The 144,179-nt window shown below is 38.5% G+C and overlaps 1 protein-coding gene across 1 annotated transcript; it reads right to left on the bottom strand.

The window, feature by feature from the left end:
- Positions 1-63,668: 63,668 nt before the first annotated feature.
- On the bottom strand, positions 63,669-140,615 carry SEMA3D (semaphorin 3D). The gene is made up of 17 exons (XM_039570416.1): positions 140,612-140,615; positions 140,077-140,258; positions 127,713-127,775; positions 125,951-126,070; positions 121,490-121,583; positions 118,119-118,247; positions 112,147-112,289; positions 99,919-100,033; positions 99,410-99,479; positions 97,938-98,082; positions 87,200-87,422; positions 84,049-84,137; positions 82,197-82,238; positions 80,809-80,966; positions 78,732-78,796; positions 76,390-76,529; positions 63,669-66,697 (listed from the first exon to the last, which is right to left on the bottom strand). Exons 1-17 carry the CDS (start codon positions 140,613-140,615, stop codon positions 66,284-66,286), a joined length of 2,196 nt encoding a protein of 731 aa, XP_039426350.1. The 3' UTR covers positions 63,669-66,283.
- Positions 140,616-144,179: the final 3,564 nt, after the last annotated feature.

Below are 144,179 nucleotides of genomic sequence, written 5' to 3'. Positions count from 1 at the left end.
ATCTTGTGGTGCTATATTTTAGGACATGACCAGATTAATATGACACAGTAAGATTTAATTGTCTGTTTCCTATAAATGGCAGCAGTTGAAGAAACAAAAGTGAGTTTACAACTTTCTCTGATTTTCTGTATGCTTGGGACTGATCAAGTTAGGATTATCAGAAAAATATGGCCAAATGAGAACAAGTGTAATTCCCTTAACTTTAGGACCATGAATTTAGGTCATTAATGAATTTGAAACACATTTGAAACAGAAAAATTCTTGTGTTTATTGTGGAATTATTTTTGTTCCTATTTGCATAGCACGAATAAGCTCTGTTTATAAACTGAAGAAGCCATGAAAAAAAGCTTCCATATTTCTCAAGCAAACAGTAAATTAATTTATTTCAAAAATTTAAGTTTTCTCTATCATTGGAAGGCATAGTTAACCAAAATTCTGGAGTTCTTTCTTTAAGTCCAGGAATTATAGCCTGATCTTTTTCCTTATGCAAAATATTAACCTTTGCCAAGTAGATAAGATGGTAATTAAAACCAGGTCTAAATCCTTTATCAATCAAGATTTCAAAGATGTTGCAGCAGACCAATGCTATTTCAAGCCAAGATGAAAGTGTCACATTATCACGATCAAAATTTATGCCATATATGGCTCTACAGCCATAGTTATACTGAGGGAAGATTTAAAAATTGTGGCTTTGTTTGAAAAAGGAGAACTATCTCCCTGCTTGCAATTAGTAGGTGAAAAGCCAGGAGAAGAATTTCACTGCTACATGCTTTGAAAAGGTACCTTACATCTGTAGCTGATAGGCTGGAAGTGAATCAAAGAGCCTCCAGAGAGAACAGTGGTTGTGCTTGAAAAATGATTATGATACCTCCAGGGAATGAATCTCTTCCAAACACTCTTTCAAACTGGGGTGGCCAATAGGCAACAGAACGCAGAAATACAGAGGTATATATGTTTGGGGGTTTTTGTTTGTTTTTTTACTGTGGCCTGTATGACCTTCTAATTTAAACTGCATATCAGGAGAAGAAAAAGAGTGCACTTCCCCTTCAGAAATCAACATTAAAAAACTTAATGTAGCTCATCAGGTTATTTTATGTCCTTTAAGGTTAGTAAATATCTCCTTTATTAATTCTTATAAATTATGCATTTAAATACTCAGGCTATAGTCAAAGTCAATCTGGCCATGATGTGGTCATTTAGCTATTGGCTCCTCTGATTACTTGATTTAAACTGGGTTTCTTACTTCTCTTCAGCTTCTGTGGTCATTTATTGCAGACTTTAAACACAGTTTAAATAAAACATGTCTGTAAAAACAGATTTCAAAACCGTAGGGCAGATTTGTTAATCTGTCATTATAGTTCTCCATTCAAATGCAAAAGTAAGTCATTTATTTGCTTTCAAAATTTGTGGTTTATTTCAAATTATGAGATAACAATGACATTGACTAGGTTTTCTGAAAAATCCTGGAGCAATGTCTAAACTGCTGTCCTAAATTACCGACTTCTGATGATACCATGAACAAAGCATTGTATGTGTTGTCTCATCTCTCTCTGATAATTTCTGTGCTAATTATCTTATTACTATTTGAATGTTTATTGTTTTAAAACAGAAATAAATATTTCTTGAAGTTTTAAAATTTCTTTTATAAATTTTTAATTCCAGAAGGAATTTATAACAGGATTGTTTCTTCATATTCAACCCTAAGCCCCAGTGTTTTGTAGGGAGAGGGAACATTTTTAACATTTACATTCCTAGAAGAACTTTCTTCTTCACCTAAATGTGATAACAATTTGCATGCCTATCAAAGCTGCTATATACAGGTTGACATTATTCAGTACTCAGATAAGGTAAACCATTTATCACATTGTTGAGCTCTTCAGTCAGTCTACAGCTGAGCAAATTTCTTTGGCTTGCATTTCCCAGGACAATTATTCTAGATATATTGCCTTCATGGGAGATGTTAACCAAAAGCACTGCTTTCTTTCAGCCTTGCCCTGAAAGTCCCTCTTGGCATATAAGAAATATGAAACACATTGTTTAGATTTCACCAAACCTAAATCACCACAAGAAGGATAGAAGGGGCAACTCAAACATTGACTAGAAATTTAAGTTAAGAAAAGGCAAACCACCCAGGAGGGAAGCTTTCCTTAGATATTTTAAAATAATAAATAAAGAACTACTCTCTTATCAAATGCAATCCTTTCACCTTGCCAACCTAACAAAGCATAAGAGTTGACACTTCAAATCTCAAAAAAATTTGAGAGTTGTTTAATTCAAGCTTTCTAATCCTTTCTATAGCTGCTGTCTACCTGTGAACTGGTTATTGAAAGGAGATCTAGAGGGACCACCCATCCAGAGTCTATATCACCAAGAAGGGAAGTGCCAAGTTGAATTCTTAGGGGAGCTTTTTACCCCCAGAGCATATCCAATGCTTCCATCAACCTGCAGGATTGAGTGACAAGAGATTTAATGTTTTGTAATGAGAGGCTAATTTTTCAGGAATTATACTTGGGGGGCAAAGGGGTCTCTATAGCAGAGCTGTGTCAATGAAAATGCCACAATGGTGATATCACATCCAGGTTGCTAAGATTACCACCTACTGATGTCCCAAAGGTGGAGACTAAGGAACGGAGTTCATAGATTTAGCCATGAGTTCATGTTACAGAATGCAACCATATGTTGGCACTTAGGTTGAGGAAGCAAAACTCCCAGCCATGGAAGGAACTGATGAGACAAAGTGGGGAAGACAGAGATGTACAGATATAAGAATATCATTCTTAAATTTACCTAAAGGTCAGGGGGTAAGATTCATTGGATTTTTCAGAGTAAAATAACTTTTCACTTAAATATGTTGAAACACCCACATGCTAGATATTCTACAGATTTTAATTTGTAATTTATTATTCAGTAGTATAGTTTAATGTGGGTAAGCAAGGGCTAGAAAATAAAGTGTAATTGCCTGTAATTGTTTTTAGCATGAGATTTTTTTGCCTAGATTAAACATGTAGAAAATTATTTATGATTAAAAATGTGTTGATGGTAAGTTAAATCCATGAGTACTCTGGTTGCCTCAGGGTGGGAAGAATGACTCTATTCTCACACACAAAAGTACTTGACCCAGGGAACACATTCAAAAATTGGGGTCAAATGTGCACCAGCTGAGTTAATTTATAAAAGCCTCATTTATCAGAAGGAAAAAAAAAAGAATCAAGAAAACGATGGGAGAAAACCCCCAAATTGGTGAGATCCTAGACTTTTATGATAGCTTCAGGAGTAAACAACAGCTGCTAAAGCAAAGCATTTCACTTTGTCTAACACAACTTCGAATGTGCTTTAAATCTCCTCAAGTTCAGTTGGATACTCCAGTGTAAAATTCATTACTGAAAACAATGTCAAGCTTTTGTTTCAGTCAATTCTCCCTTAAATGTTCCATGAACCGTTCTCTTATTTGGTGTTTAAGTTTAGAAGAGAGATCTATAAAAGGTTGGTAAAGGTTAATTAATAGACTGATGTTGGCAACAGGGCAAATAAATGGAGCAAAGAGAAAGAATGAGCTTAGAGATTATTTTTGAAAGGCTTTGAAATTTTAAAGAAAGAAAAATCAGAGCAGCAGGAACAGTTACAGAATACTGAAAGGAAAGACACACTGGATAATCACAGTGACTCTTTTTCTGTCCTGTAGGGTTAGTGAGTCCTTATTTAAAATGGAAATATAATCATTACTACCTTATTTTTACTCTATGGAAAAAACACATCAACTACGACTCGTGTTTGTCTGTTTATATGTGTGCTTAAAGGCATGAGAGGACACTTCATGCAGGGAACTAAAATTCCCTTTGTAAACTTGATAACATTTTTTGTGACTTTTATTTGCCCTTCTGGGGCTATGAATGAAGAAATCACTGGCTGAAAACTGAAAAAATAGAGCTGAAATTCATGAGATCTGAGTTCATAACCTTCCCTAATGGTTTAAGGGAGTAATACTTTTCTAAAAGTACATGAATGCTGAGAATTCAACATCTTCTGGTGACCATTACATCCTTTGCTTGTGGAATTTATATCAGATATTTAGCTAAATTCTTTGTGACTCTACCTTGTAGCATTTCCCATCTATACAATGAAGCCTACCCAGATGGCAATGCCCCCATATTACTGCCAGATAGCATGCTACATACAGTGAGAGAAATTTTAGTTAAAACAGCTTTATTGTTCCTAAATAGTGTGATGAAATCACACAAGAATCACTACGTGTGACTTTTTTCTTGTGAAAAGAGAATGTGACAGAATCTGATTATTTTTCTCCTACATTTTCTTACCTGGTCATAATCCAGTTGAAGAAGCATGAAATCAGTGCATCCAGCATTTTAAACACCTTTAAATCTAGCAAATCAAGGTAAAAAAATCTCATTTGATAATATAGGGTTCAACACAGGTAAATTAATGCAGTAGGTTCATGATTTACTTCATGTATATATATTTACATATACGTTTATATATATACTCACACACTACAACAGTTACCAACATGTTACAGCTAGATAACAGCTATACTGAAAATAACTGTATATATTTCAATCCTGCATCTAAATTTACTATGAACATAGGCTAGTACTTTCAACTTGTATATAGTTCTCATTTCTTGACCCTAATAAAATTTCATTTTTTGTCTCTTTTCTTGGGTGAAAATAGCAATAAAACTGAAATATAATGATATGCATTTGAGATTAGATGTGGGTAGTGTTGTTTTCACACTGAAATAAGACAAAAAAAATATACTCACGAGGACTTGATTTTATGAAGATAACTGTGCTATAACTCATGTCTTCTACAAATTTTACACTTTTCTCCTCTTTCTCAAGATATTTGTGATTTACAATGCACTGTAACTCCCTTTAGGTTAGTATACTTCCTAATCCACCAAGCTTGAGAGGCCAAATTTAATCCATTACTTCCAGACCCGGTGTATTCAGCATTTAAGTGGGACAAAAGAATGAGACAAAAGGAAATATCATCAGTGATATCATACAAGCAACTGACCTATAGCCTGGTCAGGGCGTGAGTGATACTGCCCTTCATCAAGCTGTTGAATAATATCAGGGTCAGTGCCCTGATTTAGAAAAAAATAAACATCAACAGTAAATATGTGTAATTTTGGGACAATGAAGGGTAGCACAGGTATTACAACTGAAACAGAATATGAAAATAAAGAAAACTAATCACCATATTCATGCTGCATTCTGGATTCCAGAGAGAGAAATAATTACTCTGTGCATCTGATTGTGATACCTTCTCATCAGAGATCTGTTGAAAGAATAGATCTTTATAGAGGAAAGCCATTAAATCCCCAGAACAATGCAAACGTCTTCGACACCACTACCTGTTTTACTATGAACCACGGCATTAAGGACTCAGTACATATACTAATCTTCTAATTTGACTCTGAAATTATTTCCTTTTTTACTAAATGTCCTAAAACTGTGTTAGAAGATTATTAATAATCTTGAATGTGTCCATGTTGTGTTTGCTGACCCTATGAGACTTTAGCCCTTTCTCTCCTCTGTTTGGAAATGCTTTTCAGAGTTCATGAGAATCTTGGTTCCTCAGAGCACCCTCCAAGGACAGCCAAAGTCATTGAGCTAAAATGGGCAAAGGGGAATATGTGCAGCATCTCTTCAGTAATTACCAAGATATCTTTCAGCCACAAATATAGTGTGAAATCAAATTTACTGTCTTATTAAGTACTATTTATATTTATTGTATATTTAGATTTAATATATGTTGATGTGAGAGGCTTTATTTGTATCTGTTCTGATTTTAAATAATTGGCAATGGCAGTTTGCAGAAACACATAAAAAGCAGTAACAATAAAATGATGAACAATAATTCAGCTTTGTAAAGTTAAAATTAAGAAACATCACTTTGGAATTAGAAATAAAATTTTAACTGTTTTAGAATAGCTCATAAGAAGCACCAGGTTTACTATTTTTTTCCTTTCTGTAGAAAAGCATGCTTACATCTAGATCTACAAGCCTTTTTCTATATTAATTTAGTGCTACCATCTGAAGGAAATGCAAAACTGAAGATAAAAAATTGTGAACCTTACTGGCTGTGTAAAATAAGCTCTTTTTTTAAAAAAAAAGTATTTCACATTCTTGTTTTACCTGAATTAATTTATTAAGATATTAACTATTGTAGACAAGTACTGGTATAGCAAAATGTACAGGAGTTTTTTATTTAACCTCAATAACCTTTACTGCTGATGTTCTCCTTTTTACAGTCATATCTAAGAAAAATTCTCCTTACATCTTTCCTTGCAATAAGAGTGAAGAGAAGCAGAATATTACAAACAATTATAGGAACCCATTTTGAAGTCATAAGGTAGCTTTTTGAAGTCTGGTAAGATATAGAGTAAAGCCCAGTCTTGTTGAGAACTTTTGTATTTGGCTTCAGAAGGAAAGAATTTAATACCAGATCTTTTGCAGATGTTTATGTGTGTCACAAATAGAAGAGAGAATAAAAACATGGCATAACCCTTTAATAAAAATATTCATCTTTTGTGAAGGAATTGCAAAGTTTTATTTGTTAAGTTCCTTTTAAGTGTTCATATCTGGGCTTTGGAGGAGTGTCTAGGACAGTAAAATTTTGATCTGTAAATGCTGATGTAAAATTCATGGCCCTGTTTTTTGGGATTTTTTTCCAAAAAACACAAAATACATAAAATGGTGTAAAATCTAAACACCCTCTTGTTTTGCAATGGGATATAGTTTCAAAAAAACCCAAATCTGATTCCTAAACTGTAAAAAATAATTTGAGAATCACAGATCTGAGTCAAAACCAGAAGAAACCCTTCCAATTTGACCAAGCCTAGATTTGAGGTTTTACATTCAAATATGAAAATTGAAAAATTGAGGTGGTAGTCCAAGATTTTGAAGGAGAAACAAAGAAAAAGTTTAAAAATCCTGCAAAAAGCTTAAAATTTTCTAAGATCTGTAGCAAAGCAATTGATTCTTAACATTACAAAACTCCTATATGTAGCTAAGATATAGTGCAAATAAGGAATTTAACATTAGGAAAACTCCAGATAATTTAGCAACTATGCAAGTTTGCAAACTTTTATAATACATGGATCTGTGAGGGTTTTTTTAAGGCAAGTGTAAGCTCTTTTCTTTCAGGAGTTTCATGCACACTGAACACTGCACAGCTTTGTTTTTCCTAATTACATTTTTTAGACCCCCAAAGTGTAGTCCACTTAATCTCTCTAAATCTAAAACTACACTGATAAATTAAAAGGTACCAAGAAACACTTCCAAGCACTGAGAAGCTCCATCATTCATACTGCTAATTTTTCAAAACTTGATATGGAAAAATTAGAACTGTCCCAAATATCTCCTGGGCACAGCTCAGAAGACAACAAAATAATGCAATACTTCTAGTTGGTATTTTACAATCAAGTACCTTAAGATAATGAGATTGTTTTCTTAGGATTGATGGAAATATTTCAATGCAGTTTGGACTTAGGACTAGAGAATCATCTCTCCACATATGCTGATATAGAGATAGACTCAGAGTCTTAAGATCAATAGTTTCAACTGCAACAGGGATATAGTAAAAACCAACTGATGCAAAAGTAAAACTAGCAGTCTGTTCTACATTGATGGAACAATGTCAAAAAAACTTTTAAAAATGAACATACAGGATAGTACAGAATGAGATAATGAAATTACTTACAAAATGGAATCATAATGTACAAATGCCAGCTTTTCTAGTTCTAAGTAAATTATCAGGAATGTATTTTGGGGAAACAGACTTTACATGGAATAAATTATGGACAGGCTTAATATGAAACAAAATATTTTCCCTGTGCTCCAAATTTTATTATGAATCTATTCATAGTCATTGTTTTTATAGTCACTCTCAAGAGTTTGAGTGGATCTGGGTATTTTTCAAGGGCTTGTGTACAGTAAGAATTTTTGAACAGACAGAAATTCCATGTGTATGTTTTTAAAAAGCAAAGAACTCAAACCTGGCATTTAGTATCCAACAGAAACTAAAAAATATGCTGCATAGAAAGAAATCCTGTCACAGAAAGATGACTATCAATTAAAAGCATTGAAAATGTTCAAATCAATTAAGGGTTCCAATTAGTGTCTAAAGGGTCACTGTACGCCCATCAAAGAAACAAAGAATTATCATGGAAAATATGTAAACTATTAAATGACCTTTCCCTTTGTAGTCTCCCAGCTTGTGGCCATCATCAGTTTAGAGAATTTTTCATAGGGCTAAGGTTTGGTTATAACTATGTTAGCTGAGAGTGCTTCTGACAGGATGGTGAACTGCAGTCAACTGCCAGATGTAGCATCTCCTGGTTTTGTACAGGCTGTTGATGCCTTCTCTGACAGAAATCCCTGACCACCAGCTAGAGCTCACAGCTTTTAGAAAGTTGTAGATGGTTCCAGACATTACTTGTATTTTTATTATTCTTATTTATTTTTATTATTTTAAGGGGTTTTTTTTTAAAAAAAGTCTGTGTAAGTGAATATGTTTATGTGTGCCTGCCTGTAAAAAATAAAAGATTTGAAAAACTAACTTGCTATTCAGTCACCTGCATTTTCTTGTTATAAGAAATTGGGCTCAATTTCCCATTTTTTCTTTCTGCATTCTAGACTACCAACATGAACTTAAAGGAGCTTCCTGTAATCCTTCTGTACAAAGTCCCCATCTTAGGAGGAATATTCTCATACTAGAACATTTAATATAATGTATGACATTACCAGCTGGTGATCTTTAATATTTGCTGCTGAAGGCATTATGCCTAATGCAAATGAGAATAAGATCTTGACTTTCATTCTGAATTGAAATAATATAATGAAATTTCTGATCACTTTTAATTTTAATTAAACAAGTATAAGCAAAGGTGTCTTCCTGGCATCTATCTATACTTTAAAATTTACCATGACAGCTTACTGTGCTTGTATGTGGTTGGACTGAAGGATCCTTTCCAACCCAAATGAATCTCTGATTCTCTGCCTGACTCCTTGATTCGGAATTCAAATGATTTGCACATTGAATGAAAAAATGTTATGACATCTCATTATGACATCAGGCCAAACCCTGATTCTGGTTCTTTGTGAAATCTGTTCTCTCAGATGCAATGATCTGGAAAAGGAAAAAGTAGCAAGGTATAGCTTCTGATTATCACAAGAATGTGATTTTATTCTTTAACACTGAGAAGTTTGGATGATGCTACCTCAATTCATCATCATTAATTGAATATAGGCAATTCACAATGTGTTACATAAATAAAATCCATTAATGACTTTGACATAGATTCTTAAAAGCACTTAGGCAAGTTAAATCTTCTGGATTGTAGGGGGAACTGCTATTCCTTTTTATAGTGTTGCGTAAATAACTGTAGAGTTTGAATACCTACCCCAATTTAATTTGCTTTTTTTTCAAACCACATCTTCCATTAAGTCAACTAGAGATGTGCATGTGTAACTACATCAGTGGCTTGCATCTACACTATCAGATTAAGTTTGTACTGTGATGAATTATGGATTATTCCATCCTTAGATAAACGGATGCATGGAAATAGAATGTGTGAATCAAAACTGGTGTAATCTCTGACTAAAGCAGAATTACACAGTATAATTCATGTATCCCACATATGCTTTGTGGGAGGTTTGAGTGACAAACAAGAGTTAAGAATTGTATTACCAGAAATTAAACCGAGGCCTTTCTTTCTTGTGAAATGATCCTATGGTACTTCCTCAACAGGAATGAAACAAATTGATGTTCAAATGTGGCAAAGCGGTTGTACATGAATGCACGCTGTGCTAGAAGAGTGCACATTTGCCAGCTAATCAGAATGGAGATTTTGATCTTGATATGCTCTTTCTAATGCAGAAAATAATGAATCTGTCATATGAACTTGAGTAGAGAGGTTAAATCTCAAGCTTATTCCATATGTTTGTTGCATATTCCAGAGGGAGTTGAGATAAGCAGCTTTTCAGCATATTACAGCCAGATTCCATTTCACCTAAGCCAGGTTTCTTTTGTGCTAAAATGAGAAAATCCACATCTATTTGCCCCGGTTGTCTCTAATTTTATCTGAATCTATTTTACTCTCATCATCCCTCTTCAATCAGTGCTCCCAAAGGCCAGAGCATATCAACACCATAAGAGCAGTGTCTTGCAAGGTCTACAATTATCCAATAACTTGGTAGAGCAGGCTAATCACATTAAATTGCAGCTATATCCTTTCAACTGGATTCCCCAGCTCCAAATAATCAACATCACAGAGGGTAAGGTTCTCAGTCTTAATTCTCTCTGGGCAGTCAGAGTGAGTCCTGTATCATTCTCACAGCACAATATTTAGCATAACTCCGTGTTTGAAAACCATTGTATTTTAAAATCAATTACTTTGATTCTTGGGCTCCTTACAAAACCAATACACTACTATCAGCCTTAAATTTAAAGTTAATTACAATTATGACTTGCCTAGGCTATAAAATGGCCATTAGAAAAAGGCTGCCTTATCCAGAGACAAGCTTGCCAGCAAACCCTTGAGGAATGAAAAGGAGAAAAAGGATTCATACAGCACCTGAGAAACTATCTTCCAGCTATTATACATATATCTTTAATTGATATTTTAATCTCTAAAACATTTTTTAGTGTCTGCTGTTGTTAATCTTTCAAAACATTCAATTATTATATAAAAGGAAGTAGTTACAGACACAGAAAAAAATTGCAATTATTGCAAGTGACATTTTTAATACAAAATAGAATCACACTGAAAATTTCCTCAAAATACTTGAACAACTTTGAGATCCAACATATTTTCCAGAAAATATGAAATGGTTAAGTGGTAAATTATGTTCCTTTATATTGCTTTAGTAGTCCCAAGCCTTATGCTTCATAAAATCATTCAGAACAACCTCTAATTGTATGGGATTAGTATTAAAAAAGTTCTGGATAAATTATGAGTATATATAAAAAATCATACAAATGAGTAGGGATCTATGAGCAAACTGTTAAACAGAAAGTTTCATTTAGGCAGACTCCAATGTACTAGAAATTTTGCAGCACACTTGTGATTTTTAAATTAAAATTTTAAGAAATAAATACATGCTAGAACTAAGGTGATTGTGGTAGTGATAATCAATTAAAAACCTGAACCACTGCCACACATGCAAAAATATTTTAGAATTTATCATAGAGAACACCCAGTGGTGTAGAAGTTACGGGCATTAATTTAGGGATACTCAGAATCACTAACTGAATGTCAGTCAGCAGTAAAAGGTTTAATGTTGTCATTTAAGTGATCATCAGACTACTGAAAAAAGTGAACATAACTTATGCTTCCAAAGATATAAGATGCCTTGAGGAAATATTATGTTTAAATCAGTTCAGAAAAAGTTACCACTTTCGTCCCCAAACCAACCTAAACTACTAAAAAGCACTACAATGGAACTGAAAGATTTGTTTAACTGCTCAGATATTCGACCTTACAGATGTATTTCCTAAACTGCTCAAAAAACTGTGCACAAAGTAAATCCATTCTGCATCAACAGCACCAAGCAGGAAGCACAGGACAGTAGCAGCATCATTTCTCTCACACACAGACATGCAGAAAAAGGCAATGAGGGTTTTGTTTCTCTTTAGCAAGATGAGGTCTTATCACTGCTGTAAGAAATGGGCATGGTCAGCTTCCTTTGGGCTTTATTGACCTCCAGCAGATGAACGTACATTTCTTTTACAATATGGGTGTTCTGCAGGTTTATGGGGGTTTTTTTCTGAATGTTCTAGCTGGATACCTCCAGTTAGTGATTAATCACTACTTAAAGAAAAAGAAAAAAAGTGCAGAGGGGAAAGGGAGATGAGCCTAAAACAGGAGTTGGAAGAAAACAAAGAAAAGAGGACACGTTCCTGCATCATCTTTAGCTTCTTCAGGGGAGACCTACCTTGATTTGGTGTTTTCTTGATTGCATCTTTTAAATCCAGAATACATAAGAAATCACTAAAACATAGACCAGAACAATATAGAGTGTATATATATAGCAAATAAAGGTCTCAGTGGGATGAGAAACGAAGCAGTAGTACAAACCAGTTGACACAATTTTTTAGAAAGACCTTAGTTTGTATGAGGGTAGGAAGCTCTAAAACAGTTTCATTTAAAACAGAGGTGATTCACTATGATAAAAGATAGGTTCACATCACTCAAGCACACATACATCTTCTAGAAAAGTAATGTATAGATGGCAGTTGTTGCAGCTGAATGGTATTGTGTCATTAAATAATAGACAATTGAATTAAAATATTTGTTATTCCCTTTTAGTAACTACATTGCTACCTGGAAAACCTCTCTAAGTGATTCTCTCATTAATCTTACTGTGAAAAGGGAGATAAGGAAAAAAAACAACCCATACACCTGCATTCTGGGATTGAGTTGTCTGAAAAAATAAAGGGAAGAGCAAACAGCAACTACAAAGAAGGAGAATTTCTCTTCAATTATGTAATAAATTCAAAGAAAATGACAAGAGGATGAGAGGCTGCACAACTGAGGAGGAAGAGATAAAACAAGAAAAGCAAGAAATAAAGACATTAGGTGATATCTAGGTACAGGTATGTTAACACCTTGGGAGGAGGAAGGAAACATTAAGAATCATTCCACCCACTAGCAAGTATTTCTCAAACTGCAGGTTTGGTGTTAAAGGAATTTAGAACATCCACTAGCCCTTCACAGGAATAGATAATGAATTACAACTGCCAGGAAAGCAGTGAAAGGAAACCAATATTTTTAGAGCTAATTTAAGGATTTATGCTCTAGTTCAGATCATAGAGCAACTTGTATTGCAATGAAATTATGGACATAGATTTTGGTTCTTCTTATTTAGGCTGATTAATATTGTCTCATTGAAATCTGTAGTGCTATTAGGAATTGTCATTTATGCTTTTAGAATCAAACCCAATAAAAACTAAATAAACCAGTTATTTTTACTCAAGAGGTGACCACAGATACTCTTCTTATTATACAACTTCTTTTAACATAGCAATGTTGGAAAAGCATACATAAATTTCACTTTTAAAGCAATTTTTAAGTTTTTTTTCTGTAAAACAAAAAATATGTCTCTAATGGCTCACTGTAATGAAAAATAGGCACATAAATAAATATTTGGCCAAATACTTCTGTCTGTCACACTGACCCCACACAGCTGATTCTAGTGGGGGTTTCTGCTGCAAGAGACAGAATTTTATGCATTACATTAACAAATGATAGAAATTTTCTTCCCTCCTCCCTCTCACTCTGCTTTTGTATTACTAGGTTTTCACTTGTGCCTTTTTCATTATTTTTTTCATCTTTGAAAACGCTGATAGAGTTTGCTGAGAAACAAAGTTCTGCAACCCCACTTCACTGTTCACAAAGAGTAGTTTTCTAACATCTCAGCGAATAAAGATTCAGTTTTTGGCTCAAGCTACAGAGGGTTTTTTTTTTCTAGTTCCTAATGTGCTGAGTTTGCTGCCTCGACTGGTGGCTGTCAAGCACATTGGGATTCAGCATTGTAAATCAGGCCCACAGAGAAAAGCAAGGGCTACTAGCTGGTGGATTGTATGAACAGAACTGTAGCTGCCCTAAACTCTTCAAAAGATATTTTAAATACAACCCCAGTTATGTGTTATCCCCACACAGAAGAGTGAATTTCACCCTCAGGGAGTGTATACTAGCTCATATAGTAGTCTTATTGTGGAAAGTTAACTTCAGACTCAATTTACAGTATTCCCCTTCTCTTTTCTTGTCTCCCCTTCCTATCCTCAGGCCAACAAAAGGAAATCTGGTTTATATTTCTCAGCACAAGATTTGTTTTCACCTCTGACACAGACTGAACAATCCCTCCATGCAAAGGCCTGTTACCAGCAGTGCCACACTTCTTGCCTCACGGACTAATCCCTCATGGTCTGCAGTGCCTTCTGCCCAGCTCACAACCAAATCAGACACACCTCTCCTGATAAAGGTTTATCAGTGGATTTTATTCGGGGAAATGAGAAAATGCACAAGATCATAATTCTTGACTTAAATGGAAGTTTATCTTCCCAGAATTATAAGGCACACTTTGCTGAAGCGGATGATTTCTGTTATACATCTCTGTATAACCAAATGTCAGAAATCAAAGATAGAGTATCTTTCTGTAAATGCTATGATTCAGAATCAACTTTGCTTCAGCAGTAAAACTTTTAAAATGTAACAGCTGAGTTAAATATAAGCAAATGGAAATTAGAAGTGAATTAAGCTTCCAGGACTAATCAGTGACAGTATGTTAAAGGAAACTAAAAAGTGGTGACAAACCCTATGAAAACTTCATTTTCAAAGGTGTCTGAGCCTGCAGAGGTGTGTTAACTGAAAATCATGTGTTTGGATCCTAATGGAATTTACCTTAAAGTCCATAATGAAAGTGGTGCTCCACAGGCCTTTGTTATGTGTTTGAATACCATAAAAAGCAAACACATTCATAAACCTCCATGTGATCCTGCAGAATCACAAACCTGTGTGTTAAAAAAACATTCATGTAACTAACAATTCAAGATAGACCCTATTTTTTGGTTCATTATAAAACCGTGCTTACTGTTGCTTTAACACAGAACCAGCTTCCAGATAACCTCAGTCCAGCCATTCAACATTTTATTCATTTTATGTTGCCTTTTCAGGAATTGGGAGGCTCAAGTCCCATAAATGTCTGTGCTCATGCATAGCATTCTGCAAATGGGTTTGCAAATGGCCTCTCTGAAACCATTCCTATATTTAAAACTGTGCATGGTAATGCAGTTGGATTAAATATCATTGTTCTAAACACTATACAGGCAGCTCCTCCTCAAGGGCATATAAGCCAAATAGACTAAACAGACAGTCTTGGAGGGGAATCAGAGGCATAACAACCTGTATTTAGCTTAAAACATTGCTACACTTCCATGTAGAAAAGCTTGACTTGTTTTCGTAAGAATTTTTAAGCATTGGTCTAAAGCAGTCTGACTACTGTCAGAAAACTGTTTGAAAGCGGAATCAAGAGATTTTTCAAGTTGCTAAAGCAGCTCCCTGGCACAGCTGGGAGTAAGGCTGAATTTTCTGGACCTCTATTTATTAGTATGCTCCCAACTTTGACAAATTAATGTTCCGGTGATAAGCACTGAAATATTAGGCAAATGCATTCTTGTAGGAGAAAAGCCTTTTCATAATCTTGGACCTTCAGATATTAATCTTGCCACAGTGTCTCCAAGTCCACAGCATCTTTCAATTACCATTTTTGTCTCTCATTTTATGCTGACTATGCATAAAAGTGAGTCATCTTTTCCTACATGTGCTGGGTTACCTCTGGTTAACAAACTCCCACCCTGTTGCTTACTCACTTTCTCCCTCAGCAGGAGCAGGGAGAAAATGGGAAGAACATGGAAGTCCATAAATTAAGATAAAGATAGGAAGGTCACTTACCATTTACTAGCAAGGAAAAACAGATTGATTTGGGGAAAATTAACTTTATTGACAATTAAAAGTGATAGGTAATAAAAAGACAAGCATTAAACCAGCATCTTTCCTTCCCCTTTTCCTAGTCTCAATTTCACTCCTTCATTCTTGTCTCCTCTCAGCTCCTCTGAACAAAACAGGGTAATAAGAAACAGGGGGTTATGGTCAGTACATAAAGCTTTCTCTCACCTGTTCTTCTGCTTATCCATGGGCTCCAGTCCTTCAGGAAACATCCAACTGCTGCTGTGTGAGGTCCTTCATGGACTATGATGGGCACTGATGCCATGGAGCACCACTTCCTCTGGCCATGGTGTTCCCTCTGCTGTTTCTCACTCTTTTGGCTTCTCCTGTCTGTGTGGCTTTTTTTTTTCTTTTTCTTTTTTAATGTTCTTAAATATGTTTTCCCTGATTGGCCAAGGGGCTCAGCTGTGCTCTGCTGGGTCCATTGGAGCTGACTGGGATCAGCTGAGTCTGGTGCAGGGCAACCCCAGCTTCTTCTCAAAGAGATTGCAGGCCTGCAACCCTGTTGAAGTTAACTTTGGGATGTGTTAGATGTACTGCAAATTAACTGAGCAGTACAAATAAATATGTTCTTCTAGCTTTGTTTACCCCTTTGTACACTGCACAGTCAACAAGTTATGCTGAAATTGATCAGATAGGTTGCTAGGTCGTTTGAAAACCACCTTTTCATTCTACTTTTCTTTTATAAAAGCATTCAGAAGATCCCTTTCACCCTCCCAACCCCCCCCCAAAAAAAAAACCCAAGCTGAAAAAAAATTACCTCAACCAACCAAATAAAAAAGTCATGAACAAAAATCAGTTTCAAATGAGTGCAAATTAAAGGATTTTCACCTGTCTAAACAGACATCTACATACCAATAGCTGAAAACCTGGTAATGTTTTCAACAACTAAAACTTGCTGTTGTACATCAGATGAAGACTGACTAGATGTAATGAATAAATTATTCAGAAAGCTAAGATGGAAATGACAAAGAAGATCATTCAAAGGCTGAATATGATGTAAATTTCTTTCAACTATGTTTAAAAGTTTTAACAATGCAGTGTTAAAATGAGAACAATCTGATCTTACATGTGTTGAACTTTTTGAGATAATGAATTCAATAAACACAAATTGCAATACTGAACTGTTGACAAATGATCAGGTCATAAATTTGATGCAACTGAAAAGACACCATGACAAAGCTGAAAATAGATGAAAAGCTTCATTTAATTGCATACATCAGCTCACAAATACTCTAATTCATATCTCACTTCAGTAAACCCTGACTTGATTTCATATTTCATGTGAGAAATAAGTTGATTTTTCAGAAAAATTCCAGCATTTTCAAAAGACTTCACCAAACCCAGATATCAAATATTTGTTTGAAGGACACTGTATCTTGATTCAGTGACTATGAGTGTCTTCCAGTATAGGTATTAGGAAAGGAGATGATATGCTTTCTTCAAAACCTAGCTTTTTTTTTTTTTTTTTTTTTTTTTTTTTTTTTTTTTTAATTTTATTTAATGGTGGTATTTATGTTATCTTAGATAAAGCAGGGGAATAGATATTTGCCTTTTATAAGTAGGCTTGAATAGATCTCAAAAGCCTTCCAAGGACTGAATTTGCTAGGCTAGGTTCTAAATTGAATTATGTCAGTTTTATATTTAAATCTATCAAAAATAAAGAAGCACTGAAATGAAATGAACTGTACTGCAAATGCTATTTTAGACAGAAGCCTGTCTGAATAATACTGTTTTGTCAGGCAAGCAGAATTATACCTATAAGACAAATATATTATTTATTACGTGTTTTCCAAAAACATTAATTAAAATACAAGTTTATTTCTTGTGTATCATTAAAAAAAACTCAAAAAAAGAGAACTTTCACAATTGTCAATTGAATCCAGCAACTAGACCCAGAAATACAATAATCTCCCCAAATGCTTTATAACTAATTATTGCAGCTATTTTACATCACACTGTTATCAAGGATTGAGGGGAGTTGCAGGGAGGAAAAGAGCAGAGATAAATGTTTGAGTAGAAGCAAGTGTCCAGGACTGCTTTTTCCCATGTCAGTGACCTCTTAGCTGTTCTTCTGACATCACAAATCTCATAGTCCTTACTGCAGAGTACTCCACCCAGAATGGGACCCTGCAGAATGTCCCTACTCAGAACAACCCTTAAATGTCAGCACATTTTACACAGATTTGGTCAGGAGGGCATCAGTCCCTTGTCTCAGTGCTGGATAAGGACACTGAACACCAAGCTATTATGGAGTAAAGTGGTGACTTGATAACATGTTTTAAAATAAACATCCTGGCCTTCACTTTCAAAACTTAATTGCAATTCTCTTTCCTCGGGAGAAATTTCCCTACTCCTATTTCCCATATCCTATTAGGCTGCATGACCAAGGGGGAAGGAACCAAGAATCAAGGCACATAATTTTGATGCTATGAGCACATTTGATGTTTATCTTTTCATGAATGATCTTAAAAGGCAACTCTGCAAGGATGGCATAGCAAAGTGGAAGGAACACCTCTATGAATTTGAGATTGTGCTGCTGCAACTCACTGTGAAGGTAGTTCGGTCCAAATCCACAAGGGTGTTGGTTTGATTCCCATTAAAAAGCAACTGTTTTAAATGATGATAAAATGGTTGAATCCTTCTGTGGATTTGGGACCCCACTTCTTCTAAGGGTTTCAGCCTACTAAGCATTGATTTATGACAGCTGAAATTTTGTTGGATTTTAGACCTCATATCTTACTTATAGGATTAAATTTTGTCAATATATATTAATCCAAGTGGTAAATATCACTTCTATTTGGGGACCACAGAAACATGCTAAATGCTGTCATCACACTAAGAGTATTTTCAGTAGGCTTCTAACTTCTTTTACATAGCAAAAGATGCCTTTCTCAATAACTGGTACTATTTTTAGAGATTAGACCACCTGTATGTCTATGTAGGCTCAAACTTTTTATGCTTTCATTCTTCAGTATTAAAGGAGACATCTTCCAGCATGTCTTCTGCATCAGGAAGAAGATTGGGATAATTCTCCAGCAGAGGGAAAGAACTGGCAAATAACCACAGCCATGTCAGCAGATTCAAGTCCTAACTTTCCAGGCTGCTACAACAACTAAAAACAACATATCCATTTCACCCATGCTCTATCCTGAAGGTTCAGGAGGTGAGAGGCAAATCTTGCTATGTATAAACAGCCATCCACAGTATATTTGACAAAGAAATTTTATTGTCTTAACATGGCTTGGCTTCTACCACCCACAGTGTAGAAATACAACAGTGAAGCTTGTTAACCAGCTTCCATCCTGTTCTAATGATAGTTTAACAACCAGAAGAACTACAATGTTTAAATATAGAATTATTTCTGTTTACACGTTTAAATATCCCTGGTGTTATGGGGACTTTGGCAGTTTACATAATATCCTTGGAACAATAGATATGTGCAGTCTGCACTGGGTGAAATGATACAGCCATCCTTTAAAGGATTAAAAATTGTAGCATTTTTGTTGATTTTTTAAATGACAGTTAATTCTGTCTTTGATACGCAACGCCTGTGCTGGCAGCCTCTTGATGCTGACAGCATCTAGACTCAGTTCAGGAGCTCCAGCTTAAATTTGATGCTCCATCCAGACTTAGAGGCACCAGGCACTATGGTGATTCTGCTGGTAAATAAAACTGGGTACAATGCCTGCTGAGCAGTGGGTATTTAAATAAGAAACGCTAAGGTGAGTCATGCATTTGCAATGCTCCCTTTGCCTCTTGTGGATTTAAATTCTAAATATAAAGGCTCTTATATGATACCAGAACTCAGAAAGGGGATTCCCTCCTGGCATTTAGGTACGTCCTGTCCAAAATGAGTTACTTCCTTTAAATGTGACTGGCTAGTAACACTCATATTTGGCTAGTACTTAGCAGTTTTCCCTGAATATTGTCAATGGTTTGTTTTTTCCTTTGCATGGCACATGAAATATACTCACTGTTAGACAGAGATTTAAATTTACTCATTTTCTCCAAAATTCAAAGAAGAATTTGGGATTTAGTTTGACTTCTTTGAGCAAAAAACAGTCAACCCAAAATTAAATTTTTCAAGGAAAATTGTGCTCAGCTTTTTTAACTTCGTAGAATTATATTGTATTCTATTTATTTATAGCACTGACTGGATGAATGACACTTCTTCAATCTTATTGTCCTCAGCTCACAGAAGGGTTTTTTTTTCTGTTTTGATTATATGTTTTTTTGTTTTGTTCTTCCCAGCTTTTATATTAATGCTGATCCTTCACAGATGCATTCAAAAGTACAACCAGATTATCCTATTGCTAAACTCTGACAGGAGAATAAAAGCTTTTATTGTTTTCTCACTTTTGAGAAAACCTTTATTGGATGAGTCAATTTCATTATTTCCTTGAAAAAGTATGAACTGTGATGCTTGAAATTTGGTCCAAGGTCATGTGAAGCACAGCCAAGCCTCACAGCCTAAAGGGTCAGAAGGTCAGTCTGAGTCTCCATCCTGCTCAACAGAGACCTGAAGACTCCTGGCTATCATTGAACTAAAACTTTGACATCTTTTTGACTCAAACCCCTGTAACTACAGTTGAAGTACACTGAAGTAAAGCCCTTTGAGAATTGGTTTTGCTCTCCTTAGTCACCTTTTCTAAACCCTTCTGAGGTCTCCTTGGAACACCAGGGGCACAGGTTGAATGCCACTATACTAAAACGAATCTTCGAGGTGAAAGGAAACCAGAACATGGACCAGTCTTGATTTAAAGAATATGCTCTCATTTTTCAGTTATGCAAAAAATCCCTGATATACAGATGATACTGCCTGCCTTCACATTTCATAAAAACTTCTTCAGAGAGATTAAAAAGAAAAAAATATCTTTTCTAAAATTATATGTATTTTCTTCGGATTGCTAAAGAAAAGTCAATGTGTTTCCACAATTTCCAAATCAAAGGCGACAAAATTTTCTTTATAAATTAATCAGTTGGAGATCTGTTCAGAAACTGTGCTGTTACTACATAGCATGGACAAAACGCATTTGGCCTATGTGTGCTCTTGGTTTATATCAGCACATATATTCTCCAGCACTAAACACAGCTGTGAAGTAGTGAGTGAAGGAAGAAGGCTGTGTGGTAGTGAGAGCGTTTCTCCATTTCCTAACCCAAAGCACATGTTTGCATTCAGCACTGCTAACAAGCAACCACAGCTCCATTAGCCACTTCTTTTTCCCCATGCTTGTTAGGATTCTTAGGGATGTCTGAGAGATGCAGCCTAATAAAACAAGCAACAAAGAAAAAAGAAAGAAAACAATGAAAAAGTTTTCAAAAATTCAATAGAAGAAAATGCAATACTAGATTTCCATCTCATGCCCTAGTAAAGCTTATTGCCACAGGTCAAAGGCGGAGACATTTAAAATTGTGATTCTGAAGGGTGGTGACAATCTTGTATCTCTGTGTTTATCACTCATACATCTGGTTTATATCTGGGCATGGTTATAATTTGTTAGCATCTTGAAGTATTTTTCTTTTCTTTATTATACTTGAGTACACTGTGTCTAGATGGATGTCCTGGCAGTTAATTGACATAACAGAAAGGATTGCAAATATTAACATAAGACAAAGCAATATATAAACTAATCCTAGGAATGTAAGGAAGTTGTCAAAGATTGCTAAAATACAGGGTGAATATGATGATAAATAGACCATATGACACATATAATTTTGAGAATAACTTGATACAGAAATTATATAATTAATCAGTTGCAACTAAACTGCAAAAGTGGAGGTATATCTACAGCTTCTTTCTTGTAAAAATACTTACACTTTAGAGGCATCTACATGGCTGCTGTTACGCTCAAAGATGGCAAAGAATGCATTACTGTTAAGGAAGGCTCAATTAGAATATAAAGACATGTAAAGCTAAATTTAGTACCTGGATCTATGAACATAACACAAACTCAACAAAAACTGTGTTGTGTTACATAGTATATGCAATGTGACCTAGTAATTAAGACACTGAAATTATGAAATTGGCAAAACCAGTCCACCTTTGAATTTGCGGCTATTAAGTCTCAGATCTAAACTTTCTGCTAAAGACTTATAAAGAATATCTCTTATTGTGCCCACTACACCTCTGAGCACCAGCATTAGAACCAATTATACCTCCCAGCTCTTTGAATTTTTGCGTTTGTCCAGTCTAAAAGCTCAGGAAAAACGATATACATTTTTTTCCCTCATATGCAGTCACTGTTCCTGTTTTTAAGACCGTGCAGTAACAGTACTGTTTATGATGCTTTTCTATACACCTTGAATCCAGTGGCAGGGAATTTAGTATTGATAAACCAGATAACATTCTGACACATTTCTGAAGTGGTTCTAGATTGTTTTAAACGTAGGGAAAATATGTTCTAAAAATTGAACAGCAAATATAAAAGCGAGTAAACCAAAATTCTGTTAACTAGAAAAAAACCTTGTGCAACTAAATACACTTTGTTATAGGTAGTTCATCTTTATTTATTCCATACAAATTGATCTATAGAATGCAATAACCCAAACGATGTAATAAAAGTTTGTCCTGTTTTGGGGAAGAATTCAGTGATTATAATGAACTAATTTTTGTTTAAATATGTTTTCCCACAACATCAGGCAAGTTAAAAAAAGGTCATGCAGCTTGTCAAAAAAAGACATGTAATGGCTGTTGCTTTAAAATCTAAAGTACTGTATCCATACAAAGATTTAAAGTAAAAGCTGGAAATCCTGAGCTTTCTAGTAAGTAAGAAAATATAACCAAAACCACTGGCTCCTCATTAATCTGCCCTCAATGCCATTTTCTCTCACAGTTAGAAACTTCAATATATTTTTAAATAATGCCCCCACAAGAATTTATTGCTGTTTTGTCTATTCTCATTTCTAGACTGGTATATAACATATACAGTCTTAAAACACAGTAAATTTTGAAAAGAATATAGAACTCTTGCCTCTTATCAGAGAACTGTCTGCATGTTAGGTTTTTTTCCTTTCACTCACTGATACTGTATTGCCAGAAATGATGTCATGCTATTCATATCATATCTCACAATAACACTTTTCTAGAGTAAACCTTAATCTCCTAAATCCAGTGTACAGTGGCTGTCCAAACAGAATAGATCTCCCTCTTTTTTTTTTTTAATAAAAACCAGGTGATACAGTAAGTGCTTCTGATAAATGAGAACCCAGCAGTACTGTGGATCTAATCCTCCCATAGAGAGAAATATTTGACCAAGCACAATGTGTTTCTTATGAGGAAGGTATCTTTCACAAAGGAAACAAAGCATGGAATTTCTGTAACATTCCTTGCATAAATATTCTTATAAATATAATGCATATGGAAATAATAATAAAAACCCCAACTACTTTCATCACTCTTTTTGGCCCAGGAAACAATAAATAGGTAGGCATCCTGGCCAATTTTTTCAAAGCTTGATGTCTGAAGGTAGCCCTATAAATTGTACCTATGTGAAAGCAATTTTCAGAGGTACTGAGAATTCACAGTTCTCACTGATTCCCACATGGATATAGGTACTTATTTCTGGACACACAACTTTGAAAATTTTTGGCATGTAATTCAGCTATATAAACTCAGGATTTCACCCAATAAAAACATGAATGAGATTTATCATTGATTCTCCTGATATTTACTGTCTCTATCTAGCTACTAGTATGGTCCCATCAGCGTAGGTTTTGAGCACCACCCAAGATTTAAAAATTAAAACCCATAAATCTCTCTTTCTTATTTCCTGTCTTTCCAATCTAGAGAACATGATTTGATTCATTTATTTGGCTTTTTTTTTTTTTTTTTAAGTCTGCTTGAATAAAAACTCAGGGAAGAAAAGAAAATATGCTTTTTGTGAAGAATTCTTTGGAGATACCCAGACTAGGTTTTAAAAAATCTGGAGGCTGTTATGCACTCCTGAGAAGCAAAGCTCATACCTCTGAGTTGCATCCTGCTGTGGTCATGCTGTCTCATGCATGAATTGGTTCCTTTACAGCTACCTTGGGCTAATCCTCCTCTCCAGTGTGGCCTGTAGAGTAGACAAGCCATAAATTAAATAGGGGAATTTCACTGTGTTGTTCCAAAAAGTGATGAGGCCTGCAGCCGTGCTCTCTCAGGGGGTCAGCTGCACACACACATCTTCTCTCCCAGGCTGCTCATGCCTGGACCAGATCCACTCAGCAGAGAGTCACATCCACCAGCTCCTGGCTGGCCAGCTTCACTTCCTAGTCCACACCTTTATAGTCATGTTTCAGTGATATTTCTTGTGCTGGGGATTAGGAAATATTCCAGAGGGCTGAAGGACATAAACCCCAAAGGAGTGTTCTGTGGCTAGGCAGAATGCTCTGAGATGAAGCAGCATCTCTTGCTACAGCCTGTCCCTTCCATCATCAGGGAGTTTTCCCAAATCCCTTTGGACATTTCATAGTCTCTTCTTGCCTTTTTTACTCCAGAGATTATAGTCTCTACTTTAGAAAATGAGTACAGACATTCACAGGTATATTATAGACAATTAATTTTCTGTGAAAATGATAATAATTAGAAAAAATCAACTATTGGTTTGTATGTGTACATGAAAACCTCATGAGAGAGGTCCTAAATATACCCCTGGGATCGGCATGGTCAGAAGAAGAAAATCCTGGTGGTTTGTTCAGGACAGCAGGTTGCTAAGCAGAGCCTACTGTTGTGCTTCAAACAAATACTTTCTTGGTTTATGAAACTTCATTCCTGAAAATGGAGAAACACGTTCGTCAAGCCTAAGAGGGGATAACTTCTGCACCAGCAGTGGAAGGTGTATGTTCTGGTGAGGAGACTGTACTGGCCAAAATTGCCTTTTTCAGCTCTGATAGGAAGGACTCACGCTTTGTTACCGACTTCATTGTGAGTCAGTTCTCCAGACAAGACTGGAACGTTCATGGAAAACTACTTCTCCCAAGTGCTGCTCGCTCCTTCCTTCCTTCCTTCCTTCCTTCCTTCCTTCCTTCCTTCCTTCCTTCCTTCCTTCCTTCCTTCCTTCCCCATGACCTTTTAAATATCAGTTTATCTGAATCTGAGAAAGGTGGAGATGCAGTTTCTGCCTGATGCAGACCTGACCTAATGGTGAATTGCCAGGGACATGGCAATTCCACATTTCTGCACAAGGTTTGTAGAGATGTTGAACAGTGCAGAAAATGTTAATGATATCTCCATGAGAGAGAAAATTTTCAGGAGAGATTGACAGTGAAGGAATGTTGGTGATGGAACACCTCAGATACTACATGACAGAAAACAAACCTGTTCAAGATTTTGCAATTTTTGCTCATCTCTGATTGTCAGGCAGAAATCACTAGCCTACTAAAAGGAAAAAGAAATTATTATGTTTCTCCATAATTCCAATGTGAATGCATTGGAATCTTGCTATCCTCTAACAAACCTACTCTTTTTAGATATTGATACAAAATAATAAATAAAAGGATGCACAGTTCAGAATTTGCTAGCACATAGCTATCTATTTAGCCATGGTTTGAAGAGGGTTTTTTGAGTAGCTCAACAGACATCTTTTTTCCATTTTTCAATAGTGATAATATGAAGACAATCTACTATATTTAACTTGTCCCTGAATTGATTTTACACCAATTTTTAGTAAAATGTAGAATTTTATCAGCAATATTTAAGTAAGAAAGGTACCGAAAGGCACTTTGCAAAACAATGAGAATAGCTAATCTGTGTCTTACCAGCAAAGCCAAAACAAAATATAGGTTAAAAAAAAAGGACAGGATATTTTATTTAAGTGTTGAAAAATTTAATAGAGACTGCACCACTGCAGCCATTAAGCATGTCCATGACACTTTAATAATTTTCTACCCTGTGAGGACAGGAGAGCTTGGCTAGATCTCAGGGACAGCCAGGACTCCCACACCTGGCTGCTAAGTGCAATACTGAGGTGTTTATGCAGCTACAGCTACGGGCAAGTCAGGGCTCTTAGGAGAAAAAAAACCCTAAGAACAATAACATTATTTTCCAAAGTTTCCCTATATTGTATGTGAAGCTTGAGGAAGAATCAAGAATTTTTATCTCAGTTCATACCTCTTCTTGCTAGGCATATAATTTCTTTTTTCTTTAACATCCATAAATGTTTCTGAAATGTACTCTGTACAGGACAATCAACGTCCTTTCAATGGAGTTACTTAACCTGCTACATAAGGTAAGTACCTCATGGATATTGTATAGTAAAATGCTTTGTATTTCATATTTTTGCCATATTTTAAGCTGTTTAGGTATTGCCTGGTATAAGAACTTGGACTTATTCCATATAGATTTCCACAAACTATTTCTCTCTTTTCCTATATTTATTTTTTTAGCCAGCCTAGAAATTTATAATATTTTCCTATCCATGGGATGTAGGCCAGTACTGGACGATATTTCATCACAATAGCAGATCATGAAAAATAATGGTTGTGTCAATGTTTGGAAATGGCACATTTGAAAGTGAAGTCATTATTTATAGGATCAAAAGGTGCCCATATACAATGATCTCACAGCTGGAATGCAAATTAAATAGGTATGGGGTGATTTTCTCTGATGTGATGCCCTGAAGCTCAGAGAGGATAAAGCAAGCCTCTTTCCTCCACACTGAAATGCTTTTAAGTAAAATTGTAGTCAAGATGCCAACTTAAAATTTTTCTCAATTTTAGTTAGACACGTCCTTGAGCCATGCATTATTCTAGAGTATGCTTTTGAAGATCTTAATGGTCTAATTGGCAGAGGCTCCACAATACATCATACCTGTATCTTCAAACACCTATCTCATTTCAACAAGCTTGGGGAGACAATTAGAATAAATATTTTACTAAAAATGTTCTAAGCTAAATAGCTGGCTCTCCACTATTCTTTCTGTTTATGGCTTCCTAATGAACATTAAGACCGTGCTGAAGGTATTCTAACGGATCACAAGGAAGTTCTGTACATAATTTACATTAGCATACTTAAGTTGTTCACAGCAAAGCAAAGATTTCAGAAAATAAAAGTATTTTTTTGGTTTCTTAATACAAATTTGTTGTATTTAGGAAAACGATCTTGCCACTTCTCATGATTTTACTTCATTTCTTGTTATAATTGTTGGTCACTCAAATCAGCAGCTCCTAAAACAGAGCTAAGCAAGAAACTCACCTTTCACTGAGAAGGAAATAGAGAACAAGGAGGAAGAGATAATTTTCCCTCCTTCTTGATCAGAAACAAACATCAAAGACTCAACAATCAGGCAACACGGTTTTCTATACCTTGAAAAATGACTGTAAAAGTCAGTATATTATTGCTAAAAAGATTTCAAAATGCTGAACACCTAAGAACATTTCATGCTTGCACAGGGTGGTAAAGATTGTAGAGTACTAGAGGTCTGCACTACTACAAATAGCAGCTTCATATCTTTAGGGAGTCTGAGTATGTGCCAAGCAGAGGAGACCACACAAAGTCTGTAATTACTGTCTTGTCTCTGGCAACTCTGATTTTTTTTAATTGGCCACCATCATACTTTGCTGTGGAAATATCCAGCATATAGGTAATTTGTGGAACTGACTGGAAAAGAAAGAAGATGCCATGAAAGCAGAAAAATAATAAATCAGCCGCCATTTTAATTTGAGAAACTTCTAATTGTAACAGTGACTCCCTGTAATTAGCAGCTTTTTCCTTAGATGCTTGAATGGCCTACAGGCAAGGAGACTGATTCCCTGTTCACTAAATCATCACACAGTGTATACAGTGTAAGGCTTAAGAAAACCCAGTGCGTTCCCTAAGCATAGAATTCCCTGATTCCCTCTTAAAATAGATGTCTAAAATGAAGCAGATGAATTTGTCCCAAAAAGAGCATATTTCTCTCCTCTCACACGACCTTGACCCCAAGAGGAGTGTCTGAGGAGGAGATGTGGGTGTCTGTAGTAGGTGAGACTGATCTTACTCTGGGTAGCAAAGTCCACTTATGAGAGAGACAGGCCTATGCAGGATACTGTGCCCTGTTTTTTTGGTGATAATGCTGCTTCTGGTATTTGAGTTAACACCAATAAAGCTGAGCTGGTCTACACTGGCTGTTTACATCAGGGATTGTCTTTATCTTTTCTGTGAGTAAAAAAAAGGGGATCAGTCTCTTCTCCCAGGTAAAACCTGATAGGACAGGAGGAAATTGCTTCAGGTTGCACTAGGGGACGTTTAGACCGAATATTAGGAATAATTTCTTCACAAAAAGGGTGGTCAGTCATTGGAACAAACTGCACAGGGAAGTGGTGGAATCACCATCTGTAGAAGCATTTACAAAACTTGTAGATGTGATACCTGGAGATATGATCCAGTGGTGGACTTGGCAGTACTGGCTTGATGGTTCTAATGACCTTAAACGTGCTTTACAACCTTAATGATTTTATGATTCTGTGAAGGTGGAGAAACAGCCTCCACCTGTCAGGAGAACATGTATTTTCCCAGCAGGATATGGCATCATTCTAAAGGAGCCAGAGATTGAGTGGTTTCTCATGCAACTCTACACCTTGGAAACTCAGGATATTTTTAACGAGATACCAGCATTTTCAAATAGCTGTTTCATATCAAACACCTATCGTTTCCAAGTTGGCCTTAGTTCTTTCAAAGCAGATTGTGAAATAGAAATAGAGAATAAGTTTCATGCCAGCTAAAATGGCTGTTGACATAGAATAACTCAGGAATGTTCTTTTGGCCTCTGTTTTATGGTGCAAATCTGTGATTCATTTTGACAATCTAAGTAATCCTTTTATGATCTTAATTTTTTTTCCTTTATGAGACTGATCATCTTCTCACTTGTTTTGATCAAAAGCCTAAAAGGTATGTTCTTTATTTGCTTTAGGCAATTTGGCCATCTTCTCTAGTGGCATGGGAAAAAAGAAGGAAAATCCTAACAGTGCAGGGAACTGACAGATGGTTACAGTTTCCTGACAAATTATTTATTTGAATTCTTAAACACTCAGCTCTTACTTATAACTTTTTCACTTCAGTTTTAAGAGTCCAGTTATCAACAAGAATGATCACATATTGACCATACCAGGACTCAAAAGCAAATGTATTCATTTGTTCACTATACGGAAATGAGTTAGTGACAAGTGAACTGATTCAGACAAAACACCCAAATTGAGGCTCCAGTCCAACATTTGCACTCTAACAAAAAGCTTGTCTACATCCTTTCTTTCTGCCCATTTCTAAACCTTGGTTGTAGGCCTTTATTTGATATCACATTCCCTCATGTGGATTTTTCCTTTCAGAAAACTGATTTTTAAAAGTCTGTGAAAATATAAAGGTATATATATATATATATATATATATATATTTACACATACCAAGAAAGACCAATTTTTTATCAAATGTGGTACTTGCAATAGGAAAATATTTCAACATGAAATGATTTTTCATTTAATGCGAAATTTTGCCACTGGATTTGAGGAAAAATTGGTGATCACTGGCTGAAAAGTTTGCAAACATTATTTTTAATAAAAAGGATTGTCTTTTCACACGAAAAATAAATTTTGACTGTTAAGACCAGTTTGAAAATTTCTGTTCCCTCCCTGCTCTCTGGTAAGTGACATCTTTGCACTCAGCAAGTCCAGCAATGCTAACTGGTCCCCTCCTTGTCCTGGTACTCACAACGAGTCAGTGCCTCAACCTATACTAAGATATTTCAGTTGAAAGTGGTAAAAGCTTTAAAGTAGCTACAAGGCAGGTTTTCTTTGTTATTTATTCTTCAGTTTAACGTGACCAAATCTCTCAGTTTCTTGGTGTGAAGATTTTTTTTAGATGTAAAATTTTATCTTTGCATTTATCTGTACTGGTATCCTAATTTTAAGTGAAATATAGTTTACCAGGCAATGTCCGCTATAGAACTGACACACAGATTTGTTGCATTTTCCTTGCCTTATTTCTCTTCCAGTACAGTAAAGTTTTGCTGCTTTTTGCAGACATATGGTTCAGTGCTTATTCTGTAAGTATATCCAAGACCCAATTGGACCTTCAGCTTGTATTTTGTCTCATTAGACAGTGGTTGCAATTACACCAAATTCTCATGCCACACAAATGGAGTATTTACTGTCTCCCAGTGGAAACATTTGGGGGTCCAAGTTGGAAGCAATCTCTCCTAAATGTAATGTTAGATGAGTGAATGTGAGTGTGTGTGTCTGTGTGTGTGCGTGTTGTCCTAGGTTGCTGGCTACCACAGGATGTGAGCTGTAGTCCCTTTGTTCCCCAAAGCCTCTGTGAAATCTGCAGTACCATGAAACACATGAAAGAGATTTCAGATTGAGGGACAAAAAAGGTGTTTCTCCCTCAACTCTGTGCACAGCATACTCACTCTGAGTGGGCCAGTATCTTGAAAACTAGGTCCTTCACATGAAAATTTGTCTCACATAGTGATGGCCATAGCAGTGAAAATTAAAGGCTTGTCAAAGACATCCAAATCCTCTCAGCCTGGTAACAAAAGTATCCTTTATTGATTCTGTGAGTAACCAGCATTTCAGTGACACAGGACCCTAGCTGCAGAATCAATATTTAGAACATGATGAATGTGCACCAAACTAAGAAAACACACCAATCAGCCCCACATCTGAAGGTCTTCTCTAATGGAAAAAATAACCAAGTGATGTAAACAGAAAGGGCAAACCAAGTGACAACCCACAAGACCACCCATCTGGGACAGGCAGTGTATTTCAGGGTTATCTGGCTGCTTCCTTTGTGCTGGTTCACACAGTGACTGTTGCTCTAAGTTTTGTTGACAGCAACCACAGTGCTTTCTTTCCCAAGTAAACATTCCCAAGTTTGAAGACATAGTTCTCAGTGAGTTTGCTAGAAAAACCCATATCCTCCTAGATGGCTTAACTGTTGCATTTCTACAACACAACTTTTGTTTGGAGTTTCCATCAGTAGAATATGTCTGATACATCCTGAAGCTGCACAATCACAGCTATTTGCATTATATTTCTACAGTATACTTTTATGAAATGACTTTTAAAACAGTTTTACATCTTTTTGATGAGATTTACAAAAGACGTCTAATGTCAATTCAAAAAAAGAAAACTAAGCAAAAGTTAAATGCAGCCAGTGTAGAAGAGGAACATCCTTGTAAGCAAAAATAAACACATTAAAATATTTAATTGAACATAAAAAACATTGCTAATCCTCTTTATGGTATATAGGGCCTTGAAATAGAATGATCAGAGGACTTGGATCATTTCTTTTTATTGTAAGCCATCAAAAATTCAACCATATGAATCAGACTCTTCTTCACAAGAAGTAATACTATGCTCCAGCAATAGCCCTTATGATTTCAGTGGCCTACTTTTTGAAGAAAAAAGTACTCAGCATGCATCACAAGCCCTAAATAATGCAAAGAGCTCAAGAGCTCTTGCATCTCCTGCTTTTAGGATTTTTTTCTGTTCCCTAATTTCAAGTGATGGCTGCTAGTTGCTGGTGAACACCTGAGCTATCCATAGCAGATACATCTGTTACCAGCCAAATGCCTCATTCCTTCCTTGAAACTGTTGAATTATTACCTTTACTTCGACCATCTGGTGTCCAAGCAACGTGCTAGAAGATAGTGATTGAAAGCTCCAACAACCTATTTAATTATTAAAAAGCACAATAATAAGGGTCTTGGGGCAGATAACTGCCTCTTTTTATCCAGTTTGGGAAACTCCTGGTTTAACAGGCTCCCAAACTGCACTGTTACTGACTATAGAGGGATGACCAATAAATAGTTTTACTGATCACTGGTTGAGAGCTAAGCTATATGATTATTCCTGCATCTCCAGAGGCAAGCACACAAGGGAGGGATCAGCAATACACTAGGAGCCAAAGTAACGCCCTTCTCCTTTTGAGAATGATATCCATCTCCGACAGCAAATATAAAAGCAGTTGAAACAAGATTTCATGGGCCTCAATTCCCACAGCTTTTTCCGGGCATCAGATTTGATCACCATTGTAAAACATTCTATGTGAGTAACTTGGACATTGTAAAAAGAAAAAAAAAAAAAGAAAGAAAAAAATCCCAAACCCTTTAGTTCTGTTTAATTTAGAAAGTGGAATTAATCAGTTTTGTGGAAGACATTTTGATGTGAACCAGATAGCTTTTAAATCAGTTTTCTACTAAGTAAAGAAAGGATCCTACTCCTCTTTGCTGAGTTATTGCACAGTTCTTTTACCCTGATCTATTTATTGTGACTCCATTTCTTTTCAAGAAAGAGAATAGTGGCTACTATTTAAACCTGGTCCAAAATCATTATAGGGTTACAGAAAGAAGGGAGCTGCCTTAGTATAAACAACTCTCTAGAAATATGACATGAAAGAAATAAAATACCATGTAAAATAATTTTTCACATTCAATATTTCTGTTTGGTTTTTTTACCTTAACAAAAATGATGCTCACCCACAGCAATATTGGAAAACTTAGAGAATCTTCATGAATCTTTGAATTGTTCTTTCCTTTCAGAATACATAACACCAAAGTTTAACCCCACAGACTCCATATGTGTATTCATTCCTGGGCCAAAGACACAGATCATTTTTTATTGTTACCAACATTTATACATAATGGATGGCTACCAGAGAGTCTAGACTCATGTCACTGACAGATGCCAGCATAAAAATTCAACTAGGTTAACCTCACCACATTAAAAAACAATTTTTCAGCTTACAAAACATCACAACCCATAGGCACTTCAGAATATATTCCTGCACTGTATAAAGCAGAGTGGAGATGTATCAAGGCTCACACATAACTCTGGGAATGTTCTCCAATTCTAAATTGCAGACATTTAGTATGTCTGGGAAAAGGGGAATGTTCTGCAAAAGAAGGGTGCAGGGGATTAGAGGCTTTCACATGACAGGCATAGAAAATTACAGAAATATTTACTTAATTTATTGCTGAATAAAGAACTTCTGGGTACTCCAGGCAAATAGGCTCAGCTTGAACAGCTCAGCCAGGCTTAATACTTCACTGAGTCATATATAGGGGTTTCTATCATGGTGATACTGACCATCATCCTCCAATAACTACATACGTTTTACATCAAGGTCAACATTTCAGCTTGGATAAGATTTGGACTTACTGCAACAGTAAAAAAGAGGTTAAAGATAAAAGCTTTTCAGTCCTTAAATTAGTGCTATTTCCACTTCACATCCACTCAAGCACCAGAGACTTCTCTAAAGCTGCCAGTGTTATTCTGCTCTACTGACCCATAAGTAGCAGAAATTTGGTCCCACTCCAGTGTGTGATTTAGGGGTTACCCTCTCACAGAGATAGCATGTGGTCTTTTTTTTGCCATACAACTCCCTTAACAACCCACACTTCTCCTTCTGCCAGGCTTTCTCTTGTGGATTGTGAGGTCTTCAAAACACACAACATCCAAAAGCTTGGAGGTCAGAGCTGACAAACTGTAGTCACCCAGAAATTATATTTTTTCTGGAACTCCAGAAGTAGAGGAGTTTGCCTTTTAAATTCCTTGAGTTCTTTTGATTTTTGTAGGGAGACAAGTCATTTCTCTATATTTGGAAAACTATAAACATATATTTTTCCTTTCCTCTTCGTGAAAGCCAAGTCTTATTATCTCACAAGATCTTTTGGGAAATGTTTCAAGGTAAAGGAAACATTTTGCTTCTTTGATGATTTCATAAAGTACTCATTATATTATTCCACCAGACAAATTGTCTGCTAAAATGCATAATTAATATTTAGACTGCCTCTGGATACCTTGCAGGACTTTGGATGTACTGCACATATTCTTGGTAAGATATCATCCTTCAAGTGCAGAGAACAGACACTACCATAGCCATAGAAAGAACTACTGGATAAGGTAATCCTATTGCTCAGCAGATTCTGATTTTACACACTGAATGCATACCTAAACCTACCTAAGGAGGCATTTTCATATGCCCTGGGGTTTTTTTGTCCAGAAACTTCAGAGAAAGGCTGACAGAAAGCTTCCTTGAGAAGTCATCAGTCATCAGTCAATAGTACTCAGTTCAGCCTGTCTGCAAAAACTTTACTTTTATTACAAAGAAAACAATCTCTGACACAAAAGGCTGGGTCCATATGCCATTGGCCAACCAAATTTTTGGCATGCACCAAGGGCTTTGCTAGCCCATATACCTGCCTAGGCACAAAGTCAGGGAGAAAAATTGGTGTTCTCCAACTGGTATGGAGCTGGAATGCATCTGAACACACAGCTAGGTGTAGCAACTGGGAACTGCTGCAGCATCTGATGATGTTAGGCAGAACACAACCATGTCTGCTCTGCATGTTTATTGCTTAAGGAAATATAAGAATGGTTTTAAGGCTGTTATTGTTTTGAGATTATCAAGACCAAAACTCTTCTGTGAATTTATCACACTCCAGTGTAATGGTGAAACATTTTTTCTCCAGTTGTGTGCACCTAGTGGTGCAGTAGCTGGCAATAAAGGAAACAATAAGCTATCTACATCCATACATCTCCAAATAGCTGAAGCCCCCATATGAGAACCACACAACCAGCATCTGCAAAAGTGATCATACTTAGATATGTTATAAAACATAATGCAGGCGATATGGTCAAGGGGTTATTTAAGCCTTTCTTGTTATTCAGAGTGCTATTATTGTCTTTAGTAAGCAGTTCATAATAAGAAAGCCTGCTTTTCTGAAAGCCATCAAAAACTGACTTTTGTACCTGTTGCATGTCTACTAGAACATAAAAGAAACCCAAACAAAACAAAACAAAACAACCAAACAAACAAAATCTTCCTCCAAATAAAAGTTAAATTATTCAGGTTAAATCCTGCCACAAATGAAGTCAGTAGCAAAAAAATTCTTGCTGACTTCTGGGTTTGTAGATCATACACAACCTCAATTTTCGAACATTTCTCAGTCTTCAATGTATTTAGCCTTACAGCCTCCTGGTGAGGCAGAGAATTGTAATTTTACAGATGGGAAAAGTCATGAAGGATTCAGTTAACTGATTCCACCTACTGAAAATTAGGTATTTAGTCTAAATTGATCACTTATGCTGCTCTAGTCAACATAAATAGATTTCTCCTTCTAGTGGTAATCTTAAAAAATATAACAATAATAACAACAATAAGAATAATAATAATGAAAACAACCAAAAAGACATGAACAGAAAGAGGCCTAGTTTAAACAGGAAGAATTTCCTTGAGGAAGTGACTCTGACATACAGAGCACAGCTATCCTGGGGTGAGGTCACTCTCCCCTGGAGCTGCCTGTCTGTCTCCACTGATAATGGAAAGACCAGTTTTCAGAAAATAAAGTTAAAATTGAGAAATTAAGTTAAAATCTGAACCTTCAAAGGAACTTAGGGATTTCTACATGTGCTGATTCAACGCTTAACTTCAGATCACTGCATTTATTGGTACAAAACTTCTGAGCGTGTGCTCATGATGCAGTCTGTGGCAAGACTTTGGTTAGATATTTGAGTTCTGTGCTCCTCAAGGTAAGTGCAAAAGCCAGCTGAGATCACCAAGTATAACAAACAGCAAGGGATATTTAGAAAGACCACCAGAGCCTACAAAGGAGGCTCATATTCTGTGTTCATGATGAAGGTCATTATAATGTTCAGCTAGAGTTCAGAGCTTGGGTTTGTCTCCTGGGGCTGGACACCTAAGTTTTCTATTTCTTAAAGCATAATGTAATCTCTTCTATACATAATCTTCCAGTCCAGACAATTCAAGGGGGGAACCAGAAAACCTGTGTTCAAAGCTCATCTTTTCTTAAAAATTATTAATATCAAATCCACACCTCTCACTCCTCCAGGTAAGAACTGTGAAACTGTGTTTCAGGTGAAAATATTGACTTTGTTCCACTCCTTAAAAAAAAGATTCATGAACCAGTGAACAAGAGTGATTGGACAGACATTGGGCAAAGTGGAGACCTGTACTTTGGTCCCTGCTCTCTGACTTATAGGTAGTCCTGCTCCAATCAAGTTTTCTGTCTCAGATACTAGTTTGCAATTCTCTCTAATATTGCTCCACATCTAAGGTATTGTTAAACTTTCTGGGGTTGATTACAGGTCTCTGAGATACAAAATATAGAACTATGTGCCTTAGAAAACACCCTGAAATATTAAAAATGTCATTAAAGTGTTTTGTCTGGGAAATAATTTGCTGAACCTCTCTCCTCTGCCCATAAACCTTTCCAACAGTGCAAATGCTTGTAATTTTAATGCTCCAATATAGAAAAGAACAACTTTTTCTTCCTGAATTACATGTGCTTGCTAACTGGTGGCTGCAGGCAGATGTGCTCACCCCATCAACAAACCAGTGAAAACTAGCCTGGAGGTTTATTTTCCAAGGTGATTGATAACCACAAACACCTGTATTTAAGCCAATAGTCATCTTAAGAATTATGTGAAGTAATGAAGAGGCAACAAATCATACCCTTTCTGCTGAACTCCTTGACAATTTAATTCTCTGTGATATTTTAATCACAAGACTGGGTGAACCTGGCCAGACAAAGAAGAGGGTCATCTTATGTCAGTTTTATTCATCTATGACACCAAAATTATGGGTTTCTTTTTACCTGTACAGGTATGGTAGCTTCCTAGTATTTAATTTGACTTGAAAAACAAGAAAGGAAAATCTAAAAAATCACATATGACAGGCTATGTAGACGAGTACACAACCATCCATGGCTGTGAATTCAGAGGCATTTGTCAATGGGGAAAAGGTGCAGTTCGACTATTCATAAAAATCCTAGGATTAGTGCCCTATCACTCATGGCACATCTTTTAATAAGGAATAAATTAGATTTCTATCTTCTCTTTTTTTGCTTTATCATGCATAAATGTTACATATACAAAAGATCATGTAAGGCTTACGTTTTAAATAGAAATGAAACTGTGCAGTAAGGTGACTTTCTTGTATTTCTGTTATTTAACAGCAGGAGGAACATAGCACATAAACAATCTCACTAGCATAGACATATCAAATTTTTGCTTACAGGACAGTTATGGAATGGTGAAGGTTCTTTCATTGCAATTTGATATTGAAAGAGCATTAGGAATGCGAGGCCTATCCAACTTAATAACTGGAAAACCTATGTGTTACTATGATCCATAATTATCAGTGCAATCAGAGCTTTAAATTAAGATATTCTAATTATAAGGCAAGTACATAAATAACATAATACAAAGACCAGACACTAGGATGCAATACAAATGCTAAGGTTATTTGTCACTTCGAAAATTTCCCTAGGATTGCAGTAAAGTTACCAGAACATTAAATATAAGGTATGACGAGAAAACCATGTGCTTGGGCTGGACATAGTGGACTTTGCAGGGCAATTAGTAAGTAAAATGATGTAGCTTATGCTGCATCAAAATCAGAACCACATGATCATAACTCCTCTTTCTGGTTATAGGTCCAGGAGCCAGTAGACATCCATTCTTGCTGGACTGCTCTGAGATGAGGATGCTGCCTTCATTAATTGCTGCAAATGGGATAGATTTTTTTTTTTTTTTTTTAACCTAAGTAATTTGCTGGTTTGGATCTCTTAATATGAAGAACTGAGCAGGGATTTTACCATTGCCACACAGACTTTTAAATAGACACTGAAGTAAGAACCAAAAAAATCCACTGTCTGTCACTACTGATTTGGTTTAGAGTTGAATTAATTATCCTTTGTATAATTCATAAAGTACATTAGAATATTAAGTTAATGTAATGCTCTGCTTTCCTGATTAGAATATTTTGTCAATCTTTCCTTCATCTAGGTTTACAGAATCAGGTATTCCAATCAGTGACATTTAAACACAACTAATTTCAACTTCGAGGTGCAATCAGTAGTTTTTCACAAGCAATCACACTAGTAGATTAAAGAGGTTGACTCTCTTTGGGAATTCATTTCCTTCTCCAGCATTTTCTGGGAAACAATCTGGTTTGAGAGTAAAGCAGTATTTTGAATAAAACCCAGTAGTCTTGGCCTCTGGTATTTAACTGGAGTGTTATAAAAACAGGTGCTAATGCCAAGCACATTATGTACTCACTCCCCTGCAGTTGTTAAGGTGATAGATAGTGTGGCAGAAATCACCTCTTGGCAGATGAAATTTCCTGAAATGTCCTTGTATTCTACACCAGCTGTGTAAAAGTGGGGTCAACAGCCATGCCCTCTGGGCTGAGATGAGCAATTCAGTTAAGAATTTCTCAGCTACAGAGCTTGAAGGCCAAAGTAAGAATGTGAGAGAGAGGGTGGAATCCTGGCCCTGGAGGAGTCTGGGGGAGGGCTGCTAACAGCTTTAGGAAAGACCAGGATTTCATTCAGCATGTTTTAGAAATAGAAGTCAGGTAAGGGGTTCCCAAAAAAGACAGAAACTAAATGAACCATTCTGTTGGTTACAGAGCAATAGTGTTTCCACCAAAAACTGCTCAAAGCATTCCTGCTGGAAAACCTTTGTCTTTCTTCACAAGTTTGTAACTTCTAAATCAGGAAACAACATCAACTAAACCGTGATTCTATTAAAAATCATCCTGGTTACATCCACAGGAAATAATGACTTCAAAATTTCTGCATGATACAGTTTGGCATTGGGCATTCTGGGCAGAATCGGGACAGGTAAGGAAGGATCAGTGCTGCAAGCAGGAAACACACAGCAGCTTATGAGCAGAGTTGCTGCAACACTTGCATGGAGCAAACAAGCTCTCAGATTGCAAGGTCAGTGCCAGGCTGCCTCTCATTCCAGATGAAGGGTGATACAAGGTCACTTTTCTGTCTTCAGGCTGTTGCTCCTGGGGCAGGCTGCAGACACTCAGACACTGACTTCTCAGGGATATGCAGAGTTGGGGAGATCAGAATCCAACTTTCTCCTGCTTCAAACATTAACACAGACTTTTCTTACCACTTACACCATAATAAACCACAGCTGGAGCAGGGGCCTTGCATTTTTGCACAAGACAAACCCCACTGGTGGATCTTGTTCAGGTTTTCTGTCCCCATTCTCTGGCCTTTCATCAATACTTGTGTCTATATGGACAGAAGTGTGCCTCATGTTCACAGCATTAATTAAAATTATTCTGTATAAGAGAACCATGATGCTGTTTCAGGGGACACTTAAACTAATGAAGAAAAAAAATAAATGAAAGGATAGCAGATAGGTTCTTTCCAAGGTATGGCTGCCAAGAAGCTATTTCCTATAACTTTTCTTCTAGCAGGAATATCCATTCAACATCTCAGCAATAGCTGGAGTTTTTGAAGTATCTGAGAAAGGAGAGGGGGGACAGAGGCATTCAAATCTAGAACACATTCCTTTACAGAACTGGTTGGTGGCTAGAGTATTCAGGATATCAAAGCTATCTCGCCTGAGCTTTAAATAAGACAACTCATTTGAACTTTCACAGTTTATTTTTACTGAGCCAAAAGCTACAGTACTGCTCCATGAAACAGGGAATTGGGCTTAGTATTCACAACCCTCACCCTGTGGCTTGCACATTTGTATCATGAGAGGCTCTTCCATTACATGATCTCATAACAAATTCACACCCCTATTCCCTTTAGATAATTTGCAAGTGTTTGAACCCAGGAGTTGCTCACTCTTCCGGCCAAGCCCTGTGCCACAAGTGTGCACCACATGAGCAGCTGAGGCTATTCCTGCTCCCCTGGCTGTTCCAGGATGCTGGGATCCCCACTGCCAGGCAGCACATGTCCTGTTCTGCACTCGGATGCCTTGGTGCTCAGATGCTTGGGCAGGTGCTCTGGTTATGGCCTGTGAAACAGTTGTGCGTCCCTGACTAACAGATCATAAAATCTGAGGTTAATAAAGGGATAAGAGGTGTTGCACTGGCAATATCAGTGGGGAGGGGGCTCTTATAGGAGTCCAAGGTGTGACCATTGTTTAAAGGATATTAAGTGATTTGTGGGGCTTATTAAAAAGTAAGAACTGTGTCTCAGTCTTTCTCTGCAGTTCTCTCTCACTTTTTCTATTGTCTTTCCCCACATTTCCCATGTATTGACAAAAGAATTTTAATACAATTGTGGCAGTTATAATATTTTTTCATAGTTTTTTAAAGAATAAAGCAGGCTTAGTTTGCATATTTACTTGTAAGTAATCTAGTAGGAAGCCTGAATGACCACTGTAATGCTGTGGTGCTTTCTCTCTTTTTCTTTCTCTTCTTTCCTTCTTATTTATTTCAGAAATGAAAATACTAAGCAGCATTTAATGAACCCTCATTCATATTAGATAGACAGACAGACAGACAGATAGATAGATAGATAGATAGAAAGATGCAGTCAAACTCTTTGATAAAGAAATAATTCAGGAAATCAAGCAAGCAAGAAAATACCACTTCATCACACAAAAAGTGAGTCTCAGAAATCCCTTCCTGAAGTTCCTGGAGTTCACTTAAGGTCTATTTATGCCTAATAAAGAGTTAATATCAATAACAGAAGCACTAGGAATTAATCATAATAGCAAATTAGATAGGAAGAAAAATGTGATTGTAATGTTGGACCAGTGGCAGTAAACTGTGCAGATTTAATGAAGTAGATTAAGGGTCAGATTTTGAAGTGGCGTAAACTCTCCTTATTTCATGGATTTTCTCTCCAACACTTTATTAGCTCTGTGTAGTGGTTTGAACCTGAGTTGATGGACAGACATTTTTTTTCTTTTGTCTTTGGTTCACAGTTGGATTTATGGTAAACTTAACCTCAGTTTTTCTCCTCCTCTGTTCCATGACTATTTCTAGCTGCTGAAATACTATTAGTTCAGTTAGAACCTGTATATACCTAAAGCCTTGCTGTGTCCAGAGAAGTTTGGGAAAGCAAATGATTACAGAAGTTTTTTATAATTTTTATAGGAGTCAATAACTCATGTTAAGCATCAAGTATCTTCTCCAGAAATGATTGAGCTTTCTTCCTTTTTTTTTTTTTTTAAAGTACTCTATGCTAGAGTACAGATATATCATATAAAGATATATTACAGGCAAAATATTAATAAAACTATTTCAGTTGCAGGTTTGAGCATTCAGCTTCAGACTTGGCAGGCTGGTAAGAATTTAAAGGACAATTTTAGACACTGAGACAGGAAAGAGATTAGATCTGATCTCCTTTTAGCTTTATAATTTAAAGCTCCCACCCTGCGAGTTTAGAGTCACAGGGAAGCAATAGACTCTTAATTGAACTCATTTAAAATACATATTTAAATATCTTACTCTGAGACTCAAACCAGGGAACTTTCTTTAAGATGAATCAGCAATAAACTATTCTTAGCTGGAAATCAGTCTTTGAAGATCTTATGGTGCCATTAATCCACATCTTCTTATTCACTAGAATAAAGGACATAATTCAGTAACATTCCAGCTGACTCAGCAGTCCCCAGGAATGTGTCAGCTATTTGATTTTCAACCTTCTCAAATGAAAAAAAAAAAAAAAAATAGGAAGACTTTTGCTAAACATTTGATTTCAAGGCCGGCCACAAAACCTAGGCTCTCTGCCTTCTCTCCTGGATTGTATTTAATTTAACAGAGCTGACATGTTTGCAGTATCAAGTGTACCCTGCACAAAACATATGTAATTACAGAAAGGGCCTGAAACCTGGAGCAAAGATGCCACCAGCTGACAGTCATTCCAGCTTCTTGGCTTTGACACAAGTTTTTACATTGTTCAGGTACTAAATATCAACCCAGAAAACCTGATGCTTCCCCTTTGGACTGTGCAGTAAATGAGTTCCGTCCTCCAACACATGTGCTCATGCAGTGTTTTGATATTAAAGTGTGTGAGTAATGGAGTATAAGAATATCTTAGACATAAATCAAAGTATGTGCCCTCTCTATCAGGTACAATTTTGCCCAGACTTGAATGACCAGGAATGCCTGCTGGCAAGCAGTCTGCATTTTCGAGATAAGACCAACTGCACATGGCACAAGGGGGTGCCATGGAGAGTATCATTTAACCCCACAGGGGAATACTCGAGTATGTAACACATCATCTGTAACTTATTCCCCTTCAAGAAATTGCACTGCAATTTTAGAAGGCTTGTTCTATATTACTTCTAGAATGTAAAGAAAAAGTTTGGGTCAGGGAAATATGGAGACACTCAGACCATGTTTTTCAGTTTTGGCACTTTGCTATTTGGACAGGACACAAGAGATTATGGCCAAACTTGTTTTGCTTTCAGCAGAAGTTGTGTCAGCCCTGTGCTGATTGCTCCTGAATGCCCTGCCTCCTTTAACACCCATCTTCATGGTACTTTGTGGTGGAAGGCAAAGTCCTCCCATTTGCATAATTCTTTTCTTCATTGCAGTGGGACCACATATACTTTTTACATGTTGATTAAAACCTAACTGTAGGGCTTGAGAACAAATCTCATCTTTTCATACTTTCCTAATTTCTAGTGATGTCATGGAGGTTGTAATGGTATGAGGCAAATGTATTACACCATACAGAATAGAAGTCTTAAAAATAACTAAATTTTCATATGCCACTTGAAGAAAAAATAATGAAAAAAAACCCCTTCTGCAACCAACTGAAAGGCTTAATGTTTTGGCATAGTTTCTTTTTCAGTGGAATCTGGACAAACATTTCAACAACTCAGATAAATGAAGAATACTTTTAGTTTCAAAACACACTGGATATCAGCAACATTGGTGCTTTATGAAATAATTAAGCAAGGATAGTCAAGTCCTGCCTATATTATTAGAACTGACTATTCAGATTTATGATTGATTAGTCAAGTTTCAGGTGATTTATATTTTAACAAGAGCATTCATGACAATAGCAATATAAATTTACAGCTTTTCAGCAGAGTTTCACAATCCAACACTACAGTGATCAGCTACAGAAGAGGTAGGCATTATTATTTTCTTGAAGGAGCAGTTTTCCAGCAAAAACATTGACTAGATGAGTTTGAAAATTTCATAGGAACATGACATTTTTATCAACAATTTTTTTTTTTTTTTTTAGGATCACATCAGAAAGCTTGCTTTATCTGGCTAAATAACCTTTAAAATACAATCTACCTTTTAAAACATTTTAATAAGGTCAGGACAGAAATATTTCAGCAGTTTGTTTGACATAAAGTTTCAAACTGTTTGATATATTGATGTAACAATTCAGAAGGAAAACAAATGTCAAAATGACAGAATTTCCTGTGGGTTGGGACACTGTTTTAGAGCCCACTCTTAGGACAAGTATTGCAGTATCTTGTAACAATGAAGACTGAAGTGCAGTTTGGGAACACATCCTTCTGGATAAACTAATGAGCAGTCTTTTCAAAACTGATGTGAGGACCTGGGAATGACTTACTGATGCAATTGAATGGAACTAGATCACAATCATCCTCCCACTCCTTTGAAACTATTAGCCATAAAGAACAAAGGAAGGAAGACCTCAGAGCAGGTTGCACCCTCAGCTACAAGAGATTGCTGAATTTTTGACCCTAGAATTATGAGGAGAAAAAAAAATAACATTTTATGTCCTGATTACACCCAATAAGTAGAACATCTTCATTGACATTTAACCTTTATTCTTCTTTCAAGTAGTGGAAACATGCGTAATTTCACAGAATCACAACATTAGTTAAAAGAACATGATTCAGAGCTTTAGCTTGAAATAATTAAAAGTTAATCCTGGAATTACTCAGATAAAAACATATTTTAGAGTAGTTGCAGGTTTGGGGTTTTTCCAAATATAAATGAAAAGACCAGTAAAAATTTATATTATAACTTTTTTTTTCTCCATGATCTTATTTCTGCTTTGGGGCTGGATTTTTTGATAGTATGTTTTGTTTTGTTTTTATTGCTTGCCTGCTTCTATTTTGATTTTATTTACTTTTTTGGGTTTTGTCTTTTTTTTTTTTTTTTTTAATGCTATAGGAAGTTTGCTTGAAATTACAGACTTGCTGTGTCTGGCAGTCATATGTAGCAGCATTTAGAAATATACTCTTTCTGGATCTTGAAAATGAAAGTATTGAATAGTTACAACCTGAGCTCAATCCATAAGCCTCAGGGTATAAACTGATCACCAGATGGGGTAAGGAAGAAATATCTCCTGTTGTATGATATCACATGCACTAAGTGGGTTTAACACCTTCTTCTGAAGTATTCTGAATTGAGACAAGATGCTGGATAAGATGGATTTTTGATCTATTCTGTTAAAACAGTTCCTCTGCTATTATAGTCCTCACCCCAGTGACTCATTTCATGCAATGGAATCCAGCAGCTCCAGCTTGGGTGTCTTACATGGACAACACAGCAAACCATGGAAGGGGATCGGGAAACTTCCTTGTTTACTTCAAATGGGAACCTGTCACCTTATCTGATAATTTTAGAAACCATTAGGAACTCTATTAGCAGAACTTTTAGACCCTGCAGCTAGTGTCAACAGAAGCAGCAGGTGTTCAAGTCCTTCTGGAGATTCATCCCTTGGTTTGCATTATGTGCTAAATATGCTGTAAGGTGTTTGTGTGGGGTGAAAAGATGAAGAAAAATACGGGAAAAAAAATTAAAGAAAAGGTAGAAATGGAAAACTTACAAATACTCAAGGATGGGCTCCACATGGATATCACTTGGGCATCTAAGAAATCAGAAAGCAGATTTTCTCAAGGATCTATAAGTTTATATCCCTAACTGCAGTTCTTACAAAGTTTGATGACAAGGTTGATGGTATGGCCAATGCTACCAGTAGCAGTCTCACTCTCTATTTATCTTTCCAATTGCTGTGTCTATATTCTCATTTTCTCCCTTCTTAATCTCCTGGATTTCAATGCACCCCATGTTAAGCTATCCTGAGGATGTATTTTGCTCCTATTGCATGTACAGTGTATTTGTTTTATTGCCTCTTATGGCATTAGAGTTTAAAAGAGTGAGCAACAAACTTGAGGCATTCTCCAGGACTTGACAAAACATTCAACCTCTGAAACATCCAGCTAATTACACAGTTTGAATATACACATACACATTAATTCGTGTTGTAAGGCTGGGAAAGGAAATCAAGTAAACTCTGAAGATACAATCAACAGCTTGAGCAAAGCTTTCTTACTCTGGCCTCAGAAGTTTATCCTGTCCTGCAGAAGCAGTCTGAGGTTACTCCAATCCCAGCCCTCTCTCCTAAGCACTCTGTGGAATGAGGGATAACTGCACAAGTAATGCATATGCAAAGTTTCATTGCTGAAAAACAGTGTTTCAGTACCAGACTTGATGCCTAATACTCCAACCATTTTTAAGCTGAGCTAGATCTGCTTTCTTATTACCCCTGACCCTCAAGCAATGGCATATCTCTAGGACTGCTTTATTTTTATTCCAAAGCCACAACGAGGACTGGTATCAGACACAGGTGAATTATACTGCATGATCTGTTCATTTCCTCCCTTCTGTTCCATTTCTCCCAGTAGTCCTGACAGAGAAGTATGTTAGGATCTGTTGAGGAATGTTTAATAGCAGTTTTTTGAATTAAGCAGATGTAGCAAGCTCACATCTCAACTATCAATAGAATGCAGATACTTAGAGGACTTACAAGGGGTGACTATTTGTTCATATTATCAAGTTAACAACTCAGATTCTGAGGTTCTGTGGAAACCAGCATCCTAAGCACAGATCTGTACATCCAGGAACTTCATCCAAGATTCCATTCAACTTGGCACTGATGTGTTGACTGATAAGAAGCAGGACTGCACAAATAGGCACCCTATTGTTTTGGGAGATTATCAATCCAGTCAACAGATTTGCTGGTGTTCTGCAGCAGAACATCCTTGACAACTGGAGGCACAAGGAGTTACATTTGATGTTCTGTGCTGGAACAAAAACTAAAACACTGTTTCTGCTCTGACAAGCTGGAACTTGAGCAATTTTGAATTTCCTGTTCAACAGCACATCCAGCTTTCAGAGAAATAGGACACTGTCTTGTATTTCATTGTAAAAAGGAAAATCCTGTAAAGGCAAGACTTATTAGCTGAGCAGAAGAAAAGTAGGAAACAGGAGAACCCTACTTACCTACTTTCTATGGACTTGTTCAAGTAAAAAATGATTGTGGGAAAGACTTTCCATATAAGATGGTTCTCCCTGTTTTTACATGGAGACCTTGCATTCCCATCCACATCACGCTTTTCTCTGAATCCCTAAACACAACAAATAATCATGCTTTAGTAAGCAGCTGCTTGGCTTATTTGAAGAATCCTTCTGTGACAGCATTAAATCCTGACCTTTGACCTTTCCTGTCTGATGCCAAAATGATTATTTCTGCTGGTTCTCAGTTTGACATCAGGGAGCAATTGGTTAAGCCTCTGATCCTTCATCTTGCTATCTGCTGTTCTTCTAGATGTCAACCATGTTTCTGTACTCAGATTTATAAAGACAGATTTAATATTCCAATAGCTATAGAAAAAGGTGCATCAGTTTCAACTGATATTGGCTCACCCACAATGTAGAAGAGCCAGTAATGCTTTTTTCTTGGGTTTTTTCCCCCAGTTTGCCCACAAAAACTGAAAAATACTGAGAAGACAACTCAGTTTATAGAAGCCAAACACCCATAGACAAATTTGAAGACTCTAGTGTTCAGTTTACCTACAAAGAACAAACTCTGTTAATGAGGATTCTGCTATTGCTTGTCACACCTAGATTCTGATAGAAAAAAACCCCTGAAGATATTTTTCTAATTAAAGGATATTATAGATTTGTGCTGTCCTAAGTAATGAAAAAATAACTAGCATTGAAAATTAAGCATTTAAAAATTGAAAGCATTGGCTTCAAAGAAAAACTTTTATTTTTCAAGTCAATAAGATGTTTGATTTCAGATATTATGTCAACAAAAGTGAGTTTAATGTGTATGTCTTACCTTAGGTTAATGTGCATGTCTTACCTTAGCTAAGTATATACCTTAGAAATTATACATTCTTTATGAACTAATTGCTTTTATTTTGAAGTCACCATATTTTTTCAATCTTCTGTACCAAAAATGCTGAGAAACTTTCTTCCAAAACAAAGTTCAAAAGTAACAACACAAACAACTAGTAATTTTGGTTGCTAATAAAAACACAACTCAGTGGGGACACGTGGTTCCTATGTAGGCAGAATTCTGTGCTAGCACACTTCTGATGAAAGACAAGAACCAGATCAAACATTCTGGCTCCCATAGCGGAGTAAATGGAGCTGCCATGATCATGCTGCCAGAGCTGGTAACCTTGTGCCATCCTGGTGTCCCAGCAGGGCCAGTGTGGATCGCCTCAGGCTCTGGCTTCACCATTACATGCTCCAGTGATGGGTGACCCATGCTCCAGTGATCACACATACCAGGGAGATTTCCATGAAAAGCTGCTGTTAGGAATGCTTGGGCACTTGTGGGAACTGGAAGCTAATAGGCTGAAGAGCTCAAACACACATCAAAGTCAAGAAGCTAATGCCTGGAATTAGCGATAACAATGGCAGTGTCCTAGGTGATTTCCACTTGTGGTGATTTCCATTTGTTGTACCGTTTTCCAAGGCAGATCCATTGTGACAATTTCCTAATGCATTCATTCAGAGAAGCATAGGTTGTCGGTAATGTGACATTTTAATTTAAACTGTTCAATCAAATCACATTATATGTCATTTGTTATGTGGTCAGAGCGTTGAGGTTGTTTCTGTCATTGCTGATTTCCCCCAAGTGCAGGTCACAGCATTAAGTGACATCAGTGCAGGAGCTCTATTTTACATTAGCACTTTTTCTTCTTTAAAAAAGTGGATTTATTCCTTAATTTTTATACTAGTGTTTTCTTTAGTATTGTAGTTGCTTTCACACCTGCATTGCTCTATCCTTCCTTTCAGGTAGGCAGATCTTTTATTCAGAATTTGCATCTGATTACTGGGGTTAATCCCATTGTCCACAAGAGTTAAGAGTCCTACCAAATCAGCATATTTTTAAGTCTCATTCATGCCCACACTAGCAGAAATAAGTAGAATTGGTTTCAGTATTCCACTGAACCTCTCCTCTGCAGGGCTGCTCCAGCACCACATTGCCACTGTCAGCAGCCAGAACACCTTTTCTGTGCCACCTGACTGGTTGGAGGACCAGAACCTTCTCTTACAAGTAGATATTGATGCTTGTTTCACTCTCTTTCTCTAGTCCATCTTTTATTACCTTATCTTCTGCAACTCCCTGGTGCCACTGACTCTCCATCCTGGATTGTATGTTGTTCTGCATCCTTTGGTTTAGATTTTGCAGGTTTCTCCCTGCCCTTCTCCCTGTTTTCTGGCAGGAAACGGTGAATTTTATTTCCAATGCATCGATTCAGCACTTTTTGAATTCTACTTGCACAGTAGCTTCTGGTCTAAGTCTGTTCCCACTGAGGTCAGCTGGCAGCTTGCCACAGACTTCAGTGGGAAGAGTCTCAAACTGTTAAGTGTAAATTCAGTCCCAAATCTGCAATTTGAAGGATGACATTATGTCTCAGCCTCTCTCAGTTTGATCTGTTGATATTTTAGCCAGTTTAACATTTTAGATCATGTTCTTGGCATGTTGCTCTGAAGCTGAACACCCCCCCCCATCTTTTGTTACCTTCATGATTACACTCTCCATGGGTTCTTACAGTGCTCTCATCACTGTTGTATCTGAGGCCCTTCCAATTACTCACTGAGTAACTAACATCGCTCACATGCAATTCATTTCTGGTCTCCCAGGAGGAGCTCAGTGGAGAGTTTTGCCATGGCTTCCTCTTCCCCACATCAAACACAAGCTATCCCCCGGCCTACTCATCAACTAAAAATTAGGGTTGGTAAGAACACTCTGTCTAAAAAAATCTCCCTCCAACCATAACAAATGTTTCCAAGGTCAAGACACTGCACTGTTCCCTATGTAAGGGTATGTTTTTGCTCCAGGATGTATCCTGATACAGATGTCTGGGCTACCTAACTCTGCAGGAGGCCATCTACATTCCAGATGTGGATTCTTGTTCAGATCATAGTGGCATTACTTGCCATAGTCTTGACTATTTCTCAGATGTAGCCTGAGGGATGCAGCATAAAACACTTAGACAGATGCGCTGAAAGGATGGGTTGCCTCACAATTTCAAGGATGTCGTTGTCTTTGTCCTCAGGCAACGTCCTTGTCCTCCCAAGTCCACCCACAGAAGTTTCTATTCCCTCACTGTCTTCACATGCCCCTCACTTCTGTCTATTGACACAGCACAGAGCTGGCACTGCAAAATAAAAGAATGACTGGCTCATGCAATGTCTCAGGTTCCATATTGTCCAAAGGCTGGGAAGCAAAAGAAAAAAGAGAGCACTGTCATGGGTAGAACAGCAAGTGATATAAAAATTAGAGTGCTAGTTAAATTAAAGAAAAAATGTAGTAAACTGCACTAGCGTGTTCTTATCTATTAGGAAAATATTAATTCACTGTAAAAATACCTTAGAGTCACTGAATACCCCAAAATACAATTGATCTCAGTGGAGGTAGGAAATATTCAGGATTGAGTCTATATGGGAGATTGGAATTGCCTCTCATGATACTGCTCACAACAGTTTATTCTGCATTAGAAAGGCAAACAACACTTCACAGAAGCTGCAAAACTCCAAGTTGTATGAAAATAACACTTTGGAATTAAATCTTTATGACCTTGTCTCAAAGGATGATTTCAAATGTAAGTCTGAACTGAATGTGCACATAGGGCATAGGATATGAAATATTCAGATTTCCAAATCATCTTTTTGGCTCTGCACACATGCAAAATCCGTCTGTTGCAGATGGATTAAACTGACATCTCATCTCTCCTCAGTGTCATTGTGCATTAACACATAAGACCAATATGCAGAAAGAAAGAGGGGTTAAACAGGCCTCTGCTTTCTTTTTCCATCCAAAATCATCTTTTGTGAAACTAAAACTTAAATAGTATGATACTGAATAGCAAGGCTTTTCTGCCTTAACAAAACATATTTTAACAACAAAAAACTAATCCAAAGTGTTGCCTATCTCTTTGTGAGCAATTGTCATGAGAACCTAAGGGATGTTTTGGTTTGGTTTTTCAAACACCATGAAAACAGTGAAACATATGAAAGTAAAAACCATCATTTTTTAAACAGTTCATCATTCCACAAATGAATCATGATTGTGATAAATAAAATACTTCTGGATGATACAGTCTGCCCAAGGGAACAGCAGATGGTGCAGAATGTCACTTGTCCTGCTGGCCCTCAGAGGTGCCATATCCATCTAAAAGCAGATTGGTAACAGAGCACATGTAAAATATTCTGATCCCAGACAGTCACCACATTGACTTACCAGTGGTATGATTCTTTAAAACAGAAGGCCAAACCACAAACCAAACAAAAATCACTTGAAGATGAAGTAGTGTGTTTTGGCGCCCTTCTTTTTCTTTAAAGTACAAGCTGAAATTATCACTACTTCACTAAACAGCATGGCTTTAAGAAAACATTTGATTTTGTGAACACCACAAGAAAATCTTGACAACAAGACTGTCAAGTAAAGTGGAATAGCTATACTGGAAGTAAAATAGTCAGGTTTTGTTAGTACAGAGCATACTGGATACTCTGAAGGAAAACATTATTTTCATTAGAACTTTTTATTTAAAATCTGGACAAGTCTAGGAGTGATATTTGTATAAAACTTTCATATGTTTCTTTTCATTAAAACAGTTGTAACCTTTCTCTGTCCCCAGTGTTTATGCTTTTAATGGGCCCCCTGAATAAAGCACTCAGATATTATAAATAATCACTTCTGCAATTAGCTTTCCAACTTTCAAAGAAGTTATTGGATGAATCAGGAATGGAATGGGACCAGCTAAGTTATTATGGAATCATTAATAGGCAAATAAATTCTGAAACAGCATGGGAATGAAAACTTCTTCTCTTTCAGAAATAGTCTTTAGTTTTACTTTTTGCTAGAGTAAATTGCTTTAATGATTCATTCCACAATAGTCAAATGTCTGCAGGAAAATATTGCCTTTGAGGGTTATCTAAATAGTTACTCAGCTTAGTATAAGTTCACAGTGGAAGATGGAATCTACATTAATAACATGAATTATGAAAAAAAACCCTGCACGTGATCTATAAAAAAATCTGTGAGTGAGATTAACTATCCTCAAATAAGAAGCTTTCCCTTGCTATAAAATTCAGCCTGAAAAGCCATACATATATCAGTAATGGAAAGATTTTGCTATTTATTATGGCACATAAATATAATGAATGTTAAATTTGACTCCTTTTGAAAATCAGAATTTTCCATTTGTTCCTCTGAAATACTACCTTTCTGAGTACCTTACTGAGTTCTAGTACTTTCTTTCCCCCTCAGTTACTCCCCACTCAAGAAGCTTACTAGAGAGCAGAAATCCAGGGTAAAATCCAGCACAAGAAAAAAAATCTTTAAGCAAAATATGTTTTTGTCTTTCTTCTGCTTCCATGTTTTTACTTGATCTCTTTCTTAATTTTTAATTTTTTCATTGTCATTTTAGCCACAGTGCTGGATTTTGGTAAAGAAGGCAGAAAAAAGGAGGATATTTAAATAAATTTAAAAGTGTCCCTATAAGATTTATTTTTAAAATTATTTCTATAACTAACTCAAGGGATATTTTTATTCTCATAGGAATTGCCATACTAAATTGATTAGCCACTCATCGTGATGTTGTTCTTTGTCTCCAAAAGCTGAGGGGTTTAGTAAAAGGAACTGAGTAGAAATGCACTTTACAATCCCATACTATCTTATAGAAAACAAACAAAAAGGCTTCTTCAGCCTTTTTGATAAATGTCAGCCCCCATTTATCCTGCAAGGATAGTAGGAATTAGTAAAATTGTTCTATACTGGATAAAGACATGTCTAATTACTAAATTATTCACTGTTACTGGTGGGCATTTGGAAAGAGTGCACACTAAAGCCTGGTCTTTTTCTATTTGTAATATATACTGATATATCACCATGCCAGACTCACAGCTACATAAGCTGAGAAAATTGCACTGTTGACAGTCACATCTTTTACCAAGTAAGAGCAGAAATTCTATGCCACAAATCCAGATTCAAGGGTTATACACCCAAACCTTTCTGTACCATATGTTCAGCCTGAGATTTTGATCTAACACAGTGACAGTTGGATACAATCTTTATTGGTCTTACCTTTGCAGAGGTTAAATGCACAAATGAAACCAGCCTGTGTGGATTTAACCAGATTTTTAAAATGATATGAACAGGGTGGCAAAATGTACACACACAAAATACAAGCGTCTTTCCTTTGGTGACCCAGGTTTGATTTGATTCAGCACAGAAGCATAGAAAATGTTAAAGGTCTGGGTTATGTTTTTGAAAGAAGACTCCATAGAAAATATGCACACAAATTACTATAATGAAGGACAGTTGGTAAAAACGATAAGAATGATAAGGGAAAAAAGTGAGCATATTTCAGTCTGAAATAGTCTTTCGCTATAACAAACCATCTGTTTCCATGAAGAGTTGGAATGGTGCTTAGCCATATTTTCCTAGCTGGAAAAAAGAAAAAGGAAAGTATTTCTGTCAATTCCCCATGATCATGCTAGCAATCATTTAATGCCACGGTTCTGAAAATCTTTTCTTTGAAGTCAGGCTCCCTTGAAGCACTGAATTCACAGTTTGTGGCAATGTCTTAATGTAAATCAACAAATCATTCCACTGGATTCTTATTCTTGCACTCCAAAGCAAACAGAAATATACTGTGATCAATACTAAATCACTGCTTCTAGAAAAAAAATAAACAAACACATGAAAAAACTCCTTCAGAGCAAGCTACATTTTGATCAGCAAATGAGAGTTTAGGTTTTTTGTCATTTTCTGCCCCAGCTCATCCCAGGAAAAACAGGAGCTGTTTGATTTTTAGACTTCTTGATATTTAAAACAATGGAATAATGAGACATGCCACATTTAAAAATTCTTCTATAGGAGGAGTCACAAATTTAAATTGTTAGCAAATATTTTTAAATAATTGGCAGGATTTTTTTTTTTTTTAATTTTCTGTCTACATGGTTCAATTTGAAGCTTTTAAATTAAAACTGGACATATTTACAGTTTGTGAAGTAACAATGCTAACTCTAGGTTTAAGTTTAGCAGTTGTTTGCCCAAGCCTTTTCAAATGCTGGTATAGGAAAGAAGCTCATTTGAATTACTTTCTGATGCAGAAGCTTCTTAGTGAGGAATAATGTCAGATTGTGACTTATAATCCATTTCTTCAATGCCGCTTACATCATCTCCTAACTAATCATGGAAAGGTCAAAAGATTTCAAGAAGACAACTGACTTAATAGAGTCCTATTAACACAGGTCAGACAGCAAAATGGGATTCTAAAGTTATGCAGTCCAAGTGTGTCTTTGGTCAAGTCACATGGAATCAATGTGCAGCTCTGGGGCTTTCTTTTCCATTTTCAAGCAAAATGAATTTACGACCATGCCCTTGTGCTGCATTATGTGTTAAATGAATGCACCAAGCAGCAATCTCTCAGTAGCAAAAATAATTCTGTACTTTGCTGACACATACTGCCTTAAGGTGGAAGAAGAATGTCCTCTTATCTGATAGGGGTTCCAGGTCTATTATATCTGCTAGCATTCTTAAATCACTTCAAACAATTAATTTGGAAGGAATTTTGAACAATAAAAGGACATTTCTTCAGTTAATTATCCTCAACACGTGATTTAGGCAATTTTGGTATGGAGTTGGAGAGATCACTGGTTGTGTGCAGTTAACAGGGAACCACAGGCAGCAGCACTTGCCCATTCTCAGCAGATTTCTGTGTCACTCGTGCATAAATAATGTTCACTGGTACCTCAGGGGTGGTTTCACCCACCAGGAGAACCAGGAGAATGTTTTTGAATGAAAAAACTTTGAATAACCATTTTGGGTAAGCAGAACAGATAAATCCATGTTGATAGCAGTTATCAGAAGCAAAGCTGATGACAGGCATATCCAAAAGATTCTTCAGAGCTCCAAAACACCATTTTAAATTCTGGGAGTTCAGGATATTTATAAAGTTGGACAAGTGGTTGCGAAGAGGGACAGCGAGTTAATGGCTGTTCAATTCGAGATCCATTTATAGGACAAAGTTTCAGATAACCTATGAACCACACCAGGGACTGGGAAAATTTCCTTCTTGCAGTTTGAATTCTGGCTGTGTACTATATCACCAATACCAATCAGAGTGCAAAAGACCAGATTTTTGGTGCTGACTCCATATTCTCAAGTCAAATTCTAAATAAAGTTTTCTTATTTAGAAAATGTTATATATAGGCATCTTGGAATTTGAGAACAGATCAACATGGCAACAGAGAAATAACTTATGCTTTTTTGTGACATTGAGATTCATTTAGTCTGTGACCAATTTCCATGTAGTTGTTTAGTGATGGATTTGGTGCTTAGTGTGCCAGATTTCAAAGCTATGATTCTTCAAACTCTGTGATACACTCATTTTAAGGTTTAACCAAGCAGTCTTTACAGCACAGCAGTAAGCTAAAACATGAGCCAGATTCACATGTACCAACACAGCACCAGAATGCAGCACCAATGCAAACAGATTATTAAAAAAAAAAAAAAAAAAAAAAAAAGAAAGGAGGATGTGAATTTTAGGCATGCCTTGGAAATTTCAAGTGGATCAAACTGAATTTACTGAAGCTGGAATTCAGTCAATATGCTGGAGGCATATCAGCCTGGCCTATATTAAGATAACTATGAATGATTGAAGAAACTGACCAGGGGTTGGGATTGTACTCCATCACATTTCTGATATTTTCAGATACATCATTTATGATAAGCAAGTGGGAATGACGGCTGTTATCCTGTGATCAGTGAGCAGATGGATCCCATATTTCAGTAGGAAGTAAAGCTACAAATGACACATCCAGATAATGATGGCTTTTGCCAATAGCCTTTGATAGAATATCTTTTGTAATAAAATAAGATCCTTGTGTATGGTCTATAAAACAGCATTTCAGAAAAGGCTTTGAAAGATTTTTATTTTTTCCTTTTAAATAATGTGCTTCTGCTACACTATCTACAAAGACACAGGCCAAATACTCAACATCTGTATATCTTATTTCTTATTTTGAACAGACATTTGGCACATTCACAGATGTATTTTCCCCAAAATAATACAAACCAGAAAACACATTATCATTTCCATTAGTTCTTTATCAAGAGAAAGGAAAAAAATTCTATAATTTTCATTTCAGTGTAAAATATTTTATTCATTCTGCCATCCTTGAAACACTGATGTTTATGACACTCATTACAACACAGTCCTAGTCACTCAGATAGTTTAGGACTTACTTTGTCCTAATATATTTAGGATCTGTCATTAAAAGTGCTTTACACATTATCTCTCACTGTTCCCCAAAAGCTATGATCAAGGGTCCGCATTTTGGATTTCTCTCTCCTGCAAGTATCACATATCAAATCACTGTCCAAGAAGAACAATAAATCTTAAATCTTCTCAACTTTACTAACATGTATTGCTGTTACTATGCTCCTGTAATTGTAATTATTTATATGTGTGCCTCAGCCAAAGTTCAGATTTGTGATTAAATGTATTATGCAAATGAAAAGATTCATCTTTGAAAAACCGTGGTGTAACAGAGACACATGCTTCTGCCTTCCACACATACTTTCCTGGTCTTTGAGTTCCTGTCGCTTCATTTAACCAACTGATTGCACATTGCATAAAACAAGCTTCTCGTATGATGTCTGAAATTTTGGCAGTTTCTTCGTATTGTTTTCCTCTTTCAAATAACTTCGATCCATGAATGTAATCCTACATTCTGTTATGAATAAAAAAGGTCTCCTTCCAGTCTAAACAAAAGCAGAACATATATCACAAACAACAAAAGGTAGAAAATAAAACCCAGAAGTTTTAGTGTTGTGTGTGGAGAAAAAGGATAAGAGCACTCATGATGAAAAAATTCTTTTAATAGGAACAGAATGGAGTTGCATCAGTGTGTAAAATAGCATGTGCTTCCTACCACTCATATACCAGAGCATTTTCACTTGTCAAAGAGGACCTTCATAGGCTGTTTTAGTGACATGGAAAAGGACCAAGGAGGGAAGATGAAGTATGCAACAAGTGAATTATGAACTCTTGAGATAAAGGCACCTCTACAAAACGGAGTTTAGACAGTATTAAGTGAAAACATTGTTACCCTCTTCAACATGTTTTAAGTCCTACAATCAGGAATGCACTTTGAAATATACCCCATGTGAGAATATGACATCTCCTCAGAAACAAGAAAGAGAAAAATATAACAAGAAGTAAAAATACTTACCAGGTGGAAGGAAAAGACACAAAGGAAACAATATGCAGACTGAGAAGGGTTGATTGTTGCCTGTTCATGTTCTCCTACTATTTCTTTTTACAAAAAAAATAATCTGAAGTGAAAGGTGCAATATGCCTCAGCTGAAACCAGCACAGCTTGTTTCATGCAACATACTTTACTAAAAGTACATTCCATGAGAATATGATTATGATTTACTGACCTGGCAGCAAATATCTGACTTGTATCAGATTAAGAAACAGGGAATTTCTAGTCTTCTCTTCATTAAAGGAGAATTATCAGTGTTTCCCACAACTTTCTTATTGTTAATCTTGAAAACTGCTCTTCAAAAATCTGTCCACCACTGTGCTTTGGGAAATGCAGCAGTTTACCTTAGATGCTGATATCTGAGGCCTTTACCTTAAAGGGCAGCAACAATTTCATTTTGCTACCCATCTTCCCTGTATGGCAGCATCACCCAAAAAATATTATTACTTTGATTTAATAACAAAATGTTGTGTTTCCTTAAATAATAAACCTTAATGATAATGACTCTCATGTGAGTGTTTTTAAAATACTCCTATGTGCCCAAGCTGTCAACTTCCAAGGCTAAAACAACAGTTTCAGTGCTGCACAAGCCAGCACCTGTGCTCAACTTGAAATCCCTGACATTGATCCATCCACAGAGACAAGCAAGTCTAGTACATGTTAGCAGATACAGTCCAAACACTGTTTATGGTTGTTTTCTTTATGAAGGAAAAAACAAAAGCCAAGTTTTCTTGGGAGAAAGTTAAGAACCCCACCTAACTGTGAGAGAAGCAGAGAAGAAGCAGCTTGCTCCTTCCTTTGTGTGGAAATGCACCTAACACTGGAAGATGTAATTGCAATGAAATGTATTTGCAACACTGGAAGATGTTAAGAATGATAGCCATTAACACTTTTATTGCAAGGCAAAGAATCAGACTTTGGCCAAAGAGTCAAGATTTGTCATTTCCTGTCCTAACAACACTTCAGCTTAATCTAGCAACTCTTAAAACTGCTTGCTAACTTTTTCCGTTTATATATTCAGTTACAAATTGTTATAAAGAATTTAAAGCAGAACTAGGGAGGGAGATAATGTGTATTAGCAATTCATAAATTGTCCTGTCTAAGCTGGTGTGCATTTTTGTTCAGTGTTTGATGAGCATTCCTGCAGAAACGTGCCTGGGAACTGCAGATTCTCTCATTCTGCAACACTATCCCTTGTTGCTCTGCACAGTAACTATGTGGACGCAGTGGTGCAAAATATATGAACCCTTAAGTACCCCCTGAACCATGTTTTACATTGCAGAAATATAAATGATTATGAACAGCCTGTTAGCTTGTTTTCACAGTACATATGGACTCTGTGTGTGAGCACGTCCCAGAACACTTCCCGCCATTTGAATTGTGAAGGGCCGGATTTTACCTCACAGCTCTTAAGCACAGACTTCCTCAGCTAACAGCCCTCCTGGATTCTGAGGGCCTGGAAAGAGGCATCACACATGGAAAAAAGTGGAGCAGGGAGAGCTCAGGAAGCCAATCAGTGCTGGAAATGTTTCTGAGCAGCTACAGAAGAGCCTCTGTGCATCTTCCTGAGACTCATCACTAATTGTCTTGAAGTCTGACCCTGCTAAACTCTTACAGAGAAAATGACAGATTTCAGCTTAATTAGCTTTTGTTTCCTTGAGTGCACACAAACCAGTGCTGCATTTAAGCTCTTACCGAGCCTGTGGTGTCAGAAGGAAGCTGAAGGATTTCTCTCGTTCTTTCTCTCCCTCTGACACCCGCCTCTGCTAATGAACGTGGCTAATCAGCCGGGCTGTGCCGAGCACCTCTTCTCCTGCAGGAGCTGGAAGTGCTTTACCAGCTGGATGTGGAGCCAGATCTGGGACACGCTGGCAGAATTCCCACTTACTTCAATGGGACTAAGATTGATCCTACATGAGACATTATCAACTGCAGCCACCTGCGGGGAGGGAGTGGGGGAGCACAGGGGAGGGAGAGGGGGAACACAGCAGCTGTTTAGCAGCGCATGGTAACACAGAAACAAGAGTTCAGGCTCGGAAATGAAGAATGCCGTATCCAATTGCAACTGCAGGTGGAATTTAGGTGAGCAGAATGCTACTGCCGCAGTTGGGATTTGGCATCGGCTTTCAGGCCAGCAGTACCCTGAGACCTTTCCCAGAAAAGGGTCAGGAGCACAGTGGTCTAATGGACACAGCATGGGACTGGGAAACAGGCATCCTTGAGAGCAGCGATGCGGCCGTCCTTGGAAATAACATGCTGACCGTCTGTTAACAAATTAGCCTCCTTAACCTTCCATAAATCCCCTGAAACACAGGGTGCTGTGCTGAAGGCTAGAACAGGAGGTGGACCAGTCAGCCTATTTATTTTCCTGACTAGAGATATTTTTTTCTCAAAAACTACTTTCTCCCTGTAACTGTGGACAGATGCAGCAATGCCTGACTAAAAAATGAACAGAACTTCCTTCTCGCCAGTTATCCTGAAAACACTTTGAGGGCTGGGAGACAATCACACTCTAGAGCCAAAGGTGGTCCTGAGACAGCCCAAGATGGATGGGTGATCAATTTGCCTTGAGGGTAACTTTAAAGCACAATGTCAGTGTAGTCTTTAAGGACAATGGTTGTCGCTAATCACCTAAGCATTAAAAAGCTATTATTGAATTGAAATGAATAAGCATAGAGCTACCTATTGTGTATTGCTCTGCATCAACCACTGTGCAACCCATTGCTTCTCTAAGTTGTCTGTAAAGTCACTCTGCTGGCCTTAAGCACATTCACAGTGGAGTGGTGAATCTCAGACAGTCCTCACTCAGGAAAGACTTCTAAGACAGTTCAGATAACTGAACCTTAACCCTTGCCATTTCCATAGCATGCTGCAGACTTTGCTTCTCTGAAATCTTGTGTTTTACGTTGTAGTTTTGCATGGGCTTAAAAAAGAGGCAAAACCTCAGATTTTTCTGTTTCTTCTAGTACTAATGAAATATACATTCGTTTCAGTTACCTTTGCATATAAAATCAAAATACGTGATAGTCCAGCAGGTCTCGCAAAAATGTAGATTATTTAAGCTATACTTCTGCTATAATATCAACTCAATGAGCTGCAACATGTACAAATAGATACTTCAGTCTTATTACTCTATAAATAGTTTTATTACAGAGTGAAAATCATCCTAACTCTCAAAATCAACCTGAGAACCACTTATGCCTTACAAATAAAAAAAGAAGCTATATGGCACACAATTCCTGTGCTGGGCAGAGTCATAAATTTCACTTTAAGAGGAAACGCAATCTTTGTTGGCCAAAAGTGAGATATTAATCATAATCCTTCCATCCAGTCCATTTAATGTGACTTTTCATTTTGGAATTTGTAATTTGGAGATTATATTGTAAACTTGTAAACTCTCTCTTGTAAAATCTCCATTCTTCCCAGCCAATAGACATTCTGAGACAGTCACGGGGAAGATGGGATGGAGATGCATCATCACCAAAACTGAAAAAGAATGTAAATATTTGGAAACAGTATTTTTTCATTTTTTCATTTTATTTTCATAGACTCATATGCTTTTCATCCACTTTTTACAGCCAAGACATGTTCACAGGCAGTCTTAATATGTGATTATTACAATTAATTTCTACAAAAAGCATCCTGGGAGAAAGTTACATGAAATCTCTGAAGGAGGATATGAAAAACCTCTGATGATGATTTCTCTTTGATCTTCTGGGGACTTTTTTAGTTTGTTTGGTTTGGGTTTTTTGGTTTTTTTTTGCAAAGAGAGGTTTGAAAATGCAGATTTTAAAAATATTTTAAGAAAAAAAATTAATCAATTAAAACATACTTTCTATAAATCTAACTGCAGTTTCCACTTGGGCCAGGGAAGTGCACTAAGGTCTCTGAACTCTCAGCATAGTCATTTAAGCCTTAAGATTTCGTGTCTTGCAAATGGACTGTGCCATCTCCGTACCAAAATACCTGCCAAGCCTTCTGTTGCTCTTTTTGCTTTGTCGCATATTGCACCACTGGAAAGCATCTGGCTTTGGGCATGGTTCCTTTTAGTAGGAGAAACAGCATGAAAGAAAAAAGAGTGGAACACAAAAAGCAAACCAAACACTCGCATACACACAAAATAAAACAAACAAAAACCAACCAACCAACCAAAAAACCCCAAAAGCCTGAAAAACCCAGACCACCAAAAGAGGTCCTCCCAAAAAAATCAAACTGAAAAAAACACTCCACCACCCCAAAAAATTCCCAAAATCCAGCCAAAGCACTTCTATACCACAGGGAGAAGGAAGAAGAATATGAAATACCACCAAAACGGAGATGTGTCCGGGCTCCTTACAGATATCACATCCATTGCTGTTTGGACAGATTATTTTCTTGGCTTGTAGTACCTGAACCATTGCATTGATATTGGACCAGCAGTCCATATTAAAATTAAATCACCTGGAAATGTTCTTCTTTTTGGTTTTTTTTAAGTCATGTGGGAAATGTTATGCTTTTAAGCACAAAATACTTTGATTTTAAATTATACACAGCAACCACATCAGCAAAAAGAGAAAGGAGACCTCTCAGCAACAGCCCCAAAAATTTTCTTTGTGAATGAAAACTCCACCTGGTCTCCAATTTACCTCACAGTGTCCGGTTTGCATCTGAAACTGAATGCTAAAGTTCACACTATGGATCTGAAGGAAGACTGTGCAGGGATGTTTATATGTCACAGAACACCTGATTCCAAAGTCCTCCTCCATATAAAAGTGGGGTTATCTGCTAGAGCAGAGTCTGAAAGGCAGGGGACAATGGACTTACTGGGAGAAGAAAAGATCAAGCAGATAAAAAACAAGTCTTGCCACAGCTGTCACACCAGATGTTTCAGACACACATTGGCAAGACAGAACCTCAAGATAACAATTTGTTTTGTATCCTTACCTGTACAAAAAGGGAAAATAAATCCTGGTGTTTCTAACACATTTTTGGATAACCACTATTTTGATATATGGAAGTCAAATCTTATAAATCTGTTTTGTAGAATTAATAATTAAACTCTTTTCACATGACTTCATTTTTTCTACTGTAATGAACTTACTTTACAAACCTCGAAATCTGGATTACAACTGCAAAGAATGTCACACTTCAGCTAATGACAGCAGCCTAGTTCAGGGTAACATTAGCAACACTATGGTAAAATATTACATGGGAGACCATTTAAAGTTTATAAAATGGAACAGAATATATTAGAGAGACATGTGGGCTTAATTTTCCATTCATGCAGATGTAATTCCTTAGACCTCCACATCTCATCTATAACTGTGTGCAAAAAGAACCAGGGCAATATACTCCACAGAGCAGCACATAGATTTGGGATTTGACTACCAGCCTATAGATTATAGTGTACTTAGACTTCAGATCAGTTCCAAAAAGATTTTAATCTCTGCTGTCAGCGGAGGCTGAGATGAACCTTGACTCTTGAAACTGCATTTGCCTTTTGCAAATTAACCTCTGTTACAAAATAAACAGAAGACATTTGTATATGCCGTCCTGTACAGATACACTTGTATGAAAAAATGTCAGCAAACTCGATTTCCATTAGCTGTTATTAAATATTGAGACGTTATTATGGGACACAGGCTCATTACATGATCAGTGAGTAATGATAACAAATAATTATTCATTATCTGAAATGTTAAATGAAGATCAATATCCATAATGGTTTGAATAAGAGGTTCATAGCATTCGAACTGTAGGGATCTTCTGATCTCAAAAGCACATAAACCAGGGGATATCTGTTGCATTTAGCCTAATTACTTCATTATGAATGATATAAGAACTGGGTTCAAAATCTACATATGAGCTGGAAAGTACTCAGGCTCTTAGACACCTCAAGCAATATAAGCTTAACTGCTTAGAGGGAAAAGTATTTGCTTATGGCATGAGCACACATTCACACCTGTTGTTGGAATGGTTTCCAGTAACAGAACAAGTTTGTCAGAGTAAGTGTTAATACTTTATTCCTTTTTCTGCTAATCCCATTTTCTGTTTTATTTTAACTGACTGCAAGATGGCTGCAAAGTTTAGAGCCCTGTTGGGCTTTAAAGCTTATATCAGTTTTCAGCATTTTTATAACTACAGCTCACATTGTGTTGGTTATTCTAAGAATCTGCTTGAAACCACTTTGGTTCAGTCCAGCACTGACCTGTTGCTGAAGTACGGTCAATAGAAGGTTTTGTTGAAGAAAAAGACAATGTATTAATAACTGTAATCCCTGTTGAATGCATATTCAAATAAATATCTTGTATCATATAGAAACAGAGATTAGAATCATAGAACCATAAAATTGGAAGAGGCCTTTTAGACCATTTAGTCTGTCAGCCCAGCATTGCCCCTGTAACCCTTGAACCACTAAACCACATCACCCAGCACCAGATCCAGCTGCCTCTTAAACACCTCCAAGGAGGGTGACTCCACCACCTCTCTGGGCAGCCCATTCCATTGCCTGACCACCCAGGCAGAAAAAGATTTTTTTCTAATATCTAATTTGAATCTCCCCTGTTTCAGCTTGAAGCCATTTCCTCTGGTCCTCTCACTGCAGGCACAGCAGAAAAGGCTGGCCCACACCTCACTACACCCTCCTTTCAGAAGTTGTGGAGAATGATGAGGTCCCAACTGAGTCTCCTCAAGACTAAGCACTCCCAGCTCCCTCAGTCATTCCCCAGAAGATGTTTTCTGGTCATTTCACAAGCCTTGCCCTTTTCTGGACACACTCCAGTATCTCCTTGTCCTTTTCAAGTTGGAAGGGCTCAGAGGTGGACACAGCACTCGAGGTGTGGCCTCACCAGTGCTGAGCAGAGAGGAAGAATCTCTTCCCTGGTCCTGATGGCCACGCTAGTCCTGATACAGCCCAGGTGCCACTGACCTTCTTGGCCAGCTGGGGATATGCTGGCTCATGATCAGCCACAGAGGACCAGCACCACCAGTTCCTCTTCCACTGGGCCACTTTCCAACTCCTGTCCCAGCCTGTAGCAGTGCAGGGGTTTCTTTGTGGCCAAAATGCAGGACCTAATCTTGGCCTTGTTGAACCTCATGATATTTGGATCAATGCACTAGGGGATCTGTTTAAAAGCTACAGTTATTAATGTGGAGGCAACTTTTTTCCATTCTGTACCAAAAACTCATTCAACTTAAATTTTTATGGAGCTCTTGAAAAAGGCAGGGCTCAGTTTCACTTTAACTACGGGCCTGTTGTGGCTCATAGTATAGCTTACAGCAGCGCAGGTGATCCCCAAATCATTGAACTGAAATTTAAGCAGACTTCAAGTTGAGCCTCTAAATTATACAAAAGATGAAATCTTTTTGAAAAGAGGGGGATACTCCTCTGTTACAGTTTCTGGTCGAGCTCATCTTCTGAACCTCCCTCTGGGACTGCAGGTTGTGGGAAAGACCCACTGCTCCTCCTGTTCCTGTTCTTGTGTTTGCATTGTTGAGTCCTGCCTAACAAAACCCTGTCTTACCTACAGTAGTGATTTGCAATCTATCCCCCTCATTCCTTGGTCTCCAAGGTCCCCTGGCTTCCTTGCATGTGTATTACCTGCACTGTATGAGACGTGCTACCCCTGCCAGCTACAGCATTCATCTCACCCAGTATACCAAAATAGAGACTTTTATCTATGCAGGATTATTAAATATGTTCCCTGGGGTGGCATGAACCCAATGTAACACACTGGTTTGGAGGATATTGAATTTATTTCCCATGATGGAAGAGGCCTTATATCTCACTTGGGGTTTTATGCTACCACTATACCCCAGACTTATGAGGTCATCTCTTTAAAAAGAATCTCATTGCAAGAACATTTGAAATAAAAGAAATTGAAGTAGTTTTTAAGAGCAGTAACATTTTAATTCAACCATTTAAATCTAATGTTCCCAGTACGGAGACCCTTATCCCAGATATCTGCTGAAGTCAGTTGGGGGGTTCATTTGTAGAATGCAAACTCCAATCACACCTAAGCATAAATCAGATGATTTAGCTTTCATGGAGGAGAAAAAGTACAAAAGATGGCCCTGGTTTGCTTTTTTATGAAGTAGGCATCATGTGATGAGAGTAGTCTGACATTCAATAATTGAAGTACCATGTCACCACTGATGAGAAGAGTGGATCCTTTACCAGTGCATGTGAATGCAGCCCACCTGCCATTCCATAGCCTTGGTGTGGTTCCACTCATTTCCTTAATGTCCAAGCTAGAGAAATGGGACTTTGTGGACTGATAAAAATCTAGTAAGGAATTACTAGGCAGGTTCTATATAGTGACAGCATAATCTTCCAGCCAACAATATTAAGTATCCCTGCACTTTACATGTAGTAGTTTAATACATCCCCATACCTTCTCTAAGTAGTCTTAATTGGCCTTAAAATCAAGGTATCCAAATTGATGAGTCTCTTGTGAAATGCCTGGTCTACATTCTTTTGCAGCAAAAATGCCAAGAAGTTCCCTGCATGTTCTCAAAGTACTGTATGACTGGTTAGTATCTTCAGCATCAGTCCTTCTGCTGATTAAAGGTCCTGTGCTGAGAAATTCCCTTTTCTCCACAGATGTATTTTATAATATTTAGCACTCAGTGCTTTACACTATCAAAGCATTGTATGCATGCTATCTAATATCTCCTAATTAACTCATATATCTCCTATTAAAAAAGCATCTAAAATTAATGACATATGGTATCGCTGGCTTTTGTACAACACATGCAAACGCAGCTTTCGGGTTTTACAAGAAACGTGGGTAAGCTGAGATTCCTTTCTGAAATCTGACAAACACTTTACCATATCCAACTTTCAACAGAGAGGAAATGAACAAAGATGCAAATTGGACCTGCACAATTTTAGATCTGTGACTGAATGCGCACACAAACACCAGCACGGGCAAGTGCTTCAGAGCCAACAGTTTTGGTCCCTTAATGAGGTGTACATCAATTGCACGGGTTTCCCACAGACTTTGCTCTCAAGATCTGTAGAATGCATGAGAAACAAGCAAAGTCTGTCATTTTGGTATCCATCAAAGCTCTCTTCCATGTGAGGAAGTGGCTAATTTGTCATTTCACACTCAAAAAGGCGTGAAAGGCAAAAGGGAGGGAGGTTAGATGGAAGAGAGGAGAGGGGGGCTGTGACTCATGAGAGGAGACAGTAGGCCTGATTTTGAGCTTGTGTTTGTTGCTGCATATCAGGAATAAAATCAGATGAATAATATCAATGTAAAATAGACAAGGATGAGGCCAGTATTTGTTTCTGTGGAAAAATTTACATTATTAAACTCAAAATATAAACCAAGGAAAAAGGAATACTTTACAAATGAAATTATGGTATACAGCAAATTTCTAACTTTCAAGTTTTATTTACATGTGGACATCTCTTATTTAATTATAATAAAAGTATTAATTCCAACAACGCAAATTTTCAACTTAAAAATACAGAAGACCTTTGAGAAAAAAATCCCAAAGGATACACACATCTGAGGAATGTCAGCTCTGTGTCAAGAGCACTGGTCTCAGCCACTAAATATTTTCCCTCATCGTCTTTCATTTAGCCTTGTTGTTGTCTTTTAATTTTCTTTTCCTCTGCATAAAACAAACCCAGCAAAGGGCCAGAGAAACAGACAGCGTCAAACCTTTAGAGACATAGGAGAGGTGCAGGCAGGAATCCCATTATTTGTTAATAGGATTTGTGCACATACCTCCCATGGACCACTTAGGAAATTTACTCCCAAACATCTAGGTGGCAATTTCAATTAGAGTCAACATTTCATTTCAGCACATGGACTGCAAACTGGTGGCTACTCAAACACTAACGAGTTTGAGTAATGCTCAGTAATTCCCCTCTCTTAAACTATGATTATGCTTTCTCTTTTTTTATGGGGAGAATGAATGCTGTCCCTAAGCCAAAACTTAATTTGATTTTTTGCTGTGCCTCTCTGTGCTAGCAAACCTCACCCATGTGCCTGTATACAGGCCCAGTGGGTAAATTAGTGGGTATTTTTGCAGATCTGTCACACATTTCTACCATGCTTCTTACTCAGAAAGATGCCAAAGAACTGGAAGTACATCTGCCTTCCCCTGAAACGTAGCCACCTCTGGGGTGGAATGTGGCAGCAAATGTTAACACAGGAACACAGACACTAAATCCTATGTGAAAATTATGCAGGAAGTAAAGAACACAGCTCACGAAGTCTAAGGCTACCCAGAAATTAGCTAACAGTGTACATCTTTTCTTTTTTAATGAATGCATTTGAAATTACTGCCTGGTGTGTGGCACTCCAATAAGAAACATCTCATTTGGCATTGAATCCCACTGTACAGTCTCACACAGATTAATAGTGATGGTAAGTTTTCTGATTTCAATAAGAAGCAGTACTAATTCATAGGCAAGATGCACAAAACCAGAACACAGTATTTTTTTTTTCACGGAAAATGTCCTTTCTTTAAATAGCATTTACAAACTACGTCGATGGTGGCCTGGCTGGCTCGTGGTGCCTTCGGTTTCGCTTTTTTTTCATCTCCTGCACATGCTTCCATTTGGCACCACCTTTGTTCCGCTGCCGCCGCTTCTCCCGGTGCCACATCTGTTCACAGTACTCATCCAGGCTAAAGCTGGGGCTGCTGACCAGCTGGATGTAGTCCTTGTACCTCAGCCGGGACTCCGTCAGCAAATCCCTCACCCGGCCCTCCTCGTCCTCAGTTTTCTGAGTGCTTTCCATCTGTCCATTCTCGATGACATTTAAATTCAGCTTCACGATGGTGTGGACAAAGGTGTGCTCCTGGGCTTTGCAGAAATAGGCTCCTGCGTCCCTTCTCTGCAAGCTGCGGATCAGCAGCCCATGCTCCGTTTTAATGATCCTTTCATCAGCCTTCAGCTGTGGGGTCGGACAAAAAAAGAACACAGGAGGTGAGTCTCATGGTCAAAATGAGATGTGTGTCAGTGCTATGCTGGTGGAGACAAGGCCTGGCTGGCACACGGCGTGTCCCATCCCTAAGGTGCAGCTGGGACAGATACCAGCAGCTCCTTTGGGGTCTGAGTCCTGTTCCTGACTGCAACATCTGGATCATGGACACTCAGCATGCAGTAGCAAAAGACACATGCTGTACAGCTGACAGGACAGACAGCAACACTCATCACACCACAGTGCAGTGAGGGAAGATGCATTCTCCAAGGAAGGGGAGCTATTTACTGCCACAAATCCCATTCATTTTTTTAACTGCTCTTTTTGAGGTATCTGTAATACACCCAAAATACCAGAGTGCTTGTATATCTGCAGTGCTGAGGCCCTGTTACAATGGATATGAAAACTACTATTGATTTTTAAAGAGAAATGCTGTGGTTTTGATCTTCTTCAACCAAGTTTTACAAAAGGAAGTTGATCCTGACTTTGACTCACTGAGATGTGATTAAAAGCAGGCAGAGTAAGGCTGGATGGATAAAACAAAGTATGGTTCTTTTATTGCTAAGATCTGTGAAGAATAACTAAGAGAAAAATAAGAACAAAAAAACCCCAAAACCCTGAACAAAACAGCAAGATTGCAAGTGGGAGCTGAAGTCTGCAAGTGTGGAGCTGTAATTTCATTTACAAATAGAAATATTTTAAAAAATATGGGTCTTACATGTTAAAAGAAGGTGTACCTTAAGACTAGTAACACTGTCAGGTAAGTAACTATCTGGTAATCTGAAAATTATTTCCAAAATAACCTAAGTCAAAAAATAGCATCCCCCTTCAAAAGAAACAGAAAACCAAAAACAAACCAAAAAACAGGATGGGGCACTGGGCACCCAAGTATTTCTACAGCTGGGAAACACAGAAGGTAAGTGATTTGCCAAAGACCATATAAAGATGAGTAGCAGAGGTGGAAGTAGAAAGCAGAGCCCTAACTCCCGATGTCCAACACCAGCACTTCCTTCAAAAATGACACCAGCGTGTCCCAAGCTGTTCCCTCCCGGGCATGCTGTGTTCTGCTGCCACGCAGAGGCTGCAGCACAGCTGGCACTTCAGACCTGGATTGCTGCTGGAGGCTGCCTCGGCCCTGCTGGTGGCATCAATACCATGGGGGAAAACTTCAGCTCAAGGCCGGGTAGGGGGTTTGAGAAGGGGGGTCTGTGGGCAGAAAGAACCAACACAGAATCTGGAAAATTTCCCAGAGTGCACATCTGACCCTCCAGCAAACTTCAGAAGATGAAGATCAGGGAGGCATAAAGATGACTAAATTAGATTTATTCACAGTGGGTAAGCTACACACTGTTTCTTTATGTAAAAAATCTGCACACGATTCCCTCTGCTACTTCATGGGAAAAAATTTATACATACATATGATTCTCCATCTGTTATGATTCTAACTCACTAGTACTTTATCATAATAAAGTCTCTTGGAGCAAAGAGATGGATGAGATGACCTTCCAGGGCTTTTAGCTTTACTCTTTTCTAAGTTTCTATGACAATGACCCTGAAATCATTAAAAAAGCTTGAGAGACCATATTGAGATCACCAGAAAAAACAATACACATAAATATAATACAACCACAGAGAGACTTTTGTTTCCTACTGTTTCAGCTGTAACAGTCTTCAGTAACATATGGATTAGACAGGTATGTAGGCAAGTCAATATGGATGGATGGATATAGGCCTGTGTACTTCCAATGGTATGAGAGCAGCAGAGACAAGAAATCAGCTGCTACAAAAGCAGGTCAGATTATAGCTCTGGTTGCCTTTTTCTCTGGTCAAGTATTTTTTGGCTCCTGCCCCCAGTTGTTGGTGTTGGAAACTTTAGCTTCATTGTTTGTAAACTGTATATAAGCATGTCTACTCAGTACCCAGAGGGTGAAATGATACAAATTTCAGGAAGTTCCTGGAAAATCGATTGTCCTGACAACAGGTGCTACAAGAGCACAAGCTACTGCTGATTTACCACACTGAGCTTAAATCAGAGAAATTATGGTCAAGCCACGAGCACATGCACAGAAGATAACAGGGAAACAAAGCAGAAAAGGCCACTCTTCTTTCACAGAACCCACACCACAGGGCACTAGTCCTCAGTTGGATCAGCTAGTGACACTTCACTCCAAGTAAAAGTTCCTTTTTTTATAGTAAAAACAGGAGCATAGAATTTATAAAAGAGTCCACAAATAAGGAGCTGTAGGAAGAAAAATGTCTAGGGCAGGTGTTTTCCTTGTGGTGCTGTGCTCCACAGAGAGAAGCTGGAGCAGGGCCCAGGTGGAAGTGTTTGGAGGCCCGGCTGCTGCAACATGACAAGGAAATCCCTTTCTTCTGCCCGGACTTCGTGTCAGCATGAAGGTCCAAGTTTGGGAAATTGAGGGAAAAGCATGGGAAGAAGCAGCTAACTTCCAGACATTTGGGTTTCATAAGGCACTGTGCAAAGACCAAGTTCCCACATTGTCTGAGTGAAAACAGCACTGATGTCTTTGAGCTTGGGGCTTGATGCAATCGCAGCAGTAGCATCTGCCTGCCGGTGGCTCTGCCAGTATTGTAGTCTAGAGCGTCTTGACAGCTGTGCACCTCCCACACTTGGAAGGGCTCCAGTTGGCTGTTCTGGCTGGCTGGGTGCCAGTCCAAAGTGCCCTCACTAGGGCTTCGCCTCTTTTCAGTGAAAGAAAGGCAGAATAATGGCAGATCTAGACTTGAAAAGATCTCTGGACCCCCAAGTCCAGCACCCTGCTACTCATAACTATTTGCCATTTGTGTAATAGCCATAAATGCGTTAACTGATGGAGCTGTCCCCCCCCCTGCCTTGGGATACTGCAGAGGAAGGTAGAAGTCTAAACTGGTTGTGTCCCTTAATCCCAGCCCATCATGAGTCCTATTTTTAATGAAGCAATGTTCCTACACAATGTCCTGTGTTAACCTTGGACATTGATTTAGGCTGACTGTCACCTCCTCCTCTGTGCCTTCATTGTTCATTTCTTTCTACTCCTCTGGCAGGATAAAATTATGGCTCCGATTTCACACATATTCAGCAACACTTCATTACTGCTTCCCCCCCTCACTTCTCTTTTTGGTATCCTGTTTATGTTGTTTTACCCATAGGTTCAGAACTCCTCCTGTCTTTCTCCTCTACTTTCCTCCCCACAGAGCTCTGGAGTTTCATAAACACCTGGCATTTCATTACTTGGCAGTAGATCTTTAACCTTTCACTTGAATGTTTAATGTGGTCTTTGGTTCCTGACCTATAGATGTAAAATGTATTTTATTAAATTCTGAGGAAAGTAAAAAGACTACTTAGATAAAAGAAATTTTGTTTTGGTCAACTGTGGATTCACTGTTTCAACCCCCCACCATGTCAAAATCAGTAACTCTTCTAAAATATTTCTGAATAGGATTTAACAATTCAGAAGTACACAGGCTTAAATTCGTAAAAAGCTTGTTGACATGTGCTTAAATTTGAGCATACAATAAAACTTAAACATGAGAGACATAGTTTTGTTCCACAGGAAACAACTTATAAACCACAATAAATGAAGCAATTGATTACCAATAGCTTTCTTTTCTTAGTGAAGTGGGAGTGGGTTTTTGACAATATTGCATCAACAAATTGTACTTTAATCCTTCATGATAAGCACATAAGTTTTCCAAAAATTACATTACCTGAATTATGACACATGCCATAGATACTGGCAATACTTGACAAAGGGAAAAGATCCCCATGCAAATCTAACCCTTGATTTTCACAACCGGAATTTAATAATGGAGAAAAAAATAAGTATTGCCAATAATGATGGCAAACCTTTAAACAATCAGTAAGTTGGAAAACAACCAAAGATTTGAAAGTGCTGTGGCACCAGGTTAGGTCAATGCTTTTTGTCCTTTGCTAATGATGTGTTTAGATAGCTCCCTCTTTACAAATAATTCACATGTCAACTCTTTCACAGTTAAAACACTGCACCTGTCTGGGAGAAGAAAGTGGCTTCAAAGCCTGCCTTCCCTCATTAATCAACATGTGAAAAAATGTTAAAGGTAAAGCTGGACTAATCATGGGTTAGCTGCAACCCCTGAACAAACTGAGAGAGGGAGAAAAGAAAATGAGGAACATTTGCTGCGAATTCACATTCATCTTTGTTTTTCTATTGTTCTCTTTTTCATCCTCATCATTTGACTGGAAATAAAGATCACTCTAGGGTTTTTCTGACATTATTGTTACACATGACTTTGTTTCTCTTGTATGGGAAAATAATCATTTAGCTCCAACACAGCTGTAGAGTTAATTTTTTTTTTAACATCTTTTTTTGTTTACCAACAGCCTCAGGAAAAATGAAGAATGTGTTGCCGGTACAATGTCATTATGGAAACTCATGATTCCTATTCGTTTCAAGGTGAAGTTTACTTCTTATTCTGAGACTAAACTTTAAACTCCTCCATTCCTATCACCCCTCCAATATATCCAAATCAAACCAGAAATGTCATTCAGTTTAGAGTTACTTCTCTTCTTTCCCCATAAAACTGTCAAAAATATTAGTGTTACTTAAGAAACTCAAGGTATTAAAGAAAAAAAAAAGGCAATGAGCAATATAATAAAATAAAAGAGTGAAAGAACTATAAGTAGTCCTTAGGCTGCAGAATTAATCTCTTTTTTTTCTTTTTCCCAACTCTCTTGACCTCTTTCTCATTGACCTAAAGATTCAAACACTGAATTACACAGCCCTGACAGAAGAGGGAAATTCAGTCCTTGCTGTGTGTCCTCTGCCTTACTCAGCCATCACCCAACTCTTATATTTCAGGGCTGGCACTGAATCTGTGGCCTTTCTTCGTAAGATTCTGCTTGACCAGATGTTTGTAACAAAGAAAGTTGCCATCACGATGCAAAAACCTCCAGATGCAAAAATATATGGATACTTATGTCTTGGATAAATTGAAAAAATGCCTAAAATGTGGAATGAAACAACATCTCTTTGCTCTGATGGGGGAGCTAGGTCACAATGTAGTGCCTTGCAAAATGTCCTGCCCAAAAGTAGATCCAGCTCTTGTATCTACCAAAATATCAGATTAAGTTTGGTCCATCAGGAGAACAGTCTGGGCTGTGGGGCAGGAATATGGAAAGGGTGAGAACTGCTGAAGGAGAAACTGGACTGTCCCCATGCATTTTGGTGTATTTATTTTCACCACCAGGTACAAGCAGAGCAGAAAGAAGAAAGTTAAAAGTGATCTGCACCTATTCTATCACTTTAGACCACATGGTTTGTTCTGTCCCCTGCAGCTGAGGGGGCAGCTTGGCAGATCTGGAGCCACAGGAGATTCAGGGTGAAGTGCAGTCTAGAGCAGAGGGGCTGATGCTTTTCAGAGCAACAAGGCACCAAAACTAATGCCTTTGTCGGGAGCCACACATTTGCTTTTTGCAGTCCTGACACTTATTACATACATAAAATAAGCCAGGACATTTTTGAGAAATAACTAGTATCTGTTTTAAGCCTCAGAGAGCTTCAGCAGTTTAAGACACTATGAACAGATGACATCCCCAGAGTTTTCTATGAACTCCAGGCACTGAAGCACTCTCCGTCATCCCAGTGACTAACGCTGCACGCACAGGAACAAACATGATCAATTGCGTGAGCAACACTAACCGCAAAAGCACTAGATATTTGACTCCTGACCTTAAAACAGTCCTAAACTACAGGGAAATGTACTCCCACTGGCAGCAAAATGACCTGGTGACAGCTCCTGTACCACAGGAGATCCTGTCCCTCCCCACAGGTTGCTCTGCCTGGAAGTCACATTCTGAACCATGACCTTAAAGGTGAAATGTCGGGGACATCCTGCTGGGCCAAATGCTTCCCATCTAGTCTGGATTTTGCCCTTTCCCTTCCCTCAGGAAGCTGCAGTGCATGTCTGGGACAGTGCAAAGCCATCTATTTGTTAAGCCAAGTTTAAAGACTTGCTGAGACATTACAGTTCCAGCCCTGGAACTAAAAGTCCGTAACCTAAGTTCCAGGTGCATGGAGTCATTTGCAAAGCATGGTATCGTCATCACAATAAGTTAAACTGCTAAGACATGCACTAAAAGAATGTACAGTGTTATTTGAGAAATCTGCTGCAGGAAGGGAGAGAGAGAGAGAGAGCAGAAAATATAATTGTAATGGGAGAAGTTATGGTAAGACACTGGTTAAGCAAAGATCAAGCTATATATTAAACATGACCTCACTGTTTCTATCACACATGGTATTTTTGTCAAATTGAAGTACTTTGAAATGAAAGTCAATTACTCTGATCTTTGGATTTTCTATGAAGGTCTCCAATTAGCTTTTTATACTGATGAGCTCATTTTCACTGGTAAGTCAAGTTAGAAAACCAGAAAACCTCAATTTCTGGATCTGCAAATTATCAAGGGATTAATATTTTAACCAGTTAACCCTTATTGCTCAAATAGGAGGAGTGATTATTCAGCATCTCTATAGACCTGGTCATTCATTTAGGGATTCATACCTGAAATTAGGAATTTAACTTCAGGTACTTGAAAACATGTAATTTCTAGATTAATATAGTTATCTTAAAAAGTAAACAAAAAAGCTTCTTTTAAAAAATTTTCTTCTAAAAATGATATCGACCAATATGATATATGCAAACTGAGTCTGTTCAGGAGTTCAAATCCTTAGGATCATGAAACTAACCTGGGTCAAAATACTAGAAATTGTTATTATTAGAATTTTCTGGGAAGATTCAAACAAAACTAATAGCTATACACTGTCTTCAAGCAACCCAATCCTCTAATCATCAATGTCTGCTTATGCATTTCCATAGGCTATTATCTTCAGATGGAAAAAAAAAAAAAACAAAAAGCCCCCCAAAAACCCCACAACTAACAAAACCACCCTGGGAGCTGAGGAGCATGTGCTTCAACTTCTGTTTTGCCAAAACTAGATCACAGAGGCACTGCTGTGGCTTTAGGCACAACATGTGGTACAAAGCTATTTGCCTACTTTTAACATTCATGTAGTAGAAAATCTGCGCAGATTTCTCCTTCAAATTTTCTACTAAATTTGCTCAGAGGTTAATCTGGCCTTTTAGAGAAGATTTACTTTTCTCATGCAAGCAGATGTCAGACTGTTTACACAGAGCAAGCCCAGTAAACATTGCTGTTAATGTGCAAAGATGAATTTTGTGTGCTTGCTGGGGCTTCTAATGACACCACACATGTGCACACATTCCCTAACTCCCTCCCAATGTGCACATCCTTGGCATGCAGGGCAGTCTTGCTGTACTGGACATCACCAGGCCTGGGTAACTGGTATTTGGCTCAGAACAAGAAGGAAGGGCCAAGTCACTGCCACAACAAACCTTTTGGAACTACAAAGTGTGTCAAAAAAGAGTATAGCCTTAATTTAGGCTATGCTATATATATCAGCATGCCGTAACTTTGCTCAAAGTTGGTTTGACCTGCAGTTTGTTCTACGATCAAACAGGAAAGACAGCTTGAGCTTGGTTCCATGACCTTCAGAGGCCTATCTGAACCTGTGATTTATGAGAAAATCAACTGATAATATCATTTTCCCTAAATTGACACAGATAAGACTCAAAAGCAGACCTTCAAAAGAGGCTTTTAAGTCTTGAAAGTATGATTTCTTATGATATAGGAATATTACATTCTTCACAGGGAACCAGCTCCTTTGTGCAAAGTTTGTAGTTCATGGTATAGTTGCAACACATTGTTTTTAAAAAGGTTGAGTCTTCTCAAAATTTGACATAACTTCCCATTTATAAAAAAATAAAGAAAAAAACCCCACACACAAGAAAAGGAAATCAACAAGAACAATCACCCCTCCACCCCAGTCAAAAACCTGTTAACTATCTGCTTAAATTTACTTTAAAATTAGTCTTAAACACATGGTTAAAATTAAGAAAGTACTTTACTTGTTTCCCTGATCAAATATGTGAGTGCATTTACAAACTGCTGCCTTAGGGAAGGTGATCACAGAGTGTCATGTACAGGACAGTAAAGGTAACTCCATTTCAGTAAAATGAATGACTGCAGGCCATGAAATGCCAATACACTTTTAGCTGGGTGTGCACTTCAACCTCCTGTGGCTGAGAGGGTGCTTGGCCACCTGATCAGAAGGCAAATTATTTTTTTTCCACATATGGGCTATAATGGACATTAGAGGTAGTATTTCAAACCAGTAGTCTCTTTCTTTTGGTGTTCAAGCACCTGTCTAAAAATTAATCAAGCTTTTTTTTTCCCCAGCAGAGGAAAAAAAGTTTTGTCAATCCAAAACATATGCAAGAGAAGGGGAGTAAATTAAAAGTACTGCAGTGTTACAGTCAATTTACAACCTTGTGGAAAAGATTTTGTCTTACCTGGTAGAAAATCAGAAGTGTCTGGTATCCCCTAACTCTGGCTTTCTGGGCCAAGACATAACTGGGGTTGCAACTTTGGGGTGACTGCCATGAGTCACATCTTACCCAGAAGTGATTCTCTCATGGACACCTGCCCTGGTCTGCATCTCCCCAGCCTTTGGAAAAGACCAGCACATTTTCTGCACTCAGGAAGTCTCATAGGATGAATTATCACTGACAGTGGAAGACCAGTTGTATGTTTGATAGCTCCTGTCATTTAAACTAATTTTTGTCCTGGAAGAACATACAACAAATAAGCATATCTAGCACCTGGGACCAGCTCCCTTGAAAGGGCAGCTCATTTCCCTTCTCCTTCCCCGTTGCCATGGTTGCCATCACAGCAGGACTTGGCATCAGACACAAAATCACTCATGTAAGAGAAAGGCTATGAAAACTCCCGAGGTTTGAAACTCACTCACAGACCCAGTCCAAACCAGTCCCAGGAGATTGACCTTCCAGGCATATTGGAGAGGCCCTTTGTCACTAGCACAGAAAGAAATCATCAGGAAATTGTGCAGGAGGTTTGCAGCGACCTGGAGGCTTCCCCAGGGCCTCTCCATCAGTGAGGACCCCAAAGCTGCACTCCAAAGGAATTAAGAGCCACCACAAGTCTCACTGCTTTCTACACCAGATGCAAGGAGCAATCCTTAACCTGACATCTCTGCATCAGAGCAGTGTCCCATTTAAGAAAAAATCTCAGACTCCACTAACAAGAAAAAAAGCAAATAAAAAGCCTTTTAACCACGCAGACCATTCCTTCTCTGGGGAGAGACGGAGAGAAGCAGCAAACCATACATGCAATTCTTAGCTACACTGCTTAACATAGTAAGGGAAAGCAATCAAGACACTAAATAGAGCTGAGATTTTATTGAAACATAGGGTTTTGAACATACTTTTACCTACAGAAGTAGATGCGTTAATTATCGGACAAAACAGCTTTGACTTTTTATCACTGATTTATATTATCTCCGTTTTTAACTTTTTATGTCTAATAGGATGAGCAGGTAAGTCAAAATAAATACCAAAATCTGCTTATGATACAGTGCAAATGGTTTTCTCTCTTCCTGACTGCATGACTCAAATGGTGATTGCAGAATGCTATGTGATACCTAAGGTGAGGCAGGGAAAAGTAAAACATCGACTAATCCCAATAACTCCTGCCTCTCAATGCTCAGCTGAATTCTCTGTGGAGGAAACCTGCCTTGATGACTATAACTTACCTCTTCTCGATGTTCTTCTCCAGAGCGCTGAACATACCACCTAATAGAGGCTTGCTGGGACTTAGGAGTACATTCCAGAAAAGTTGAATTAAATTCAATGCCAAAAATCACCTTTTCATCAGCAGTTTCATGACTAATGCCTGGAAAGCAAACATGGTACAGGAGATTAACCCTGACCTGCTTTTTAAAGCAATGGGAAAATAGCCTGATTCAGAACAGATGCTATAAGAGTGAGTGAATTATAAAAAAGCAAAAGGAAACTTAACTTTTAGCTTAAACTATAACTATGAGGATTTAGAGGCGGCTGCTAACCTTCCTTCAGTGCAACTGGTTTTTAAGGAGGTCAATAAAATCTGTATCATGAGCTTGCTCCATTTTAAAGTTGGGGCTTTCACCTTTGAGGAATTTAAAATCTGACCCATATTTTTCCTTTAAGTAATACAACTACTAAACCTGAGCTAAACCTGCTGAAGTTAGATTGTATGGTCTGGTTTGTTCATCCCAAGCACTTTAAAGGAGTCACAGGGATAAAGTACTAAAGTTTGCCTCCCTTCAGTGTAATTTGAAATGCTCTGTAGTATGTTTCAGACCAAACATGGAAGGAGTCATGAGGAGATCTGAAATCCTTTCTTGGTCTTCTGTAAATCTGAGCAAATAATTTCTAATCTCTGCATCTTCATTTCTCTTTCTAGTCTGTTTTATCTGCACCTTATCTACCTTAGCAAGAGACTAAAGATGTTTCCTATGCCCTCTGAATAACAGAAAGGAAGGTGAAAGCAGTAGTGTCTCCTGAATCAAAAGTTAGCTCCATGTCAAAATTAAAAAAATTTTGGATCATGCTTTCAATATAACAAGTACCTATATGAGTTCTATAGAAATTCAAGCTCTCTGCATTATTTCCCTGTGTCACTAAGATTTCAGGAGAGCCAAACAACTTCATGCAGCCAATGAAGTGTCTGGGAGAGAACCTCACACAGCAGAGCCCTGAATTTAAATAAGTTTAAGGACCACAATATTACTAATTAACAAAAATGGCCTGAATGAGCCAAAAGCCTGGAGTGACACAGGTCAGCTTAAAGGGTTTATGGCACACAGGAGTCACCCCAAGTGGATAAAACTGCTATTGGTGGCACTATGTCAGGGCAAAGAATTAATACCAATTTCTGTGCTACAAGACTTTAGATTTGTCTAATAAAGCTAACTCTTCCAGTATCTCTTTATCCTTCCACGAAAATGTGACACTGTCAGCCTTTCTGCTAGGGTTTCTATAACCTTGAGCTTTGCACAGTCTCAGATATCAGTGTTTGGAGAGTCATGGCAAGCAGCAAGCAAGGAAATTCTGGCCCTTGGGATGAACAGGAGTTTTGTCGTTGACTTTGATGGAAATCTTACCCTGACTTTTTAACTATGTCTGCAAGCACACATGTACAGTCAGAGCCCTCTAGACTGTGCAACAGACGTCAGGCTTTGATCCTGTGGCAAGCAGCTCTGATTTCTGCACTGCCTCCCACTGAGGTCTGCAGCAGGCACCGAGCACCGCAGCGGCACGGAATAACTGGAGATCAATGGGAAGGGATGGCTTGTCCCAAAGCCAGTGTTCAACGTGGTGATACAATCAATACTGTTTTGTCTGGATTGTTCACTTTAATAAGCAGCTAGAAGAACCCCAGACAAAGCCATGGTTGGGTTTGAATGCTATTCATTTATTTTACGCTGCCACAGAGATTGCTGTGTAACCGCAGGGTTTCATACTGACAGTGCTCGCTGAGAGAGAAGGGCTGCAGATGCCAGAGGAGCAGCCAGACCCTTTGGCATCTGAAAAGAGGGTGTGGGAAAGGGAGAGGGAAGAGGGTAGGGAGAAGGGGGTAGGTTATTGTTAATAACAGGAGCATTTAAGTAGCTGTGGGAAGGGGCTGGTTTGGCAGCTGCAGCTCAGCCTTGGGACCTGTGTCAAGTGGCAGAGGAGAGATGGCATGTTCCCCACTCCCCCCTGCAAGCCTCCTTGTGGGATTTGCTGCCCTGTTTCTGGATGGAACATCATGCACATCCCATTAGCTAGTTTCAGGGATGTGTGTGATGTTTTGGTGCCAGGGGCACGTCTCCCTGCCCTGTGTGAGTGCTGGGGAGTGTTGCCCCTAAGGGATGCAAGGGTGATATCCCATGCTGGCTGTTCCTTTCCAGCTCCAGCTCTGAAAATTTTAACTGTGGGAGGGGTGATGGATATAAAGGGTGGGAAAGGCAGCTGTTCTGTTGAGCTTAGCAAGTTTTTGGAGACAGAGACCCTCACAGCAAAATCTGCTGCCTAAGTGACAAAAAGAGCAAGAAAGGTCAAGAATACTCACTGTCTTCCACATCCCAGCACTGTGCAACTGGGTCTCCATACTTGACATCCTGCCTTCTGGCTCGCCTATGGGAAGAGCATGCAAACTTGTAACACTTCAGACATAATTGCTGGAATGCAACAACAAAATACAGAAGAGCTCAGCAGATGTGGACTTGCATTGCTCCCACCCTACTGCTGACAATTACGGTCTTAACTAAAACCAGCCTCACCCTCAAAGCAGCATGTGGCCTAGAGAGATTTGTACAATTGACATCAAGAGAAGAGCCTGTGATTTGGGAAAACCACTGGGAGGAGAAAGAGAAAAAGCAAGAGAAAAATATCTGCCTAAAATAAGGAGTGTGTAATACAGTGACAGAAAGAGTGTCTAAACTTGCTTAGACCAGCATGTCTCTCCTGGCAGGGTAGACTGTGTTGCAAATACCTAGAAACATTTCATGCTGTAGACCATGAAAAAAATCTGAAGTTCAACAGGTGATATTCAAAATTGAGCTCAGTATTAACCCAAGGTAATACTGACTAGTAAGCCAATTATTAAAATAAAGAGAAAATAATGTATTTTAGTTTGTTAACAAACAATTGACAAAATCTGGTTATCTTTCATCTTTATGGACAGAAAAAACATAAGACAATGGTCTGAGATGATCTAACTTGCCTGCCAATCACTGGGTGTGTTACATGAACTCACCGTGATTTACTGTCATTTCAATGTGATAGCGCTAAAAATAAACTCTTCCTCTGTGTATAATTGCATTCATCTCCCAAGAGCTACGACAAAAATGGAAACTTTTTCAATTTTTCAGTAGAAGAATTGGAGACCCAGGAAAGAACTGGTTCTTTCCTCACAAGCAGCAGCAGTGGGACCTCCCATGTGCAGAGCAACGCCTCTGAAGGAGAGCAGGTTGCCAAGGCCTGTCTGTCCACTGAGCAAAAGCTGTAGACATGCTGGAAGCACAGACTTCAGCACAGAAGGAAAACATTCAAGTAACTGATCTACTGCAGGATTCCCAGGGCCAGTCACCCATCCTTTGTTTTGGAACCACGGACTTTTGGCCTTCCCTCCAAACTGCACATCTGTTAAAAAGCATGGCCCATCGATCTCCGTGTCCCAGCCCACCCCAGACTTCAGCAAGCCTCATGTGTCACTAACTTTGCAGTGAGCCTGAACACTTGCTTTTCTCCTTTCATTTATGCTTCTCTGAATTTAGTTTGCTTTGGCTATGAGGGAGAACACATAAAGCTCCCTGACACCATGACATGATAACGTATGAGTCATTAACTTCAATGACTCAGGACCCAGCCCTGTGACCCCTAAGGCGGAAAGTGTCATTCCAGAGCCTGAGCTCAGACTGAAACCTCACTGCAACAATTGCTGTCAGGAGGACTTTGTCCAAAGGGGAATGAAGAGGCTGTGAAGGACTCTGGCACCAGCTAAATCAGCCAAAAACTTCAGGAGACACATCCAGCAGCTGAGGCAGTGCACTGCTAGACCCTGCAGCATGCTCTCCCTCCATCCACATCCAAGGTACTGTCCTAGCTGGTGGGTACAGAAAATTCAGATGAAGCTTCTTTCACTGCGGAAAGACTGCTGCCAGGATGGTCAAATCATGGTACTTAAATCTCTGTCTCCCTCTCATGGCTAGACCACAAATACAATTGTTGGGTTAGGTCAGGGAATTTAATATATTATTGACCACTCTGGGATACTATGTTAAGCTCTGCTTTTTAACTACTATGAAAAAGTCAGAAGCTTAAGAGAGGCTCTTGCATCTTGGGCAGAGTTAGCCACAACCTGGACCTCCATCTGAGCACCTTGTGTCTTAAAGCATTCAGCATAAAAAAGGAAAGTGATGGATTTATGATGTTAGCTGCAGTAGCCAAGTTACTGTCACACACACTTAAACAAAGCTATGTTGTCTTCACAGCTCTTTGAGCAGAAATGTGAAACATGGCCAGAGTACGAGCACATTTCGAGGCAAATGATATGCTAAGTAAAAAGGCAACAAGTTATGAATTGGAACATCTAAAATTCTTGCAAGCAGCAAGATCTTCTATAGCATGTCATGTTCTTTTCTTACCTTTTAGAACTGGGGGCATATCTGGAACAGGAGTTTCCATCCCAGGCACAGTATGGGTCTCTGGCAAGGCAGCAGTCTGCACAAGCCTTCCCATACGTGTGACATCTGTGCAGAGAGAGCTGAACCAATCCATCCCTGGAACCAATGTACAATTGTTGCTGCAAATCAGGCAAAGCAAATTAATTAGGAGTGTTCTCCAAGTAGCCAGTGTAAAAAGTTCCCTTCTTCAGTGCCACAGTTGCAGACTTTTAACCTTATCCCAGATTTTATAAAACAACGGAAAATTCCTTCTTCAGTGTAAAATGTTTCTCAGGGCCCAGTGTGAACTGGCCAGTGCCCATCCATCCCAACAACACAGCAGAGAGGAAAGGGGACTGCAGTCCTGGAAAGACACCAGCACTCAACACCCTTGTGTTTTACTACAGCACCCTTGTGCTACAGTAAAAAATCAGAAGCAAACCACGGAAAGAATGGCTTAATAACACATTTAAAAACAAGGGGCTGGATAGTCGCAATGTTAACAGTCTGGGAACTAGGGGTGACCTTGTGTGAATAAACTTCATGTTCTGCTTCTGATCCCGAGGTAGGATGGGGATAATGTTTCTCCCCTCTCCCCAACGCGTGTGTGGATTGCCTGAGGAGCCAAGGGTGGTCCAAGCTGGAGCTGGCTCATGCAACACTTCCATCTGGCCTGCCACCTTTTTTCATGGGAGATGGGACCCAGCTGTGCTGTGCGTGCCTGAAAGGCAAAGTACCTCTTCCCGTGTGAGGGAGCCCTGTTGTGCCAGAGCTGCTCTGGTCACTTCTGCGGCTCAGGGAGGGGTGGCTCTGGTGTCACGCTGCCTGCTGAACATGCATGGAGCCATCACAGAGCTTGGAGCTGCCATAAAACCGTTTCCTATCAGGAGATACTGCGCTACGAATGGCCCCTGCACTGCCAGGGTTGGACCACCCAGACTCAGGCTGCAATTTCAGAGGAGGGGGACTGGTTGTGTGCATACAAGTTTTAGCACAGTGAGGCCCTGATCTCTCCTGACTACTAATAAAAATAAAAACAATAATAGTAATAATAATTTATTACTAGATTGTAAAGAGACAAGTATTTCTGGAGGCCGGAAAAACAATGTGCATTGGCTTCACTTACAAATCGCACTACCATATGACTAAAGGTTTGTTTCCCTGAATAATTACCAGCTTGGGTACACAAATTACTGTTTGTAAGCAAACAGGAATTAGGCAGGCAAACAATTTCAAACATATCTCTTTCCTTCCAGTTACACTTTAAGAGCCACCCATGGAAAGCTTGGCCACTAAGCAACAGGAGTCACCTGAAAATAGGTGTTCAGTGTACCCCATATCCTCCAGTAATTAAACAAGCTTATGATTACCTGTTTCTGAGAAATCTCCATGGTTGAGATAAACGAAGGGTGCTGAAAAATAAATTAGCAATGTGTATTAGTTTACAAATTCCCTGTTCTTAGTGAAAAAGAGAGCAGAACTTAACATACAATAAGCAAATAAAACTACAGGCTCATTTGCTTGGTTTTAACTAATATGAAGAAAACAAACCCCAACAGAAAATAACAAAATTCATGCTTCCAAAAAGAAATCCCATAAATTTCCCCAGCTGGAAGGAGGGAATTAGCTTTAATTCTGAGAGTTTGATATCTACCCCATCCTGGGCAATGAACCTTCACATCAACTTTAGTTCATATTAAGCACTATTTGAAAGGTTTAGTTGCCATTTAAGGGATACATAGCTAGATCTCTGCACCAGGATGTATTTCATGGCTATGAAAGACAGTGAAATTTTTGCCCGTGACTGATGTAAGAACAGCACAAAGCTCAGGGAATTATTTATCACCCAACAGAAGATTTATCTAAGCCTATTGTTTAATATTAATGCAGTTTGAGGAAACAAGGCATGTTTTTTCAGCCACTACCCCCTTCAATTTTCTGGATTCAAAACCATAGAGGTAGCAGTTATAAATGTTACCAATAAAAATGTGAAGGAATGTCTGCTGAGTAGAAAAAAATGACCTCTTTTTTGTTTTAAATATGATATGGCACATTTTCCCTTGACGTTATGTTTTAAGAATGCAGCAAATTGGTGCACATACTGGAACTGCTCATTATTTGGCAGGCCACTGAGTAATCTCAGTATTTTCTGAGTGATATTTATAATTGGTGTCCAAGACAGTGGGAAGAAGACATAGAGATCCTTTAAATCAAAGTTTCGTCATACACATGACATATCAAAAGGCATATAGAGAAATGAACTCTTTCAAATAATTGTTAATGATCCTGTGCTTACACTTGGAAAAGTCCCAAATTGATTTATTCAGTATGGACAACAATTTGGGCTGTATAGCACATAGGAGAGAGGATGTGTGAGAAAGTAATCAAAATGCCATGGATGCAGACAAACTTTGATGGAAAAGCAAAGTGAAAACTGAAGAAGAGCTAAGCAGCATAAGAAGAAAGCAAAGTGAGAATGCAAATGAAGAAGAAACTAATGAATGGAAAAGAAAATCAGTAGGGAAGACAAAGGTTTCCATTTTTCTGATGTAAAAGTATGTTGATGTCAGCTCCCTACCCAGCACTGAAGTTAATCAAAAATTGTGCTTGCGCAACAAAAGAATCTTGGGCTTTTTACAGGCTGTATTTATGAAGAAGTCGTTGGTGTTAGCAGGGCTCCAGTTACAGAATAACCAAATCAAAATGGTCAAAAATACAGAGTCAGCCTTCACCAATAAATTAAAGCACACGGATAATCAAAGCTAACTTCTTGCTTATTTTCCTTATGTTTTCAGTTCCTAATGTTGCTATTTTAAAGCATTTCTGTGCACCCAAGGAATTTTGTGTGTTTGTTTTTAAAAAATATAATTGTACCTAGGATACTCCCAATACCAATTGGGCCATAGAAAATTTCACATTAAAAATATAATATTACTATTTTAATATGTATAAATAATAAAAAATGTGGGCTCATAATTTCAAACTAGAACAAAGCAGGATAAATGAGACATTCTATGGGTTTGAAAAATCACGGTCTGTTTGGTTTTGGACATTTTTCAATCGACTTGCCCAAAGAATACCAAGGCATTTAAAAATTTACATAGTGTCCCTCTGGAAACTTGAACTAGTTCCAGTAAACAAACAACCAGACAGACAAAGCCAGCTTGGGCCATGATGTCCCCTGAATAATATTTAATTTATGTTGTGGCTATTAATGCTTACCTTGAATATCTGCAGTTCTTCTAGGACCACCTCCTCCTTAGTCCACTTCTCCTTTGTGATACTCACAACCTTCAGGACTGTGCCTACGTCTGAAACAAATATGCCTCATGTAAATCCACAGGTATGTCTCAATATGCACGGGCCATTCCATTTCCTGCCCCGTAGATAAAGCTAATCCATCAGGGATGTTGCTTTCCAACCACATCTATGCCCACTGCATCTCCTGCTGCCTGCAGAGCTCTCTCCATACAGTGCATTTATGGTTTTACTGTATGGCTGAGCCAACACAGTCGCAGGCTGCTCCTGGCAGGGATGGTCCAACTCTCCTGCTACATAAACACACAAACACAGACAAGCACATCCATGCTGCCAGCTACGAGTTTCTGCACATTTCCCTGAGACAGAACTGGGGCCCAACTGACCTCAAAGAGAGCCAGCTCAGGGAGATAAATTGGCAGAAAATTACTTCCTCTTTTTTAGAGAATTAATTTATTTCCAGTATAGGACCTTAATCAGAAGTAAGATTCATTTTAATGCAATGAGTTAAGCAATGCACTTTTAAAATTTATTTCTTCACTTAAGGAAATCTTTAAAAAAAGACCTCCATTCAGCATCAAAATCTTAATTTAGTCATTACTTATTTAGAATCATCTAGAGATTTTTTTAAAGTTAAATCTATTCATCAATTTTAACCTGAATTCCTGCTAGGTGTAAAAAATAGCTGCTCATTTCATGTCAGACCATTACATATTAGTGAACCTTGAATGGTTCAGAACTCAGAAATTGCGCAGGGGAGTGGGCTGGGTGCTGGGATGTGGAAGTGACACAGTGCAGCTTAGTCCTAAGCTCTACACATAGTATTGAAATAATGAAATATAATACATTATAAGGGAAAGAATGAGATTTTCATTCTTCTTTTCCAAAACTACTGAAGTTCATATTACCAATCAAAGCCAAATTATGGCAGTTTGCCTCATGTATTAGAGCTTTTTTTCAGAGTTTGTTTGACATAATTGCCAAAGCCTGCACATGCACAAGTTGGCTCTGTACATTCAAACATAAAATAAGCTACTGATCTTCTGCTGCTCAAAATCTCCTGGGTTATTTGTTATATCTATATTCAGTCTCTCTATATAATTGAAATTTTATCTTTGAGTTCATTTTTCTCCTTACAATGAGTTTGGAGGATAAAAAAGAACAAAACCATGCACTTACAGAAAAGAAAACGCACTTTTAAGGAAGGCATTGCAGAAAAATAAATGTCTGCATATTATGGAGTGCCATCTAGTGACTGCATGGTACTTGCTGGTCTTGACACCTCTAAACCTGACTACTTACACTTGAAGAGATGTCTTAGTGCCAGGTAGGAGCAGTTAACCTGGGAGAATTCAAGTTGCTGGTCTCTCAATATAATTTAATTTCTACTAAAAACTTTAAAATGGAGGACAGAAAACATCTGAAAGCAACCTCTACAGCCACTAAAAGAATATTTTGTACATTTTTACAATTGAACTCATCTTCTCAGACAGTTACATTTCAAATTACTTTTTTTCATTCTTATCAGAAGAAAAGTAAGTTGTAGTGAGCACTCTGAAATCCTAGGCATCACACAGTTTGGGAATGGGTTCCTGTTCCTTTGTTGACTATATTAATATTGCTCTCAGAAAGCAACACAGATTTTCAATCATCATGTCTAAAGGTCATCCCCAGCCTTCTCAGCCAGCAGAAGAGAAAACAGCACTTTTAATGGTCTTTTTTAATGTAACTGCTTTTTTCTCTGACACCACTGTACTAGCCTGGGATCATAGAGGGTCTGTGACATTGTCTTTTTCTGGAAGATACAAGTTGTGAAATGGATTTTGCTGAAAGACCTAAGAGTTCTGAGAGAGAGGCTATCTCTAGACTCCTGTGTGGCGTAACACAGATAGAAAACTCTTGAAGGCTGAGACAACCCACACTTTGTAAGAGACAATGCTCTGTGACAATTCACTCCTTTCCTCAAATTACTTCAGAATAGCCATACATATCAAGTTGTGCTATAGACACAAAATTTGCTCATAGGCCAGGTAAAATGTTGTGCAACCCAACAGCACTGGGGTAGGATTCAAAATGAAACCTTAATTTCCCTACAGCTCACAGCAGTAGCTCATCTGCTGCACTTGGATAAACCTTGTCACCTCCATGTACCATGTTTCACCTTCTCTGAGATGGGGATAATGGCAGTGACCTCCTTACTAAAGCACTCAGATCTACCAGTGAAAAGTGCTTTATAAAACCTACATAGAACAAGAGTGAGAGAATGCTGAATTATGGAATAAGAACAAAACCACCAATGGAGTAATATGGTGGATTATTGGTTCAAAAATCATATGAACAGGTATACTGATATTCCTTAGCAAACCTTTCTCTTCAGTGATTCATCCAGTGATTCTAAATTTAATTACTATGCTAAAACTAGACCTTTTCCTTTAGGCATTAATCTATTATAAAAATGTAAATAGATATATAATTATTCATAGAAAAATGGCAAAGCACTTTTTCCCTGACAAGAGTAGCTTAACCACTCTCTCTTCAATCCTGGTTGTCACGTTTGGAGCTATCATGTTGCTAATTTATATCTTTAAAATTAGTTGAGTGGAATTGTTGCCTTAGGCTCGATTTGAAATAACTTCTTAACTGTTCAGCATCTCATGAGATAAAATGCTGATGCACTACCATGTCACTACTGATAATATGAAGTACTCCTTGAAGCTATTAAGGTAATTTTTTTTTCTTTTAATAGTTTCATTGATGTGATTCCAGCAGGAAGCCACACTACCATGGTAGTCTGTAAAGACAGGTACTGAGTGATACTTGGAGGGTCAAGAAAGTTCAGGTACTCTGATCCCTAAATGGTTTATCACCTAGGCAGCAGGAGGCATTAACATCCCAACAGTAGTACAACCATGAACTGAAAAATTAATTTAATTTCAGCACTTGCTTGAAGACCTGGAACCGAATCAGAAGCGCTTATATGCTTCCTGAAGCTGCATGCATAGGAAAAAGATCTTAGTCTAGAGGTTTATTCAGGTTTATCCAGGACCTACTGGACTAAAGGTGTTCTAAAAGGATGTGGTTTGCGCACAATGATAGTGGAAGTTCTCTCTCATACCCGTTCCCAGGAAAATGACATCATATTGCCCGTCCTCTGCCATGACGTGGTCCACCACAATCTGGGTGAGACGATAGTCCGCGTTGATCTGCGTGAACACCGGGGCTCCTGTCACGGGGTAAACTGATTTGTACATCAGAGGGTGCCGTCTAATGAAGCTAATGACTTCATCAGGAAAGTCTCTGGTAGACTTTATGAGCGGGTCGTACGTTTTGCTTGGACACTAAACCAGAGAGAACAAGAAGATGAGAGGAGTTTTAGTAAAGAAGTACAAGTAGAAATCAAGTTTTCCACCATAACATTTGTAAAGGCAGTAATAATCCTATTTTTCAGTGATTCATCTCATCCCAAAGCAGCACTTGGTCACCACCTCACTTTTTGAAAGAACTGCTTTAAAACCAGAGAAATTCTCATGATGGGCTCAGTATGGGTGCAGTGAATTCCACTTCCTTGTTCCCTGACCCACTCACAGGCAAAATATCACGTTTGGTTTTTTACACAAACACGGAGAGTGAGACCCGAGGAAAGGAGTCCTGTCATGCTCTGTAGGATTCACTTCTGGGCGCAGGTAGCAGCACAGTTAAATTTGCTGCAGGCTGCTTGGAGCAGAGCAGGTACGGGAGCAGGGGCTGCCAACAGCAAGCCTGGGCTGCCCTCCTGTGGCTGCTGCGGGAGGAGCTCATGCACTTTAAGTTCAGCATCTCAACGCTCTTCTGCTTCTAGTATTCCTGTTCCTCTTTACAAAGCTGAGTGTCTGCCTTTGGCCTGAAATCAGAAGCCATAACTTTTCCCTGCATGTGGCCTGAAATCAATTCATTTTCAGTGAACAGTACCTCCTACACATCACATATATTTTTTTCTTAAAAAAGGTGTATCCTCTAGATGTCAGACAACCCCTTTGGCTCATTATTTCTCAAAATTGACTTCCTTACTCATTCACAGAGCTGACACTCTTGACCAGGCCCAGGGCTCAGATGCAGTGTCCTTTTCTCGAGTTTTTAACAGCACAGTCTCATCCTCCTCTTGTCCAGATAACTGCTCAAGAATTTGGTACTTCAGGCAATTCCCCGTGCTGGGGTTCACTCCCACCCCTATTTAGACCTATACTGACAAACCGGTCACTCCAGTGGTTTCTTTAGTTTACACAAAGCCGTTTCTAACACATCTTGCCTGAAGACTACCCACAAACCTAACTCTTCAACCTCCATCAGATTTTTCCTTCCGTGCCTTTCAGGGTAAGCCCAAGTACATATCGGCAAGGTGTTTAATTTTGGTGACCCATGATCTCTAATGCTCACCTATCTCTTCTTTCCTTCCCACAGCTGTTTGCATCTCTTTTATACCCGTTCTTTCACAATTAGTCTCAAATTCAAGTCCGAGAAAATGTCTGTTTTGAACCTGGAGACATCTAGATGTGTTACTGGGGAACTACAGTCCTGGATAAGATGAACTGGGCACATTATTCCAGTTGGTGACAAACTTTCACACATAACCTACAGATTGCTTCTTTTCTAACACTACTTTTAACTACGTAATCCCTGTGTTTACTGGCAGGTGGAGCTCTAACACAGCCTGTGAAGAAAGACGCGATCAGGTAATGCCTCTGTACTCCATGAAGAGAAAGATTTGTAGTGAAGTTGCTCTACAGTCCTCCTTCATAGCAGTATTTGACAGAGAAGACTAGCTCATATTCCCAACTCTCCAGTTTGACGTGTTGAATCTATGGTGCTAGTTAAGGGCTTGTGGTTAGGATTTCTTCCACTATGTAAGGCAGAGCAGCAATTAAACACAGATTTCTGACTGAGGAAAAGCTTCACAAAAGTATCTGAGCCTACCTGTATATTCAGAAACAAGACAGGCCAGGGAAGCACAGACCAGCTGATGTTGTACATCCACATCTATCGCCACATCTGAAATGTCTGTTGTGGTCAATTCCTGGTCTACCTTGGACCCCAAACACTGCCACAGCATTGCCACAGGGAAGGTGCCACTTGGAGTGCGCCTAAACTACGGCAAAGCCCATCTTAACATCAAACAAAAGATTGACTAGGGGCCTGCACTTGAACCTGACCTCTGGTTTTCGTTAACAGACCTGTAGCCCCAGTGATTTAAGAGTCTGCAGCCTACTTCCACTGCTTGCTTGAACTGAATTTTATGGCTATCTAGAGAGCTAACAGACTTTGTTCAAGTGTCCACTTGCTTAGTGTTGTTTCAATCTGTGAGAGTTAAGCCTCTGCATCCCCATCTTCATAAAGGATTTGAAATAGTTTATTGAAAAACATCTTAAGCCCCTGGATCACCTAATAGCTTTTGACAATTTCCCCATGGACAGTAAACCTGTGCCAATTTGAATTAAGATAAATTCCATCACGTAGTCATTTTTGTTTCACTGTACAATTCCATTTATGGCTGTGAAAGAAGCGACAAGAAAAACAAAAGGGTTCTATTGTCCTGTGATAACCACTCGAAAGACATTCCTTGAAGATACAGTCGAACACAAGTAAGAAAGAAGAAAAGGAAAGTCCTCTTGGAAATACCAGTTCCACTGGAAACACATACTGCAGTGAGTCAATGCACAAACCTAGGGGGCTTGTGCCAGCAGTCCTGTAAGAACTTCACCCTCTGGCTTGCTGGGTATCATCTTCTACATTGTGTTTTCTGCTGTGTTTTCCAAAGTCTTTGCAAAGTTACATCCTTGAGGTGGGCTGTATTCAGCCTGGCTTTTGAAGATAACAATATGAGTAGAATAATTTCACAAAGAAATATGACTTTGGGACAAAAAATAGACTTTGGGATTAAAAAAAGGATGTTTACCTTTAGAGGTGTTGAACATAAGTTTGTTGGGATAAATAGAGAGAAACATGTAGTAACTTTGTCTTTTGATCAAAGTTTTGCATTAATTTATTCTATTCAGGATGAGAAACAAATTCCCTTCTTCAACTTCCCAACCATGCAATAACTCTCTTCCCCCTCACGGTGGACTAGAGGTTGATTTTCCCCTGTATGTCCCTTTTCTGTGGTTCATGTTCCCGCTCACTGCTCAGAGTCACCATCTGCATCTACTGGAAATTTGCTGACTGCTCACCTATTAGCAACTCAATTGCAGAAGCCCATTTCTATGCGAAAAATGGGAGTAGCACCTTCAGTCTTAAAGCTCTCCTAGATTTTTGCCAAAAATGCATCAACGGAGGAAGATGAGAGCAGTGACACCACTTAGTAAAAACCACGGGGATAAAATTTCTGATAGTATGGAACTAAAGAGCTGCTACAGCAATCCCAAAGGCCCAAACCCTACCATGCACAATACAGGGAAATCTTCTGCAAGCTTGCATAGCTAATTTAGTAGAAACAAGGACTAAGGGTTTGATCCAGAGATCTGCTTGAGTCAACAGGGCCTTTTCCAATTATTTCAGTGGGCTTTGGATCCTATCCTAAGACAGCATGACCACCAAGAACAGCTGGGCAGGTGTGACCCTGTTATGCTTGGCCAAGGGAGCTATTTCCAGAGGCATCACTCACTGTGGCATGATGGATGGAACAGGGGAATGAAAAAGTCATTTTGGCCACCCTTTGGCAAAGTTCTCAGGCAGTTGTTTAAAGCTGTGTCCACCCATCATTGCAGAACAATTCCTGTAGGCTTGTGCTTCCTTTCCTAGCAATCAATAGGATGTAGGATGGTCAAGTGGGTGAGTGAAACAACCTTTCATGTCTGAAAATGTGAGTTCACATTCTGTTGTAGGTCTCATGATAGCGATACTGGTGTTCTCTGCCCAGTTCATAGTTCATTTATTCACGTCATCAGCACCAGATGCTGTCTCAGATACGTGACATCTCCCCCTGGGGACAGTAAGATATTGGCTTTTATACCAAATGTCACGGGAGTAGGTTGGCAGAGTTGTTTCATGCGGACTACAAGAGAATCTGGCTTCATGAAAGTTCTCATAACACTATCAGTGTGCTCTCTCAGCACCTTCAGCTTCTGCTATAGGGTGGGATTCATCTCACCCAACCTAGATTCTTATCCTGGCTGCATGTAAACTGCATAGAGGGGGTGCCTATCTTTCTCTTTCTGATAGAGAATTCTGGACAACCAGCTCAGATTTGATGCTCCTCTTCTAGATAGCTCATATAAAAAAAAATTAATTATATTAAATCAGTTAAATTAGTACTACTAGATAAGAATTTTCCAAGACACTTGTTCACCATATAATCGATTCTTCTGAGGTTGCCTTTGCTGCCATGAATGATAACTTGATAAAAATATATGTGTCAAGAAATGAAAGATAAAACAAAACAACAAAACAAACAAACAAACAAACAAACACCCCCAAACCCAACAGAAACAGAGTTGGAAGTACTAAGGGCATCTCTATGCAACTGCTGTATAAACTCTGTGGCACAAATCTTTCGAAGAATCAATAGTTACTTAAAGTTATTGAAATGCCTTCTGTGGGAGCTCAGTTTGACAATAATCACTCTGGACTAAGTCCTGATCCCAGGTGATTTACTAAGATGCCTTCTATTCCCTCACCTGTTATTTGTATCCAAATGTGGTCAGAAGGTGGTAAATTAAGGCTAATCTTTCTCAAATAAAAGCAAATACACACTAAATTAACACCACCACAGATATGCAAGCTTCTCTCCTTTTTTTGCTTGTCTTATTAAATTTGCAGCTTAGCAGAGTGCTGGATGTGTGGATCTCACACAATGCTGAGACATACAGTGTGACTGTGTTAACATTATGTGGGAAACACGGCCAAGATTTTCAAAGGCTGGTGCCAGAAGTTGGGCTCCTAAATAAGCCTCCAATTTGCCAAACTGGATAGTGCTTCACACCATCCAGGGAACTCAGTAAGAGCTGCTGGATCTAACACCTATTAAAAATTGTGGCAATTATTTGGGAATCTAGCTATTAAGGTATGTAAACACATATCTTTTTCATTAATGATGCATCTGTAGCTCAGCAGTGCTGATGTCTACTGACAAACTAAAAAGAGAATGTTGCTCCCTGGGAACTTCAAAAGGGTTCCTATTTACAAGTGTGTTGAAAATCCCAGTTTAAAAGTGTCTTGTCACGTGTATCCTTAGACCCACTTAACACCGAGACTCAAGCACCCACAGGGTAGGTCAGATTATTCATACTGAGTGCAGTAGGTATCTCCTTGTTTTATAATGTCCAGGCTGGGAATCTTTATGCATTTCACAAGGAGAACTGACAACCATGCCAGCAAGTCACTCTTGTGAGCATTGGAAGTATCCAGCATGAAACATGAAAGAGTGAGAAATTTCTTAAAGCTCTCCCATATCAGGGAATTAGATGTCTTAGTCTGGGCTACCCTCCTTGAGGAGGTGTCCCTCATCCCAGGAACTCCTTGCTCCTTCCTGCTGAAGGTGTTTTATTTTTCAAAGTTAATTACATCTCATCTTAGCCAAAACTTGTAAGTGTAAAGTCTTCCAGGCTCCTAATAAGTTGCCTTATCACTGATTCATCAAGCAAAAAGCAGATAAAATGCAGGAACTACTTTCAATCTCTCACTTATGTGTTAAATGGGGACCTCCAACACAGCCAATGCACTGAACTTTGTAGAGTTTATAAAGAAATGCAAAAGCTGCATCCTGAGGGTTCAAGATCCACCACTGAGGACTGGTGCAAGCTGCCAAGATGCCCAGAAAGACTTTAAAAATGGGGTACTCATAGATTTATGATACTCTGTGGATTAGATGACAGCTGAGAGATGATTTTCAGGGCACAGGCACTTATGTGCCACTGGAGGTTCAACCATAAGCCATTCTGAAGGTGAAACTTGGGATCCTGAGAGGCCTAAATACTGTGTGGCTTCTTTTCTGTAGACTGATCAGAGCTGCACAATTAATTTTGTATTTGGACATACCTGCAAAAACCCTTAATGCTCCTCTACAAGTTGAGTGAGTCGTACCAGATGGACTGAACACTCAGTAGGGAGACTTTCATAGTAACCTTGCAGCTACTCAGTGAGCCTGGAAGAGGGCAGGGGTGAAGGGAACAAATCAGGTTTGTAGGAGACAAACAAACAGAGCAAATTTTAAATGTAAAATGAAAAATGCAAAACAGTGCACATTTAAACTCACTCTTTCCCTGCAATAAAAAGCACAAACAAAACAAACAAAAAATTTAAGTCCCCTATTATTTTATTTAATGGTTTGTATCCCTGCTTGTGCAGGATTTGTTTTTGTGTTTGTCTTGAGCACTTTGTATTGCTTTTCCATTTAACACACCTGTGGTTTTGATAGAAAAAGCTGAGAAAATTGAGCATTAATCTGAGGCTAACTGAGCTGAGACCAGCTGGGTGAGTGAACTTGACTTTGCAGGCAGCTGACCTCTGCCATGAGGAAAGGTGACAAGGTGTGCAGCATTTCGAAAGGCTGTTATGAACTGGAAGGTGATTCATGTAGGGGAGAACAGGTTGGTGAGTAACAGGAGGTGTAGGAGGCTTTCTGAGGAAAATAAACCCGTAAAGTGAAACATTTCACCTAATTAAGCAGCCCCATTTTACAGTAGGGAGATCAAAGGAGAGAGGAATTGGAGGAGAAAAGAATGCAGTCTGTCCCATAAAAGATAGGCAAAAGGGAAAGGTAAGTCTAAAAATAGAAGGGAAACCTGTGCGACCCTCAATGTTTATGAACAAGCTCATTAAAGCAGCAAAACTAACCAGAAGGGAGGACAGGGGAGGCATTTTGGCAGGCTTTTGGCAGGCAATATTTCTCTGTGGCACAGCCAAGTCCCAGTGGGATGGACACCACATCTTAATCAGCCTGCACACCGGATTACCAGAAGAAATAAAGGAAGGGGTTTCCCTGAAGGAAGGGAGAGAAAGCAATTGAGAGAGAAAAGGATGAAGAAGGATGAAGCTGAGTCAGGGGAGGTTTAAGTCGGATATCAGAAAAAGGTTCTTCATCCAGAGGGTGGCTGAGCACAGGTTCCCCAGAGAAGTGGTCAGAGCACCAAGCCTGACAGAGCTCATTTGGACAATACTCTCGGTACATGGTGGGACTCTTGTGTGTCCTGCATAGGGCCAGGAGTTAGACTCAATGATCCAGATGGGTCTCTTCCAACTCAGTCGATTCTATGATTCTAAGATTCCATGACTACAGGAGAATCTGAGGGGTTGTAAACTAACTTGTTTAATAAAAAGAAAACACAAAGAATTCAAGAGCCTAGGACTGTGTTCAGATCTGGAGCAGAAAGAGGTGAGACATTAAACTCTTCAAATGGACATGAGCAATGTGCTGGGCTGCTTCTTCTTGTAGCTAAGTGACTCAGGCTGCCAGATCCTTAATTTGCTCATTCAGAGCTTTGTTTTGATCTTTTCACATATCAGATCAATAAGATATGTACACCCATCAAAAACATTTGCTGTTGCCTTGGCTAGCATTTAACAGTCCTATATTCTGCAGTAGATCAGACGGAGTGTTAATCTGCAGGTTTAAACACTGTCATTCCTCTAAAAATCTTAATGACGTTTATTCACCATCAGTGAAATGAGGATGACTCCCTTGTATCCCATCAGAATTTCTAAAGGGATTGAAGCACTATGACTTGCTGTGATACTGCAATGGTTACAGCTCAATAAATAAACTAGAAAAGGTTTCTTCCTCCTAATTCACTGAAAATCTTGCTCAAATGCCTTCTGTGATTACTGGGAGGGCATTACGAAAACTCTGCTTCAGAATGCAGAACTTCAAAGAAAGTTCTCCATGGTTTCCTTATTAATGGATAATTTCCTGAGTGAAACCCTAAGAGACTGGAAGAAAACTAAATTTTTATCTGGGGACAGCAGCAGATATACAAATCCAATTTTCAAACAGCTAAAGCAGATAGAGCAAAAGCTCCCTTGGTTTTCAATTAATCCTTTGTGTCGGGGCTGCCTGCTTCATGCTTTTTTTCTGTCTCTTTTTATTTTCAGCTTCCACATGGAAATAGATTAGAAGCCTTGCCTCTGTTAAATTCCCGTTATTTCCACTTGCACTTTAATACCACTGAGAGAAGTTAAAGAGCTGTGTGTTCTGCAGTGTCAGTGCTGTGGAGTGTGCCAGAGGTCACTGTGTCCAGGGGTGTTTTGATCAAGACGGCAGAGGGCAGCCAGAGCCTGCCACAGCTCAGGGACATGAGCAGGCAGGGGCTGCTGCTGCCTGCTCCCCACTCAACATTGTGAAGGCATGATATCATGGTCTTGTTGGGAGTTTATCTCACACACAAATTGCCACAGGAAGCATTTTGTCAAAATTTCAAAATCAAAGTAGTCACAGTCTCTATAGTGAGCAGCTTTATTTACTTAAGAGATAAAGGCAGCAGAGCAGAAAGTTAAATTAGGGTATGCAGTCTCCTGCTTCTGTATAAATGCTGAAAGAAAGTCAATGTATCTCTCAAAGCCAACCAAAAGAAATGTATTTCCTAGAATAGACATTTTTATACTTTGCCAGTAACTTAAAATACAGGAAGTATAGAATCAGAGTAGTGTTGGCTATGCCAACTGTAGGCAACACTTACGAGGAGCTTAAATTTCAAAAATGTTCTGGTAACTTAGAAAAGGGTAGATTATCCCTCTTTGGCTTTGTTCTGAGCATTCCTGAACCACCTCACAGTGGGCAAGAAATGATGAAATTAATCTTTAAGGAAGAGCATTTCAGCATTCACACTACAGTGTTCTTCAAGGTTCGTGCTGCTTCTTTTCCTTGCCTTTTACCACTGTACTGCTTTTCCAGATCCCACCCTAAAACTGATCATATCCAAGTTTGGCATAGCCCATCACAAGCCAAGAGCATGGCATAAATCTACTTATTTGGATACCCTACATTAAACTACTGAGCCTGAAGTATTTTTCAGTCCAGCTCCCTAAGAGAACAGATAAAAAGCTATGCAGCAATACGTTTACCTAATCTAGATAGCAAGTATTACAGACACCTTTCTTCTGACAATTTTCTTCAGTAAATCCACTTCCCTTCTCAGTCCTTTGTCAGACAAACTCCTACAGAAATCCACTGACCATGAAGGTTTGGAGAACTTTAAAGAAACTATTTTCTCACAGCAGTTACCAGGTGCTTAAAGGAAGCCTTGGAGAGCTAAGGGTTGGCTTATGGAAAACATTTGTTACTCTTTCAGCTTTCCAACCTTTAGAATACTTGCAACCATGGATATTCAAATCAATGCTAAAGATCAGCACTGACATGCTTCACCATGGCATGTTTCCTTCCTTGTGAATCCCAGCTCAACCATGTGATGGCTAATACACTCAAAAATGCAATGAGCTTATGAGCCGTCTATCTGTGCAGAGTGTTCATCCTTATGGGGCACTCTGAGTTTTTCAAGAGAGTTATTTTAATCTCTTTAGATGCCATGGGACCAGCTATTGTTCTTGCTGGCACCATTTTTGTAGCTAAAATTAAATTCATCTGAACTTCCTTACCAGCTGCAGAGTTACATACAATTTAAAAAAAAAAAAAAAGCATCTTCTTTTTGGGTGCAGTATGTATTTTGCATGACAGAGAGATGCGTAAGCCTGCAATGCCTAAATTGCCCCAATAAGCTGTGACTTGCTCCATCAGGGCTGATATCCTGGGCAGGCCAAATCAGTCTCTGAGCTGTCCTGGCCTTTGGAGACAGAGCAGCTCTGAGGCTCATCCTCAGCTGAGAGAAGGGAATCAGCACTTGGGGCCTGACCTGCAGAACCCTGGGACCACCATGTTCAACAAACATCATGAGCTTGTTGAGTCCAATGGAAAGACGAAGAAAACACGGAGATACAAGGAAATGTGTGAAAAGATGGACTAAATTAACCAGATAATGTGGCTTGAGGCAAAGGTTACACCAGTGCTGAGGTCAGAGAAATAGTGCAGAAATGGCCAGATGGCTTCTAGGCCACATCTGACGTTGACAGCTCCCTGCTGGCTGCCTGATACTTGTTCATTGAATACCTGACCAAGAGACTGTAGAGCTATTCCAGATAAAATTGTTGCTTTTACATTCTACGTACAAAGAGTTGCTTAAAGTTGTGATGATGTTTTTAAAGTTGATGTATTTTTTGAAAATACCATTTCTTCCTTGCCTGTAATGTCGGCCTGTGCTTTTCCAAATACTGAGACAGAAGTGGGAAAAAAACTTCAATAATTTCTAAGTTTTCCTCCTTATTTTGGCCTTTTACAGTTGAGGTCTAAGAGACTGGGATTAAAAGTACTTCCAGATACAAAATTTCTCTTTTCTTCCTGTTACTTATTTTTTATCACATAAAATGTCCAGCAATTACCTCCTTATTTTACTTTAAACACAACACATGCACAAGCACCCATAAGAGAACCAATGACAGTATCTCAATGATTTTAACAGACACGAAGACAACAAGAAATACAAATAAAAAACCTCATGATAACACTGTATAAAGAAATGCCTTTGGCTTTTTATGAAGTATTGATGCCTTAGAGGTGATTCCAACAGATAGAAATATAGCTGTACAGTAGGAGACCACAATATGAGAGACAATCAGGAACTAGTCTGGACACAATGTTATCTCAGAGACATGGAAAAATGTATATTTATATACCTACAAGGTAGGTAAGAAGTCTGGGCTGTCAACAGAAGGGAAAGAGTTGAGAGGATAATCTGAAACATCCTGAGCGGAAAATATAAATTACCAGCCCAGGGAGGGGTGTGAAGCATGATTGCTTTTGAGTAAAAATAGAGGTCTGTAATTAAGGAGACACTTACTGTGCCAGGCCTGGGGTAGGGGATGCGACCTTCGTACTGCACCCAGCGGTGATCCGCGCTCTCCTTGTGGGCGTAGGGCCCGTTGAACACGGCCCTGATCTCGGCCATGCTGTACACACACACTGCAGAGCCCTTAAACACGGAGCTGCAAGAGAAGATTCACTGATGTGCACGCTGCAAACACCTCCTTGGTGCTTCAGCCAGGGAATTAATGAATTACAGAGTCTGATGGGGTTTGGATCAATCCTACACCTGGCGGTTGATGCAAGTGCTGCTAAGCAACGATGTGTACAGGTCTGATAACTACAGATATTTAATGTCACTCTTGTTACAGTTTTAAACTTTGCTCAGTTGAAACCTGGATTGGCCTTTGGGATTACTTGATAGAGTGTAATTTTTTTCTAGTGGCTGACAGTTTCCAGCTATCATTTACTAGCTCTTTTGATTAGAATTTTATCCAAATGAAGGACATTGATTTACATTGTGTTCACATCTGGAAGTCCAAACATTAGTGGAATTATTGGTGAGGTCCCTGAGAATTAAAAATTCCATTGGAAAGACAACAAAACAAGACATAAAAATAAACACTTATTTTTTATTAATTTTTCCTTTTTTTAATGTATTTTTCTAAAAAAATCCAAAATATTTCAGTTTTCAAAAGAACACCATGCCAGGTTGCTGTGTAGCATGCACTTCAGTTACTTCACAAACCACATCATTTATTGTGCAATATTTACTTCAATTTTAAGTATTTTCTGTGGTTATATATTCTAGGGAGCTACTGTGGTAACTGTTTCTGAAATAAGGAGTGCCTTGGCAATTCCTCATTGCACTCATACTGGTCAGCATTTGGCTAGCCATTATTTACACCTAATTCAAACGTTTGGGAGACAAAAGAAAAGATTATTAATTTTCTTCCGACAATTCTATAGAGTACCTCACTATTGATCTGAAAGGTCATTAATTAATTAGTGCATCCCCTTGAGATAAAGTTGGGTTATTCTTTCATTAACTCTGGACTATAAAATCACTTAACTATCAGTTTAGAGAGTAATTTTGATATCAGGAAACAGCAGATGTCAAGGTGCTGCTTACAGAAATGAGGCTTCATGACAATAATTTGCCTAAAATAGCAACTACTGGTTGCTCAATAAATATGATAGAAATTTATAAATTCAACTGGATGAGGCTGAAATAATCTAGCATGTTGTTGATTGTTACATTTTCATTACTTTTTACAATCGTTTTCAAAAGCTAGGCACAGAAAGGTTTAGGGACATAATTCATTATTTCCAGTTCTGAAAAATGTCCTTAGTGACCACAGCCCTGACATGGATGCCTTATGCCAGCAATTCCTAACTGCTCTGAATCAGGATCTAGTCTAGAAGACCTCAGTATATACAAAAGTGTAAAAGCCCTGAGTAAGATCTTCATCCTTTGTTTCCACAGGCAAACATGATCCTAACACATACCTTGTTGTAGTGAAGACTCCATACACAAGAGGGTTCCTCTCATCTCTTGTAGAAAGTAAGAATATATCTTCTGCAATGAGAAAAATATACTTGGTGTTTCTTTTTAGTTAAACATCCATGGACTATTTCTGCATTTATCATTTATAATTTGGAAATTTGTAAAATTATAACAAGGCTTTAGTTTTGTTTGAATTTTAATTTCTGCCACATGAATTTGTGCTAATATTCCGAAATGTGTTCATTCACAGATATTCTGGGTTTTATACAGAATCAGATTTTCACTTCCCAGCTTTTGGAGGGAAAGGGAAAAACACCATAATTCTGATCAGACCAATATCAATTATCATCAGGGACTCCTGATAAAAGTCAGAGGCATTACTAGCCCTGTTTGGAAGAGGAGTAGAATCAGAACAAGACACAATGCTTCTACAAACCAGACAGGAAAAAAAACCCAACAAAAGCAGGCATTACTAATGTTAAAATAGACCATTAAAAATAAATCAACTTACGCAGCTCATCGAAATGTGTGTCTGCCCCTTCAGGACCAGGTATGGAACACACAAGCCTGGCTTTCAGAAAAGTTGTCCACTTGTTTATTAGGCTTCTTTGCCCTCCCATATCATTCTAACAAAAATAAAATTAAATACTTGAATATTAAACAAATAAGAGCTTTAAAATGTAACAGCACAGTATGGACTGTGCTTCTTCTGTCTGATTCGACAGTTTGCTCTTACCACAAACATCAAAATATATTTCATTTTCTTTTTCCTAAGAGAGTGTAGGACACTTTCTCTTAGTAGCTTCTGTAGTCACTTATCTGCTCCAAGAGTGGGCAACTCAAATTTCCTAATTATACCCAAATCTGATTGCAAAGTTCCTTCACCACCTTTTTAACTGGAATGCTGTGTGAAAACATGGATATATCACATGATTTCTTGCTCCTTGTGAGGCTATTTTTTACAATCAGTTGTTCTTCAAAATTCTTTACAAACCAAATAATAGAACAGAACATTTTGGATAGATTTCTCAAAAAAAAACCCCTATATTCATCAGCAGCTTACAATGTAAATACTGCACTTTGTGTACATAGTACAGATCAAAAGGCATTCCAGGCAAAATCAGTTATATTATTTTAATAATTGTCATTATGGAAATATCAGTCTATACTCCAACAACAGGGATTTTTTTTTTTTTTTTTTTTCATTTCTTTTACTATGGGTTTCCAAAACATAAGCATACTTGCCCAAGTTTCCTTTAGTCACTGGAGAAAGAAAAAATCCATGAAGGGTAACTTGAAATTGGAATTATCTTTCTGAAGGGTAAGTGTCCTTCTACTGACTTGGATCAGTAGATAGGAATGGATGGTAGATGATTTAAGTTTTAAGAAGCCAAACTAGGAGTTTGCTCATGTACTTCTTCCAGTGACTACATGAAGGATCCTGCTGGTTCCAAACAGCAGAACTATTTAGGTTCCGCAGAGTTATTTAGGCCCCAAAATTCTTCATCCTCAAAATGGTAAGGGCAATGATATACCAGCAGGAACCAAGAATTGAAACACTTAAAAGAAATGTTATCACCAGCAGTACTCTCCCAGCTGTAGGTTCTGAATTAGCCCAGGAAGGTGCCTGTGCCTTTCAGTTATAAACTCTGAAGCTTAGGGGATCTGTGCTGTACGTTTAAGGACCTCAAATTCAGCCATAAATATTCAGCCCCCTCAGGTTCATTTGGAGAAATCACTATTTTGTTAATTCAGTTTGCAATCTGAAGGTATAGAACCAGCCTCAGTAGGAAACATCGGGTGGTGGAAATTACATGTCATCACCACAGACTGTGTTTGGCCCTTCAGGGCTGTATCATACATACTACAGGCATTCAGAAAGTTGGCTTTAAGTGCTGAAATCACTTCAGAAGGACTAACACTTCTCTTGTAATGCACTCTAACTGCTTTTCCTTTTCATGTACCTGCTACTTTCAAATAGATTAGCTCAGTTGGAAATGATTCCTGTTAATATAAGGCCTTTGGAACTCCTGCTCTTACAAGAATTGCTGCCTCCTCTCTTGATTTCCTGAGGTTCTGCCAAGCCTGAAGCTTTGCATCTACCCAGCAGATTTATTACAAAGGTGTCAAAATTAGCAGCCTGAAGCCAATAGCCAAAAAAACCTCTGCATGTGTGTGTTCTGTTCAAAGGAGGAGCAAACAAACTTTGCGGTGCAGTTAAAACCAAACAATTAAAAAGATGGAACAAAGAATCTTAAAAAGCAAGGAGTGTAAAGCTTTTTCTTCCTCTGGCAATTGGGACTAGCTAAGCAAATCTCACATTGCAGGGCTTCCACTTTGATTTCTGGTGGATGCAATGCAGCGTCACAGGAGATGAGCTGTCGAACTACCTGACAAGGACCAGCAAATAGGAAGAAAGCATGGAGCAAGTGATGAGGCTGGAATGGAAAAACGATCCTTGTCTAGGTCCTACTCCTGTCACTACAGGCATTCAGCTTCTGCAAGAGATGGGAAGATATGTACTTGTGTTTTACCAACCTTAAGTTGTGATCCCACATAGCACTCTCACAAATGCTTATTTTAAATGTATCAGTAGTTCCAGTGAGTTAGAGCATTATGAACCAAAAAACACTGTGCTCAAAGAAAGCAATCCTAGCAAGTGCTATGTGCTGTAAAGTATAAAATTCCACTGGATTTAAGATGTATCCATATTTCCTTGCTCTCAAGCCAGGACATGACGTTAACCATGTTATTTGAATTTAAGAGACATTAGAACAGGCATTCACTCGGTGTGTTCTACATATCCAAAAGCTGCTGAAGTAACACTGTACAGTTTATAATGGAGCTGGGGGGATTCAGTGACCAGTCAGCATTCCAAGAGCTACCAAGTCCTTCTGAAGCCAGAGAGTGACAAATTTATGGTGCAGATAGACTGAAAAGACCTTTCACTGATTTAGACAGTTGCACATACAATATGCTGACATATCCTTCAACATGCTTCTTCCTACTGCCATGGCTGAGCGAAATAAAAAGCACATTTTACTAGGAAGATATTTTTGTTTGTGGTTTTGGGACTTTTGGGGGATTTTTGTGATGAATAGCCATATAGTACTCTTCAATTCTATAAGTCATCTCTGATTAAAACAATGTCTTGTCTTTCCTACAATGTGCCCACGATTCATTGAGATTGACTGAGAAAGTGCAGAAACAAACAAAGGCCATGATGATTTTATCTACACACAGAATTAGTTCAGCTCAGACCAAGGAGGTTTAGAAACTATAAATAGTACAGGCATGTCTTTGCTCCTGGAGTCTCAAGTAGTACTATCTTACTAATTTCTGTAAATGTCTATTTTTTTAAGAAAGAGCACTCCTCCCTTCCTCATACTATTTTTTGGTGCATATTAGGTCAGTCTTTGACCCATCTTGAGGCTTCAGGTGCTGAAAAACATGCAGTTGCTCTCCTTTCCTTCAGACCATGTTGACGTGGACTCATTCACTTTGCAATCTCCACTCTGGTGTAGATTCCTTGGACCCTCATCATTCCTGATTACTGGCCTCTGAGAGGCTGCCCAAAGGAAATACTGGCCCAAGTTATTTTTGAGACTGGGCTGCTACAGAAAGAAGACAGTCTCTTTTGTCAAAGAGATTATTTAATAGTCTCAGTCTGGAATGAATTACTGATGTGCTCCAATATTTTGAACTGTTTGTAGGGCAGGACATAAATACAATAGGATGTACAGGCTGGGTAGTCAGCGGATTAGAAGAAATGCATGGAAGAGTGAAAATCACCACAGCAAAGTCCAGTTAGTGCACAGGTGAACAGAAATAAGGATTAAACACAAAGTCATAGAATCCTAAGAAGCCCATTGAGCTGATTTAGCAAAGGTTTGCCTCAAGCCAGTTTAAGTAATTAACTGGATGTACTGAAATTATTTTTGTCAAGAGATATGGTCTGAATACAAAGAACTCTAAATATTTCAGGGAGATTGGACAAGGAGACAAGATAAATTTGAGTGCTGAGAGAAGGGGAAGGCAGCATGAGCAAGCCTTTCATTCCAAAAATATGGCTAATCTTGTAACAGCCAACCAGCCTCAAGTATCTGAAATCTTATCTCCCAAAATATCACTTCTAAGCACACTGGATTAGCTGTGTTTACTATAAACTTTGTTACCGGACAGATGAAGGCACTTAGGACTGCATATTTCATTTTGAATATAAATAACGCTTTAATTAGCACTTACTGCTTTGTAATCTCACAAGCTGTAACAAATACCAACACTTCTGCCTGAAATACCTTCTTTTTAACAGGAAGAAGTGCCTGTAAAATCTTGGTTACTTGTGTTTGCCTGAGCTAGAAATGTAGATAATTGCCAACTAGAAGGGGGGCTGTTCAATCTGTCACCTGTTGAGGAAATATTATCCCAAAATATCACGAAGATTTAAAACCAGAAATTACTTAGATAAATGGGGAAGTAATCCAATATGACTTTAATAAATCAGGCAGACTCTTATTTACAGAAATCCGAAAATTTAATCCCTTTTGAATGAGGTGGTTGCAAAAAACAATTTGCTGGAGTGAGAAATCAGGCTTCTACCAAATTACATTAAGAATTCAAATATTGGATGTCCCACTTCAGTGAGAATAGGTAATTGTATGGCTTTCTGACATACAGGAAGAATGCTGTTTAAATGCACAGAGTAAATTTTGTGAAGTAATTTAAGGTCATATCATACACCTCTCCTGGGAGACTTCCATCGAAGTTTCAGTTTTCTGATCTGCAATTTATGTGCAATTAAGCAAAACAATGTACTTTTCTAACCATCTAGCTAAATATAAGCTAATATGAAAATAAAAGCCATCAGAAAAAATACTGCTCTATGATCAAGTGATTTAAAAATCAACTTATATTAAAAGCTTTGTTGTATCTATTTTCTATTCTATTGTGTCTTATATACTATATAAATGTAGCTTCATTAAAATGAACAAATGTTAGTCTTGGAATCCAGTAGGCATGAAAACAGATGGCAACGAAGCTAAAGAACATCTGCATCTTTAGGGATTTTAAATCTCTTATTTGCTTGTAAGTAACAGTGACAAATTGAACATTAAAACAAAAAGTGCAGTTATCTGAAAATCAGTCTACATCAAAGATGTCAAACAGTGTGATTCATAAAACTTTAAAGACAGTAATTATTCTGAACAGACTCTTAAAGGGAAAAAAAAAAAAAGGGGGAAGAAAAAGAAAAAAGACAATGAGTGGAATTTCTAGAAGCAGGTTATTAATTACAGCCAGTGGCAAGATGTGCAAAAGGACTATCCAAAGAGAATTCCTGGCCTGAATAAAAGGAAATGTTGGAGAACAGAGAGGAAAAGTGCTGAAACTGCAAAAGGCCCTGAAGCCCTTCTCTTATTGAAGCCTAACTATGTGACAAAGCTACCAGAAACAAATGGCATCCCCTGAAGCAAAGCTTTATACTATGGAGAGAAAAAACCCCCAACCTTGTAGCTGACTTTATAAATAGAGAAATAGCCTACAGTCTCCTTTCAACTTCTGTCTTCAGGTTCACAGTTCTTTTGTAATTTTTTTTTTACTTTGCATATTCTGTCCCCACTCAACTCTGCCAGGTGCCAACCTACCACAGGAAAGTTAAATTTGCTCCTTCAGGAATTCAGGTGCAAAATTCCTTGTCCAAACCATACTGATGTAGATGAAAGAATCCTCCTCTGATTTCATCAGGCTATGGGTTACATCCAAAACCGTCAAGCTACATGTGAAGTGTTACTTGAGAGAGAACAAAAGCACACTTGCAATATAAGCAAGAGAAAGAAGGCACATGAGACTTTAGAACTTCAACTGCTCTCCGATGGATACATTGAGTACACTTGGGGAATTTACTTCTCCTCTGTGTCTGCAGTTCCAATCTGCCAACGAGGTGGTGACTCTGTTCAGTTCCTGCTCCTCAAACAGGTTTGTTTTTATTTCATTCAGAAAGACAATGTACTCACACTGAGCATGCATAACTGTTTAGCTCACTATGGAAAATGTTGATTTTTATTTTGGAAAGTATTTAAACATCACACCCAGAAGTTTCTACCAAATTATATCTTTGGATGGGATCCAGACTGGAAAATCTAACTACACAGCAAAGAAAAATTCTGGACTGTTATCAAACATACCATGAAAAAATCCCCAAAATCCAGAAACTAATAGGCTCAGGTAAAGACAAGGAGATGTGGTTTGGGACAAATGAAAGAATAAAATTTAGCACCATTTTACCTTAAGGCCAAACATCAATCCTGCTAAGACTATCTCCAACAGGTGTGCTAGTATTAGGAATATTCCCCCAAACTGTTCAAAGACTGCCACAAACCAGATGAACTCTGCTATATTCACCTGTTCATTACAGTTTCAGTAAAAACCTGAAGTTACCAAAGACTTATGGCTGAACTAATAAAATATGTTATGGGACTCTCAGGAAAATCTACTTAAAATTTTGAGTATAAACTGTCCATGGCTTATTCCAGTGTGTTTGACTTGCCTTTACCTGTCTCTCATCTAAATTTTCTTATCTACATAATATAAATTATATGAGATACATACATAGGAAGGATATAAAAAGACAGAGAACAAAACCTTCAGGTCATGAAAGGCAGCATTCTTGATAATGAAGCTACAGGCAAGTCAAGTAATTAGATGGATCATGCACTTAACGTCAAACAGGAGAACAAAATTTATATGACTTGAACAGATTGAGAGCTCTGTGAAACTGGAGCAGTGTGAGACCCAGCACTGGGATAAATCGTCTTCTTTCTGAACAAATAGGCTTGAATTTGCCATTCAGAATTTCACATTCTTCAATCAGAATGTCTTGAATTTCAGATTCCAGGGACCCAGTAGAGCAGAGCTCCCTTTACAGACAGTGGAAAATATGTCCTTCAGAGAGTGATCTGGGCTGAAGATGGAAGGAGTCTTCTTCCAAAAACTAGTCATCTGCCTTTACTGAAGGAAGGGAATGCCTGATAATTAGTTTCCTCACTTGGATATATACAAGTACCTGAAGTCAGTAGCATGACATATTGTGACCACAGCATTGATAACCACAGGTTGAGAGCTGGGAAGCGCATGAGACCAAAGAACAAAGGTAGGTCATCACCTTAGAGAGTCCTTTAGAATTTGGAATCCTGAAACATCTGCATTTACAACAGTGTACTTGATCAACAATAGCAAAACTGCAAACCATGGCACATTTTTATAGTAAATGTACTGACAGGGGAAAAAAAGACAGGAAGATAATTTAATCACATGAGGAAACTTCCAAACCAAAAAGTCATTATTCGCCACTCTTACAGATATTTGAACATCTGAGTCAAAGCACTCACAAGTCAGGAACTTTGGATTAGCCATAGGAACTTCACTCCAATTAACTCTGCAGGTTTACACTTCTGAGCCAGGGTGTACTGACAGTGTCTTATGCAATGAGTATCTCTGGCAACTAGAATGACTTCCAGAGTTTGCTTCAGAGGTTGTGCAGCTGCATTTCCATAGTCCAGTGTTTAAAGATCTGTGTTGACACTGCAACTTCTTTTTCACTTTCCCTGAGGCTCAGTAAAGTTCAGTCACACCTCTTCACACATAAGCATATCTTACATATTTTTGCTTCATCTGTAAATCATGATTTCCCCCCTCAAAATACCAATTATTGAAACACACCCATGAGGGACAGAAATGTACAAAACTTCCTATACTTATATAACCCGTGCCAATGAGGAAAGTTGGACCAAAAGACCTGACAAATCCTGATGTTACATCTCTTAATCCATCACAGTTAGAAGCAGATACTCTATGGAATTGGCTTGTCTCCAACACATCAGCCCTTAAAAATGAAATCATCATGATGAGCATCTGCTTTTATACATAATTTGAAAACTTCCAAATGGCACATAATATGCAAATATCAAATTTCGAAGTCCAAGAGGAGTCGCCTGCTGAAAGACTCACAGCTGCAGAGACAGTCAGTGGGCAGATGAGGGCCATTGTTCTTCTAGGGATAACCTTTTCAGAGGGCTTTTAATCATTATCATGGAGAAATCAAGGAAAAAAAGTATTTGCCATGGTTGACATTGTGGCTAGGTAATATTATAGTGACAAAGGAGGTATGTAAGCATGTTACACACAGTAAGTTAAACCCTGTCTGGAATGAGTTGCCTCCAGAACTGGAAGCAGGATAGCTGCACGAACATGGCTCTGAGCCCAGACTAATTAGCCCTGCTGAGAACATGTTAACATGGCTATTTGGCTTCCGGGAGCCAGCTAGTGTGGCTAAACGGGAAAGCAGGACACTGTCAGGACAGCTCCAACAGCTTTGGAGAGAGATCAATTATCTACACAATATAGAAATACCAATAATGATAATGGGCCAGTTATCCCTAGTCACAGCAAAGGCATGGCTAGACTATTTCCAGGACAAGAAAAACACCTCTTAACTTTTACATTCAAGCAGCCCCATGGCAAAGCCCACCGGAGACTCTGGACTTGCAGCCGCAGAGGAATAGCTCCCTCCTGCCATTCTGGGAATACAAATCGCTTAAAGCACCAGACAGGAGGCAAGGTCATAGCCTTGAACTCTGCTGATGTTCATGGCTTTGGAAATAAATTACATTACCCAAAGGTGGAATGCAGGGTGTGTCCAGGGCTCTCGACTCAAGAGCTCTTAAAATGATTACATTCCAGTGTGCTTAGAAAGTACAGTTTAACCAAGAGGGCTGTGCCTAATTGCAGTATTCTTTTCCCCAGGTACAGCTTGGTATATATAGGGGTGGAATGGTATTCAAAAAAGAAAAAAAAAAAGGAAAAAAAGACAAAGAGCTCGCTTGTTCCCACTAGAACAAAAGCTGCTTCTGGATACCGAACACTTTGGGAAATATGGGAAAACATCAGGGGCTGAAGTCTGATTTCTTGGCAGTTGAGGTCTCAGAAACCAGGCTCTAAGACTGCATGCTATAACTTTTGCAATACATCACCCAAACCATTAAAGAGAAGCTTGTAACACAGCAAATGCAAACCACTGTAATAATAAACAGGATTTTCATATTGCAGCAGAGAGACTACTGCTTTTGGCTAATTTCCACTCCATTCCAATAGGATGAGGTTGTAACTATGAAAAGATGTGTTTCTATATAGATAACACACAAACAAAAAGCTCCAGCAACTTTCTTCCCTCTTCAAAACCTTTTCTGTGACTCCTCCAGGTTAGATTTTTACTTCTCACTTTATTTGAGAGGGGAAAATAGGAGGGAAAATTGGATCTTTTCTAGGGCTATACTTGTACATATATGAGGTTGCCGATAAATAGAATTACAATTCTGCCATCATTTAGTGGTGGATATGTACAAAAATGTAGCTGACTTGTTACTGGACTGCACAGGGCACAGTGCATGGATGCTGCAATTGTATTTTTTTTCCAAAATCTTGCTTAATGTGTAAATACTGTGTTCTGTCTTTACCTGATGCAAAGCAGTTCAGCATTGTGGGCTTGAAGACAGTGTAGCTGTAAAAGCTTAGGCCTGCATTTCTAGAAGTAGAAATAAATGGATCCATGACCTTAAGAAGTTAAGGTTTGCATGATCATTTAATATACGTGTGTAACTGAATGAATTTTAAAAAAGAAATAAACTTTGCCAGCTAATCTTCAATAGTAGTTTTTCTTTTTGGTTATACCCTTACATGAAAAGAAAGCAAATAACCCCAAACATTGCAATTTATGTAAGTATGAACATACCATAAGTAATATCAGGTATTGCAGACAGGGCAATGATACTTCTTCTGCCTCACTCAAACCAAAACCAGGAAATGCCATTTGCCATGATAAATGACACAACTGGTTCTGAAAGTGACTGTTGAAAGCACTTCCTCCCCAGTGCCAGTGATATCCCTCAGTGACACAGAGCAGATGACGTAAACCCAAATGAGTGGTGTGCAGAGCTGCAGCGTCTGTGTTCTTGCACCACAGGCTGCAGGACACTGGGCACGAACGGTCTGGTGAACAGGACAAGTGACAGCTGTTTGACTCTGGGCAAAGAGCTGTGCCAGCAGGAGCACTGCAGTCTTCTGGGTCTGAAAGTAGCTGGGAAAGGGGAATGCTTTCCAGAGAAGATTTTCCCTAAGGGAGAGGATCACTGAGAGACCATATTGTTGAACCCTTGAAAATTAGCCAAATAGGCTGCATTGACTAAGCTTCTTATTAAAAACAAAGCCTATTCTAATTTCAGCATGTGTTTCTGGCATTAATGGACATGAGCCCTAAGGCACTGTGAGGTACGGAGCAATTGAGTTCTAGTAGGAAAAAACTGTGTTTACACCAAGCAAATTATTTCAGAAGTTGCTGAGCTCCTCCCATTCACTGTTATTCTCTGCTAAACAGGGAAAGGGGGCAAAGGCTTAACTTTGTGCAGTACAGGTCCCATTAATGAGACAGTGCAAGTAGAAATTATCAGGTGTTGCAATCAAAGGCATTGTTCCCGTGTCAGAGACAATTAAGCACAGCAGATGTTTCATACCACAGCACAGATACAAAATATTTCAGTCCATAAACAGACAAGGCTATTTGCAGATTTCAATTTGTATTAAATACTCATAATAGTTCTATATTTATTATAATAATTAGCAGTATTTTTTTAATTTGTTGATAATTAAGACAAATATAAAAAACCCCAAGAGTCTGGATTATCAAAATAATTCTGCAACCAGTGGGAAGTGCTCAGTAAATAAAGAAGACAGTGCAGAACTATTAATAATAATCACCGTGCTTATCGGTTTTCATTGTTTTGCTTTGACTACTAAAAATAAAATTCATGACATTTTTCCTGTTAACATGATTACTCTACGATTTCATTCTCATTTGAGGTATGATTATACACAGTCATTAGGATTTCCTTACAATACACTTGCTTTTATTATGATAGCTTATCTCCTTTTTTCTCTAGGTAAAGGATGCTGGGGATGTGTAGCCAATATATCTTAGTTTACTATACTCTCTCATGTGCCTTGGCTTGAAAATGTTGTCTATCAATTTCTCCTAATGCATTAAGTGCTTTCTCATAATCAGCAAATGCCATGTCTAGCAGCAAATCATGTATGTTTGCATTTCCATTCTGCCATTAATCACACTGCTGTGAAATACCCAACTAAAGATTATCCATTCTTTCGTCTAGCTAAAAACCTACTAGAGAACTGATTCATGGATGAATGTTTTGTTTTCTTAACACTTTAGGTCAAGGACAGAAGTGTGAAATGGCTGTGGCCACTGAAATCTCAGTTGGAGCTGGGCGTTAGCTGGACTGCAGAGCAGTTGTAGATTTACACATCCATACACTTGTCACTCTTTGTTTTTCAGAGTGTGGCCACAGCTAAATGAGCGCTCTTCTCCCACACACATCTTATTTCAGAACACAAATGCTTTTGTTCATTTACTAATTTTCAAGTTTCTCGAGAACATAATTTTCACTGCCAGCAGAGTCACACTGCCCAGAAAATGGAAGTCAGATAAAGCTTCTGAACAAAAGATCATAGAAATGTACCTACTTGTGTGACTGCTGTGGTGTTGCTGATACCTAAAAGAACATTTGCTCAAAGCTTATGTTTACTATGTTACTAATATGAAGGCAGCTTTCAAATTCCATTTTCCTGACTTTTACCAGCGATTCCTGAGGATCTCAGGACAGGGCGGAAGCACTTATACTGACTGCTTCTGTTCCTACAGAAGACAGGAACAGAATGTCCTAGGGGACAGGGGAGTGGACAGAGAGTGTGTTTGACACAAAAGTCTACAGACACTTCTGCCACTGTGGCTAGAGACCTCAGTAAATCCATCAGGCTGTTAAACAGCAAACTACACTGACTGCTGTCTTCATGTGCAGGAACTGTTTTTTCTTTTCATTACCTTTTGAGGAGGCTTCTGCCCTTGACAAAGATGCTTCTCCAAGAAGAGCACAGTTCATATAAGCCCAAGTCTGTATATACCATCAGGGCACAAACCTTCCACAGGGGGCAAACCCAAGCATAATGAAGGAGAAAGTGAAGGAGCAATCATTTAAAGGAGGTCAGGCACCAGCCAAATGAACTTTTTACACTGCAGCAGACCCGGGGTCTGGTTCCTCCTGGTCAATGGGTCAAGGATTGCTCTTCTTCCCAAGGGAGGAAACCTCCAGGCAGATGTGGATGTAACTCAGAAACTGTATACTTTCTTAGCCTCCCTTCACCCCAGCTGGTTATCAGGAATGTGCAGAAACAAATGACTGACCCCAGCTCTCAGTAATGCCCAGGAATGGTGTACAGAGCCAGGCTGAAGGGATGGGTTTGCATATCCACACATTCAGAGGGTGCTTTCCATAAAACTCCAAATACCTTGCCATTGTGTACACTTTGACACATCAGTCCTTACTGAAAGCTCATGAAACAAAGCAGGACATCATTGCATTTCTGAAGGTCAATACTTCATCTTTTGGATACAGCATTATAATTTATAAACATAGTACCTTTTTCAAAATAGGTACACAGTCAATATCAAGTTTATGTTTTCTACAAGTAAATTTCAGATGGCATTACTACTCTGTGTCCAGAAAAATTAATATGTAGGCTCATTTGGGTAACAAAGTGGAAAACACAGTTCTCACAGAAATAAACCAAACTTGTTTAGTTTCTATATTTAAATAAAATAAAAAGATACAGTCCTCACCTTACAAACTCTCCCAACTCTGGAAAGGATTGTCTTGTCAGATGTGCCACTATCTTGTGATATTTCTCGAAAAAAGAAGTAGATTTTATCATCATCTGGGTTGTAGGTATCTGGGATAGGAAAAGTTCCAATGAATTTTGCTCCTAGAAATTAAAAAAAAAAAAAGAGGGGGGTTAAAAATCTGAAGAAAAGCCTTAGAGCTTGCTTTTAAATCTCTGCATTTATGTTGCATCTTCCAGTGAAATGAAACTATCATTACATAGATACGTAGTAGCAAGTTTCTTACTAACTCCAAGTGAAAACCGCCATGAAGTCTGAAGTATTTACTCTTAGGCTGATGTTTTTGTGTATATATATATATATATATGCTTTCAAAAGTATGCAGCACTGGTTATCATTCTCTGTCTGAAAATAGAGTAACTCTCAGTACAAAGTATAGCCTACATGAATCTACCTTACTGCTCTTGCCACCAAAATGAAGCTAAGTAGATTTTCTGAAATCACCTGGTAGAATTTGAATTAATTACTCATTGCAGAAGTTATGAATACAGAAACACACTACTGTTTACTAGAGAGAGCTTGCAAAGGAATGTTTCCTATGTATCTCTGATACAGCAATCTGACTACATCTACCAAATCTGACACAGTGCCACGCTGGGGTTCCCCAGTTAGCAGAGCAACTCCAAAACTGGCTGGCCAGTCTTACGGACACAGTTCCCTGTGCTTGAAAACAAACTGGCTATATCAGTGTAACAGTTTGTTTGGGTTATTTAAATCTGCTTTTGCAAGAAATGCCTTGACTTGCCATGCTGGGCCATTATATTATTCCTGGTCTCTTCCAAGGCAAGCTTGGGTATCTGCCTGCATCTTTCAGGCATGCTTACTGGGCCAAGATATTCTTCACTGTCTTCCCAAGCTCCCTCATCCATGGTCTCTAATCCTGCTCTACCTGCTCACTAGTTGAGGGCTTTTGTTTCCAGTGTTGGGATTTTTTGGTTTTTTGCCTTTAAATTTTGCACTAAAATCAGAAATTGAAGCAATCCAAGGGTCCCTGATTGGAGAAGAGCAGGCAACAACACTGCCTTGCACAAGTGAACCAGCTACTTGGGCAGTGATTTTTGAGACATTCCCCAGTGTGCTACAATAGATGAGCTCTTCTGAGGGCACTTGGATCAATGATGTTTTTCTTTAAACAGAAGTGGCTATACAAATATAGTGCAAAGAGACCCTTGACTCTAAAATACATTCTTTCAGCAATAAAATACACAGTCTTTGTCCCCCATTATCAGGTAGGCTGCAGTAGAAAGCAATAAGGAGGGTGGTGTAAGAATGCAGAGCAAACAGAGCACACTGTTTATATGGGGGAATACTATTATCAGCTTTCAATGTATCTTCATGCCTTTGTCCTTTTCATAATGATTGTTACTTTATATTAGCCTTGAGGAATTTTCACCATGAACTCTACAGTATACAAAGAAGAAAAATAGAGTGCTTGATTCAAAAGTTTGCAGTCTGAGACAAAGGGCCTGAGACAAAATGGGATGTGTTTAAGTGCTCAGTGTGCACCTTTGTGACAGAAGACGAAATTTATGGGTGAAAACAGCCAGTGCTGCTTCCATTTTAAACCTTTTGACACTAGAGAATGGTGTCAGCAGAAAAAATGAAATGATGCAGTCATCAAGATCTATAAATTTAAGTCAGGATTTCAAAATGATCTTGAGGAAAATATTCAATTACCCCTCAGGGCCTGTAAGGCTACTTTGAAGATTAGATCTCTAAGCATGAATAAATACATAAATATGCTTCCAGTATTGTTTCTTACACATGTGGTTAGTTAAATAGCCATTTAAGAAGAAACCTGTGAAATACTTCTATACCACGTTTTTGAAATTCACATCCTTTTTTTTTTTAATCCACATTCACCAAACAAAACACTGAATATATGGGGGTATTAAGATTAAACTTCAGTGCTTTACTTGGCAAGCCAAATGCAAAAATAAATGTCTCAATACCAATTCCTGGAACAGATTTAGAAGAATCTCTAACAAATTAAAGGAACACTAATATTTAACAGTTTTAAATCACAGCTGAAAACACTGTAGTTGAAAGTTAAATCCAAACAAAAATACATTGTAAAAGATACAAAGTGAAAACAATTAAATGGAAGAGATTATGATCTGAAAAGCACCTTATGTTCTGCAAGTGAGATCTTGGTCTCATCTTTTCTAACCCATCTATCCAACATACAGAAGAACATTGCAACTAACTGTGAATTAGGCTTTTGGATTCTTTGCATGGGAGAAAAAACTAATGATGATGATTTTAAACCACCGTTTGTTTTCTCATAGACAGGGCTATCCCCCCCACTATTTGCTTCAGCAGAAGATTTTCCCACATATTAAGTTCACAGCTAGATTGTATGTAACCAAAGTGAGGATTAAGGGCATCATGAGCTCTGGCAATAGACGGTACAGGTGTTGCTTGTGCTTTTTTCAACATGCTCATGTGGCCTGGTGAGAAAAGCTGATACAGCTGGTCCTTCACTGCGGGGTTTGTGTTGGTCACCTGCTGGTCATCACCTCCTTCTGAAACCAGCAGTTATTTTAGGCAGTGCATCCTACGCAGAAGTTAAGACTCAGAAAAAGGCGACAACAAAGGAGTGGTTGTCCCAGTACATGAAGAAATGAAAAAGCAACCTGAAGCAGTGGGAGGCAGCATCTCTGTGTAGTTGGACTGCCAGAAATATGTGGCATGACAGAATGCAAAGGACAGTGCTTACCTTATTTACCATAACCACCTAGAAGTCAAGCTCCTAAGCCATTCTCAGCCAGGTTTTCTCTCAGGGAGGGAAAAAGTGGCAATGAATAATCCTATTTTAAGACAGATTCCTACAATAGGTGGGGTGTGTCACCCTCTGGAAGTGCCACCTCTCTCAGTAAATTACAGAGGCAAGCAAAAGGACTGAGCTCAGACAGGATGCTAGCTTTTGCCTTTTAGAGCTAAGGGAGCTGAATCCCATCCAAAGCTCGCAGGATATAAAGAACTCATTGCCTGCAAGACTTTGCCCTGGAAAAGACAGCTAAATTGCTATAAAAAAAGTGAAAAGGGAAAAAAAAAAAGAGTTGAATGAAATTCAAGGAAGCCCTCGCTCCAGCTATGGCCTTCTCTTCCTCAGAGGGAGGGAGGAATGTGCAGCTGTTCAGTGGATGCCTGTGTGCAGGGCTGGTGGGATGCTCTCCCCTGCCCACGGGGCTGGCACGGGGCAGACTCGGTTCCAGTAGGCGGCTTTGCCATCCGGAGAGGGGCCACCAGCTCCATGTGCCCCATCCCCAGGCGAGGCAGCTCCGGTGAGCAGCTGTGGGAACGCCTGATTCCCCAGCCCTGCTCCCCTCTGCTCCAGTGCCACCCTTGCGGGAGTATGAGCACGTGTGAGCCTGAGTCATGGGAAAGATTAGCTGCCTTCCTCCTTTTCCCCTTTGTGGAGCTGCTATTCAGTCATTCAGATTAGGACATGTCTTAATTAGTCAAGATAGAGATGCCCTGCAAGGAACTGGAAGGTATCCCACACATTTTTCCCTCATGCTTTGTCTTTACCTCCCTTCCCTCAGGGAAGGATAATTCTGTTTCCAGAAACAGAATAAGACTGAACTTTAAAAATACTGAGGTGCATTACAGCAAAACTTCCTTGGCCTTCTGGAAGAAAACAAGCTGTACATTTTACGCTTATCCTAAGTAAAACATGAGTCATACATGGTAATAATTTATTTTCAACTGTATAAATATTCAAGCATGTACAACTTTTCCTGGAGGTCTAACACATGCTTGGTAAATGGATGGTAGATTTAGGGAAGAGGGGATTTAGATGAGATGGGAGTTTTAAACCTGAAATCAAGTAAATATTTTCTTTATACCAATATTGGCTGAAAGCACAAAAGTATGTAATTGGTAACATTACATAATAAACTAGAAATATATTGGCCACCCTATGGCTTATTGCAGAAATGATGCTGTCATTTGAAGTTGCACTTAAAATTTTCTCCAGCCTTAAAAGCATTGTGTCAAAATATTAAAAGCACCTAGTTTATGTCTATACCTCTTAGTATAACACTGAATGGATTGTGTTTGTGAAGTCTTAGACTGAATTGTGGCTGTAGGGTTTTATATGGCTGGAAACGAGGTAAACCTGAAGAATATATGGGGTCTTCAGTGTTTATACAGTGTGAGGCAATTTTCACCTCACAGTCTAGCACACTAAAGCTGTTTTTCAGACCCAGACATATTAATATACTGTTCTCCTTAGAAAACTTTCACAAATACAGATGCTCTAAGTGAAAACAGAATAACTCATGAATCAATCTAAAAGAGTGAGGAAAGGCAGACACCTCCCACCCAGTCTCCAAACTAAAACATCTAAACATTTCTCAAACTTACAGTTTATTCTGTTTGCTTGTACTCTTCCCTTGCCTCAAACTGCTCATGAAGAAACAATAACAAGAGAAAGAAATGTTTGGAACTGGATTTTTAAGCTACAAGTTCTTTTGGACTAGGAACTGAACCCTGTAATACTCATCAAGGTGTATCTATACTAATGGTAACACCAGATGCTCCTTAGGGCCAAACCACAGTAAATCTCTCTTTTTAGCTTATTATTGCATCCCTTAGGAAAGCAGCTACCCAGCCACCTTTCCATGCTGAGCATCTGCAGGCCACCAGTGATAAAACTGGATATGCACTTGCATGGGTAATTAGATTTAAAGAACTGACTGCTGGAAGGACCCATCCTGGTCCATATCACAGTCCAATTCTGGTCTGCAGGGCACAAGGGGTGTGTGGAAATGAGAGAGAGGAGACAGGAGGATGGTACAAGAAAGATTTTGAGCACAGGAAATGGAAGTGGGATAGGTCAGCAGAGTCAGATGGGACATTCTTCTGTCGCCTATTTGGAAAGGTAAAAATTACTTTTAAGTGGCTTTTCCTTTTCCTCCTCATCTCATAGCAGAAATCCTGGGGTTATGGCATTATATCTAACTAGAAATTTAAGGCAATAGTACAGAAGAAGAGAAGGTGTAGGGAAAATGTATTAGGAAAAAAAGAACATTTCCTCTTGTTGAAGTCTCAAAGAGTTAAGAGGCAAAATTATCCTTTTTGGAAGTTGTCTGCTGGGAAGACAACTTAACCCTGCGGTCAGCAGGCCCTGGCTTTACACTGCACCCATAATAGTTACACAGGCATCCTGAGCCAGGGCCAGTGTTGCCACATCTTTAAAGACAGTTGACAGCTAAAAGGGGGATGCTTTAATTGAGCAGGGTTAGCTTATGAGTGAAGTTTTCCATGTTACTCTGTGTGTGGTTTGAGACTGGCTGGGTGCAAAGGCAGCCAGTTTTTTAGAGGGTTTACTAGCTCACAATGTTTTTAAACGGGCAAGAAAAAGCAGTGTTTTGCTTGGGAAGCTATTTTAGTGTGCCCTTAGTGGTTTTAAAATGATCCTCACAGCAACAAAGGGTATTTTTCCCTTAAAAAAAGGAAAAGAAAAGAAAAAAACACCTCCTACCAAAAAATGTGGAATTTCTAGTCTGTCGTTTCAACATGCTACATGGAACAGCTTTTAACAAATGATTGGAAAAAAAACAGTTAAAAAAAATTATTCCAACAAGACAGGATATAGAAGCACTTAAGTCATGGTATTATTGCAATTGTAGGATTATACACCAATATACAGATCAAAGACGGAAACTATGATTAGGTCTTATGCTCCTACTCTTCCCTTAATTAGCATTTTCACCTCTGTGACTTTTCTCAAGTGTATTTTTGTTCCACTGAGCTTTTTAAAAAAAGCCTACATAATCGAAAGACTCCATGATACAATATCTATATTTATAGTTACTGGACATATATTTATATAAGGACGGAGCTATTAACTTCAGAGAGGCAGGGACAATGCAAATGACAACAGCATATGTTTGGGATCTTACCAGTAAGCCAGTAATGTTCAGAAATGTCAGTTCTGATGTAATGGTGGTCATGAGAAGGGCCCAGAGAACGTGTCAGAGCAGTGTCTTTGCCAAGGAAATCAGAAGCTGTTCCAGCATAAAGATACTCATCTGCAAATGAAAAAGAAATAGGTTTCCTACAGCTGTGGCACAAAAACATTAAAACTATTTACATTTTGTTGGGTGAACAACACCTGTGTTTAATTGGTCTATGAACTAATTTAATGCTTTAAAACATTATTGGGTCCCATTTTAACGGGTTTTTTGGTTCTGTGAATTTAGCTACACTTAAATCAGAGTGGTATTTGTAATTATATGTCTGAGAAATAGCATAGTCAAAGACTAATTTTCAGATCTTTCAGGCACTCAGAAAAGTAAATTTTCCAGGCTTTAACGGGTACTGGGCTCTTAAGGGTATAAAGGTCTATTTAATCTGAACACCCTGTCCCATGTACCTGGGAGCCACGGTGAGGACATGGCCATCTATCAACTCCAGATATCTCTTGTGCCCCACAACTGCCACAGCCCCAATGGCTTTGCTGCTCCTGAGCTAGAAAAATGGGATGGATGCTTCCCCACCGGAATGTTGCAGCTTGGCCCACTCCTGGTGCAAGGATCTCCATCCAACACTTAATTCACGAAGTGGAATTCAGGCACAAATGCAGGGAATTTGTGTTCATGTCAGGAATATGGCTACAGACACAAATCATCATCATTTTAACACTGAGTGGTCTCAGTGGTCTACTAAAATAACTGACACATCTTGCTTGAATAAAGCAGACAAAATTTGCCTCACAAGGACACTACATCTGTAACAGTGCAACTGCAGTCACTATTTGCTCTTCTGCCACTTTTGTGGGCAATGAAAACGCAAAGAAATGCACAATCTTTTCTGTTTCCCTTCAGATCTCAGTACTTTTCAAAAAAAAGCAAAGAAACAGTATCATTGTGAACTTTTTTTTTTACAACAGAGTGCATTTTAAAACACTCCGTTTTTTCTGTAAAATAACCAGATAGCTTTATTGGTTGCAAGAGGGGCTTTTTTGTTTCATGACTTGCAGAAATAAATCCCTAGGGTTCATAAAAACAAAAAAGTTCATGTTCGTAAATGATAATCTTATAAAAAGCTACATGATACATAAAAATCCCCTCCCAAAAGTTCCTTCTCCACGTTTTCTGATACTCCTGGGTTGAAACATTTCACAAGATCTTATAGAGAGAAGCCTTTGTTGAGAGTGAATGCTGAATAAATACCATTCAACACTGATGTTTGTGCTTTCATTTGCGAAAGATGTAAATGCACTTAAAAAGTAAGATCAAGGAGGAAAAAAAATCAACAAACCAACCCACAACCCATGATCCACAAGCACTTTATTTGTCCAAAAAAGATCTATCATCTTTCTTTTTACCTCATTATTATTGTTACTTCTGTATTATTTCCATGACAGTTGTGGAAAGCACATCTTTCAGACAGCATGTTGCCTTTGTAAAGAAACAATAGTGCATTCTGAAAGGTATTTGTCATAATGAGGAATGGGCAGGGTAATTGGTGTTTGCTAACTGACAGACACTCGGTGATCGATACATCTGAAGGGCCAACAGAAATTCTCCATCCTTGCTTAGGCTCTGCTGACAAGGCATTTTCAGCACTTCTCTCAGTGTTTGGTATCTCTCATTCCAAGTTCCTTCTACGTCCTGAACAGTTTTGGTGAGTGGTAATTTGTAATAGAGGATGGATGATCAGCAGGTGATTCTTCAGTCAAAAGGACTAGTTTTTCCAATTTATCTGTGGGATTTACTTGAAGTGATATGTCGTGTAGTACTCAGATTACCTATTTCTACAAAGAATGAAAATTACTCAGTTGCATTAACTTACATATATGAGTGAAAATACAGTTAGATATTACTTAGCTCATAAATGTATAACTGAACAAAAAGTGTTCTCTGAAGGATACAAGTAATCTTTACTGCCATTTGGCAGTAGACAGAGAGAAGGGACACACCAAGGTTACTCTGCTCATCACTGGCAGAGATGGGAAATGATCTCACCTGAGCTCCAGGGCAGCATCTTATGCATGAACTGTACTGCTCTCCTCGTTCATTTGGGAATAAGGTAAGCATCCAAAGATAGAGCAGAAACACATTCTCTGGTCAGGCCTGTAACTCTTTACAGTACTCCTTGTACATTATTGTGAAGCACTTGACACCAGGCACAATCAAAAAAGGGATACTAGAATACCCTGACCATTAATTTTATCTAGATCAAAAAATTGTTACATAGCGAAGTTCATGTCTTAGGTAGCTAAAGGACAGCAGCTTCTTCATTTCACAAGATTTAATAGAACAGTCAAAGCACTAGAATGCTACTGAAATTAGGAAATGCTGTAATAAATCACAGAGTGCTACTGCTTGCATTAAAAAAAAAAGTAAAAAAAAAGTTAAAGTTTCTGGATTCCCATTTTAAAAATAGACTTCACAGTCATTAAAGAGTACTAGGGGTCTCTGAGAAGAATAAGCACAGGCTTTAATCTATTGTTTTTAATAAAGGAAGTCCTGCCCCATCTGTAGGGTCAGAATCACAAATCATCTATCTTATTATCTGAGAATAAAGACTGAACATTAGTCATATTCTTTTTATAACACAGAGTGACCAATACTTCAAAGCATTGTCACCACTGCTCTTTGGCTGTAAATGAAAACGTCATGGTGCTTCACTCTTATCTTGTATTCATATGCTTGACAGACAAGTTAAATGAAAATTGTCCAAAGCTATGAACCAAACCATGACAAAAGTAGCTCTTAGAGTGATTTGAAATCCGGAGGTCAAGCTGACATTCCTCGGCCCCAAATGTCAGACCACACAGTGCTGCGATGCACGCAGCAGGCAGAGTGCACTATCTTGTTCCTCGGCTCCCAGCTTCAGAAGTGGCTACTCGAGTAAATAGAAACCTCAGAAACGTATTTATGGAAATAGTGCATGTCAGCAGACTTCAAAGGGCAGAACATATTGATAATTGCAGAAAGAGGCCCAAAAGGGCTTCAAACACTCTCTGTCCATGCGGGTTTTTTTGTTGTCCTCTTAAAGGAGCAATGACTGGGTGAAGATGAAACTGCCTCCCTGCCCAGCTGACAGAGGCTTTACAGCCGTTCTAATGCCTCTGTTTGCACTACTGCCCTTCCAGCTCTGTGCTGTCTGCAGCCTGAAGGCTTCCCCAGCTCAGAGAGCACGGACCAGCACTGGAAACACGACCAGTGCCAGAGGAGCTCCAGCGGTGACATGTGCTGAGTCCCCGGGCTCACATCCTGAGCCATCACAGGTCCGAGGGAAGCACCCGGCTCCGGTGGCTCCTTACCTGCCATCACTGAAGCGAACGGCTGCTGCGGATCGAACGGGCATTTCAACCTGCCAGACTCCAGGTTCTGGGTATCCAAACGGAATACCATTTCCTGAGAATAAACACAAATTCATTATCCTGGTGTGGCTACAGAGAAAAACTCACTTAGACAGCCTGTTCTGCTAATGTACAAAGTAAAGATGTGTTAGATCGTGCAGCTGTCATCTCAGCATTGATGTTTACAGTCTGTGTCTGTTTTACATCTGTATATTTTCATTCAGTGTTTTACTGTATCCTGGTCACTCTATAGTGAAACACAAATCTTAAAAAAATACAATTATTTTCAGAAAAAAGGAGATGCATTGTTCATCATTTCTACTCCAATTAAAAGCTGGATTGTACTTAAAAGGCACTGGCTTCTATTTCGGAAAGTGCTGATAGACTGTGTTGCAACAGGAGACCCTGAAGGGATTCTGGCTGACTCAGAAATTTCTCCAGGGACTGCTGAATAATGTTCACAGCAGACACAGTTCAGACTCTTTTAAAATGAAAGAGCATATGCTCTCTCTTATTATTTTTAACAAGGCTAATGATACAAGAGATATCAGAATAGATTTTTCCTTGTGGTTTCCAAATACCATGTGATTAATTCCTGGGCCACAGAACAAGGGCATAGAGGAAGATAAAGAAAATAAATTATTTAAAAATTATTGCCTATGTTTTCAGTGGGTAAGCAACAAGTCAATTCCTGTAAGCATCCATTTGAAGCTTTATTATAGTTTTGAATTGCCAACAAGGGCTCTTTTACTTGCCCCTTTCAGTGGCTTCCTGAAAGCACACTTAAGCTGAAATCCATTGTGAGTCCTGCTGAAGGCAAATTGATAGCTCAGAGGAGTAAAGTGAACTCTCTGCAGGTATAGAGACTTGATCTTCAGAATTGTCCTGCCATTATGAGAAGGGAGATTGCCTAGAGAATTGCTTTTAACATATTTTCATTTAACATGCTTTTCTATCTACTGTGATATTTAAAATCCCTCTAGTACTCAGAAATCCATTCAATGTGGATTTAATGTCTATTGTAGAGAAAAAACTTTAGAAGCTAGTTTAAAAAAAAATCAAAACACCTCCATGGTTTAAACGCTTAAAAATAGGTAAAGTGATTTTAATTATTTGTTTCCATACCTCTGACTTGCAAGAGGCCTGGAGAGTACAAATGACAAGCAAGTATGTCCAAAGATGGCCACATAGGATTAGACTTCACAACACATTAATTCAATTCATCCTTAATGCACATCAGATTATAAATGACCAAACCTTTCTATGTTATTGAGGTGCCTCCTAAACTCTCTAGGCTCAGAAGACAAAAGCCCAGGATATTGAATAATTAAGCTCCTTAAGAGAAAAGAAAAATCAATTCCAATCTATGAACATAAATTCAATTTCCTCCAGCCGTCCTAGCTCATACAAAGCAGAATTTAACCAGCAAAAAACTCGTTACCTTCCCAAACCTGTGGAATATCAAGCAAACCAAATTCTCATGCTCCTACAGTGAGCAGAGCAAGGACAGAACTAAACTAATTTTTTTTTTCCTTACAATGCTACACTGGTGTCCAATTGTCCTTAGTTCTAGGATATGCAACCCTGAGTTGCTCAGGGAACCCTTGCTTTATCACATGTGAAGAGGCTGTCTGCAAGCCCAGCAATACTCAGGGGACCAAGGGAGTTATAGATCAACATCAAGTATTTCAGACTTCACCCAGACAAACTAATGGACACTACCAAGCATTCACACAGAATTAACCTCCTGCTTTCACTTCGGGCAAAGCTTTCAAAGAAAAGAGCATCCCTTAGAGAGCTGTGGCTAACAGCACCAACCAGGCCAAGCCTCTTCTTCACCAGCCAAGAGAAGTTTTGGCAGCGACTCGAGCAATAACAAGACAAGGACTTTAATCCCCTTTAATTGTGTGATTCTGTTGGGGATTTGTACTGCTTCAAAAGCAGTGTCTGCTGTGGTTTTGAGTCACCTGATCCACACTGTTTTCCCCTTTGTTTTCACAGCTCTGGCATTGGCCAGGAGAGCACTGTGCAGATCCACGAGCAGCTTTCAAAGGTCAGCAGAGCACTGCCTGGTTTCACAGCCTCCGAGAGGCTATCTCAGGGCCTGGCTCTCCCAAGCATCCCACAGCTTCCCAGAGAGGTTGCTAATTACCAGACATTCATTATCTGTTCTTATAACCCAGAGATTTAAATTAAAAAAAAAAAAATTAAAAAGGGGAGGGACGGAAGAATGAAAAAACACTAAGAGAATGGATCTGCATTAAAAGTGCTTTGACTTATCCTGTAGGACTCCTGGCTTCAGTTCCTACAAGGAGACATTTTCAACTGCCTGTCAAATTCACATCACTGTGCCTATCCTCAGCACCCTCCAGCCTTGTCACATTTATATGGAGAGGTGGTGGAAGGATGGCGGCTGAAGGGTGTTTGGGGCGCCAAGAAGGAAAGGGAAAATATGCCTGATGCCATTCAAGGCTGATAACTCAGTAGGAGGCTGTAGAAGAGCTTCTCTGTCAGAAGAGGCAGGAGCAGTGCTGAACACTGCCTAACCTACCACTGCAGCTGAGCAACCAGGAGGAATGTGGGAGAGGCAGGACTGGGAGACAGTGAGGGGATTAGGAAACATGATACCAGGATTCTTCTTCCATTTCCTTTCTAAGGTAATTGGTCCTGTCTAACTGAGACAGACCCCTTGTCTAGACTGGCTGCCGGACTGAACAGTCAGACCAAATCCGTAATTTCATAAGGTCTGGTGAAAACAACCTTCACAAATGAAGTAGTTGAAATGAAGTAGGGCAATGGTAGAGTGAATACGGAATCTTGCTAATGAGCCAGAGGTAAACCAGAGCCTTACTTATACTCTTGCTGAGAGCTGTTCTGTTCCATTCAGCTGTGTATTTGATCATTCAGCTACGAAACCAGCATGATACAAGGGATCTAAAATTTCAGTTGCTTCAACTGGAATATTTAAAGTAGCAAAGCAAAGAAGCCAACACATTATTTCATTGTAAGCCAAATTATACAGGATATACCAGACAATACCAGGAGCATTAATGGTTTATTAGGGAAAGAACACCACCAAGTAGATTTCTCATAGCTTCAGTTTTCTGTTGCATAGGCAGCCCCTCTGGGTAGGTTATCCAACCCACAGATTGTGGGGTACATAATTATGGGTCTCAGTCTGGGCAAGCTTAATCACTTTTTTTTCCATGAGGACCTTCCCTTGATTCCATGTATCAGTGACAGAACAAGGGGGAATGGCTTTTAATGAAATATGGTAGGTTCAGATAAGATAGCAGGAAGAAAATTGTTTCCTTTGAAGGTGGTGAGGCCCCAGCACAGATTTCCCAAAGAAGCTGTGGATGCCCCATCCCTGGAAGTGTTCAAGGCCAGGCTAGATGGGGCTTTGAGTAACCTGGTCTAGTGGAAGGCATCCCGGCCCATGGTAGGGAGGTTGAAACTAGGTAATTTTTAAGGGCCCTTTCAACTCAAACCATTCTATAATTCTATTATTCTGTTTCAGGTTATTACATTTATTAACTTTACACCTCATTTCCTATATTCTAGAATTTCACCAAGCCCTGAAGAAAAGAGAAAGCTATTTCTATAGCAGCATAGGAAGCCTGCACCACAGGCAAGCAGACGGACAGGTCACACACATCTCAACACTGTCTGAGAACAGTATCAGTGGGATAAATATAGCCAAGGTGTGATACATACAGGAGTTAAAAAGAGACTTGTGTACTAAGTGGCTGCTTGACACAACACTAAAATTCTTCTGTTGTGGGGGTTAGGTCTCAAACATTTACCACTTAGGATAGTGATTTCTTTGTCACCAGTAAATGAAGACCAGTCAGCTGCTAACTTCGGCTCGGGAATATGCCACTAGTGATGGAGGACACCCAAGACCTGCTTGGTGACCAGACTGCAACACACTGCAAAGTTCTGAGATGTTGTCCCTGGACTCAGGCTTAGAGAACCTTTTCAAAGTGTTTAATTACTCTCATGCACAAGGCATAGGAAACCCTCTGCGGTATATGTACATTAAAAGATAGAACAAGTTTCATCTTGAACTCTGAATGTATGTGCGTAAGGAAAGTATGTGCAGAAATGACTTACTAGAAAGGAAGACATCTGGATTAGATGTTCTCTTCACTTAGTTAATCACATGGAAGTGTCATTCTGAAGAACTTTGTGTATTAAGCCTGAGGAAAGTGCTTTGTTCAAAAGCGATATGCACATACCAAATGTGAGAACAAGAGTTCCCGTCTGACCCACAGAATCCACCACTTACCCTGTTATTTATGCAAGCTGCTGTCAGGTCATTTTTTACACACTCACATAGTATTTTCCAATCTATGATGAATGCTACACAAGATGAGGGCTATTCCTTGACATGTCAGACTAGTGAGAAAGTTAAATTACCTCTTTGTGAGTTCCAAGCTCAATGTATCCACAGAGAGGGTGAAACGCTCCTGTGCCACAGACATAAACATGGGTCCGGTTGTACGGCTGAAGAACTCGGATAAAATTGGCACATTCTGTCTGTTGGGAAAAGAAAGATAAAGGTTACTTTTCATGTTTATTCTTCTCTTTCACATTATACATATAATGTAAGTTACAGCCATATAAGCTTATATAAGTTACAGCCATAGCATTGGTGTATTTAAACTCAAAACTACTGTAGCAGAAACTGTTTACAAGTAGTTCAAACCTCTTAGGACTATAACTTGACAGTGGCTATCTACCAGGCAGTTCATCAATCAGACTTGCAAACCTAATTCTGCTGTATGCTTACAGCCACAAGAAGCTCTCTGCTCACAGCACGGTTTGGAGGGTATCTGTTCAGCCAGTGTTGTAGCAAACAACACCTGTCAACAATTGGGCAGAGGTCACAGAGCCACTGCGTTTGTCTGGCTACCAGTCTTCCTGCCTTTGCTCCCAGCTCAGGGTACTGCACGTGCTTTAATACCAAAGATCACATGATTAAAGCAACTGTGGTGGGCTGAAAGGCTTCAACACACTTCCAAGGGTGTGCTTTGTCTCTGCACCAACCACATCTTACTGGTGACTTTTATTTGGTCATTTCTGAGTCCAGTGGGACGTCCTGGCTCTAGCTGGGCTTGCTCCATGTTGTTGTTGGTAAGTAGCACAGGCATGCTTGCAAGGATGATACATGGGGCTGGGGGAAAAGCCTTGATTTAGCCTTCCCCAGAATGAAATTAATACAAAAACACATAACAGATACTTCAGAGGGAACACACAGGATTCGTTCATATGTTCAAGCCATCACCCTGCATCTAAGTGAGAGTCCGAAACAACTATTTCCCTCTCAGGACCCTCTCCTTTTTCTCTTAGTGTAGAAATAGATCAGCACAAATATTCCACATACACAAGTATCAGAATATTTCCAATGCTCAGCATTGTTTAGGTTCTGACTGCTGTAAAGCTAAGGGTAGTAACAAGTTAGAATAAAAAGCTAAACTCTTCAGGCAGAGAGCTGAGAGCATTTTGAGCTGGAATATACCTTGGTAACCGACATGCTGGAGATTTTTTTTGGAGAGAAAAGGAAGAAATTTTATTTTACAGCCAGGAAATGTTTACATTTATAGTGGGCTCTAGACACATGACGTAATCTGTGCTGCACAAAACATATAAAAGTTGTATTGTATACACGTATGTACCTTAAATATACTTCCTAAAGAAGATTTGTGGTTTCTGGCAAAAGCCATTGAGTCTGAGATTTTTTTTTAACCCCAACTGCAGCTGTCTGCAAATTAAGTTGATTTGTACACTGCTCTACTACTGTTTCTTTCATGAATTATAATGAAGTTACATTCAGGATATACCCAAGAAAAAAAGAAGCATTTTAATGTGAGAAAAGAGGATTCCAGGGAAATACTGCCTGGTATACATTTTTGAGGAAACTCCATTCATCTCTCAGCTGCATTTATTACATAAAAGAACAACATATCATGATTGATGCCTGCAATATTGAATTTTTTTAAGTATTAATATTTAAAAACCAATAGAAATGTAACTTTGTTTTTTAATTAAGAAGAAACACTTAGGACATTAGTTCAGAAGAAGTGTAACAAGAGCTTACTAAAGCATTTTTTGCATTTAATAAAAAATACACAGATATGCATAATCCTCAGCAATAATAAAAAACATACATCATACTTACATGGGCATCTTTCCCAGCTAATTTGCATAATTCTACCTTTTCTTTTGCTGCAGGCCAGTAAATCTGTAACAGTTAAAACAAGACAAAGATTATGAAGATTATACACTGTCCTGTGACTGTAGATTATTCCAGGAATAAACAGTTAAAAGAGATTTATGCATGTTGAAGGACCTTGCATGTAAATTGAAATGAACATGACTTCAAATACAAGATCCCATTACAAAAAGTTAAGAGGCTTTAAATCAACCCCGCTGATCCTTGTTTATTTCTTCATTGGCTACATGTACTTTTAAAAAGCATTCAGTTAATCTGGCCAGGGCACCTTGTCACCATTATGTGTTTCTCTCAAAGTTATGATGAGCCAAATCATCTGGAAACTAAACTGATTGCAAAGCCAGGCAAATTACATTTGTAAGAATTTGGTCCAGTGGACTTGGCATAACTGTTACAAAAAACCACTTACTCTTTCTGCCAATTTTCAAATGAAAATAATTAGGTTCAAAAAACCAAGGATAGCTTAAGGGAAATTTGTAGAACAAAAAGTACATTTGACAGGAATCAACAGTGCATGGTTTAAAAACATCACTCATCAACATTAACTGAGTTTACTGAGAAAATGACACAGAAGTTTAGAGAGGAACTGTGGACCTTAGATAATTGCCAGTATATATTGATACTGTTCGTCTTTCTTTTTTAATCTGCCCTGCAGAATTCTACAAAATAGGTTTTGATGTACATAAATCCAGATGACAAAATACTATCAGTTACTGTAATCCAAATTGTGTCAGTGAAGAAATGTCAATGAACAACAGTTCAGGTTCTGCCTCACTGATTTCAATTAAGCAGTCAAAACTGGATATGATTGAGTACATCTGATTCTATTAAATTTAAAATAGAAGCTAAATACAGATTCTTCTTGAATCCCCGTCGTGTTAAATACGGGTATTTTGTACTTCTAATTTTGACAAGAAAAAGCAATTGTTATTTCTCATGACTAGTAATAAAAACACAAAAAATCACACTACTTTTTAAGCAAATATTGATTAGTAAATTGCCTGAAGTCCCAGGCACCAGTCAGCAGGTCATTAGCAGTCACAAATGCTTTAGTCTCCAGTCATGCTTTACAAAATCTTAAATAGCAAATGTATAGGAATGAAGAATTATAATATGCATTACAAATAAAAACATCATCAAGGAAGGATGCACAACTCAATGGCACGCAAGAGGAGTTGACTGCTGTCATATTCCCCTTCACCCAGCTGTTGGCACCTTATAGGATGTGGCTTTACAAACACAGGCTCAGTCCCACATGGGTAAGGAAAGAAAAAAGCAAGTGGCCTCCCTCAAGTACCTTTATCACTTTCCAAAACCTACAGTCACTGTTTCTCTCAATCTGGAAACAGTCTGGATTTTACTTCTTTCTCTTTCCTTCCCAGTGAAAATGGATGTATTGGATTTCTGCAAGGAAATTAATTTCCTCTCAAGTGAACTCAGTTACCTTTCTGATAAAAACCTCTTAGCAGAGACAATGTAGTTTAAGTTACTTAAACCTTAACCCTCTGCAACAATATTTACATGGAGTCAGAGATAAGACAGTGTAACAGCATTGCAGCACTGGAGCACAAATTTCCTTTCCCAGAGCATTTTCTCATAAAGATCTGATCAAAGCACCCAGGTTTGAAAATGCAATCAGCCATCTCAGGGGTGTGTGGATGGCACAGAGCACAGTGCCAGGAAGCACACAGGAAAGTACTGGAAACATCATGAAGGGCTGAAGGTAGGTCCAGTCTGGTCTCCACTGCAACACAGATAAGTTTAAGAAGAAAAGCTGATGAAAAGCTACCAGTGAAGAAAAGCTGATGAAAAGGAACAGATAGAGGAATGTAAGATCATGGATCTCCAAATACATTTGGCCATGGAGATCTGTCTAAGCTGAGATCTGATCCTCAGTTTTCTTGTACATAAACTTTATGCCCAAGATCTCTGAATCAGTTACAGGAAAGCCTCGAGGTCTTCAAGGGGTTTGGGAGATTTTTGGCCAAAGTTTAGTTATCCAATGAGGTAGACAAGATGTGCCTTTGTAGGCTTTTGAAAATGCCCAGCTGTCCTTGCCAACTACACAGACGAACTGGAGGAGTTAAAAACAGAGACATCTGCTTCAAGGCTTCAGAAGTGTTAATGGACTTGACTTACCCTCAATTCTTCTACAGATTCCTTCATGGGAATCAGTGTTTGTCCTACAAGGCTGAAATACACACATCCCCCCTTCTATGATAATTGACCACAGACAATTATTATTAAAAAAATCAATTGTTTTACTCTCTAGTTACTCAACAGCCTCAGTATTTAGCATTACATAAGGCCACATTAGACAATGAAAAGTGAAGCTAAGTGATCTAACTTGAAAATCAATTTGCAATTATATATAGGGGAGTAAAAGTGATATTTATTAGCTTACCATATGAGAAATGAGAGATTCCCAGAAACTGTCAGTTCTAAATTGTAATAGATCAAGAAAATTGCATAATTTGATGAGTTGCATCATGAAAATTGCATAAAATAATGAGTTGATGTGCTGAGAAAAAAAGCATGAACTTCATTTTTTTATTACAGGACATGCTGTGTAACAGTGCCACAAGTCTGGTTCCCTCAAACACTGGCACAAGCAACACTATACATGTGTACTGACTTTTCTGTAGGGGGTGAAATTAAATTTTACCATTATATTTTATTCCAATGTGTTACTTAGTTTCACAATATGCCAAAAAAGTAAGACTGGAGGCTCCTGTAGTTTCTTTCAGATTTAAAATCATTGAGCTTGTAAATGGTTTGAAGCTTTGAAGTTGGTCATTTTTTTCTTTTTTTTTTTTCTATTTATATGTTTTATTCACAATGGTAACATCTTATTAACAAATTCTCTTTTATTCCCAAATTTCTCAATAAGTAAAAACCTCAAGGAATGGAAAAAAAAACCCAGATAGCCAGGCCCTATATACTAAAGGTGACAATGACATTGACTTGTAAAGTTATAATCATTTTGTGTTACCATCAGTACAAATTATATATTTAAAATACTTTATAGTTGTATGTATCTGAAATGTCTGGAGAAATCTTAGAATAGCTAAGTGGAGTTACTGGATTTAAGGCAAGAATGCAACTAGTTGGAATATGTGAACTATATACTTAAATAGGATTCTTTTCTTTTCTTAATCTTCAGTTTATTTTCCTTTTAAAATAACCATATCAAAATTCCAAAAGTCAGCTACTGTCATGATTTCCAGATTTTATCTTCTACTGCCCAATTAAAAGAAAAAAAACAATCTTACCATTACTTTTAAATCATTCTTCAAATATTTTCTTAAATTTAGGAATGGGAAAGAAATTAAATTCTCCTAATAAATGAAAGTTAATAAGCTCTTTTCTATCAGAGAGAAAGGAAACCTCCCAGGAGTACAAAATTAAGCAGTACATAAGTGTAGGACAAATAAGGTATCACTTCAAAGGGTAGCTGGAAATTGATTTCTGATTAAAACAAAACATTTAAAACCACAAAGGTCTTTTCCAGATCAGGAGCAGTAAATTTCTAAAAGTAACATTTTCCCTTCCTCTAAATATGCATTTTTACTATAAGAAAGGAATGAAAAAGGAAGTAACTTTTTAAAATACATTATTTATATATAAATAAATTGATATGTGGATGCTATATATATATATGTATATATATATATATAAATAATATCTGGATCCAACATTAAGAGCCAAATTTCAGCTGCCATCTGTCATGAATTAATGATACTGGTATTTTACTCATTTTTATGTATGCATCTTTCTCTATCAGATTTTGTTCCTAGCCTAATGCTTACGATTATAAATCTTTAGGAGAAGGGGTGCTCAAAAATAAAACAGTGAAATCTGATTACAAAAAAAATGTGTGAAAGTACAGCTTTTTCAAGAATCACTTCGAATTAGGCTACTAAATCTAGGATGGTGCAGGACTTTATAAAATGAGTGGAAAATGCTATATATTGTCACAATACAGAAGAGGAAGATCACAAGCTATCTAAACAATTTAAAAGCCCACTGGTCTTTTTTCATCTGTTTCTAAGGTTTCAAAACAAGTTTTTAGTTAGGGAAGAAATAAGACAAGTTTCCAATGAAAATGGAGTGTGGTAGAGAAGACAATATAATTTGGTAAACAGCCATTATCCCGCTCAGTATTGTACTTTTCTTTAATAACCTAGCTGAATTACATTAAGGTGGTAGAGCTGCTCTTCGTCAGGGCTCCATTTAAGTATTCACTACATTGTCACATGGAAACTGATTAGCTCAGCTGCCAAAAACAGGCATTAGTACAAGAAAAAAAAATGGTCTGATAAGTAAAGAACTTGAGGTACAAAGTTACTCATGAGGTTCCTCAAGAAAAAATGTCGGAGCTCATCCTATTTCATGCACCCGTCAGTAGCTTTGGTAAAATCCCAGAACTCTCCAACAACCCCTGCAGATGACACGAAGTTGGGAAGCATCACTAAAACAAAAGAAGTTAAATTATGCAGGAATAATCAATCAAAGGGCTCTGAAGACCAGAATTATAAACAGCCAGAGGAAATGGGTATAAACTGCTAATAAATAAATATAAATAATAGATTGTAGATTTTAACAAAAATCCAATCTGAAACATCGGAGTAGTAACAAGGATCTGTTCCACAGCAACAACATTCCTAAAGAAGTTGCATGAAGTATCCCAAAAGGCCACTTACAACAGCTTTGGACTGGGTTATGAGAGGAATAACTGCTCCATGAGGTAGCTGATGCTGATAGCAGGGAGTGAGACCAATTGACCAACGTGACTCCTTCCAGTTTCACGTCCCCAAGATAGCCACGCTCACGCCAGCAGCAAGCACTTGAGTGTGCCATTGAGGCTGTCGGCTTTCAGCAGCCCTGGGGCTTTCACTGGAGCCTCTCCCATGCCTGATGCTTCAGCACTTCTCTATCAGTGCAGCCTCTGGAACAGGACACCCCAAAGTGCTTTACTAGTGGTGCATGGAGCACCAGCAGGGCGTGTCCCTACCAGCAGTGAAGGACATCAGCTAATCAGCATGTCTCAAAACACTCACACACTGAATTTGAGGCCTATGAAGAAAGGGATTGCTCCCTTCCTATTTAAAAGGAGTAAGAGGTGCTAGAAGTACTAAGATGAAAATACATTGATTTTAAACAGCTGCTTGATGCAGCAAGAGAAAGCCAGCTTTCTTCCCTTGTTTTATTCTGAGGACTAGATATTCATCATATTGATGCTTGAGGGAAGGTATGCAATAAAATTACAGCTTTCTGGGCATCAAAATGTCTTATTAAGGCTTTGTGAAGCATGTACACTGTAATTCAGAAGCTTAGGCTCATCACTGGTATGGGTAAATTCCCCATACGACAGTCCCAACTGCAGTTCCCAAAGCCAGATTGAGTTGTAAACCGTTTGTCACACTGGGATATGCAATATATTCCCCCTTACAAACTCTTCTCCATGAAAAACTACCCCCCTGTGTGAAAAAAAAAGGATTCATGACTCAGCTCAATGGGACCATAAAACGAGTACAGTAAAGAGGGCAACATGATCCAAACAGACTGAAGTAAACCAGGAGACAGTCTAATCCTGGCTTTGTTATTGTCTTACTATATGTGACAGTCAGGTCTCAATTTTCCCAGCAGTAAAATGACAATAATGTGACTTCCTTTTTTTAATTTTTTTTTCTTGATTTTCTGAAGAACTTTGTAATTCATAGCTCAAAAATTAAAAACAAAGAAAACCAGTAAGAGCAAGGAGCACTGAGCAAACACACGACAGTGATCCAATAAGAATGTCACCCTGATGCATAAGACAGTATCATGAATGTCATGCCCCAATGCCATAAGAGTGGGTGTTCATGGACTGCATCTTGAGAACTAGGACATTTGTCACTGCTGTATACTGACCCCAGGTCACTTCACTAAAAATTACTGCAAGCCCTAAAAATTTACTGAATTTCCCAGAAAACACTGGAAAGAATTTAATGCATTCTCAGTATCATTTTGTGGAAAACAGAGAGTGTTACAATTACCACAGAATCACAGAATATTCTGAGTTGGAAGGGACCCACAAGGATCATTGAGTCCAACTCTTAAATGAATGGCCTGTACAGGGACTGAACCCATGACCTTGACATTATTAGCACCATGCTCTAAACAACTGCGCTAATTAAGGAGAAAATGATCTGATTTTAGCGCACCATATTGGTATACCAGTTGTTCTCTAAATACCTCACATCTGCTGCATCAATGTGTGCAGTATGGAAGTCCACAGCTTGGGGAACTGGACAGATTTTTCTCATATACAAATCCCAACAGGAAGGTTACCCCGAGTAGGTCTTGTAACCGACTCCCACTGTAATAGCTGTACTCTGGAATTCAGTATTTTAAAGTCATCAGCAAACAAAGGAAGCTGATACATTTGAATTCCTCATTTGAATTTCTCCCTGTATTTGAAAACTAACCAGGCTGTCTTTAGAGATTTTCATCTAGCTTTCTTTACAGCAGTTTCATCAAGGTTCAGCTAACTCTCAGAAATACTTAAGAGATTGTTAAAAGCCAAGAATTTATCCTTAAATCTTGTTTATATCTTGCCACAGACCTTCACCTGTGGTATCATTATGTGTACCTGCAATACACATCTAGGAAATTAACTGACCAGAAATTCCACCTCCAATTATTTCATAGTAACAGAAAATTGGATCTCTGAAAGATATAATCTGATATAACAGGAAGGGGGAAAGAGAGAATATGAGGCTTGTTCCAAAGTGATTTACAACACAGCAGGAATGCCAGTGTCAGAGTATGGCATTCTTTATTTTCATGATGCCATTGAACTGAGTAAAATGCACTGGAAGTCAGAGGGAAATAAAAGTTGTGTATTTGGATGACGCCATTCACGAACTTTTGGTAGCTTAAATTTGGCAGGTGGCTGTTAGACTGAAACCTCATATTAGAACCAAATGGGATTTAATATTGCATCTGTCTGGGACAAAGCTACATCTCCACATGCCCCAGTACTCCTCTTAAACTGTGATCTCCAACGCAACTTAAGTAGCAGCCAATACTTCCAGCCTCAAGGGTTTTCTGAAAAGTGCATTTTCACGTGTATATGAGCACATGTGAAAGCTTAAAGAAAATAGACCAGATGCTGATTTCATTTACAATGGATTAAATCTTGAAAGGCTTCAGTGCTTCTACACTTCATTTTCCACAGCGTAACCACAGCAAACTTCTGACTACTGCCTCTTTCTCCTAAAAGGAAACTGTACACCAGGATTTTTAGGGTAAATGGCATTGCTCCTGACATGTTTATCACTTCAGACTAAAAACAAACCCTACCTTTGAAAACGCCAATGACCAATATGAGCAAATGTTTTCAGAGAGCAGGATACTGGCCATTCTTTATAGCTAAACACACGGGTAAAATAGAAAAATGACAGCGGATGTTTATGGAAACATAATTTACAGCAACAATGCAAAAGGAAATAACAGAGACACTCTCTTCCACCTAGGACTGTGGTAATGCTGGATTCATATTGCTTTCTTCACGTCTTGCTCCATCTGTTGTTTTGTGTCTGTAAACACTTTTCAAAAGCTTTCACTTTGTCTACACAGGTGCCTAAATTTAAGTCTGCCAAACAACTTTATAGAGTAAATAGCTCAGTGGTAAGACCCCTTCAAGGGCTAGTAAGCACAAAGATATCACCTCTGCCTCTGGAAGTCCCTAACCCAAAGTTTCACTGCCTTTATCCTAGATTATCTCAGTCCTCATGTCCCACTTTCGTAAGTTTAAATATCTCCAGTGGTTTCCACATGACTCTTTGGCCTTCAATTATGTTTCCTGGCAAACTTTTTCTTCTGACAGGTCAAGAAAGCTTCACTCTCAGGCTGTCTGCAGTTTTGCTGACAGGCAGGAGGCTAACTTCCTTTGAGTTATAGAATAAGCCACACATATTTTTTAGGAAGGACCAATCTTGGTATTACTGTGTTTCAAGGCTGCAATAAACACCTCAAACTCTGTACATATTCCTGAGGCTCAGGCCTGATGGCAAGAACCAAAGCCTCCCTTCAGTACTGGCTAAATTCCCACTGGGTTCATTCCTAATTGAGACCACGCTTATACAGACTGACAGAAAGTTTCTCAGAGCAATGAATGTAAAATTCTGCTCCTGTATCTTGAGGGTGCTATTTTACATAAATATGCATATGTATTTGCATATATGTTCCCCCTCCTGCAGAGGTGGGTGGGTCACACTGCAAACAGTGCATAATGATAACAGTGCTGAAATACAAGCTCACTTTAACTGTTGGAAAGCACAGCAGTTATAGAAAAAATTATGTGCAGCTATTTCATAAGCATTTACCCAGCAGATAAATACATATTTATGCATATGTATATTTTTCCCTGTGAAATACAGATAATAGTCAGTACAAAAGGGCTTTCAAGGATGTCACAAGACAGCTGCACATGCCAGAAAAATAGTAGCAACTACAAACTGAGGATGCTCCAAGCAATGATGATTTGTGACCCTGAGCCAGTGCACACTGGGACAGATGAAAACAACTTGTTCCAAAGCTGCTACTGGGGATCTGACATGTTTATCTATTTGGCCCACATGGGGCTGTGTCTTCTAGCACTGACAGCTCCTGCAGGTTGGCAGCTTTTCAAAAGCTTGTCAGGCCTTGATAGCATTCCTATTCCTGTGGAGCTGGGCGGGTCGCGCTGCAGATCACACCGTGATAATCGCGCTGACATGTAACCCCGCGCGCACTGTTAGCACAGCCACAGAAAGGGGCACCATTGCTTTGCAGCTATTTACCCACTGTTTACCCAGCTGACAACATTTTGTATTTCATATTTATTTAGCACAAGGAGTAAAATAGAAAAGGCTTTACGCAAACTCACGAGAAACTTCGATGTACTGACGTAATGTTTCCAGCAGGATCCCAGAGGTTGGGGTTCCTATAGAATTTCTTCGTCAGCTTTCCAGCCTCTCATGCTGTTAAAACATCTCTCTGTTTTACACTGCATTTCTGGTGGTAATGGCACAGAGGCCTTCAGCAGAACTACTTTCTTTTGCTGACCATCTTTATTTTACTCACAGGAAGAAATCACAATTTTTCCAGTTTGCAAATAGCTTGCAGAATTTGTCAGGGATGTGAGGATCTTTCAGAAAAAGACTATGGCACTTAATAATGCCATTCCTGCAATAGGAGCTAATGGCTTCTGTACGGGAAAACTTCAGAGAAAATACATCCCTGCTACAGAAAGATGATTATCCATTGCTATATTTTATATATTTATTGACTATAATCACTTTCACTTTCTGCATTCGTCTGTCATTCTGGAGGACTTGCTTATTACACTGTGGTACTTACTGTTGTTTTATAATGAGGTTTACAAGCATTGGAAACCGGACAGATTTTTTTTCAAGCTGCCAGCTAAGGAAGTTTTCAACCTATTACACAATAAATTGAATAAAAACTACAATGATTTAAGAAATTGTGACTCTAGCAGAACTACTGATTTATTTCATCAGGAAAAATACAGCAGGAAATAAAGCTATAACTTAATATATATAAGTCAAATTAACTAATTTAGGTAAATTAATAGGTTTTAAAAAGGAAGTTATTAAATTATATATATGTATACATTAGAAAAGGGAGCAGGTTACAATGCTTTGGATCCTTCTTTGCCAGAATGTCTTAATATAGAGCATTAGACTCTAAAATGTAATCTTGCCAAGTAATTATATCCACACATGAGAACAAATTGTTTGGGATCCTGACTTAGCTTTTGGAGATATCAGTAGCTCATAACAAAACAAATATCTGAAACTGAGAGCTTTATTAAAGTAAGATGAATCTACCCAGCACAGAGCATTCTAATGTTCATATTCAGCTTTGTTTTAAAGAACAGAAACCCCAAACTATGCACAATCTTGCACTGCAGTCTCAAAGTTGTTATACCTCTCTCGCCCCATCAGCGTGCTTTTAACACTCCTTCCTCAAAGTCATTAATAAACACATCATTTATAGGTGGAAACTTAATATTCTAATCAATTTCTACTCATTTTAGTAGCTGTATTAAGCAGATTATTTTTTCCAGATGACTCGTACTCCAGAGGAGTACAAAGGACACACTTCAGACCCTTGTAGTCCCAACATGTGTGGTTTCCTCACACTGGGAAGGCCTGGAAGTGAGCCGCCTGGCCCAGCGCCAACCCAAACCACGGTCAGTCTAAACACAGCACCGGCAAATGCTACTTTCTGACACTTCACTGCTACTGTAGAGTATCCTTTAGCATCCTCCTCAGGGGCTGAGATTTATACACAGCTCCTCACGCAACTTCCTTCATCTCATCCCTTCCCTCCACTGCAAGATTCTACCAGCCAAGCACAGTGGAATTAAAGAGAAACACTCACGTGACATTGTCTTGTGTTACCTGGGCATTTATGCAAGAAGATACATTTATAAAGTTATTGAATGCCCATGGAGACCTGGGAAATCAGCACACCAGGATGCTCTGCAAGGCTTCTCAGTCAGTTCTACCCATTTAAATATATTTTGCCTCAGTGCTTTTTTGTGAAAAGTTAAATATTATCTGAATAGTTAAACTATTAGTTTACCACTAAAAGAAGTATTTGAACCTGCACACATATTTAGTCCAGATATGCAAGTGGTTAGGAATTTTATTCCCTCCTTTCTGGTTACCACAGATAGGTAAGCATGCATTCTCTATTCATCTTAGGAAATGCAAATTTTCTTTCCAATACAAAGTGAGTTTTTTCTCTACAACATCTATACCAAATGGCACTGTCTGACTGCACATTAGTTCTCCTGGCTCCATCGGTGTTCTGCTCTTCTTGGAAAGCACAAGGTCCATAATGAACAGCGGTGGTTTGGCCAAAGGGAAAATGTCACCAGCTTGGACTGAGGGGTGGCTCATGCAGAGTGCTGCCACCTCCAGAAAGGTCTGGGCTCAGAAAGCCCCACTGAACATAATGGGAGGTGACAGCACTCAGCATCTCTCAGGAGGCAAGCAGAAGCCCACAGAAACAGAAGTCTGCTTTTCACACAAACAAAATTTGTCTTCTACAGAAAGCTTACACCAAAAATCAATTTGTAGTCTGAAAATTTGCAATTATGAGTAGTGCTGTTATTAATGCAATATCCTGGGAGGGGTAGTGGATTTTGAGTCAATTATTGAGCTGACAGAAGCAAGGTAAGTGCTTGATAAAGCATGCCAGGAAGAAATTTCCTGAAATACCCAGAATCTGAGTTTTACAAAAACTGGCATGTGCAGCATTGCTGAAGTCCAGATAAGGAACAAGATATTCAGACTGGTACTGTATCTCTTCTATACAATGACAGCAAGTGTTGCTCTCAAACATGAGGGCAAAATAGTCTCTTGTTCCACCTGTTCAGCTCCTGCCTGCAATCACATTAATTCAGGGTCAGTTACCTCTTCAGAGCTGGCAGCAGTACGTAGTAATTTAAAACCACCCTCTGGTGCCTAAAGAAAATACCAAACACAGCTGAGAATTCAAATTTTCTTCATATCTGGGAGAAGCAGGAAACCAGTTTTCATGTGTTCCTATTGCAAGGATCTGGTTTTCACTCATAGCAGTCAACTGTGCTTCCAAAGCTTCAGTTCACCATGTCTGCTAGAAATATTGAAGGCTAAATTGTCATCTTATTATCTCAAGTTAACACATTGTCACTGGGCACAGGCAAGGGACTACAGCAGATCCCAGTGGAAGCTTTTCCTAAAACTAGTAATTCTAGATATTAACCAAAATGTTAAAATTGCCACTTACATTTTACTATGATTTAAACCATCATAATTGCCTCTGCTCTGTTCAGTATTAGAGTAAAGTAATCCCAGGGATGCCAGGAAGCAATGAAAGAGCTGTCTTCAGTTATTTCCTTCCAAATGCTTTTAAATGAGGAGGGTAACCATGACCAGAGGAATTGAGAAGTGAACACTCTGAGCTGCATTTTTCCTGTCTGCTGATATTTTGATGCTATTTTCATGCACTGCAGGGCTCTTCCGCACAGCTGATCTCTTGCAGGTCATCAGTCACAAAGGAGATCATACAGCACAAGAAACTCAATTGATTAAAGATAATCTGTATAACTATGGGAGGTGAGATTATCAAATCTTGGTAAATTTCATTGCACAACGAATCTGCAGTTACCCAGAGAAGAAATAAATAAATAAAAACACAAAGCCAACCAAACAGAAAGAACTTAACAAAATTTAACTTAGGAAATAAACTCCATGGAAAAGGAACTGACCTTTTTTACATTTTTGTTTACATCAACCAAGTTGAGCAGGAAGATGTGGTCCTTTGCCCCAACTAGTAGCCGGCCCCTCTCCTCATCTAGCAGCAAGGTTCGAAAATCAAGCCCCTCTGTTGAGCCCAGGAATGGGATGCAGCTGTTTGAAAGCAGCAAGTCTGTGGGAAAACGAAGAAAATCTTTATAATCAAAATGTTTATATATGACTCATCAGTGTCTTTTATAAATATATGCAACCAGCATGGAGTGTACCAGGGAAATAAGTGCAGTCTTGGAGCATGTCTTTCCAGAGTCATAATACAATTCCTGTTAACTTCGGGTTTCTCTGGGGTTTTTCTTACTTCCAAATTGGGTAATATTTACTTTCACAAAATACTTTTCTATATTAAATTTTCTTAATAAATTATCTGTATGGCATAAAGGAATGAGAAATTCAACAGAAATTAGAAACCAAGAAAGACATATCTTTGCAAAATGTGTGCTATATCTTTCCTTCATTCTAAGAAAACTAATTCTATTTACATCACCATACTCATGGATACACATGATCAAGGATCAATACCTCACCGTATTTGGTGCTCCAGATATAAAGCAGCAAAGAAGGTCAATGCCAGCCAAGAATAATTAGGAGCAGGAAACAGTGGGTAGGAATATTTGAAGATCATCCAGTTCAACTCCCTCACTATGAGGAGGAACGTCTTTCACTAGATCAGCTCGCTCAAAGTCCCACCTAACACAGCCTTGAACACTTCCAGGGATGGGGCATCTGCAACTTCTCTGGGCAGCCTGTTTCTCACCATTCTCATCATAAAAAATGTCTTTCTTATATCCAGTTTCTATCCACTCTCTTGTAGTTTAAAACTATTGCCCCTTGTCCTGTCACTAAAGGCTTTGGTTAAAAAGTCCTTCCACATCTTTTTTACAAGCCCCTTTTATATATTGAAAAGCTGCAATAAGGTCTCCTCAGAGCTTTCTTTTCCCCAGGCTGAACAACCCCAAACCTCTCAGCCTGTCTTCATATGGAAGGTGTTACAGCCCTCTGATCATTTTCAGGGCTCCTCCTTCCAAGGTCCATGTCTTTCTTGAACTGGGTGCCCCAGAACTGAATGTAGGACTGTAGGAAATTAAGAAAAAAAAAAAAAAAAGATGTTCTATGAAACTAATGAAAGAACCTATACTGTTGCAAAAAAGCTAAAAGGCTGTAAAATAAAAATTCTGTAGCATTTTGCCTAATGAATACTCTGTGGACATAATTCTGGACAAGGACACAAACAACATATAGAAAAGAGCACAAGGATATTTAAGTCTTGTTGGGTAGTCATTACTTTGGGGAAAAGAAAATAAACATGTGAATCAGTTCTTCCACAAGCAAACTCTCCAAGCTAAACTATTTGGAAATCTTCAGACAGAAAGGCAAATCCTGTATTTAACGGGAACATAAAATTAAGGGTATTTCCACCTTCCTGGCACTGGATGGACAATGTAACATTCCTGCTAGAAAACCCAGACTTACTGCACAATTTATTGGCATATCCTGATCATGATGAAAATTAGGGCCAGTGTTTTGGAGAAAAAGTCCTGAATTAAATAAAGGGAAAAAAACCCACCCGAACATTTTTCTCCAAGGTCTCACACAAACCAAGTCACAGGCAAGAAAAGATTAAGTTCTAGTGCTGGCTAATGAACAGAACCGTGGGAGAAAAATATTTTATCATTATTAATCTGACTACCTGGTATATAATTATGACGATTATTTTTTGGCTCAGTCACTTCTACTTAAGTTTGTGTACTTTTGTCTGGCTCAGTGCAGGATGTTGTTATGGTACAATCTGAAAACAAATTGTCATGCATTACAGCTCCTACTCCCCTAGGTGAGATTTATTTGGCAGTACTTTGGGAAAAAATCTTGCTGAAAAATTTTATCTGATGCTGAGCACTACATTACTATACACCAGCACTGTCCTTTCCCACATATCTTTTGTGAAGGCAAAGATGTCAGGATTTGTTTTCTAAACTAGTAACACTTTAAAAGATGTTTATTAATTGCCAGCAAGATCACTTTAGAAGCAGCTTATGGTTAACATGGTACTATAAAAACCTCAGTCCTCACCTGCAGGACACAGGTAACTAGCATACAGAATATGAGGAAAAATTCCTTCTCATCTGCAGCCACAGGAATTTGATCTGAGGAAGGATAAATTACATGCTTGTGCAAATGCTCTAAAGCACTTTCAGCACTTAAAGCCATGCAAAGCATGGGCCTTCTTTGCAAGAGTGTCAATTGCAAAAATATGTGGATTTGATTCTTCTCCACATACATGAAGGATGATGACTGAGACTGCTGTCTACTTCCCATTTCCTTATTTGAAAGGAATGATCTCTGAAGAGACCATCCCAAATGGACATTTGTCATCTGTTGTTTAACAGTTCTAGAATTTCTCAGTAAAAAAAACCCCACCTAGAACAGCTACAACAGTGAGGGAAAATGCTGCCTCATGACTGAAATGCCCAAGTGGGAATGAGCCCTGCCTGATGCCTTGTACAATCATTTATTTCACTGCATCATAAGGAAAACATCTGTAGAATATTCCAGATTGAAATGACAACGCTGCACACTCCTTTCTTACTGGTGCAAATGACAACACAAGCTGCAAAGTGGTGAAGAATTAGGTTTGGTATTTACTATTGAAAACAGCTTGGAAATAAGACTCTGAGCACGGCCACTGATAAGATTATAACTGTAATATGACCTAATAAAACTTTACAAGTAAATATTAACAGAGGGTTGATTAAATTTCAGCTAAATTAATAATTGTTCTCAGTCTATAAAACAACACATTTTAATCTTACACGTTGAAATTTCCCTTCACAGCGAGACATATTTACTATCACCAAGGATATTACACTGGAAAAATTTACTGTGAAAAGCACATTTCCCAATGATTTTCAAGCTTAGAGCAAGCTGTTGATTTGAATCACTGCATCTCTGTAGCCTGGCTAACACAGAACCAGCATTCTCACAAGGTACAGTAACAAAGTTACAGGGATGGTCTTTCACGATGAGTAGGTGTTCAGCACTCAGTTTATGGTCTCTATTTGCTGTTTTCCTCAAAATTAAATACTTTTTTCCAGCCCGGTGATTAAATAAGTATCCAGCTAACTCCCCTTTTAGGTTAATATTTCACTGCTGAGTGATAGAAGCTGGAATAGTGACTGGGTTTATTCATTTCACACAGTATCTCAGTGGACTTGGCTCAAAACAGCATGATCATTGCTTACTGATAAAATCTCCAGCAGCAGAGCCACAGCAAAGAGACTTCAAAAGTAAAAATTTCATTCTGTTCTGATAATATGTATTTGCATTTATAAAACATATTTACACTTGTTAGCATCAATTCACATGTGTGGTGACCATGTTGCCATTCCTCAACTCCAGCATGCTGTCACAATGCAGCAATGTAGAACCACTTGGTTCAGAATCAGAATGCCCTTTGTGACTAGCTACAGATTTTTTTTAGTGACAAGCCCTGCCTAAATTAGCAGAAAGGGAACATCTCAGCCACTTTCAAAACAGTTACAGACAACTTTGAAGGACTCTGAAACTAAAGGCTGTATAACTTTCATATACGGGAAAGAACAAAGGTTGCATCACTTTCATTTAGGTAGGAGCAAGTCCTTTCTCATGTTGGAGAATACACATGAAGGTTTACATGGGCATTGTAGAAACTCAAGCAAATTTCTGGGATAAAGAAAAGTATTTATAGCACGACTGCAGCAATTTATCCAATTCCTAAAGTATGCTGAGTTTAAAATTGACCAGTTGACCCCAGATATATTGGTATGAAGGCAAAGAGAATAAATACTTCCAGACTACTACGAATCTCTACAATGTACTGCAAGAAGTAAATTACATTTTGTTTAGCTGCATGTCACCATGGACAAAGCTGTGCATGTGAAGTGGCTCTCACTGATATACAATACTATTAGACCTGGTGAAAAACGTAATATTCATAAAACAACAGGGCCTCTCCAAAAGGATACAGACAACTGGGAATAGAGAAAACATGACTTTCTGTGTTCACAGTTTTGTGTTAAAACCA

Source organism: Corvus cornix, chromosome 1A (assembly GCF_000738735.6).
Source record: "Corvus cornix cornix isolate S_Up_H32 chromosome 1A, ASM73873v5, whole genome shotgun sequence".
Taxonomy (NCBI): Eukaryota; Metazoa; Chordata; class Aves; order Passeriformes; family Corvidae; genus Corvus; species Corvus cornix.
The sequence above is the reverse complement of the archived record's forward strand: the minus strand, read 5'-3'. Positions and strand labels throughout refer to the sequence as shown.

What these genes read in the sequence shown, in the direction of transcription:
- SEMA3D (XM_039570416.1), bottom strand. An exon ending in TGAACATTACTGGCTTACTG is followed by an intron (nt 112,290 to 118,118) that starts GTAAGATCCCAA and finishes TTTAATTTCTAG; the next exon opens with GAGCAAAATTCATTGGAACT. An exon ending in TGTCATTTTCCTGGGAACGG is followed by an intron (nt 84,138 to 87,199) that starts GTATGAGAGAGA and finishes TATTTGTTTCAG; the next exon opens with ACGTAGGCACAGTCCTGAAG.